Genomic DNA, 144,179 nt, shown 5'->3' on the forward strand with positions numbered 1-144,179 from the left:
TGGTTTATTTAAATTAACTGAGCATTACATTCACAAGTCATAAGCATATTACATCAATTTACAATTAACTAAGAATAATTGTCAGCTTTATAATTGTTAATATTCTGAAATAAGACTGTCTTGATGACGTATACTGCCTTCACATGTAACCTCGGGAGGCTTCAGCTAGCGGTCAGCATGAGTGTAGTCTGAAAGCGTGAAAGGCGGAGTTTGAATTTCAGAAATGTCCCTCGTCGGTGAATGTATTTCACAGATGGAGGCACAACATGGATTCAGCCAGTCGAGCGACTCGACCATATGTATTTTAAATAGCAGATTCTACACTTGCGAGAATACTTTGATTAGTGGGTGGAAGTAATTACTCATGAACAGAGATGTATAAAGTACTAGCGACCCAGACTTGAGTAAAAGTACAAGTGCTCTATCAAAAAAGTGACTTGAGTAGAAGTTGAAGTGCTCTTTAAGCACAGCACTTAAGTGGAAGTACTAAAGTATTAAACATGCTTTGTACTTAAGTATTGCAAGTAGTTTATTTTAAAATATACTACTCAAGTACTGAAAGTAAAAGTACAAGTATTGTGTAATGTAGTTATTAAAGAAAACAGTCAAGTTTGAATATAATATTGTTTATATTATTTCAAATGTTTAAGCTAAAGGACACTTACAATTCCTTTGGCTGTAGCAGGAGTACAAGGACATGAATGTTCAGATAATTCAGATTAATTTAACTGATATGGCGATAGAGAATTTAGAATTAATGAAATATTAGTCGATAAAATGGTAATAGGTAAAGGTACAAGGTGTTTCATTGAATTTAGGTTTCCTTCTTTCGCGCACACTCGCCCTTTCTTGCGCATTCTCTCTCTCTCTGTCTTTCTCGCGCACTTTGGTTCTCTCTTCGCTTCACATTTGTTAACAACCCTGGCTCATATTTGTGAGTGAGAGGTTGGGAGGGTTCGCCCTTTACTATCTCCAATTGGTTCAGACCACCATGTGACCATGATTCGTAACATTTGAGAGTAACGAGTAACTATGCAGCACATAAAAAATGTATTGGAGTAAAAGTATTAAACTCAAAGAAAAAATGTACTGAAGTAAAAGTGGAAGTAGGAGAAAAAAATAATACTTCAGTAGAGTACAGATACTGTCTTTTAGTACTTAAGTACAGTAGTGAAGTAGTTCTACTTCGTTACTATACATCTCTGCTCATGAATGAGCACATACTTTTGAAAAAAAAAATGGGGTTTTGCTAAGAATTAACTCAAAAAAGGACACAGTGTAGCTTTAATATGTGAGCTTACTTTATTTATGTATATCATTTAGACCATTTAGACCAATATTTTGTATGTTTACACTGAAAATATATAATGCGTTAAAATTGTGTACAGTCTCTCTAAGAATTTTGAGACTGTAAAGCTTGCAGGTAGTGCGGACTTTGGAATACAGTGGAGTTGCACAGTTTTCTTTACCACATCCGTGATATTTAAGATTTAAGTTCATATATTGTTTTGTATATATAAGTGATAAACAAGATTAAAGGAAGATATTTAATCAGAAAACAGAGTATGTGGATTTTTTTGTCGGACGGACACAGAGCGAGTGGATTGTTTTGGCGGACACGGACCAAGTGAAACCAAAGGTGTTTCTCAATGTCAAGGAAGGATCCTCGGGTGCCAGAATTTCGAGGATGCTACGTCATCGACATCCATCGAAGGACTGTCCAATGTCGAGGATGCTCGGAATTTTCAACCAAGGACTGAGTTCTTCGTTGGAAAAAATATCCCATATACAGGAAAGGATGGATATGTGTTGCCTCCATGCTCTTTGCGCTCTCAAATCACCCACAATCCTATGCATGCAGCGCTGAAAGCACACCTTTTCACTGACGTACAGTAATGATGCAATGACACTTGCAAGCCTGTTTCATTTACGTATTCTCCGAATGCTTAAAGGAATAGTCTACTCATTTTCAATATTAAAATATGTTATTACCTTAACTAAGAAGAGTTGATACATCCCTCTATCATCTTAGTGCGTGCACGTAAGCGCTGGGGCGCGCTGCGACACTTCGATAGCATTTAGCTTAGCCCAATTCATTCAATGGTACCACTCAGAGATAAAGTTAGAAGTGACCGAACACATCAGCGTTTTTCCTATTTAAGCGCGCCCCAGCGCTTACGTGCACGCACTAAGATGATAGAGGGATGTATACAACTCTTCTTAGTTAAGGTAATAACATATTTTAATATTGAAAATGAGTAGACTATTCCTTTAAGAGAAGCCTTGCCTAGCCTCTGACGGAAGTGACTTGGAGGGACCAGTCCTGTCAAAGAAGTATCCTTGACATTGAGAAACACCTCTCAACTGAAACTAAATGCGCACTCACACATACTTTAGAGTTTTACCACTGTCGTACAACGCAGGGTGCATATTTTACTGGAAACAACAATCACGGATCATTCTTTTCTATAAAAGCCGATGTGAACATCTGATAATATATAAACATTTCTCAGATTTATCACTTTTGTGGACTACAAATGCAAGTTGAAGTCATACTGGGAACGCTTAGCAAAGATAATTTACTAACTTGAGAAAGGATGGACTTACACACAATTTTCAAACAAAGGTTTGTTGTCCAGTGACATGATGAAGTTTAATGATTCATTGCACCGCCCAGCACTGTCCTGCGATGTTAGATCAAAAATGTCTTGTCTGCAAGTGCTCTTTTTTTAAAAATACAGTAACACGAGTAACAAACTCATTTAAAGTTTAGTAATTGTAACTGTGTTAATTGATTTAAAAAAATTACAAAAAAAGTTACATGCTCGGTTCCACTAAAGGAAGTGGAATTACAATAATCATATGTCCCTTCTTATTTTAACAATCCATGATATCTGAGGTTCTTTGTCCTGTGTAAATTTGTTAAACAATGTACATATTTTCAGTTTTTTGATGGCTGAATGACCAGCATCCTGATACAAAACAAAAGGTTTAAAGCGCACACTCTGGACGTTCATCCCTCACAGCCTCGGTTTGGAATTAACATGGCGGCAAGCTGAATAATGCATATTGACTTGCCAGGCGTGAAAGCTAGACGGGCATAGCAACAGTAACGTAGGAGGGTGAGGCTTAGCGAAGGGTTAGTTGTATAAGGCAGAGGATTTGTTGTAACATTTGCTAGAAAATTCTATTTAAACACAAATAATTCAAAACTGTGAGGTGGAAATTGTTTGTACACCTGTCTCTATTAGATAGATATCTACACATTTATCCTTACACGATTATTCGTCTAACCATCCCTTATACTCACACATCAATGTATAAGTAAATAAGTATGTATAGTTTTAAAAGAGTCATACAATTAAAATTAAAAACCATAACTGTCAATTATTTGTCCCTGATATTGTGTTTGTAGTTATCGTTTTGATTTATTAAATAGACATTGTTTTTTCTATCATTGTATACTTGAGGCTCAGTTGTAACACTGTGTTACAACTAACCCTGCTGTTTTAAAATGTTTTCAATCCCAGCAGTTCTACTAGGAGTTCTTGATATGTTTTAAAATGGTGCTATGTTTTAACAAGACTATAATATGGGGTTGGATTTGGTCACTCACACATCCACCAAAGAAATGTTTAAAATAAACACTCTTTCTCCCTTTTTCTTAACAAAAACACATAAAAACTTTTCACAAATATACACGAGATCTGTAAAAATCAAATGCACAAATTGTTCTGCCCTGTGTAGCCATGTAAAATAGCTGGGTTACAATTAACCTTTCATTAGTTTGTGGCACCTCTCCCCCTATATAATTTATATAAACAATCCTATTTAGAACCACAGTTTATGTAGCACAGTGTGTTGAGCACAAAATAAAAAAGACAGATGTCAGATACGGTGCTTTAAAATAAATATAGTAAAAGACAAATATCTGATTCTGATGAATGGATTTAAGTGTTAATATGCATTGTTTGAATATACACCCTGTATTGATGACAGGTATAAGAATAACACTGTCAATCTTTTTCAGTATGCGCACTGAAGCGATCAGTCACCAAATTACCACACCTTACAAATGCCAACGTTTTAAACATCATTTACAGTTTTGTTATCTCAGTTTGTTAACTTAACTCTATGAGGACAAATTGCTCTGCAAGGACAATTATATCTTCGGGTGCGCATGGTTATGAATTTAAACAGAGATAAAAGGTAGGTTATTACCAGCAGAAAAATATAGGACTAGGAATTTTTTTGTTTGTAATACAATTTGTTATACAAATTGTACTGTATTTTTTAAATTTAGTTTATAAATGTAATGAAACATTTGGTTAGTTTTTAACATTAAGAAGAGCACTGTTTTTGTCAAATGAAAATAATGATCACAGGGCATACCCAAACACACAATTAAAACACAGTTTTAATTGTGTTTCAAGTAATATGTAATGTGTTCATCAGTCATTCCCATTTTTACATTTTATTATTTTTAAGGAGATGTTACTAAATTATTGTTTAGTTGATTGATTAAATATGTTCGGAATAATAGCGTTATCATCTGGGGACCTTTTCTGTTTACTAGGAGTGTTTGCAAATGGCATTGGGATAGGACAACTCAAGAAAAATACAAAAATTAAAGGGACATTTCATCTGTAGAAACATTAATCTTTATTGAAAGTGGGTCATATTTGTAGTCGAAATGTAACATAAATTTAGAATTTGGTGCCTATTTGACCGAGAAAAGACAGAACGTGACTTTAAGGCGCATTTGTATGGAAAACTACAACTCCCACAATGCACAGCTCTGCAAGCCACCACCACTAATCCAGAACACTGCTCTCTCAGCGTTATGCTATTGTGTACATACATGCCATGTTAGTGTAAGAAAGAAAACAGAAACACTCACTTTATAGTCAGATGTCCATTAATCGCTGTAGCCTTTGGCTGTCGCTTTCAGTTTAGGATTTAAAAAAAATATGTATCCAGGACACCGCTGTCCATATACAGTACGAAGCTTGGGTGGTTGGTTCACCACCAGGGCTGGATTATCCATAGACGGGATTGGGCGAGTGCCCTGGGGCACCCGGCATTGGGGGCACCAAGGGCCTCCAGTCCTCGGCCAGAATTTTTTTTTTTACAACTACTCACGCATGTGCGGCACCCGACAACACTACGGAATGCACGATCGGGTTTTAAACGCTCATTTGTATGACGTGTATATCGTTTTATCTTACCATGCGCTCAGTTGATCATACCGATGGGTCTACGTAGCCCGGGTAAAGTCAACACATCTCATTCAGAACCGCAAGGAGACGCGCTGGCACGGATTTATAATCAAACATTGCAGAGATGAGAGACATAGAGAGCAGGAGAACTTTTAGCCTACATTAACACCAACATCATTATAGATGAGAATAAAGGTTTCAGACATTAGTGCACAGTAAAGGAAAACCGGATAAAAGATGAAAAAAGTGTAAAAGATACAAGTATAGATTGCCATGCCACTCATCTCATTACAGTATGCTATCTGGATATAATCTATTGTATATTTACGTATCTTATGCCTAGAATTAGTGAAGGGGAATGTATGATTCTTTGGTCCATAACTTAATAGTTAAGTCTATTTAGTATTTTCCAGTAATGCAGTTATTTTGGAAAAAAATGTGAATAATTGCATTGCAGGCTGATTGTAAGGTGTGCCCTAAATTTTCTGCTGGCACTCCTAAAATTTTCAGGTAGGGGCTACAGTGCTCCTAATAAAAACAGTTAGTCTGGAGCCCTGAATGACTAGAGTTCAATATAATATAGGTAACACTTTACAATAAGGTTCATTAGTTAACATTAGTTAATGTATTAACTAACTTGAACAAACCATGAGCAATACATTTGTTACAGTATTTATTCATCTTTGTTAATGTTAGTTAATAAAAATGTAGGCTTTAATTGTTTGTTCATGTTAGTTCAAAGTGCATTAACTAATGTTAACAAGATTTTAATAAAGTATTAGTAATTGTTGAAATTAACATTAACAATGATTAATAAATGCTGTATAAGTGCAGTTCATTATTAGTTCATGTTAACTAATGTAGCTAACTAATGTTAACTAATGAACCTTATTGTAAAGTGTTAATATATATATACATTTTCTTGGTGTTAGGGAACGGGGTAGGTTAGGAGAATAGAATATACAGTTTGTACGGTATAAAATGCATTGCGTCTATGGAATTGTCCACGTATACCATATGCCAACATGTTTGTGTGTTTGCTTTGCAGTATCCATGTTTTTTTTTTTTTTTGCATATTCGTTACCACTGGCACAAGTACAACAATGGCATTTTGTGGTAACCATGTCTGATTTTAATTGTATTGAATTGTAAAAATATTCGTAACATTTTGTAACAATGTTGTAAAATTGCATATTGCGAGCTGGAAGTTACACAGAAATTAGTGTTATGGAATTTGATGGAAATATTGTAATGAAAATTGTCTCAAAGGTTCAGTTATAAGAGATTTTATTTCCACATGTGCATTTTTGTAAATTTGATAAATTGGGCTACTCTATATGGAAATTCTGGATTAGGGATGTGAAGTGGAATCAACATCTGTGGCTGCATCTGAAAACTAAGGCAGATGACTTGTTGCCTTGCTGCCTATGACGCAACGGGAGCCTTAATATGTAGCATAAGGGAATTCTCTTTGAAATATAAACAGAGAGTGCCTTTGTAATAACTAATCCCATATTTGAAAACTTCAATACTAATTTATTTCTACAAATGCAATCAAATGGTGTTAAAAGTGAAAATATAACCTTTTTTGTGCTTTAGCCACTTTCTTGGACACCAATTGTTTTTTTAACTCGACCTGGCTCGACCATTCGCATGCTCACGCATAGAATTGTGGGATAAGACTATGAAGGTTTCTCAGGAGAGAGAAAGTAAACAAAAAATTGGATTTGGACGTGCCTTGATGCCTTGGAATGCTGCCTCTGAAGGCATTTTAAAAATTTCAGACACAACCTGTATCTGTCGCAATCTCAAAATGATTTGTATTTGCATAAAACGGAGTTGGGCGGGCTTATTTTTACATACTAAATTCTGTACACATGAAAAAAAACAGAACACATGTTGGATTTAAACCTATGCTTGGTTGTTGTAAACTCATCATTGCAGTTAAACAACCCAGCATAGGTTTATTGATTAGCTGAAGCAGCTAAGCACCCCCCACCCCCCCCCCCCAACAAAAAATTGATAATGATATTATCCGAATTATCTCGGCATGTATTATGAAATATCGTGTTTTGTTGTCAGACTCCAATAAGAGTCTGATAAAAAAATATTGGTTTATGGGCTAAAATGCTAAAGACAGATGATAAGTAGACCTACAACTATTCAAGTTTGTAGTCAAATGTTCTAAGCATTTGTTAATGTCACCAATTTGTACCATTAATGTAACACTCCGCTATAGCATGACATCGTTTTTAAAGTAAAATAAACTTTATTCAGTAAACATTTTGACGCAAACAATCACACTGGTGTGATCAATCTAGGCTGGGAAAATTTCAAACTTATGTGTGAAAGGGATTAAACAAATGTCACCAACTATAGCCACAGAGCCAAACAGAGATAAAACAGTGTGTTGTATTCTTATTTGTTTTTTTATGTAAATTGCCTTGGGAGGCTACTTTAATGGCTCTGTATAAAAATAAATTGCTTATTATTATATTATTATTATAAAAGACTGTGGTTGCTTACATGCGCAAGAGACAAGCTTTTATAATAAGCTCTTTCAAGCTCGTTTCATATGTTTACGGTTGTGTATATTGTGGAAGATCTTTTCTGAATTGCCGGTATAGACGGGGAATGTCTTAAAATAAAAGAGCCCTTAACTCTTTCCCCGCCATTGACGAGATATCTCGTCAATTAAGAGAAAACGCTTCCCCGCCAATGACGAGATTTTCCGTCTTTCCGCAATGCCGCTATTATCCACCAGGTGGCGCCCTTCCGCAACTTTTTAAACCCGGAAGTATTGCCCTATGGCAAGCGCTGCATGTCCGTGTCTGTTTTAAAGATCGCTCTGAATGGAATCTCTATGAAAAGTTCGTCATAAAAATGGAATTATCTCTGCTTTTTGCTCAAAATATGGTGTTTTTGCAAAAACCTACCCATATTCAAAAGCTGATTACAAAAGAACCACTAAAGGTAGGATGAAACGTTTTTTTTGTTTGAAAGCAGAGGGTCTGTTCTTTCATTTGGTATATTGTATGTTTATTTATTTAAAGAAGAACATTTTCTGGAAGGCATTAAACTTTGGTGAAAATCATGAAAAACGTTGGCGCTGGCTGGCAACTTTTTTTAAAAATGCTGGCGATGAAAGAGTTAAACAGGGCCTCACATGCTACACAGACATGCATTGACAGATTACTTACACTTTCAGAAATAAAGGTACAAAAGTTTTCACTGGGACAGTACAATTTCAAAAAGGTACACCTTTGTTTCCAAAGTGTGCATATTAGTACTTCAGATGAACATATTGGCAGTTTCAAGATACGTATTGGCAGTTCAAAAATACACCACAGATCTTTATATGGTGTTGAACATGGCCATTTGTGGCTGCAATGAAAAATGCACTGCTTTTGTGTGTGTTTTTAAATGCAAAGAAAGCTTCTGTTTCCCTCCCTGTATGCAAAGTAGGGGGTAGAGCGAATACACGTGTGCTTTGGACTACATCCAAATATGTGTCTTTGGCAGAAGGTAGAACTACGCCACTACGTATGTAATTAATGTGACATAACATTAATAAGGGTTTCCCAACAACCTGTTTTGTGTGACTGTTGCGGTTTAAAGGAGATTACATAAAGAAGAAAATATTGATTTATATATAATAACAGGATGTTTCTGCACACACACTGGCAACTCATTTTCTGATAGAAAAACATTTAAAAGTGTATTTTTTTAGGTTAGGGGGGCTATAAAACCGGATAAACACGGATCCATGTATTGACACACACATCTTGCTTACTTAACTGTTTGCATTCACTTTAAAGGGACAGTAAGTATTATTTACCCCCATCTAGTGGTGAAACTGTATTTTGAATTCAAACGAATAGTGCTCTCTAGCGCCTCGCTTTTCCAAATGCTTGTTGCAATTATGATAGCCGTTATGTACTCAATGATCTCCTTGTCCGTTTCAGCTGGTTCACGTGTTCTGAATGAATACGCCTTGGTAGACTAGTGTTTTTTGTCCCTCTCTGCTATTATAGTTAATCAATAAGGTGGAACGACATGAAAGCCCCTTTGGACTTACCCATTCAATGCAAGTAAAGACAAGAAATTCTAAGCTTACCAAGAAAAGTCAGATCATTGGCAGAGGTCATTTGACACCAATGAGAATATATTTATGAATAAAGACATTGATTTTGATTAACAAAACACTTAAAATCCCACTTAGGGGCTAGTCACACCAAAATCGCTTTAAACGCTTGCAAATGCAAGGCGCGACGCACTGCCTTTTTTAAAAAAGAGCAGTGCGACGCAGCTTTTCATATTGCTAAGCAACCACCGAGTCAGCTGTCTCGTAAATCAAATATTGAAGCGTGATAGCTCTTTTGCTGTTTACTGTCATATTAGCAGAAACTTTAAAAAGAGGGCGCTTGCTCTGACCTTGTTTGAAGCTGAGAGGTGCACAAACACGCATGAGAAAGTAAGCGAGTGGAGTCCGGTTCTTCAAAGCAACTGTAAACTTCCCTCACCACAAAGTAAGGCCCGCCTCTCCCCTCATTCGATTGGACAATGGAAAGACGCGAATGACGTCGGGCGCTTCTTTTGCTCTCAGCGCTATATCAAAAATGCGTGTGCGGCAGGCGGCAAAAAACCGCAAGGCGCTTGCCGCGCATAAACAGCGCGCAAACGCGCCCTGCCCATATAATATCATTCAAAAAAAGGCGCCTGCAACTGCCATAAACGCTTTTGGTGTGACTGGCCCCTGACAGTCCCTTTAAGACATAACTTTTTTCTGTGTTTGCGTGCTTCTTGAAACTTGCGTCTTCCTGCGTGCGCTTATGAGTGTAATTTTAAACAATTTAACCACAAAAAGGCGCTAACGTAAGCAGTTTTCTGTACGCAACTCCAATCAGACGTGATCATCCCTATGACCTTCAAAGACCAAAAATCTTGATCTGTAAACTTTAGAGAGCTAAAGTATCTCATACTGTAGTCGATAAAAATACATTTGGTGACCTGGGGCCTCATTTATCAACATTGCGTAGAAAATGTTCTATATTTGTACCTACGAATGAAATTTAGAATGTGCCTAAGTACAAAAAAATCGGGATTTATCAAACGTGCGCACGTGGTTCGTACGCACATCAGTAAGTAATCCTTGATGATAAATCCCACTTGTTCTTAAGCACCATGCTCGTGCACGTTCATGGTCATTTGCATTCCGAAACGCCTCCAATGAACCATATATGGTGACAACACCTCCCGTTATAAGTCACGTGGATGTGCATTTTCCCTCACTGCAATAATGGCAAAGAGCGAAAAAAAGGAACTTTACAGACACAGAAATTGAGTTACTGGTGGATGAGTTTGAATCCAAATAACACATCCTGTTTGATTCACTTAGTCAATGAGGAGGAATGACTAACAAAAGAAAACAAATCTGCATGGGAATATGTTACCAGTGAGTTTAATTCCGTTGTGTATAAGAACACTTCTAGAAATAAAAAGGGGTTTGACATTAAATTATCAGCCAAAAAATAAAAAATAAAATAACGCGTCACAGCACACATTCGTGAAATCGGTGCTACTGGAGGAGGACAGACAACTGTCCACCTTGGACAGAACCAGCATCATTGGCGCGATCTTTGAAAACGCGCTACCGGCGGAATGGATTATTTGCCAAGTCTTCCAATAACGCAAGATAAGCTATTGCACTGTGTCAAGCATTTGTCGGAGACTTCATTTATACAAATCACATGTAGAGCTTTCACAGATACAGATACATATCACAAATAAATCATTATACTTATTTGCTGTTACCATACTGACATTAATCATTTTTAACACCTGCTTGTGGATAATAAATAGACACTTCTTTACTCACTGGAACAGGGTCCTGTGTAGTATGGCTATTCTACCACTAGATGCTCTGCGTACGCATACTCCGAGGTGTGCGTATATTTACACACATTTCTACGTATAAGTGCAATTTGATAAATTCCACACTTTGCGTAAAACTGTTCCTAGGCGCACTTTACGCACACTTCTGTGTGTACGCACGCTTGATAAATGAGGCCCCAGAGCACTAAAAACTTTGTGGAGTGACTGTTTATGCTTCATCTTCTCCTTAAAGTGCTGTTTGGTATCAGCCCTCTGTCTGTGTGTGTATGTGGGCGCATGTAAGTGCACACACAGGGACCCAGGTGGAAAAGAAGTACACTTTCATAGTGTACTTAAAGTGCTCTATTTTCGCACACTCATTTTGTACTTAATATACTAAAAATTCTTCTTTAGTACTTCTTTAGATAATCTTAAGAACATCTAAATGCACTTCACTGTGCTATTTTGAGACACCATAAATATGAACGTAAACATATCTTTGTATGAAAATTGGGTTCAAGTTTAATACAAGTGTTAAATAAATATTTTTTTTTAATACAGAGATAGTATGTTAAAAGTGGATTTAAGTTCATAATCATGGTGTCTCAAAATAGCACAAAGAAGTACACTTAGATAATCTTAAGAACATATTAAAAAGCACTAAATATGATTTTTTTGTATATTAAGTCCAAATTTGTGTGCAAAAATAGAGTACTTTAAGTATATTATGAAAGTGTACTTCTTTTTCACCTGGGGAGACGCATTACAGAAAGCAAGCAAACATAAAATCTATCTGTTCTTGACAGGACACATATAAAAAATTATCTTGAAATACCACAGTATTTTTTTATGTCTTAGGTGTATGTATAGATAAGAGGCAAAACCAGTCCTGTCTTTATCTTAAATAGACAGTAACCTCAATTAACCTACTTAATTCTGTGTCATTAATGTTAATCACACAACCGAAGACAAAAAAATCACTTCTGTAGCCCTACAAAGAATAATTATATTTAAAGTATATAACAAAGACATTGTTCTTATTCATTCTTCATTTGTTTATTTTAGGATGTTTCCCACCCCTTTTTTACTGATCCGAAAAATGATCCGATCCGTGCCTCAAAAAACGTAATGTGATCCGAAATGTGAGTTTTGTGATCCGTCACACCCCTAATGCGCACAAAAACAGCTCAATAACAGATCAAATCACAGAGTTGCATAGTATGCAATGAATCAGGAACAAATCTTAGAACTTAAACATAAGTTTAACAATTAACATAAATGTATCACAAATACGTAAAGATCATATATATATCATAAGTAGCAAACTTAGAAAAAGTTCAAGCACACATAATTTTTTAATGAAAACTATAAAAGAGATATAAAAGGCCTAGTGGGCATTAACTAAATAGAGTTACAAGTTTACTAAATATGAGTAATTTTGAGTCTGTTTACATGACGTTAGCCTAGTTTTTGTCAAGCCCTGAAACTTTAAAACTTAGCTGTTGTTTGGACAAATGGTTAGGGTTGGGGTTTAATTATGTTTCTGTAAGATGGAAAATTAAAATCAACAGAATCAAAGCAGTACTCAGCCAGCTCTCTGGTTTTAGATCAGGCAAAAAAACCATGCCTGCGTGATCTTTTCAGACTCGAAACACCAAGGATATAGTGAGAGCTTTTATTACATTTACATTTAGCAGACGCTTTTATCCAAAGTGACTTACAAAGTGATCATGAAACAATCAAGCGATTTGTCATAAGGAGGCAATAATACAAGAGGTGTTTATACCAAGTTACAAGTTTTCACAATTCCGAAACAATACCTGTCGAGAGAGAAAGAGAGTTAATAAGTTAGTTAGTAGTCTCAGCCTCAGATGACACACCCACAGAGTGTTGGCTAAACGTCTGATGTGTATTGTATACTTAACTGGAAACCCTGTCGAAGTCGTCTTCTGATTTGTTGAAATTAAACGAACTTCCGGGAGACGCGAGTGTCACTTTTTTGTCCCTCGGGAAACAAAGCTCTGTCATTCGTTCAAGGAAGAGAAGCAGTTGTTTAAATGGGTAATAATTATCGTGATCAGCTGATCGCTGCATTCTCAAAGTATGTGAAGTTCATGGCATAGACCAGGGTTTCTCAAAGTTTACATTCAAAGGTCCAAATCTGAATTATCATCATTTTCTTAGGTCCGGAAAAACTGGTTAATACAACAATTGTCAAGCATAGTAATAACTTTATGTAAAACATTTGTTTATATAACAAATCAACACAAATAGTTTGGAAAAAAGTTTTTTTTTATTAAAGTGCATTCATAACAAGTGTATTTTGCATTTAAAGTAAAAAAATGAATATAAACAAAAGAAGTATGCCAAAAGTTACCACGTGCAAAATACAGAGCAACCTAATAAGAGAAATGGCACAGTTTGTCTTCCATCAGATGCATAAACCGTGGCAAAAAAAGGAGTGGTTGGTAGGCGGAGACACTGACCAAAATTAGGGGTGCACCTATAAATTGGCTGATGATGCTTGCTATGCTTCTCAATGAATTACGATGAATTGCCGCTACATCCAAAAGCCAGAGGGCACTTCCGTGCAGAAACTCAATGGGCGCTGCAGACGAAGAACCAGACACACGCAGATATGACATGCAGCTCCAGGAAATGTCTTAAGGGTATATTTATATTGCTGTTCTTTAAACCTTTTCAGGTATTTTCATGATAATAAAGAAAATGTATAATGATTATGTTTGCAAGTGTTGCTTTTTCAAATGCATGTTTTAAATGACTCAAACCAACAGTGATTTCAGATTTATAAGGACTTACTGATCAAAAACCGTAGTACATGAAGTAGCTGTGCATAATGTCTGGGTGTAATGACTACAGCGTCACACAGGAAATTTATAAATAGCTTGTTTTATTTTCGGACCAGGAATACTTTTAAATCTAAAAAAAGAGAATGGTTTACAAGTTTAATATGCATTTGTAAAGTAGCAAATGCACACATTTAATCAATCACATAGAAATGAATGCAAACCCCTGGCATAGACTCTCTAAAAGACATCCAGGAGTTTTCTGTCTCTCGACTTGTTGCACGCCGGTCTGTAATTTTGGGGAGACTTCCAAGACCTGCAGTTTGGGGTTAGGGTATATTATGTTTCTTTAAAATTTACAATTTGCAATTTTTCTGAATTGCTAAAACACTTAACCCCAATCTCTGAACCAAATACATAGTGGCCTAAATGTAGTTCTAAACGTAGGTTCGGGAGGAGCCTAAACATTCAGGCCTGTCAATCATCATCATCATAGGCGTATAACTCAGCCTTTAGGCCTCCGTGTCCAGCTGTAATTGTTTCCGGCATCCCTCCTCCTCCCCATCTCCTCCTTCACTATTTCTTTCTTCCTCTTTGCAGTTCTGTTGCAGGGGGTTGAACTTGGGGCTCAAGCCCCAGCCTCAGGTTTGCTCTCTCTGAAGGTTAAGCTCAGGTACAGAGCTCCCTTTGATGACAGCAAGCCAAGTTCGTTTACCATTAATCATTAAGACCTGAATGCGCAGGCGAACTAGTGAAACCTGTTTGGCAAATCATTCACTCTTTTTGAAAAACTCTAAACACTCATTTTACACTGCAATGCACTTGTTTGTAAATGCTAAACACAGGCAGGCAAAAGTTGAACACATCAACAATACAGTGGTCATCAAGCAAACACAACAACTCACAATTGTACACACTTTTTTCTAATGTTATTTCTTCATCAATTGTATGGACTGGAAACAGTCTGAGAGGCAGATGGAGAGTATGAGGAAGAACAGGACACAAGAGATGACACAACGGGCAAACTTAGCAGTTGCTGCACTTTGCGGACATTTTACAAAATACAAGTGCTACTTAAAATACAGTTTTTGCCTATTGCTTACACACATTTTGCTAAATTTGGCTCATTGTGTCAAAACTCTACACACAAGCAAATAAGACACAACACTAGGAAATAAACCATTCACATCTATGTCAAATTGAAATGCCATCAAAACAATTATTTGTCAAAAGTCACTCTGATGACAAAATGATACGCACTTGTATCATATGAATACACTTTCAGATCAGCAGCAACACGCTAGTCTACTTTATATAAAAAAGTAGTATATTTTACAGAATGGTAAATACAGTTAAATCAAAAATAAAACAAATAATACACTACTGTAAACACAGAAAAACACAATTGTGCACAAGTGGGATTATGGATCCTGCTGTCTGTTGGGGTCTGGCCACAGGATCTCATCAACATCACAAGCACTGTCTTCTCTCGCTAAGCATCAGGGAAAATATCCCCTTGTGTGTCCATCCCTGGATACAGTAGACCTCACTTCAATGTCTCCTCAACTGTTCCATTGCCTGCAGAAGAGGCAAATGGGCATGTGGTTGGCAGTCATATACGTGCCATCTTCAAACAGAAAAATATCCTCTATATAGGATTAAGAAATGGCGAATAAGGGGACAAGTACAGAACCTCAAAGTGATCATGGTTGGTGAACCAGTCCTGGACCAGAGCAGCCCGATGGAAATTAACATTATCCCAGACAACAAACAAACCTGGGCTGCTCTGGTCCATCCTTTCCAACTGCATCATGAAGTGCATCTAGAAATGTGATAATGTGTTTTGCATTATTGCGACCGAGATTGGCATGATGGTGCAGTAGGCCTCAAAGGCTTATGGCAGAACACAATGTGATATTTCCCCCGCAAAATTTTCCTTTGGCCAGTTATATTACATCCCTGTCATCTGATTTTGCTAAGGTTGAATCCAGCCTCATCAATGTAAATACATTCATGCGGCTGGGCAGCTCCATCCATGTCCAAGATTCTCTGTAACAAAAAAATACATATTGTGGATGGCTTAACTCAAAGCACACACTTACACTACTACATATACAGAACCGACCCACCCCAACACACAGGTACCTGTGTAGCTTTCTGAATGTATCTATGTGGTACTAATCCAGTGGTACATTTTCATCTGTTACTGTACTGCACCTATTCTTTATTGTGAATGTAAAGGACTGAAACACTTACCTGTACATACAGTATTCATGTTGAAGTTCTTTGACTCCGCCACTGTTCCTCTCAAATAGGACCCTGTACAATTGCTTCATTTTCATGTTGTGCTTTATCAAGATGTGTCTGATAGTTGTAATGCTTAAGGCTCCACCAGACGGGACGAATTTAAAATCGTCGGCCGATTTTCCAACTCTGAGAGACCCCACACACGGCGATAAAACATCGCGGGTCTAACAGTTTTGGTCGTACAGTTAGTGGTGCGCCGCCACATGGCAAAATCAACACATCACACACGAACCGATTTGACTCCCGAGCAGTCCCAGGTCAGACGGGAAATCTCGCAAAATCTCTCGAGATCAACCGTGATTTCAGAGTAAACAATCATGGCGGACGAAGAGGATGCTGTGGCGATAGTTTGCAGTTTGTTTTTATCCGAAAAAAACGTTCTCAAAAGAAAAGGCGATGGTCAAAGAAGGGGAGACAAGACAACGCGAGCTTGGACTATACTTGCTACATCATGATATGGAGGTGAGTTGTTGTGACCCGTGATTTTGTTTACATGACACCGGTACATCCTCGCTTCCTCGTCACCTCGCTTTCTGATTGGCTACACGTCACAGTCCACAGGCTGCATGCTCGTTTGTCCCCGGGAGACACCACACACGAGAAGAAATCGGGCCAAAAAAATCCAACATGTTGGATATCCCCGATTTGAGATCGGAGCGGTCCCGAGGTGCTTCCGAGTAGACGAGAGCAGTCTAAACACACCACACACGGCAAGAATATCTGATCAGTTTATTTTACGATTATCGGAGCATCCTTAAGATTGTCGGAAGGGGTGAATCGGGGCAAAAATCGGCCTAATTATCCTGCCGTGTGAACCAGGCATTACTCGCCTTATGTTGCTGAATACTTGCCTATCTGCAAGTATTTGTTGCTATAGATGGTGGAGAAGGATTGTATTGTTTGCTCTGACTAGGTTCACTATGGCAAGTTCCTGCTGTTGGGTGAACCGGCGCTGGTGTCCATCCCCAGTAGGTCTTCTAGCCATTCTGTTGAAAAATGCAATCACAAATAGTTTTGTATACTGAACTTTACTGTATTTACAATAGACAGTACTGAAACATCTCAACACGTTATCACGGGTTCACAAAACTAAAACTTTTGTTGGAAAAGGAGCATTATCCACCCTGAAATACAATACATGTGATACAGTAACGTGATATGGTACAGTACTGTAAATACTTTAGATCAGTGGTTCCCAACATTTTTAGCCCTAAGTACCCTCTTCTTTAAACCTAAACAAAAGTTGTGTTTTAAAGACAAATAATTGGTCATATTAATTAATTAATACATTTTAAACATCAAGATCTCCATGAACTGAACTGAACTGAGTCTGTCAGACAAAAGAGACATACAAAATGTGCAGGGCAGTGGGCCTCCAGGAATAACGTTAAGAACCACTGCTTTAGAGCATGCTCAGTAATAAAAGCCAGCTGGAAAACTTCTGGTGAACCGTCACTCATCTGTGTGGTGGTATTTTAAATATACTGAAGTAGCTTTAACATCATCAATAGTGTATTACTTCATAATCTTATTAGTTAAATAGTAATTCCAAGACTTAATTTATTTGTTCAAACATAATAATTAATTAAAAGAAGTTTACATTTTCACCAACATAAGTTACAACAGCTGAGCACTTATGTGTCTCTCAGTGTTTCTCCTCAGTAAATTTCATTTCAACCATTAATTTTAACATTTTTGAAGGCAGTTTAGAATGACATTCTGTATTTGACAATTCACCAGAAATTCCTGAGCTGGCTTAACATAAACCAGGAAGTTACCCTGCATATAGTCAGTTGTCAGTTTGGCCAGAAAAAGCTGAAGGTCTGTCTACCCTGCTGAAAAAAACAGCATACCAGCAAGACCAGCATATGTTGTGTTTTGGTGCTGGTTTGCTAGTGAACACCAGCTAAACCAGCATCAAACCAGCATCAGCACCAGCATTAGCACCAGCTAAACCAGCACCAAACCAGCATTAGCACCAGCTAAACCAGCATTAGCACCAGCATCCCATGCTGATCATACCAGCATATGTTGTGTTTTGGTGCTGGTATGCTGTGACCACCAGCTAAACCAGCATAGACCAGCATAATTCCCATGCTGGTCCATGCTGGTTTGATGCTGTTTTTTTTCAGCAGGGTACGTGAGACTACCACAGAGTTCACTGCAGCCACCTGCCACAACCCATGATGGCCACCAGTATTCCTGAACCTGTTTCCAAGACGGCCGCCACCATGTCTGAACCTGTTCCCAAGATGGCTGCGCCAAGTCTGAACCTGTTCCCAAGAGGACGACCACCACATCTGAACCTGTTTCCAAGATGGCCGCCGCCACATCTGAACCTGTTCCCAAGATGGCTGCCGCCAAGTCTGAACCGGGGATGCTTCTCAACTCTTATTTGTGCATTCTCATTTCCTTTTCTTGCTTACTTTCCTTGCGTCTTAGCTCCACCTTTTTAGGATGCAAGCGAGGACGGAGGAGACAAAGTATTAAGTGAAATGATATCACGTCTAAACCTGTTCCCAAGATGGCACCACCAAGTCTGAAACTGTTTCCAATATGGCCGCCACCACGTCTAAACCTTTCCCAAGATAGCTGGCCCCACATTTTACCCGGATCCCTAATTGGCTGCTGCCCATCTGAACCTGTTCCCAAGATGGCCGTCGCCACTACTAAACCTGTTCCCAAGATAGCCACCGCCACGTCTGAACCTGTTCCCAAGATGGCTGCCACCAAGTCTGAACCTGTTCCAAAGAGGGCGACCACCACGTCTGAACCTGTTTCCAATAAGGCCACCGCCACGTCTGAACTTGTTCCCAAGATAGCTCGCCCCACATTTGACCCGGTTCCCTAATTGGCCGCTGCCCATCTGAACCTGTTCCCAAGATAGCCACCGCCATGTCTGAACCTGTTGCCAAGATGACTGCCGCCACACCTGAACCTGTTCCCATGATGGCTGCCACCACTTCTGAACCTGTTCCCAAGATGGCCACTGCCGTGTCTGAACCTGTTCTCAAGATGGCTGCCACCACGCTAAGGCTCACAGCCAAGATGGCCACCGCCATGCCATGACTCTTAAATATTTTCGGGGGAGGGTAAAAAGAGATAAGGCCGAAAGCACATTGCAGTGTGTCCAATCCACTGCATGGACTTGTGTTAAGTACATTTGTTGTTTGGTGAGCACCTGGAGTTGCCTGTGGGGGGGTTATGTAAGGGTTTTGTCTTGTCCTGTCATTTTCATGTCTTAAATTTTGAAAATGTCACTGCCATGTTTGTCTCTTGTTTCATGTGTCTTGTCCTTATTGGCTCCACTGTATTATGTGTCATGTTCCAATTGGTTCCTTGCCCCTATATAAGCCCTGTTGTTACCATTGTTCTTTGTTAATTATTGTTGCTTGTAATGTGTAGCTGCCATGTCTTGATCATTGTCTTGTTCATTATCAGGTCATGCCATGGATTCATGTTTATAGTTTTGTTTAAATAAAGTATCTGCATTTAGATTCTGAAGACTGCATGAGTCGCTAGACAACAATGCCTTCTGCCACTGACAACAGCGGCAACACTTAATATAATTTCAGAAACAACATATTCCAAAGCCAGATCGCCTCTTTCACAAATTAATGATATGAATGACATGGAGGAAAAATATTGTAGGCATAATGCCGACTATAAATTGAGGGAACCAAACAGTACATTTTGTACGCCCACCAATGAATTTCAAAATCTAGAGCAAAACTTTAAGTCTTCAATTGTGCAGGCAGTAACGTGGAGAAGGCTCGAAGATCTGTCTTTTGATGCGATCCCCCGGTTCAAACCATCTTCTGCCGAGCTCGTATACTATATCACATGGAAAGACTTTTTTTCATATTTTTTTTTTCAAAAAATGGAAGAAGGACATAACGAGTGTTTATTAAGAATAAAAGTATTATTTGGTTAGGGTTTGGGGTCAGTGAAGAGAGGCCTTTCATTCCCTCAATAATGCAGCATACATTTAATAGTTTTATTAAATATAATCATGAACCCTCTATGTTAATTATTGCTTCTTGTTATTGTACAAAAATTATTTATTTTTATAGTGAAAAAAGGTAGAATTTCAAAGTTATATCACATTTTGACAGAACTGTAAAATTCAATAAAAATGCATGCATGGACACCTCATATACATTTTGCCTGTGTCTAAACTTCTGTTCAAAACAGAAAAATGTAACTTAGTTAACTTATGCAGCATGTACAATAAAACACTTAATAAACAGTAATGCCAAGTATCATAAAACATTTACAATACGTGAAGATCAAATTTCCATTACACATGAAATCCATTTAGACCTCAAAATGCTGCCACAACAAGCACAGAAAATGTAAAACTCACATGATCATCATGAATGACCATTCTTGTCACATTACTTGGTTACAAATGCCCATCCTTACTTCATTTCTCAGCATGTACAAGGGACCAAAAATTTTCAAATTGGCAATTGTTGGCTCAAATCTAGAAATTAAACGGGTGGAAAAGGTCAAAAGGAAGTTGATACTGTCACACTCACAATGATTTGCTAACTTTTTTCATTTGGCCTGGCTCCACTTTCCTGACTCCATCTAAAAAATATATGAGCCTATAAAAAATTTCAATAAAAACAAATGGTTCCTTTACTCCTCAAATCTAACTACTATGTACCTTACTAAATAGACTATTAAGACAAATCTTTTTTCAGCAGGTCCTTGATTTCTAAGTATCATGGAAAAAGAAAAACTTTCCTCATCATGTGTAAGTGAAACTTTATGTATTTGTACTTGTATTTATACCATATTTATTATATAAATTCAAAACAATGTTTTTGTACAATTTTTAACATATGGCTAAATGTAGGAAAATATTTTAAAGAAGGTCTGAAAGACCTAGCCAACTGAAACTGAATAAGTGAACTTTTCATTAAATACAAATGAAATGTATAAATACTATTATATAAAATTTAATCATTGTTATTTTTCACATAGTATGTATATGGTGGACTTTGTGTGAAGGAACAAATGCAACCACAACAAGCGCTCCATCAACATCATCAAAAACCATAACTGATGCTCCAACGACTAAAAATGATGCTCCAACAACCACAACTGATACTCCAAAAACAAAAACTGTTGCTTCAACAACCACAACTGATTCTTCAACAACAGTTGCTCCAACGACCACAACTGTTGCACCAACGACCACAAATGTTGCCCAAATAACCACATCTGTTGACCCAATTTCCAGAACCATTCCTTCAACAACCACAACAGTTCCTCCAACAACCACAACAGTTGATCAAACAACCACCACAGTTGCTCAAACCACCACATCTGTTGATCCAACGACCACAACTGTTGCTCCAACCACCACAACTGTCGATCAAACAACCACAACTGTTGGTCCAACGACCACAATTGTTGTTCCAACAACCACAACCGTTGCTCAAACTACCACAACAGTTCCTCCAACAATCACAACAGTTCCTCCAACAACCACAACAGATCCTCCAACAACCACAACAGTTGCTCAAACAACCACCACAGTTGCTCAAAGGACCACAACTGTTGCTCCAACGACCACATCTATTGCTCCAAAGACCACAACAGTTCCTCCAACAACCACAAAAGCTGGTCCAACGACTTTAACTGTTGCTCCAACGACCACAAATGTTGCTCCAATTATCACAACCTTTCCTTCAACAACCACAACAGTTTCTCCAACAACCACAACAGTTAATCAAACAACCACCACAGTTGCTCAAACGACCACAACTGTTGCACCAACGACCACAACTGTTGCACAGACGACCACAACTGTTGCACCGACGACCACAACTATTGCTCCAATGACCACAACTGTTGCTCCAACAACCACAACAGTTGCTCAAACAACCACCACAGTTGCTCAAAGGACCACAACTGTTGCTCCAAGGACCACAACTGTTGCTCCAACGACCACATCTAATGCTCCAAAGACCACAACAGTTCCTCCAACAACCACAACAGCTGGTCCAACAACCACATCTGTTGCTCCAACGACCACAACAGTTCCTCCAACAACCACAACAGCTGCTCCAACAACCACAACTGCTGCTTCAACGACCACAACTGTTGCTCCAACAACCACAACAGTTCTTCCAACGACTACCACAGTTGCTCCAACGACCACAACTGTTGCTCCAACCACAACAACTGATGCTCCAACAACCACAACTGCTGCTCCAACAACTATAACTGTTGCTTCAACCACAACAACTGCAGCTCCAACAACCACAACTGCTGCTCCAATGACCACAACTGTTGTTCCAACAACCACAACAGTTCTTCCAACGACTACCACAGTTGCTCCAACAACCACAACTGTTGCTCCAACGATGACAACAGTTCCTCCAACAGCTACCACAGTTGCTCCAACAACCACAACTGTTGCTCCAACGATGACAACAGTTCCTCCAACAGCTACCACAGTTGCTCCAACAACCACAACTGTTGCTCCAACGATGACAACAGTTCCTCCAACAACTACCACAGTTGCTCCAACAACCACAACTGTTGCTCCTACGACCACAAAATTTGCTCCAACGACTACCACAGTTGCTCCAATAACCACAACTGTTGCTTTAACGACCACAACAGTTCCTCCAACAACTACCACAGTTGCTCCAACAACCACAACTGTTGCTCCAACCACAACAACTGCTGCTCCAACAACCACAACTGTTGCTCCAACGACCACAACAGTTCCTCCAACGACTACCACAGTTGCTCCAACAACCACAACTGTTGCTCCAACGACCACAACAGTTCCTCCAACCACAACAACTGCTGCTCCAACAACCACAACTGTTGCTCCAACAACCACAAAAATTCTTCCAACGACTACCACAGTTGCTCCAACAACAACAACTGTTGCTCCAACCACAACAACTGCTGCTCCAACAACCACAACTGTTGCTCAAACAACCACAACAGTTCTTCCAACAACTACCACAGTTGCTCCAACAACCACAACTGTTGCTCCAACGACTACAACAGTTCCTCAAACAACTTCCACAGTTGCTCCAACGACGACAACTGCTGCTCAAACAACCACAACTGTTGCTCCAACCACTACAACTGTAGCTCCAACAACTACAACTGCTGCTCCAACAACCACAACTGCTCCTCCAACAACCACAGCAGTTCCTCCAACAACTACCACAGTTGCTCCAACAACCACAACAGTTCTTCCAACGACTACCACAGTTTCTCCAACAACCACAACTGTTGCTCCAACGATGACAACAGTTCCTCCAACAACTACCACAGTTGCTCCAACAACCACAACTGTTGCTCCAACGATGACAACAGTTCCTCCAACAACTACCACAGTTGCTCCAACAACCACAACTGTTGCTCCAACGACCACAACAGTTCCTCCAACAACTACCACAGTTGCTCCAACGACCACAACTGTTGCTCCAACGACCACAACTGTTGCTCCAACAACCACCATAGTTCCTCCAACGACTACAACTGTTGCTCCAACAACTACCACAGTTGGTCCAACGACCACAACTGCGGCTCAAATAACCACAACTGTTGCTCCAACCACTACAACTGTAGCTACAACCACAACAACTGTAGCTCAAACAACCACAACGGTTGCTCCAACGACCACAACAGTTCCTTCAACAACTACCACAGTTGCTCCAACAACCACAACTGTTGCTCCAACGACAACAACTGCTGCTCCAACATCCACAACTGTTGCTCCAACATCCACAACTGTTGCTCCAACGACCACAACAGTTCTTCCAACGACTACCACAGTTGCTCCAACAACCACAACTGTTGCTCCAACGATGACAACAGTTCCTCCAACAACTACCACAGTTCCTCCAACAACCACAACTGTTGCTCCAACGACTACAACTGTTGCTCCAACAACTACCACAGTTGGTCCAACGACCACAACTACCGCTCAAATAACCACAACTGTTGTTCCAACCACGACAACTGTAGCTCCAACCACGACAACTGTAGATCAAACAACCACAACTGTTGCTCCAAAGACCACAACAGTTCCTTCAACAACTACCAAAGTTGCTCCAACAACCACAACAGTTCCTCAAACAACTTCCACAGTTGCTCCAACGACGACAACTGCTGCTCAAACAACCACAACTGTTGCTCCAACCACTACAACTGTAGCTCCAACAACTACAACTGCTGCTCCAACAACCACAACTGCTCCTCCAACAACCACAGCAGTTCCTCCAACAACTACCACAGTTGCTCCAACAACCACAACTGTTGCTCCAACGACTACAACTGTTGCTCCAACAACTACCACAGTTGGTCCAACGACCACAACTACCGCTCAAATAACCACAACTGTTGTTCCAACCACGACAACTGTAGCTCCAACCACGACAACTGTAGATCAAACAACCACAACTGTTGCTCCAAAGACCACAACAGTTCCTTCAACAACTACCAAAGTTGCTCCAACAACTACAACAGTTCCTCAAACAATTTCCACAGTTGCTCCAACGACGACAACTGCTGCTCAAACAACCACAACTGTTGCTCCAACCACTACAACTGTAGCTCCAACAACTACAACTGCTGCTCCAACAACCACAACTGCTCCTCCAACAACCACAGCAGTTCCTCCAACAACTACCACAGTTGCTCCAACAACCACAACAGTTCTTCCAACGACTACCACAGTTTCTCCAACAACCACAACTGTTGCTCCAACGATGACAACAGTTCCTCCAACAACTACCACAGTTGCTCCAACAACCACAAATGTTGCTCCAACGATGACAACAGTTCCTCCAACAACTACCACAGTTGCTCCAACAACCACAACTGTTGCTCCAACGACCACAACAGTTCCTCCAACAACTACCACAGTTGCTCCAACGACCACAACTGTTGCTCCAACAACCACCATAGTTCCTCCAACGACTACAACTGTTGCTCCAACAACTACCACAGTTGGTCCAACGACCACAACTGCGGCTCAAATAACCACAACTGTTGCTCCAACCACTACAACTGTAGCTACAACCACAACAACTGTAGCTCAAACAACCACAACGGTTGCTCCAACGACCACAACAGTTCCTTCAACAACTACCACAGTTGCTCCAACAACCACAACTGTTGCTCCAACGACAACAACTGCTGCTCCAACATCCACAACTGTTGCTCCAACATCCACAACTGTTGCTCCAACGACCACAACAGTTCTTCCAACGACTACCACAGTTGCTCCAACAACCACAACTGTTGCTCCAACGATGACAACAGTTCCTCCAACAACTACCACAGTTCCTCCAACAACCACAACTGTTGCTCCAACGACTACAACTGTTGCTCCAACAACTACCACAGTTGGTCCAACGACCACAACTACCGCTCAAATAACCACAACTGTTGTTCCAACCACGACAACTGTAGCTCCAACCACGACAACTGTAGATCAAACAACCACAACTGTTGCTCCAAAGACCACAACAGTTCCTTCAACAACTACCAAAGTTGCTCCAACAACCACAACTATTGCTCCAACGACCACAACAGATTCTCCAACAACTACCACAATTGCTCCAACAACCACAACTGTTGCTCCAACCACAACAATTGCTGCTCCAACAACCACAACTGCTTCTCCAACAACCACAACTGTTGCTCCAACGACCACAGCAGTTCCTCCAACAACTACCACAGTTGCTCCAACAACGACAACTGTTGCTCCAACAACCACAGCAGTTCCTCCAACAACTACCACAGTTGCTCCAATGACGACAACTGCGGCTCAAACGACCACAACTGTTGCTCCAACAACCACTACAACTGTAGCTCCAACAACTACAACTGCTGCTCCAACAACCACAACTGCTGCTCCAACAACCACAACTATTGCTCCAACGACCACAACAGTTCCTCCAACAACTACCACAGTTGCTCCAACAATCACAACTGTTGCTCCAACAACCACAACAGTTTCTCCAACAACTACCACAGTTGCTCCAATGACGACAACTGCGGCTCAAACGACCACAACTGTTGCTCCAACTACTACAACTGTAGCTCCAACAACAACAACTGCTGCTCCAACAACCACAACTGTTGCTCCAACAATCACAACTGTTGCTCCAACGACCACAACAGTTCCTCCAACGACCACAACAGTTCCTCCAACAACTACCAGAGTTGCTCCAACAACCAAAACTGTTGCTCCAACCACCACAACAGTTCCTCCAACAACTTCCACAGTTGCTCCAACAACCACAACTATTGCTCCAACGACCACAACAATTCTCCCAACAACTACCACAGTTGCTCCAACAACCACAACTGTTGCTCCAATGACCACAACAGTTCCTCCAACAACTACCACAGTTGCTCCAACAACCACAACTGTTGCTCCAACCACGACAACAGTTTCTCCAACAACTACCACAGTTCCTTCAACAACTACCACAGTTCCTTCAACAACTACCACAGTTGCTCCAACAACCACAACTATTGCTCCAACGACCACAACAGTTCCTCCAACAACTACCACAGGTACTCCAACAACCACAACTGTTGCTCCAACCACAACAACTGCTGCTCCAACAACCACATCTGCTGCTCCAACGACAACAACAGTTCCTCCAACAACTACCACAGGTACTCCAACGACCACAACAGTTCCTTCAACCACAACAACTGCTGCTCCAACAACCACAACTGTTGCTCCAACCACAACAACTGCTGCTTCAACAACCACAACTGCTGCTCCAACGACCACAACTGTTGTTCCAACAACCACAACAATTCTTCCAACGACTACCACAGTTGCTTCAACAACCACAACTGTTGCTCCAACAACCACAACAGTTCCTCCAACAACTAACACAGTTGCTCCAACCACAACAACTGCTGCTCCAACAACCACAACTGCTGCTCCAATGACCACAACTGTTGCTCCAACAACCACAACAGTTCTTCCAACGACTACCACAGTTGCTCCAACAACCACAATTGTTGCTCCAACGACCACAACAGTTCCTCCAACCACAACAACTGCTGCTCCAACAACCACAACTGCTGCCCCAACGACCACAACTGTTGCTCCAACAACCACAACAGTTTTTCCAACGACTACCACAGTTGTTCCAACAACCACAACAGTTCTTCCAACGACTACCACAGTTGCTCCAACAACCACAACTGTTGCTCCAACGACTACAACAGTTCCTCCAACCACAACAACTGCTGCTCCAACAACCACAACTGCTGCTCCAACGACCACAACTGTTGCTCCAACAACCACAACAGTTTTTCCAACGACTACCACAGTTGCTCCAACAACCACAACAGTTCTTCCAACGACTACCACAGTTGCTCCAACAACCACAACTGTTGCTCCAACAACTACAACAGTTCCTTCAAAAACTACCACAGTTGCTCCAACAACCACAACTGTTGCTCCAACGACCACAAAAGTTCATCCAACAACTACCACAGTTGCTCCAACAGCCAAAACTATTGCTTCAACGACCACAACAATTCTTCCAACAATTACCACAGTTGCTCCAAAAACCACAACTGTTGCTCCAACGACCACAACAGTTCCTCCAACAACTACCACAGTTGCTCCAACAACTACCACAGTTCCTTCAACAACTACCACAGGTACTCCAACAACCACAACTGTTGCTCCAACCACAACAACTGCTGCTCCAACAACCACAACTGCTGCTCCAACAACCACAACAGTTCTTCCAACGACTACCACAATTGCTCCAACAACCACAACTGTTGCTCCTACGACCACAACAGTTCCTTCAACATCTACCACAGTTGCTCCAACAACCACAACTGTTGCTCCAACCACAACAACTGCTGCTCCAACAACCACAACTGTTGCTCCAACGACAACAACTGTTGCTCCAACAACCACAACAGTTGCTCCAACAACTACAACTGTTGCTCCAACGACCACAACAGTTCCTTCAACCACAACAACTGCTGCTCCAACAACCACAACTGCTGTTCCAACGACCACAACTGTTGCTCCAACAACCACAACAGTTCTTCCAACGACCACCACAGTTGCTCCAACAACCACAACTGTTGCTCCAACCACAACAACTGCTGCTTTAACAACCACAACTGCTGCTCCAACAACCACAACAATTCTTCCAACGACTACCACAGTTGCTTCAACAACCACAACTGTTGCTCCAACAACCGCAACAGTTCCTCCAACAACTACCACAGTTGCTCCAACCACAACAACTGCTACTCCAACAACCACAACTGCTGCTCCAACGACCACAACTGTTGCTCCAACAACCACAACAGTTCTTCCAACGACTACCACAGTTGCTCCAACAACCACAACAGTTCTTCCAACGACTACCACAGTTGCTCCAACAACCACAACTGTTGCTCCAACCACAACAACTGCTACTCCAACAACCACAACTGCTGCTCCAACGACCACAACTGTTGCTCCAACAACCACAACAGTTCTTCCAACGACTACCACAGTTGCTCCAACAACCACAACAGTTCTTCCAACGACTACCACAGTTGCTCCAACAACCACAACTGTTGCTCCAACCACAACAACTGCTGCTTCAACAACCACAACTGCTGCTCCAACGACCACAACTGTTGCTCCAACAACCACAACAACTCTTCCAACGACTACCACAGTTGCTTCAACAACCACAACTGTTGCTCCAACAACCACAACAGTTCCTCCAACAACTACCACAGTTGCTCCAACCACAACAACTGCTGCTCCAACAACCACAACTGCTGCTCCAACGACCACAACTGTTGCTCCATCAACCACAACAGTTCTTCCAACAACTACCACAGTTGCTCCAACAACCACAACTGTTGCTCCAACGACCACAACAGTTACTCCAACCACAACAACTGCTGCTCCAACAACCACAACTGCTGCTCCAACGACCACAACTGTTGCTCCAACAACCACAACAGTTTTTCCAACGACTACCACAGTTGTTCCAACAACCACAACAGTTCTTCCAACGACTACCACAGTTGCTCCAACAACCACAACTGTTGCTCCAACGACCACAACAGTTACTCCAACCACAACAACTGCTGCTCCAACAACCACAACTGCTGCTCCAACGACCACAACTGTTGCTCCAACAACCACAACAGTTTTTCCAACGACGACCACAGTTGTTCCAACAACCACAACAGTTCTTCCAACGACTACCACAGTTGCTCCAACAACCACAACAGTTCTTCCAACGACTACCACAGTTGCTCCAACAACCACAACTGTTGCTCCAAACACAACAACTGCTGCTTCAACAACCACAACTGCTGCTCCAACGACCACAACTGTTGCTCCAACAACCACAACAATTCTTCCAACGACTACCACAGTTGCTTCAACAACCACAACTGTTGCTCCAACAACCACAACAGTTCCTCCAACAACTACCACAGTTGCTCCAACCACAACAACTGCTGCTCCAACAACCACAACTGCTGCTCCAACGACCACAACTGTTGCTCCAACAACCACAACAGTTCTTCCAACGACTACCACAGTTGCTCCAACAACCACAACTGTTGCTCCAACGACCACAACAGTTACTCCAACCACAACAACTGCTGCTCCAACAACCACAACTGCTGCTCCAACGACCACAACTGTTGCTCCAACAACCACAACAGTTTTTCCAACGACTACCACAGTTGCTCCAACAACCACAACTGTTGCTCCAACGACTACAACAGTTCCTCCAACCACAACAACTGCTGCTCCAACAACCACAAGTGCTGCTCCAACAACCACAACTGTTGCTCCAACAACCACAACAGTTTTTCCAACGACTACCACAGTTGCTCCAACAACCACAACAGTTCTTCCAACGACTACCACAGTTGCTCCAACAACCACAACTGTTGCTCCAACGACTACAACAGTTCTTTCAACAACTACCACAGTTTCTCCAACAACCACAACTATTGCTCCAACGACCACAACAATTCTTCCAACAATTACCACAGTTGCTCCAAAAACCACAACTGCTGCTCAAACAACCACAACTGCTGCTCCAACAACCACAACTGTTGCTCCAACCACAACAACTGCTGCTCCAACGACCACAACTGTTGCTCCAACAACCACAACAGTTCTTCCAACGACTACCACAGTTGCTCCAACAACCACAACTGTTGCTCCAACGACCACAACAGTTACTCCAACCACAACAACTGCTGCTCCAACAACCACAACTGCTGCTCCAACGACCACAACTGTTGCTCCAACAACCACAACAGTTTTTCCAACGACTACCACAGTTGCTCCAACAACCACAACTGTTGCTCCAACGACTACAACAGTTCCTCCAACCACAACAACTGCTGCTCCAACAACCACAACTGCTGCTCCAACAACCACAACTGTTGCTCCAACAACCACAACAGTTTTTCCAACGACTACCACAGTTGCTCCAACAACCAGAACAGTTCTTCCAACGACTACCACAGTTGCTCCAACAACCACAACTGTTGCTCCAACGACTACAACAGTTCTTTCAACAACTACCACAGTTGCTCCAACAACCACAACTGTTGCTCCAACGACCACAAAAGTTCCTCCAACAACTATCACAGTTGCTCCAACAACCACAACTATTGCTCCAACGACCACAACAATTCTTCCAACAATTACCACAGTTGCTCCAAAAACCACAACTGCTGCTCAAACAACCACAACTGCTGCTCCAACAACCACAACTGTTGCTCCAACCACAACAACTGATGCTCCAACAACCACAACTTCTTCTCCAACAACCACAACTGTTGTTCCAACGACCACAACAGTTCCCCCAACAACTACCACAGTTGCTTCAATGACCACAACAACTGCTGCTCCAAAAACCACAACTGCTGCTCCAACAACCACAACTGTTGCTCCAACAACCACCATAGTTCCTCCAACGACCACAACTGTTGCTCCAACAACCACAACAGTTCTTCCAACGACTACCACAGTTGCTCCAACAACCACAACTGTTGCTCCAACCACAACTGTTGCTCCAACCACAACAACTGCTGCTCCAACAACCACCACTGCTGCTCCAACGACCACAACTGTTGCTCCAACAACCACAACTGATGCTCCAACAACCACAACAGTTCCTCCAACAACTACCGCAGATGCTCCAAGAACCACAACTGTTGCTCCAACCACCACAACAGTTCCTCCAACAACTACCACAGTTGCTCCAACAACCACAACTGTTGCTCCAACGACCACAACAGTTCCTCCAACAACCACAACTGCTGCTCCAACGCCCACAACTGTTGCTCCAACAACCACAACAGTTCTTCTAACGACTACCACAGTTGCTCCAACAACCACAACTGTTGCTCCAACGACTAGAATAGTTCCTCCAACAACTTCCACAGTTGCTCCAACGACGACAACTGCGGCTCAAACAACCACAACTGTTGCTCCAACCACTACAACTGTAGCTCCAACAACAACAACTGCTGCTCCAATTACCACAACTGCTGCTCCAACAACCACAACTGTTGCTCCAACGACCACAACAGTTCCTCCAACAACTACCACAGTTGCTCCAATTACCACAACTATTGCTCCAAAAACCACAACAGTTCCTCCAACAACTACCACAGTTGCTCCAACAACCACAACTGTTGCTCCAACCACCACAACAGTTCCTCCAACAACTACCACAGTTGCTCCAACAACCACAACTGTTGCTCTAACAACCACAACAGTTCCTCCAACAACTACCACAGTTGCTCCAACAACCACAACTGTTGCTCCAACCACCACAACAGTTCCTCCAACAACTACCACAGTTGCTCCAACAACCATAACTGTTGCTCCAACCACCACAACAGTTCCTCCAACAACTACCACAATTGCTCCAACGACCACAACAGTTTCTCCAAAAACCACAGTTGGTCCAACAACCACAACTATTGCTCCAACGACCACAACAATTCTTCCAACAACTCCCACAGTTCCTCCAACAACTACCACAGTTGCTCCAACAACCACAACTGTTGCTCCAACCACCACAACAGTTCCTCCAACAACTACCACAATTGCTCCAACGACCACAACAGTTTCTCCAAAAACCACAGTTGGTCCAACAACCACAACTATTGCTCCAACGACCACAACAATTCTTCCAACAACTCCCACAGTTACTCCAACAACCACAACTGTTGCTTCAATGACCACAACAATTCTTCCAACAACTACCACAGTTGCTCCAACAACCACAACTGTTGCTCCAACAACCACAACTGCTGCTCCAACAACCACAACAGTTCTTCCAACGACTACCACAGTTGCTCCAACAACCACAACTATTGCTCCAACGACCACAACAGTTCCTCCAACAACTACCACAGGTACTCCAACAACCACAACTATTGCTCCAACGACCACAACAGTTCCTCCAACAACTACCACAGGTACTCCAACAACCACAACTGTTGCTCCAACCACAACAACTGCTGCTCCAACAACCACAACTGCTGCTCCAACAACCACAACAGTTCTTCCAACGACTACCACAGTTGCTCCAACAACCACAACTGTTGCTCCTACGACCACAACAGTTCCTTCAACATCTACCACAGTTGCTCCAACAACCACAACTGTTGCTCCAACCACAACAACTGCTGCTCCAACAACCACAACTGTTGCTCCAACGACAACAACTGTTGCTCCAACAACCACAACAGTTGCTCCAACAACCACAACTGTTGCTCCAACGACCACAACAGTTCCTTCAACCACAACAACTGCTGCTCCAACAACCACAACTGTTGCTCCAACAAACACAACAGTTCTTCCAACGACTACCACAACTGTTGCTCCAACCACAACAACTGCTGCTTCAACAACCACAACTGCTGCTCCAACGACCACAACTGTTGCTCCAACAACCATAACAATTCTTACAACGACTACCACAATTGCTTCAACAACCACAACTGTTGCTCCAACAACCACAACAGTTCCTCCAACGACTACCACAGTTGCTCCAACCACAACAACTGCTGCTCCAACAACCACAACTGCTGCTCCAACGACCACAACTGTTGCTCCAACGACTACAACAGTTCCTCCAACCACAACAACTGCTGCTCCAACAACCACAACTGCTGCTCCAACCACAACAACTGCTGCTCCAACAACCACAACTGCTGCTCCAACAACCACAACAGTTCTTCCAACGACTACCACAGTTGCTCCAACAACCACAACTGTTGCTCCAATGACTACAACTGTTGCTCCAACCACAACTGCTGCTCTAACAACTACAACTTCTTCTCCAACAACCACAACTGTTGCTCCAACAACCACAACAATTCTTCCAACGACTACCACAGTTGCTTTAACAACCACAATTGTTGCTCCAACAACCACAACAGTTCCTCCAACAACTACCACAGTTGCTCCAACCACAACAACTTCTGCTCCAACAACCACAACTGCTGCTCCAACAACAACAACTGCTGCTCCAACGACCACAACTGTTGCTCCAACAACCACAACAGTTTTTCCAACGACTACCACAGTTGCTCCAACAACCACAACTGTTGCTCCAACGACCACAACAGTTCCTCCAACCACAACAACTGCTGCTCCAACAACCACAACTGCTGCTTCAACGACCACAACTGTTGCTCCAACAACCACAACAGTTTTTCCAACGACTACCACAGTTGCTCCAACAACCACAACAGTTCTTCCAACGACTACCACAGTTGCTCCAACAACCACAACTTTTGCTACAACGACTACAACAGTTCTTTCAACAACTACCACAGTTGCTCCAAAAACTACAACTGTTGCTCCAACGACCACAAAAGTTCCTCCAACAACTACCACAGTTGCTCCAACAACCACAACTATTGCTCCAACGACCACAACAATTCTTCCAACAATTACCACAGTTGCCCCAAAAACCACAACTGTTGCTCCAACAACCACAACAATTCTTCCAACGACTACCACAGTTGCTTTAACAACCACAATTGTTGCTCCAACAACCACAACAGTTCCTCCAACAACTACCACAGTTGCTCCAACCACAACAACTTCTGCTCCAACAACCACAACTGCTGCTCCAACAACCACAACTGCTGCTCCAACGACCACAACTGTTGCTCCAACAACCACAACAGTTTTTCCAACGACTACCACAGTTGCTCCAACAACCACAACTGTTGCTCCAACGACAACAACAGTTCCTCCAACCACAACAACTGCTGCTCCAACAACCACAACTGCTGCTCCAACGACCACAACTGTTGCTCCAACAACCACAACAGTTTTTCCAACGACTACCACAGTTGCTCCAACAAACACAACAGTTCTTCCAACGACTAACACAGTTGCTCCAACAACCACAACTTTTGCTACAACGACTACAACAGTTCTTTCAACAACTACCACAGTTGCTCCAACAACTACAACTGTTGCTCCAACGACCACAAAAGTTCCTCCAACAACTACCACAGTTGCTCCAACAACCACAACTATTGCTCCAACGACCACAACAATTCTTCCAACAATTAACACAGTTGCCCCAAAAACCACAACTGTTGCTCCAACAACCACAACAGTTCCTCCAACCACAACAACTGCTGCTCCAACAACCACAACTGCTGCTCCAACAACCACAACTGTTGCTCCAACCACAACAACTGCTGCTCCAACAACCACAACTTCTTCTCCAACAACCACAACTGTTGTTCCAACGACCACAACAGTTCCTCCAACAACTACCACAGTTGCTTCAACGACCACAACAACTGCTGCTCCAAAAACCACAACTGCTGCTACAACAACCACAACTGTTGCTCCAACAACCACCATAGTTCCTCCAACGACCACAACTGTTGCTCCAACAACCACAACAGTTCTTCCAACGACTACCACAGTTGCTCCAACAACCACAACTGTTGCTCCAACCACAACTGTTGCTCCAACCACAACAACTGCTGCTCCAACAACCACCACTGCTGCTCCAACGACCACAACTGTTGCTCCAACAACCACAACTGATGCTCCAACAAGCACAACAGTTCCTCCAACAACTACCGCAGATGCTCCAACAACCACAACTGTTGCTCCAACCACCACAACAGTTCCTCCAACAACTAGCACAGTTGCTCCAACAACCACAACTGTTGCTCCAACGACCACAACAGTTCCTCCAACAACCACAACTGCTGCTCCAACAACCACAACTGCTGCTCCAACGACCACAACTGTTGCTCCAACAACCACAACAGTTCTTCCAACGACTACCACAGTTGCTCCAACAACCACAACTGTTTCTCCAAAAACCACAGTTGGTCCAACAACCACAACTATTGCTCCAACGACCACAACAATTCTTCCAACAACTCCCACAGTTGCTCCAACAACCACAACTGTTGCTCCAATGACCACAACAATTCTTCCAACAACTACCACAGTTGCTCCAACAACCACAACTGTTTCTCCAACGACCACAACAGTTCCTCCAACAACTACCACAGTTGCTCCAACAACCACAACAATTCCTCCAACAACTACCACAGTTGTTCCAACAACCACAACTGTTGCTCCTACGACCACAACAGTTCCTCCAACAACTACCACAGTTGCTCCAACAACCACAACAGTTCTTCCAACGACTACCACAGTTGCTCCAACAACCACAACTGTTGCTCCAACCACAACAACTGCTGCTCCAACAACCACAACTGCTGCTCCAACAACCACAACTGTTGCTCCAACAACCACAACAGTTCCTTCAACAACTACCACAGCTGCTTCAACAACCACAACTGTTGCTCCAACGACCACAACAGTTTCTCCAACAACTACCACAGTTGCTCCAACAACCACAACTGTTGCTCCAATGACTACAACAGTTCCTCCAACAACTTCCACAGTTGCTCCAATGACGACAACTGCGGCTCAAACAACCACAACTGTTGCTCCAACCACTACAACTGTAGCTCCAACAACAACAACTGCTGCTCCAACAACCACAACTGTTGCTCCAACAATCACAACTGTTGCTCCAACGACCACAACAGTTCCTCCAACGACCACAACAGTTCCTCCAACGACCACAACAGTTCCTCCAACAACTACCACAGTTGCTCCAACAACCACAACTGTTGCTCCAACCACCACAACAGTTCCTCCAACAACTACCACAGTTGCTCTAACAACCACAACTGTTGCTCCAACGACCACAACAGTTCCTCCAACAACTACCACAGTTGCTCCAACAACCACAACTATTGCTCCAACGACCACAACAATTCTCCTAACAACTACCACAGTTGCTCCAACAACCACAACTGTTGCTCCAACGACCACAACAGTTCCTCCAACAACTACCACAGTTGCTCTAACAACCACAACTGTTGCTCCAACCACGACAACAGTTTCTCCAACAACTACCACAGTTCCTTCAACAACTACCACAGTTCCTTCAACAACTACCACAGTTGCTCCAACAACCACAACTATTGCTCCAACGACCACAACAGTTCCTCCAACAACTACCACAGGTACTCCAACAACCACAACTGTTGCTCCAACCACAACAACTGCTGCTCCAACAACCACAACTGCTGCTCCAACAACCACAACAGTTCTTCCAACGACTACCACAGTTGCTCCAACAACCACAACTGTTGCTCCTACGACCACAACAGTTCCTCCAACAACTACCACAGGTACTCCAACAACCACAACTGTTGCTCCAACCACAACAACTGCTGCTCCAACAACCACAACTGTTGCTCCAACCACAACAACTGCTGCTCCAACAACCACAACTGCTGCTCCAACAACCACAACAGTTCTTCCAACGACTACCACAGTTGCTCCAACAACCACAACTGTTGCTCCTACGACCACAACAGTTCCTTCAACATCTACCACAGTTGTTCAAACAACCACAACTGTTGGTCCAACCACAACAACTGCTGCTCCAACAACCACCACTGCTGCTCCAACGACCACAACTGTTGCTCCAACAACCACAACTGATGCTCCAACAAGCACAACAGTTCCTCCAACAACTACCGCAGATGCTCCAACAACCAGAACTGTTGCTCCAACCACCACAACAGTTCCTCCAACAACTAGCACAGTTGCTCCAACAACCACAACTGTTGCTCCAACGACCACAACAGTTCCTCCAACAACCACAACTGCTGCTCCAACAACCACAACTGCTGCTCCAACGACCACAACTGTTGCTCCAACAACCACAACAGTTCTTCCAACGACTACCACAGTTGCTCCAACAACCACAACTGTTTCTCCAAAAACCACAGTTGGTCCAACAACCACAACTATTGCTCCAACGACCACAACAATTCTTCCAACAACTCCCACAGTTGCTCCAACAACCACAACTGTTGCTCCAATGACCACAACAATTCTTCCAACAACTACCACAGTTGCTCCAACAACCACAACTGTTTCTCCAACGACCACAACAGTTCCTCCAACAACTACCACAGTTGCTCCAACAACCACAACAGTTCCTCCAACAACTACCACAGTTGTTCCAACAACCACAACTGTTGCTCCAACGACCACAACAGTTCCTCCAACAACTACCACAGTTGCTCCAACAACCACAACAGTTCTTCCAACGACTACCACAGTTGCTCCAACAACCACAACTGTTGCTCCAACCACAACAACTGCTGCTCCAACAACCACAACTGCTGCTCCAACAACCACAACTGTTGCTCCAACAACCACAACAGTTCCTTCAACAACTACCACAGCTGCTTCAACAACCACAACTGTTGCTCCAACGACCACAACAGTTTCTCCAACAACTACCACAGTTGCTCCAACAACCACAACTGTTGCTCCAACGACTACAACAGTTCCTCCAACAACTTCCACAGTTGCTCCAATGACGACAACTGCGGCTCAAACAACCACAACTGTTGCTCCAACCACTACAACTGTAGCTCCAACAACTGCTGCTCCAACAACCACAACTGTTGCTCCAACAATCACAACTGTTGCTCCAACGACCACAACAGTTCCTCCAACGACCACAACAGTTCCTCCAACGACCACAACAGTTCCTCCAACAACTACCACAGTTGCTCCAACAACCACAACTGTTGCTCCAACCACCACAACAGTTCCTCCAACAACTACCACAGTTGCTCTAACAACCACAACTGTTGTTCCAACGACCACAACAGTTCCTCCAACAACTACCACAGTTGCTCCAACAACCACAACTATTGCTCCAACGACCACAACAATTCTCCTAACAACTACCACAGTTGCTCCAACAACCACAACTGTTGCTCCAACGACCACAACAGTTCCTCCAACAACTACCACAGTTGCTCTAACAACCACAACTGTTGCTCCAACCACGACAACAGTTTCTCCAACAACTACCACAGTTCCTTCAACAACTACCACAGTTCCTTCAACAACTACCACAGTTGCTCCAACAACCACAACTATTGCTCCAACGACCACAACAGTTCCTCCAACAACTACCACAGGTACTCCAACAACCACAACTGTTGCTCCAACCACAACAACTGCTGCTCCAACAACCACAACTGCTGCTCCAACAACCACAACAGTTCTTCCAACGACTACCACAGTTGCTCCAACAACCACAACTGTTGCTCCTACGACCACAACAGTTCCTTCAACATCTACCACAGTTGTTCAAACAACCACAACTGTTGGTCCAACCACAACAACTGCTGCTCCAACAACCACAACTGTTGCTCCAACGACAACAACTGTTGCTACAATGACAACAACTATTGCTCCAACAACCACAACAGTTGCTCCAACAACCACAACTGTTGCTCCAACGACCACAACAGTTCCTTCAACCACAACAACTGCTGCTCCAACAACCACAACTGCTGTTCCAACGACCACAACTGTTGCTCCAACAACCACAACAGTTCTTCCAACGACTACCACAGTTGCTCCAACAACCACAACTGTTGCTCCAACAACCACAACAGTTCTTCCAACGACTACCACAGTTGCTCCAACAACCACAACTGTTGATCCAACCACAACAACTGCTGCTTCAACAACCACAACTGCTGCTCCAACGACCACAACAGTTCCTCCAACAACCACAACTGCTGCTCCAACGACCACAACTGTTGCTCCAACAACCACAACTGTTGCTCCAACGACCACAACAGTTCCTTCAACCACAACAACTGCTGCTCCAACAACCACAACTGCTGTTCCAACGACCACAACTGTTGCTCCAACAACCACAAGAGTTCTTCCAACGACCACAGCTATTGTTCCAACCACAACAACTGCTGCTTCAACAACCACAACTGCTGCTCCAACGACCACAACAGTTCTTCCAACAACCACAACTGCTGCTCCAACGACCACAACTGTTGCTCCAACAACCACAACAGTTCGTCCAACGACTACCACAGTTGCTCCAACAACCACAACTGTTGCTCCAACGACTACAACAGTTCCTCCAACAACTTCCACAGTTGCTCCAACGACGACAACTGCGGCTCAAACAACCACAACTGTTGCTCCAACCACTACAACTGTAGCTCCAACAACAACAACTGCTGCTCCAATAACCACAACTGCTGCTCCAACAACCACAACTGTTGCTCCAACAACCACAACAGTTCCTTCAACAACTACCACAGTTGCTCCAATTACCACAACTGTTGCTCCAACCACCACAACAGTTCCTCCAACAACTACCACTGTTGCTCCAACAACCACAACTGTTGCTCTAACGACCACAACAGTTCCTTCAACAACTACCCTAGTTGCTCCAACGACCACAACAGTTTCTCCAAAAACCACAGTTGGTCCAACAACCACAACTATTGCTCCAACGACCACAACAATTCTCCCAACAACTACCACAGTTGCTCCAACAACCACAACTGTTGCTCCAACGACCACAACAGTTCCTCCAACAACTACCACAGTTGCTCTAACAACCACAACTGTTGCTCCAACCACGACAACAGTTTCTCCAACAACTACCACAGTTCCTTCAACAACTACCACAGTTCCTTCAACAACTACCACAGTTGCTCCAACAACCACAACTATTGCTCCAACGACCACAACAGTTCCTCCAACAACTACCACAGGTACTCCAACAACCACAACTGTTGCTCCAACCACAACAACTGCTGCTCCAACAACCACAACTGCTGCTCCAACAACCACAACAGTTCTTCCAACGACTACCACAGTTGCTCCAACAACCACAACTGTTGCTCCTACGACCACAACAGTTCCTTCAACATCTACCACAGTTGTTCAAACAACCACAACTGTTGGTCCAACCACAACAACTGCTGCTCCAACAACCACAACTGTTGCTCCAACGACAACAACTGTTGCTACAATGACAACAACTATTGCTCCAACAACCACAACAGTTGCTCCAACAACCACAACTGTTGCTCCAACGACCACAACAGTTCCTTCAACCACAACAACTGCTGCTCCAACAACCACAACTGCTGTTCCAACGACCACAACTGTTGCTCCAACAACCACAACAGTTCTTCCAACGACTACCACAGTTGCTCCAACAACCACAACTGTTGCTCCAACAACCACAACAGTTCTTCCAACGACTACCACAGTTGCTCCAACAACCACAACTGTTGATCCAACCACAACAACTGCTGCTTCAACAACCACAACTGCTGCTCCAACGACCACAACAGTTCCTCCAACAACCACAACTGCTGCTCCAACGACCACAACTGTTGCTCCAACAACCACAACTGTTGCTCCAACGACCACAACAGTTCCTTCAACCACAACAACTGCTGCTCCAACAACCACAACTGCTGTTCCAACGACCACAACTGTTGCTCCAACAACCACAACAGTTCTTCCAACGACCACAGCTATTGTTCCAACCACAACAACTGCTGCTTCAACAACCACAACTGCTGCTCCAACGACCACAACAGTTCTTCCAACAACCACAACTGCTGCTCCAACGACCACAACTGTTGCTCCAACAACCACAACAGTTCGTCCAACGACTACCACAGTTGCTCCAACAACCACAACTGTTGCTCCAACGACTACAACAGTTCCTCCAACAACTTCCACAGTTGCTCCAACGACGACAACTGCGGCTCAAACAACCACAACTGTTGCTCCAACCACTACAACTGTAGCTCCAACAACAACAACTGCTGCTCCAATAACCACAACTGCTGCTCCAACAACCACAACTGTTGCTCCAACAACCACAACAGTTCCTTCAACAACTACCACAGTTGCTCCAATTACCACAACTGTTGCTCCAACCACCACAACAGTTCCTCCAACAACTACCACTGTTGCTCCAACAACCACAACTGTTGCTCTAACGACCACAACAGTTCCTTCAACAACTACCCTAGTTGCTCCAACGACCACAACAGTTTCTCCAAAAACCACAGTTGGTCCAACAACCACAACTATTGCTCCAACGACCACAACAATTCTTCCAACAACTCCCACAGTTGCTCCAACAACCACAACTGTTGCTCCAACGACCACAACAGTTCCTCCAACAACTACCACAGTTGCTCTAACAACCACAACTGTTGCTCCAACCACGACAACAGTTTCTCCAACAACTACCACAGTTCCTTCAACAACTACCACAGTTCCTTCAACAACTACCACAGTTGCTCCAACAACCACAACTATTGCTGCAACGACCACAACAGTTCCTCCAACAACTACCACAGGTACTCCAACAACCACAACTGTTGCTCCAACCACAACAACTGCTGCTCCAACAACCACAACTGCTGCTCCAACAACCACAACAGTTCTTCCAACGACTACCACAGTTGCTCCAACAACCACAACTGTTGCTCCTACGACCACAACAGTTCCTTCAACATCTACCACAGTTGTTCAAACAACCACAACTGTTGGTCCAACCACAACAACTGCTGCTCCAACAACCACAACTGTTGCTCCAACGACAACAACTGTTGCTACAATGACAACAACTATTGCTCCAACAACCACAACAGTTGCTCCAACAACCACAACTGTTGCTCCAACGACCACAACAGTTCCTTCAACCACAACAACTGCTGCTCCAACAACCACAACTGCTGTTCCAACGACCACAACTGTTGCTCCAACAACCACAACAGTTCTTCCAACGACTACCACAGTTGCTCCAACAACCACAACTGTTGCTCCAACAACCACAACAGTTCTTCCAACGACTACCACAGTTGCTCCAACAACCACAACTGTTGATCCAACCACAACAACTGCTGCTTCAACAACCACAACTGCTGCTCCAACGACCACAACAGTTCCTCCAACAACCACAACTGCTGCTCCAACGACCACAACTGTTGCTCCAACAACCACAACTGTTGCTCCAACGACCACAACAGTTCCTTCAACCACAACAACTGCTGCTCCAACAACCACAACTGCTGTTCCAACGACCACAACTGTTGCTCCAACAACCACAACAGTTCTTCCAACGACCACAGCTATTGTTCCAACCACAACAACTGCTGCTTCAACAACCACAACTGCTGCTCCAACGACCACAACAGTTCTTCCAACAACCACAACTGCTGCTCCAACGACCACAACTGTTGCTCCAACAACCACAACAGTTCGTCCAACGACTACCACAGTTGCTCCAACAACCACAACTGTTGCTCCAACGACTACAACAGTTCCTCCAACAACTTCCACAGTTGCTCCAACGACGACAACTGCGGCTCAAACAACCACAACTGTTGCTCCAACCACTACAACTGTAGCTCCAACAACAACAACTGCTGCTCCAATAACCACAACTGCTGCTCCAACAACCACAACTGTTGCTCCAACAACCACAACAGTTCCTTCAACAACTACCACAGTTGCTCCAATTACCACAACTGTTGCTCCAACCACCACAACAGTTCCTCCAACAACTACCACTGTTGCTCCAACAACCACAACTGTTGCTCTAACGACCACAACAGTTCCTTCAACAACTACCCTAGTTGCTCCAACGACCACAACAGTTTCTCCAAAAACCACAGTTGGTCCAACAACCACAACTATTGCTCCAACGACCACAACAATTCTTCCAACAACTCCCACAGTTGCTCCAACAACCACAACTGTTGCTCCAACGACCACAACAGTTCCTCCAACAACTACCACAGTTGCTCTAACAACCACAACTGTTGCTCCAACCACGACAACAGTTTCTCCAACAACTACCACAGTTCCTTCAACAACTACCACAGTTCCTTCAACAACTACCACAGTTGCTCCAACAACCACAACTATTGCTCCAACGACCACAACAGTTCCTCCAACAACTACCACAGGTACTCCAACAACCACAACTGTTGCTCCAACCACAACAACTGCTGCTCCAACAACCACAACTGCTGCTCCAACAACCACAACAGTTCTTCCAACGACTACCACAGTTGCTCCAACAACCACAACTGTTGCTCCTACGACCACAACAGTTCCTTCAACATCTACCACAGTTGTTCAAACAACCACAACTGTTGGTCCAACCACAACAACTGCTGCTCCAACAACCACAACTGTTGCTCCAACGACAACAACTGTTGCTACAATGACAACAACTATTGCTCCAACAACCACAACAGTTGCTCCAACAACCACAACTGTTGCTCCAACGACCACAACAGTTCCTTCAACCACAACAACTGCTGCTCCAACAACCACAACTGCTGTTCCAACGACCACAACTGTTGCTCCAACAACCACAACAGTTCTTCCAACGACTACCACAGTTGCTCCAACAACCACAACTGTTGCTCCAACAACCACAACAGTTCTTCCAACGACTACCACAGTTGCTCCAACAACCACAACTGTTGATCCAACCACAACAACTGCTGCTTCAACAACCACAACTGCTGCTCCAACGACCACAACAGTTCCTCCAACAACCACAACTGCTGCTCCAACGACCACAACTGTTGCACCAACAACCACAACTGTTGCTCCAACGACCACAACAGTTCCTTCAACCACAACAACTGCTGCTCCAACAACCACAACTGCTGTTCCAACGACCACAACTGTTGCTCCAACAACCACAACAGTTCTTCCAACGACCACAGCTATTGTTCCAACCACAACAACTGCTGCTTCAACAACCACAACTGCTGCTCCAACGACCACAACAGTTCTTCCAACAACCACAACTGCTGCTCCAACGACCACAACTGTTGCTCCAACAACCACAACAGTTCGTCCAACGACTACCACAGTTGCTCCAACAACCACAACTGTTGCTCCAACGACTACAACAGTTCCTCCAACAACTTCCACAGTTGCTCCAACGACGACAACTGCGGCTCAAACAACCACAACTGTTGCTCCAACCACTACAACTGTAGCTCCAACAACAACAACTGCTGCTCCAATAACCACAACTGCTGCTCCAACAACCACAACTGTTGCTCCAACAACCACAACAGTTCCTTCAACAACTACCACAGTTGCTCCAATTACCACAACTGTTGCTCCAACCACCAAAACAGTTCCTCCAACAACTACCACTGTTGCTCCAACAACCACAACTGTTGCTCTAACGACCACAACAGTTCCTTCAACAACTACCCTAGTTGCTCCAACGACCACAACAGTTTCTCCAAAAACCACAGTTGGTCCAACAACCACAACTATTGCTCCAACGACCACAACAATTCTTCCAACAACTCCCACAGTTGCTCCAACAACCACAACTGTTGCTCCAATGACCACAACAATTCTTCCAACAACTACCACAGTTGCTCCAACAACCACAACTGTTTCTCCAACGACCACAACAGTTCCTCCAACAACTACCACAGTTGCTCCAACAACCACAACTTTTGCTCCAACGACCACAACAGTTCCTCCAACAACTACCACAGTTGCACCAACGACCACAACTGTTGCTTTAACCACAACAACTGCTGCTCAAACAACCACAACTGCTGCTCCAATGACCACAACTGTTGCTCCAACAACCACAACAGTTCTTCCAACGACTACCACAGTTGCTCCAACAACCACAACTGTTGCTCCAACCACAACAACTGCTGCTCCAACAACCACAACTGCTGCTCCAACAACCACAACTGTTGCTCCAACAACCACAACAGTTCCTCCAACAACTACCACAGCTGCTTCAAAAACCACAACTGTTGCTCCAACGACCACAACAGTTTCTCCAACAACTACCACAGTTGCTCCAACAACCACAACTGTTGCTCCAACGACTACAACAGTTCCTCCAACAACTTCCACAGTTGCTCCAATGACGACAACTGCGGCTCAAACAACCACAACTGTTGCTCCAACCACTACAACTGTAGCTCCAACAACAACAACTGCTGCTCCAACAACCACAACTGTTGCTCCAACAATCACAACTGTTGCTCCAACGACCACAACAGTTCCTCCAACAACTACCACAGTTGCTCCAACAACCACAACTGTTGCTCCAACCACCACAACAGTTCCTCCAACAACTACCACAGTTGCTCTAACAACCACAACTGTTGCTCCAACGACCACAACAGTTCCTCCAACAAATACCACAGTTGCTCCAACAACCACAACTATTGCTCCAACGACCACAACAATTCTCCCAACAACTACCACAGTTGCTCCAACAACCACAACTGTTTCTCCAACGACCACAACAGTTCCTCCAACAACTACCACAGTTGCTCCAACAACCACAACTGTTGCCCCAACCACGACAACAGTTTCTCCAACAACTACCACAGTTCCTTCAACAACTACCACAGTTCCTTCAACAACTACCACAGTTGCTCCAACAACCACAACTATTGCTCCAACGACCACAACAGTTCCTCCAACAACTACCACAGGTACTCCAACAACCACAACTGTTGCTCCAACCACAACAACTGCTGCTCCAACAACCACAACTGCTGCTCCAACAACCACAACAGTTCTTCCAACGACTACCACAGTTGCTCCAACAACCACAACTGTTGCTCCTACGACCACAACAGTTCCTTCAACATCTACCACAGTTGCTCCAACAACCACAACTGTTGCTCCAACCACAACAACTGCTGCTCCAACAACCACAACTGTTGCTCCAACGACAACAACTGTTGCTCCAACGACAACAACTGTTGCTCCAACAACCACAACTGTTGCTTCAACAACCACAACAGTTCTTCCAACGACTACCACAGTTGCTCCAACAACCACAACTGTTGCTCCAACCACAACAACTGCTGCTCCAACAACCACAACTGCTGCTCCAACAACCACAACTGTTGCTCCAACAACCACAACAGTTCCTCCAACAACTACCACAGCTGCTTCAACAACCACAACTGTTGCTCCAACGACCACAACAGTTTCTCCAACAACTACCACAGTTGCTCCAACAACCACAACTGTTGCTCCAACGACTACAACAGTTCCTCCAACAACTTCCACAGTTGCTCCAATGACGACAACTGCGGCTCAAACAACCACAACTGTTGCTCCAACCACTACAACTGTAGCTCCAACAACAACAACTGCTGCTCCAACAACCACAACTGTTGCTCCAACAATCACAACTGTTGCTCCAACGACCACAACAGTTCCTCCAACGACCACAACAGTTCCTCCAACAACTACCACAGTTGCTCCAACAACCACAACTGTTGCTCCAACCACCACAACAGTTCCTCCAACAACTACCACAGTTGCTCTAACAACCACAACTGTTGCTCCAACGACCACAACAGTTCCTCCAACAACTACCACAGTTGCTCCAACAACCACAACGATTGCTCCAACGACCACAACAATTCTCCTAACAACTACCACAGTTGCTCCAACAACCACAACTGTTTCTCCAAAGACCACAACAGTTCCTCCAACAACTACCACAGTTGCTCCAACAACCACAACTTTTGCTCCAACGACCAAAACAGTTCCTCCAACAACTACCACAGTTGCTCCAACGACCACAACTGTTGCTCCAACCACAACAACTGCTGCTCAAACAACCACAACTGCTGCTCCAATGACCACAACTGTTGCTCCAACAACCACAACAGTTCTTCCAACGACTACCACAGTTGCTCCAACAACCACAACTGTTGCTCCAACCACAACAACTGCTGCTCCAACAACCACAACTGCTGCTCCAACAACCACAACTGTTGCTCCAACAACCACAACAGTTCCTCCAACAACTACCACAGCTGCTTCAACAACCACAACTGTTGCTCCAACGACCACAACAGTTTCTCCAACAACTACCACAGTTGCTCCAACAACCACAACTGTTGCTCCAACGACTACAACAGTTCCTCCAACAACTTCCACAGTTGCTCTAATGACGACAACTGCGGCTCAAACAACCACAACTGTTGCTCCAACCACTACAACTGTAGCTCCAACAACAACAACTGCTGCTCCAACAACCACAACTGTTGCTCCAACAATCACAACTGTTGCTCCAACGACCACAACAGTTCCTCCAACAACTACCACAGTTGCTCCAACAACCACAACTGTTGCTCCAACGACCACAACAGTTCCTCCAACAACTACCACAGTTGCTCTAACAACCACAACTGTTGCTCCAACGACCACAACAGTTCCTCCAACAAATACCACAGTTGCTCCAACAACCACAACTATTGCTCCAACGACCACAACAATTCTCACAACAACTACCACAGTTGCTCCAACAACCACAACTGTTGCTCCAACGACCACAACAGTTCCTCCAACAACTACCACAGTTGCTCCAACAACCACAACTGTTGCCCCAACCACGACAACAGTTTCTCCAACAACTACCACAGTTCCTTCAACAACTACCACAGTTGCTCCAACAACCACAACTATTGCTCCAACGACCACAACAGTTCCTCCAACAACTACCACAGGTACTCCAACAACCACAACTGTTGCTCCAACCACAACAACTGCTGCTCCAACAACCACAACTGCTGCTCCAACAACCACAACAGTTCTTCCAACGACTATCACAGTTGCTCCAACAACCACAACTGTTGCTCCTACGACCACAACAGTTCCTTCAACATCTACCACAGTTGCTCCAACAACCACAACTGTTGCTCCAACCACAACAACTGCTGCTCCAACAACCACAACTGTTGCTCCAACGACAACAACTGTTGCTCCAACGACAACAACTGTTGCTCCAACAACCACAACTGTTGCTTCAACAACCACAACAGTTCTTCCAACGACTACAACAGTTGCTCCAACAACCACAACTGTTGCTCCAACCACAACAACTGCTGCTCCAACAACCACAACTGCTGCTCCAACAACCACAACTGTTGCTCCAACAACCACAACAGTTCCTCCAACAACTACCACAGCTGCTTCAACAACCACAACTGTTGCTCCAACGACCACAACAGTTTCTCCAACAACTACCACAGTTGCTCCAACAACCACAACTGTTGCTCCAACGACTACAACAGTTCCTCCAACAACTTCCACAGTTGCTCCAATGACGACAACTGCGGCTCAAACAACCACAACTGTTGCTCCAACCACTACAACTGTAGCTCCAACAACAACAACTGCTGCTCCAACAACCGCAACTGTTGCTCCAACAATCACAACTGTTGCTTCAACGACCACAACAGTTCCTCCAACGACCACAACAGTTCCTCCAACAACTACCACAGTTGCTCCAACAACCACAACTGTTGCTCCAACCACCACAACAGTTCCTCCAACAACTACCACAGTTGCTCTAACAACCACAACTGTTGCTCCAACGACCACAACAGTTCCTCCAACAACTACCACAGTTGCTCCAACAACCACAACTATTGCTCCAACGACCACAACAATTCTCCTAACAACTACCACAGTTGCTCCAACAACCACAACTGTTGCTCCAACGACCACAACAGTTCCTCCAACAACTACCACAGTTGCTCAAACAATCACAACTGTTGCTCCAACCACGACAACAGTTTCTTCAACAACTACCACAGTTCCTTCAACAACTACCACAGTTCCTTCAACAACTACCACAGTTGCTCCAACAACCACAACTATTGCTCCAACGACCACAACAGTTCCTCCAACAACTACCACAGGTACTCCAACAACCACAACTGTTGCTCCAACCACAACAACTGCTGCTCCAACAACCACAACTGCTGCTCCAACAACCACAACAGTTCTTCCAACGACTACCACAGTTGCTCCAACAATAACAACTGTTGCTCCTACGACCACAACAGTTCCTTCAACCACAACAACTGCTGCTCCAACAACCACAACTGCTCTTCCAACAACCACAACAGTTCTTCCAACGACTACCACAGTTGCTCCAACAACCACAACAGTTCCTTCAACAGCTACCACAGTTGCTCCAATTACCACAACTATTGCTCCAAAAACCACAACAGTTCCTCCAACAACTACCACAGTTGCTCCAACAACCACAACTGTTGCTCCAACCACCACAACAGTTCCTCCAACAACTACCACTGTTGCTCCAACAACCACAACTGTTGCTCTAACGACCACAACAGTTCCTTCAACAACTACCCTAGTTGCTCCAACGACCACAACAGTTTCTCCAAAAACTACCACTGTTGCTCCAACAACCACAACTGTTCTTCCAACGACTACAACAGTTGCTCCAACAACCACAACTGTTGCTCCAACCACAACAACTGCTGCTCCAACAACCACAACTGCTGCTCCAACAACCACAACTGTTGCTCCAACAACCACAACAGTTCCTCCAACAACTACCACAGCTGCTTCAACAACCACAACTGTTGCTCCAACGACCACAACAGTTTCTCCAACAACTACCACAGTTGCTCCAACAACCACAACTGTTGCTCCAACGACTACAACAGTTCCTCCAACAACTTCCACAGTTGCTCCAATGACGACAACTGCGGCTCAAACAACCACAACTGTTGCTCCAACCACTACAACTGTAGCTCCAACAACAACAACTGCTGCTCCAACAACCGCAACTGTTGCTCCAACAATCACAACTGTTGCTTCAACGACCACAACAGTTCCTCCAACGACCACAACAGTTCCTCCAACAACTACCACAGTTGCTCCAACAACCACAACTGTTGCTCCAACCACCACAACAGTTCCTCCAACAACTACCACAGTTGCTCTAACAACAACAACTGTTGCTCCAACGACCACAACAGTTCCTCCAACAACTACCACAGTTGCTCCAACAACCACAACTATTGCTCCAACGACCACAACAATTCTCCTAACAACTACCACAGTTGCTCCAACAACCACAACTGTTGCTCCAACGACCACAACAGTTCCTCCAACAACTACCACAGTTGCTCAAACAATCACAACTGTTGCTCCAACCACGACAACAGTTTCTTCAACAACTACCACAGTTCCTTCAACAACTACCACAGTTCCTTCAACAACTACCACAGTTGCTCCAACAACCACAACTATTGCTCCAACGACCACAACAGTTCCTCCAACAACTACCACAGGTACTCCAACAACCACAACTGTTGCTCCAACCACAACAACTGCTGCTCCAACAACCACAACTGCTGCTCCAACAACCACAACAGTTCTTCCAACGACTACCACAGTTGCTCCAACAATAACAACTGTTGCTCCTACGACCACAACAGTTCCTTCAACATCTACCACAGTTGCTCCAACAACCACAACTGTTGCTCCAACCACAACAACTGCTGCTCCAACAACCACAACTGTTGCTCCAACGACAACAACTGTTGCTCCAACGACAACAACTATTGCTCCAACGACCACAACAGTTGCTCCAACAACCACAACTGTTGCTCCAACGACCACAACAGTTCCTTCAACCACAACAACTGCTGCTCCAACAACCACAACTGCTCTTCCAACAACCACAACAGTTCTTCCAACGACTACCACAGTTGCTCCAACAACCACAACAGTTCCTTCAACAGCTACCACAGTTGCTCCAATTACCACAACTATTGCTCCAAAAACCACAACAGTTCCTCCAACAACTACCACAGTTGCTCCAACAACCACAACTGTTGCTCCAACCACCACAACAGTTCCTCCAACAACTACCACTGTTGCTCCAACAACCACAACTGTTGCTCTAACGACCACAACAGTTCCTTCAACAACTACCCTAGTTGCTCCAACGACCACAACAGTTTCTCCAAAAACCACAGTTGGTACAACAACCACAACTATTGCTCCAACGACCACAACAATTCTTCCAACAACTCCCACAGTTGCTCCAACAACCACAACTGTTGCTCCAATGACCACAACAATTCTTCCATCAACTACCACAGTTGCTCCAACAACCACAACTGTTTCTCCAACGACTACAACAGTTCCTCCAACAACAACCACAGTTGCTCCAACAACCACAACTGTTGCTCCAACGACCACAACAGTTCCTCCAACAACTACCACAGTTGCTCCAACAACCACAACTTTTGCTCCAACGACCACAACAGTTCCTCCAACAACTACCACAGTTGCTCCAACGACCACAACTGTTGCTCCAACCACAACAACTGCTGCTCAAACAACCACAACTGCTGCTCCAACAACCACAACTGTTGCTCCAACAACCACAACATTTCCTCCAACAACTACCACAGCTGCTTCAACAACCACAACTGTTGCTCCAACGACCACAACAGTTTCTCCAACAACTACCACAATTGCTCCAACAACCACAACTGTTGCTCCAACGACTACAACAGTTCCTCCAACAACTTCCACAGTTGCTCCAATGACGACAACTGCGGCTCAAACAACCACAACTGTTGCTCCAACCACTACAACTGTAGCTCCAACAACAACAACTGCTGCTCCAACAACCACAACTGTTGCTCCAACAATCACAACTGTTGCTCCAACGACCACAACAGTTCCTCCAACAACTACCACAGTTGCTCTAACAACCACAACTGTTGCTCCAACGACCACAACAGTTCCTCCAACAAATACCACAGTTGCTCCAACAACCACAACTATTGCTCCAACGACCACAACAATTCTCCCAACAACTACCACAGTTGCTCCAACAACCACAACTGTTGCTCCAACGACCACAACAGTTCCTCCAACAACTACCACAGTTGCTCCAACAACCACAACTGTTGCTCCAACCACGACAACAGTTTCTCCAACAACTACCACAGTTCCTTCAACAACTACCACAGTTCCTTCAACAACTACCACAGTTGCTCCAACAACCACAACTATTGCTCCAACTACCACAACAGTTCCTCCAACAACTACCACAGGTACTCCAACAACCACAACTGTTGCTCCAACCACAACAACTGCTGCTCCAACAACCACAACTGCTGCTCCAACAACCACAACAGTTCTTCCAACGACTACCACAGTTGCTCCAACAACCACAACTGTTGCTCCTACGACCACAACAGTTCCTTCAACATCTACCACAGTTGCTCCAACAACCACAACTGTTGCTCCAACCACAACAACTGCTGCTCCAACAACCACAACTGTTGCTCCAACGACAACAACTGTTGCTCCAACAACCACAACTGTTGCTCCAACAACCACAACAGTTCTTCCAACGACTACCACAGTTGCTCCAACAACCACAACTGTTGCTCCAACCACAACAACTGCTGCTCCAACAACCACAACTGCTGCTCCAACAACCACAACTGTTGCTCCAACAACCACAACAGTTCCTCCAACAACTACCACAGCTGCTTCAACAACCACAACTGTTGCTCCAACGACCACAACAGTTTCTCCAACATCTACCACAGTTGCTCCAACAACCACAACTGTTGCTCCAACGACTACAACAGTTCCTCCAACAACTTCCACAGTTGCTCCAATGACGACAACTGCGGCTCAAACAACCACAACTGTTGCTCCAACCACTACAACTGTAGCTCCAACAACAACAACTGCTGCTCCAACAACCACAACTGTTGCTCCAACAACCACAACTGTTGCTCCAACAATCACAACTGTTGCTCCAACGACCACAACAGTTCCTCCAACAACTACCACAGTTGCTCCAACAACCACAACTGTTGCTCCAACCACCACAACAGTTCCTCCAACAACTACCACAGTTGCTCTAACAACCACAACTGTTGCTCCAACGACCACAACAGTTCCTCCAACAACTACCACAGTTGCTCCAACAACCACAACTGTTGCTCCAACCACAACAACTGCTGCTCCAACAACCACAACTGCTGCTCCAACAACCACAACTGTTGCTCCAACAACCACAACAGTTCCTCCAACAACTACCACAGCTGCTTCAACAACCACAACTGTTGCTCCAACGACCACAACAGTTTCTCCAACATCTACCACAGTTGCTCCAACAACCACAACTGTTGCTCCAACGACTACAACAGTTCCTCCAACAACTTCCACAGTTGCTCCAATGACGACAACTGCGGCTCAAACAACCACAACTGTTGCTCCAACAATCACAACTGTTGCTCCAACGACCACAACAGTTCCTCCAACAACTACCACAGTTGCTCCAACAACCACAACTGTTGCTCCAACCACAACAACTGCTGCTCAAACAACCACAACTGCTGCTCCAATGACCACAACTGTTGCTCCAACAACCACAACAGTTCTTCCAACGACTACCACAGTTGCTCCAACAACCACAACTGTTGCTCCAACCACAACAACTGCTGCTCCAACAACCACAACTGCTGCTCCAACAACCACAACTGTTGCTCCAACAACCACAACAGTTCCTCCAAAAACTACCACAGCTGCTTCAACAACCACAACTGTTGCTCCAACGACCACAACAGTTTCTCCAACAACTACCACAGTTGCTCCAACAACCACAACTGTTGCTCCAACGACTACAACAGTTCCTCCAACAACTTCCACAGTTGCTCCAATGACGACAACTGCGGCTGAAACAACCACAACTGTTGCTCCAACCACTACAACTGTAGCTCCAACAACAACAACTGCTGCTCCAACAACCACAACTGTTGCTCCAACAATCACAACTGTTGCTCCAACGACCACAACAGTTCCTCCAACGACCACAACAGTTCCTCCAACGACTACCACCGTTGCACCAACAACCACAACTGTTGCTTCAACGACCACAACAGTTCCTCCAACATCTACCACAGTTGCTCCAACAACCACAACTGTTGCTCCAACGACTACAACTGTTGCTCCAACAACAACCACAGTTCCTTCAACAACTACCACAGTTCCTTCAACAACTACCACAGTTGCTTCAACAACCACAACTGTTGCTCCAACCACAACAACTGCTGCTCCAACAACCACAACTGCTGCTCCAACAACCACAACAGTTCTTCCAACGACTACCACAGTTGCTCCAACAATCACAACTGTTGCTCCTACGACCACAACAGTTCCTTCAACATCTACCACAGTTGCTCCAACAACCACAACTGTTGCTCCAACCACAACAACTGCTGCTCCAACAACCACAACTGTTGCTCCAACGACAACAACTGTTGCTCCAACGACAACAACTATTGCTCCAACAACCACAACAGTTGCTCCAACGACCACAACAGTTCCTTCAACCACAACATCTGCTGCTCCAACAACCACAACTGCTGTTCCAACGACCACAACTGTTGCTCCAACAACCACAACAGTTCTTCCAACGATTACCACAGTTGCTCCAACAACCACAACTGTTGCTCCAACCACAACAACTGCTGCTTCAACAACCACAACTGCTGCTCCAACGACCACAACAGTTCCTCCAACAACCACAACTGCTGCTCCAACGACCACAACTGTTGCTCCAACAACCACAACAGTTGCTCCAACGACAACAACTGTTGCTCCAACGACAACAACTGTTGCTCCAACAACCACAACAGTTGCTCCAACAACCACAACTGTTGCTCTAACGACCACAACAGTTCCTTCAACCACAACAACTGCTGATCCAACAACCACAACTGCTGCTCCAACGACCACAACAGTTCCTCCAACAACCACAACTGCTGCTCCAACAACCACAACTGTTGCTCCAACGACTACAACAGTTCCTCCAACAACTTCCACAGTTGCTCCAATGACGACAACTGCGGCTCAAACAACCACAACTGTTGCTCCAACCACTACAACTGTAGCTTCAACAACAACAACTGCTGCTCCAATAACCACAACTGCTGCTCCAACAACCACAACTGTTGCTCCAACAACCACAACAGTTCATTCAACAACTACCACAGTTGCTCCAATTACCACAACTATTGCTCCAAAAACCACAACAGTTCCTCCAACAACTACCACAGTTGCTCCAACAACCACAACTGTTGCTCAAACCACCACAACAGTTCCTCCAACAACTACCACAGTTGCTCCAACAACCACAACTGTTGCTCTAACGACCACAACAGTTCCTTCAACAACTACCCTAGTTGCTCCAACGACCACAACAGTTTCTCCAAAAACCACAGTTGGTCCAACAACCACAATTATTGCTCCAACGACCACAACAATTCTTCCAACAACTCCCACAGTTGCTCCAACAACCACAACTGTTGCTCCAATGACCACAACAATTCTTCCAACAACTACCACAGTTGCTCCAACAACCACAACTGTTTCTCCAACGACCACAACAGTTCCTCCAACAACTACCACAGTTGCTCCAACAACCACAACTGTTGCTCCAACGACCACAACAGTTCCTCCAACAACTACCACAGTTGCTCCAACAACCACAACTTTTGCTCCAACGACCACAACAGTTCCTCCAACAACTACCACTGTTGCTCCAACCACAACAACTGCTGCTCAAACAACCACAACTGCTGCTCCAATGACCACAACTGTTGCTCCAACAACCACAACAGTTCTTCCAACGACTACCACAGTTGCTCCAACAACCACAACTGTTGCTCCAACCACAACAACTGCTGCTCCAATAACCACAACTGCTGCTCCAACGACCACAACTGTTGCTCCAACGACCACAACAGTTTCACCAACAAGTACCACAGTTGCTCCAACAACCACAACTGTTGCTCCAACGACTACAACAGTTCCTCCAACAACTTCCACAGTTGCTCCAATGACGACAACTGCGGCTCAAACAACCACAACTGTTGCTCCAACCACTACAACTGTAGCTCCAACAACAACAACTGTTGCTCCAACCACCACAACAGTTCATCCAACAACTACCACAGTCTTCATATAGGAAAAAACAGCAACAACAATTGGAAAATACATTAGAACAAAAAATCAAACTCCTAACAAATGAAATATCTCACCATCCCAGTGAACCAAAACAGAAGGAATTAAAAGAACTCAAAATACAAATTGATGATATCATACAGAAAAGAACACAATTTCAAATTCAGCAACTGAAATATAATGGTTTTCAGTACAATAACAAAGCAAACAGTAAATACCTAGCAAATCTACTCCAATACAAGAAAGAGAAATCAATCATCCCAGCCATCTTAGACACCACAGGAAATATTAACCAAAACCCACAGGATATAAATAATATATTTAGAAATTTCTATAGCAATCTCTATTCCCCCACTCACCAACCTACTCAATCAGAAATCAACACTTTTTTGAATAGTCTGACATTGCCAAAATTAACTTTAGAACAAACCAACATTCTAGACGCACCCCTAAGCATTAATGAACTTACTAAAGCACTCAATAAAATTCCTAGCAATAAATCTCCCGGGCCAGATGGACTACCAGCTGAATTTTACAGACACTTTTGGGACATATTATCACCACTATTTAACAGAGTAATTATAGAAATAAAAAAGTCATCCACCATACCCACACACATGAATACAGCAGCCATAACATTACTACTAAAACCCAACAAAGATCCATCTCATCCCTCAAGCTACCGACCTCTCTCATTATTAAATACTGATTTGAAAATTATCACCAAAGCATTAGCAACTAGAATAGAAACAGTCACCCCCACAATCATTCATCCAGATCAGACAGGTTTCATAAAAAATAGACACGCTACAGATAATGTCCGTAGACTTTTTAATTTATTTAATATATCACAAGAAAGACAACAGAAAACAATTATCATTTCACTTGACGCAGAAAAAGCCTTCGATAAGGTAAACTGGGAATTTTTATTCAGTACACTTCACAAGTTTGGTTTTGGAGAGTCGTTCATCCACTGGATTAAAATACTGTATTCATCACCCAGGGCCACCATCACCACCAACGGAATTACTTCACAGAGTTTCACACTACATCAGGGCACCAGACAGGGATGTCCTCTCTCGCCCTCCCTCTTTGCCATTTTTATTGAACCTCTCGCAGCAGCAATACGACAAAACACCATAATCAAAGGAATTCAGGTAGACAATGTACAACACAAAATCAGTTTATATGCAGATGATCTTTTACTATATTTACAGAACCCACGAGTGTCACTTCAAGAAACGTTCAATATTATCAGTAATTTCTCACTTGTCTCACATTACACTATCAACTGGAACAAGTCAATTTTACTACCACTATCAGATGATGCATGGGATTCTGGAGCTCAGGACCCCTCCCTCCACCTTCACACTGGCAACATCAAGTACCTAGGGATTCAGATTTCCCCCAGGCTGTCAGAGCTTTTCACTCTCAACTACACTCCTCTCCTTAAGAAAATTGAAGACGAATATAAACGCTGGTCTAAACATCCACTTACATTAATCGGAAGAATAGCCGCTGTAAAAATGAAAACCCTACCTCAAATTAACTACCTTTTTTCTATGATTCCCGTCACTCCCACAGATAAATGGTTCAAAACTCTTAATTCTTTAACAACACAATTTTATTGGAAAAATAAAAAACCCAGAATTTCACTCTCAACACTACAAAATAAAAAATCACATGGGGGGCTTGAGGCTCCAAACTTCCATCATTACTTCCTGGCAAATCAATTACAGTATTTAGTTAAATGGATCAATATACACAAGTACAATTACCCATGGCTAGAATTGGAACAAAACCAATGCATAAATATCCCAATTTCAGATCTCCCCTTCCTCTCACAATCAATTAAGAAATCCAACCTCTTCCAAAGCATTACTATACAATCAACTCTGACAGCCTGGTGGAAAACAAATCAAATCACAAAATCATCACGACAACAGTTTCTCCAACAACTACCACAGTTCCTTCAACAACTACCACAGTTCCTTCAACAACTACCACAGTTGCTCCAACAACCACAACTATTGCTCCAACGACCACAACAGTTCCTCCAACAACTACCACAGGTACTCCAACAACCACAACTGTTGCTCCAACCACAACAACTGCTGCTCCAACGACTACCACAGTTGCTCCAACAACCACAACTGTTGCTCCTACGACCACAACAGTTCCTCCAACATCTACCACAGTTGCTCCAACAACCACAACTGTTGCTCCAACCACAACAACTGCTGTTCCAACAACCACAACTGTTGCTCCAACGACAACAACTGTTGCTCCAACGACAACAACTGTTGCTCCAACGACAAAAATTGTTGCTCCAACAACCACAACAGTTGCTCCAACAACCACAACTGTTGCTCCAACGACCACAACAGTTCCTTCAACCACAACAACTGCTGCTCCAACAACCACAACTGCTGTTCCAACGACCACAACTGTTGCTCCAACAACCACAACAGTTCTTCCAACGACTACCACAGTTGCTCCAACAGCCACAACTGTTGCTCCAACCACAACAACTACTGCTTCAACAACCACAACTGCTGCTCCAACGACCCTAACTGTTGCTCCAACAACCACAACAATTCTTCCAACGACTACCACAGTTGCTTCAACAACCACAACTGTTGCTCCAACAACCACAACAGTTCCTCCAACAACTACCACAGTTGCTCCAACCACAACAACTGCTGCTCCAACAACCACAACTGCTGCTCCAACGACCACAACTGTTGCTCCAACAACCACAACAGTTCTTCCAACGACTACCACAGTTGCTCCAACAACCACAACTGTTGCTCCAACGACCACAACAGTTCCTCCAACAACAACAACTGCTGCTCCAACAACCACAACTGCTGCTCCAACGACCACAACTGTTGCTCCAACAACCACAACAGTTTTTCCAACGACTACCACAGTTGTTCCAACAACCACAACAGTTCTTCCAACGACTACCACAGTTGCTCCAACAACCACAACTGTTGCTCCAACGACTACAACAGTTCCTCCAACCACAACAACTGCTGCTCCAACAACCACAACTGCTGCTCCATCGACCACAACTGTTGCTCCAACAACCACAACAGTTTTTCCAACGACTACCACAGTTGCTCCAACAACCACAACAGTTCTTCCAACGAATACCACAGTTGCTCCAACAACCACAACTGTTGCTCCAACGACTACAACAGTTCTTTTAACAACTACCACAGTTGCTCCAACAACCACAACTGTTGCTCCAACGACCACAAAAATTCCACCACCAACTACCATTTTTTCTCCAACAACCACAACTGTTACTCCAACGACCACAACAATTCTTCCAACAATTACCACAGTTGCTCCAAAAACCACAACTGTTGCTCCAACAACCACAACAGTTTCTCCAACCACAACAACTTCTGCTCCAACAACCACAACTGTTGTTCCAACGACCACAACAGTTCCTCCAACAACTACCACAGTTGCTTCAACGACCACAACAACTGCTGCTCCAAAAACCACAACTGCTGCTCCAACAACCACCACAACTGTTGCTCCAACAACCACCATAGTTCCTCCAATGACTTCAACTGTTGCTCCAACAACCACAACAGTTCTTCCAACGACTACCACAGTTGCTCCAACAACCACAACTGTTGCTCCAATCACAACAACTGCTGCTCCAACAACCACCACTGCTGCTCCAACGACCACAACTGTTGCTCCAACAACCACAACTGATGCTCCAACAACCACAACAGTTCCTCCAACAACTACGGCAGATGCTCCAACAACCACAACTGTTGCTCCAACCACCACAACAGTTCCTCCAACAACTACCACAGTTGCTCCAACAACCACAACTGTTGCTCCAACAACCACAACAGTTCTTCCAACAACTACCACAGCTGCTTCAACAACCACAACTGTTGCTCCAACGACCACAACAGTTTCTCCAACAACTACCACAGTTGCTCCAACAACCACAACTGTTGCTCCAACGACTACAACAGTTCCTCCAACAACTTCCACAGTTGCTCCAATGACGTCAACTGCGGCTCAAACAACCACAACTGTTGCTCCAACCACTACAACTGTAGCTCCAATGACGCCAACTGCGGCTCAAACAACCACAACTGTTGCTCCAACCACTACAACTGTAGCTCCAACAACAACAACTGCTGCTCCAACAACCACAACTGTTGCTCCAACAATCACAACTGTTGCTCCAACGACCACAACAGTTCCTCCAACGACCACAACAGTTCCTCCAACAACTACCACAGTTGCTCCAACAACCACAACTGTTGCTCCAACCACCACAACAGTTCCTCCAACAACTACCACAGTTGCTCCAACAACCACAACTGTTGCTCCAATGACCACAACAGTTCCTCCAACAACTACCACAGTTGCTCCAACAACCACAACTATTGCTCCAACGACCACAACAATTCTCCCAACAACTACCACAGTTGCTTCAACAACCACAACTGTTGCTCCAACGACCACAACAGTTCCTCCAACAACTACCACAGTTGCTCCAACAACCACAACTGTTGCTCCAACCACGACAACAGTTTCTCCAACAACTACCACAGTTCCTTTAACAACTACCACAGTTCCTTCAACAACTACCACAGTTGCTCCAACAACCACAACTATTGCTACAACGACCACAACAGTTCCACCAACAACTACCACAGGTACTCCAACAACCACAACTGCTGCTCCAACAACCACAACAGTTCTTCCAACGACTACTACAGTTGCTCCACCAACCACAACTGTTGCTCCTACGACCACAACAGTTCCTTCAACATCTACCTCAGTTGCTCCAACAACCACAACTGTTGCTCCAACCACAACAACTGCTGCTTCAACAACCACAACTGCTGCTCCAACGACCACAACTGTTGCTCCAACAACCACAACAATTCTTCCAACGACTACCACAGTTGCTTCAACAACCACAACTGTTGCTCCAACAACCACAACAGTTCCTCCAACAACTACCACAGTTGCTCCAACCACAACAACTGCTGCTCCAACAACCACAACTGCTGCTCCAATGACCACAACTGTTGCTCCAACAACCACAACAATTCTTCCAACGACTACCACAGTTGCTTCAACAACCACAACTGTTGCTCCAACAACCACAACAGTTCCTCCAACAACTACCACAGTTGCTCCAACCACAACAACTGCTGCTCCAACAACCACAACTGTTGCTCCAACGACTACAACAGTTCCTCCAACCACAACAACTGCTGCTCCAACAACCACAACTGCTGCTCCAACAACCACAACTGCTGCTCCAACGACCACAACTGTTGCTCCAACAACCACAACAGTTTTTCCAACGACTACCACAGTTGCTCCAACAACCACAACTGTTGCTCCAACGACTACAGCAGTTCTTTCAACATCTTCAACAGTTGCTCCAACAACCACAACTGTTGCTCCAACGACCACAACAGTTCCTCCAACAACTACCACAGTTGCTCCAACAACCACAACTATTGCTCCAACGACCACAACAATTCTTCCAACAATTACCACAGTTGCTCCAAAAACCACAACTGTTGCTCCAACAACCACAAAAGTTCCTCCAACCACAACAACTGCTGCTCCAACAACCACAACAGTTCCTCCAACAACTACCACAGTTGCTCCAACCACAACAACTGCTGCTCCAACAACCACAATTGCTGCTCCAATGACCACAACTGTTGCTCCAACAACCACAACAATTCTTCCAACGACTACCACAGTTGCTTCAACAACCACAACTGTTGCTCCAACAACCACAACAGTTCCTCCAACAACTACCACAGTTGCTCCAACCACAACAACTGCTGCTCCAACAACCACAACTGTTGCTCCAACGACTACAACAGTTCCTCCAACCACAACAACTGCTGCTCCAACAACCACAACTGCTGCTCCAACGACCACAACTGTTGCTCCAACAACCACAACAGTTTTTCCAACGACTACCACAGTTGCTCCAACAACCACAACAGTTCTTCCAACGACTACCACAGTTGCTCCAACAACCACATCTGTTGCTCCAACGACTACAACAGTTCTTTCAACAACTACAACAGTTGCTCCAACAACCACAACTGTTGCTCCAACGACCACAAAAGTTCCTCCAACAACTACCACAGTTGCTCCAACAACCACAACTATTGCTCCAACGACCACAACAATTCTTCCATCAATTACCACAGTTGCTCCAAAAACCATAACTGTTGCTCCAACAACCACAACAGTTCCTCCAACCACAACAACTGCTGCTCCAACAACCACAACTGCTGCTCCAACAACCACAACTGTTGCTCCAACCACAACAACTGCTGCTCCAACAACCACAACTTCTTCTCCAACAACCACAACTTCTTCTCCAACAACCACAACTGTTGTTCCAACAACCACAACAGTTCCTCCAACAACTACCACAGTTGTTTCAACGACCACAACAACTGCTGCTCCAAAAACCACAACTGCTGCTCCAACAACCACAACTGTTGCTCCAACGACCACAACTGTTGCTCCAACAACCACAACAGTTCTTCCAACGACTACCACAGTTGCTCCAACAACCAAAACTGTTGCTCCAACCACAACAACTGCTGCTCCAACAACCACCACTGCTGCTCCAACGACCACAACTGTTGCTCCAACAACCACAACTGATGCTCCAACAACCACAACAGTTCCTCCAACAACCACAACTGTTGCTCCAACCACCACAACAATTCTTCCAACAACTCCCACAGTTGCTCCAACAACCACAACTGTTGCTCCAACAACCACAACAATTCTTCCAACAACTACCACAGTTGCTCCAACGACCACAACAGTTTCTCCAAAAACCACAGGTGGTCCAACAACCACAACTATTGCTCCAACAACCACAACAATTCTTCCAACAACTCCCACAGTTGCTCCAACAACCACAACTGTTGCTCCAACGACCACAACAATTCTTCCAACAACTACCACAGTTGCTCCAACAACCACAACTGTTTCTCCAACGACCACAACAGTTCCTCCAACAACTACCACAGTTGCTCCGACGACCACAACAGTTCCTCCAACAACTACCACAGTTGCTCCGACAACCACAACTGTTGCTCCAACGACTACAACAGTTCCTCTAACAACTTCCACAGTTGCTCCAATGACGACAACTGCGGCTCAAACAACCACAACTGTTGCTCCAACCACTACAACTGTAGCTCCAACAACAACAACTGCTGCTCCAACAATCACAACTGTTGCTCCAACAATCACAACTATTGCTCCAACGACCACAACAATTCTCTCAACAACTACCACAGTTGCTCCAACAACCACAACTGTTGCTCCAACGACCACAACAGTTCCTCCAACAACTACCACAGTTGCTCCAACAACCACAACTGTTGCTCAAACCACGACAACAGTTTTTCCAACAACTACCACAGTTCCTTCAACAACTACCACAGTTCCTTCAACAACTAGCACAGTTGCTCCAACAACCACAACTATTGCTCCAACGACCACAACAGTTCCTCCAACCACAACAACTGCTGCTCCAACAACCACAACTTCTTCTCTAACAACCACAACTGTTGTTCCAACGACCACAACAGTTCCTCCAACAACTACCACAGTTGCTTCAACGAACACAACAACTGCTTCTCCAAAAACCACAACTGCTGCTCCAACAAACACAACTGTTGCTCCAACAACCACCATAGTTCCTCCAACGACCACAACTGTTGCTCCAACAACCACAACAGTTCCTCCAACAACTACCACAGTTGCTCCAACAACCACAACAGTTCCTCCAATGACCACAACAGTTTCTCCAACAACTACCACAGTTGCTCCAACAACCACAACTGTTGCTCCAACGACCACAACAGTTACTCCAACGACTACCACAGTTGCTCTAACGACCACAACTGTTGCTCTAACGACCACAAAAACTGCTGCTCCAACGACCACAACTGTTGCTCCAACAACCACCATAGTTCCTACGACAACTACAACTGTTGCTCCAACGACTACCACAGTTGCTCCAAAGACCACAACTGTTGCTCTAACAACCACAAAAACTGCTGCTCCAACGACCACAACTGTTGCTCCAACAACCACCATAGTTCCTACGACAACTACAACTGTTGTTCCAACAACTACCACAGTTGGTCCAACGACCACAACTGCGGATCAAATAACCACAACTGTTGCTCCAACCACTACAACTGTAGCTACAACCACGACAACTGAAGCTCAAACAACCACAACTTTTGCTCCAAAGACCACAACAGTTCCTCCAAAAACTACCACAGTTGCTCCAACAACCACAACTGTTGCTCCAACGACCACAACAGTTCCTCCAACAACTACCACAGTTGCTCCAACAACCACAACTGTTGCTCCAACCACAACAACTGCTGCTCCAACAACCACAACTGCTGCTCCAACAACCACAACAGTTCTTCCAACGACTTCCACAGTTGCTCCAACAACTACAACTGTTGCTCCTACGACCACAACAGTTCCTCCAAAGACTACCACAGTTGCTTTAACAACCACAACTGTTGCTCCAACAACCACAACAGTTCCTCCAACCACAACAACTGCTGCTCCAACAACCACAACTGCTGCTCCAACGACCACAACTGTTGCTCGAACGACCACAACAGTTCTTCCAACGACTACCACAGTTGCTCCAACAACCACAACTGTTGCTCCAACGACTACAGCAGTTCCGCCAACAACTTCCACAGTTGCTCCAAAGACGACAACTGCGGCTCAAACAACCACAACTGTTGCTCCAACCACTACAACTGTAGCTCCAACAACATCAACTGCTGCTCCAACAACCACAACTGCTGCTCCAACAACCACAACTGTTGCTCCAACAACCACAACTGTTCCTCCAACAACTACCACAGTTGCTCCAACAACCACAACTGTTGCTCCAACAACCACAACAGTTCCTCCAAAAACTACCACAGTTGCTCCAACAACCACAACTGTTGCTCCATCGACCACAACAGTTCCTCCAACAACTACCACAGTTCCTCCAACAACTACCACAGTTGCTACAACAACCAAAACTGTTGCTTCAATGACCACAAGTGTTCCTCCAACACCTACCACAGTTGCTCCAACAACCACAACTGTTGCTCCAACGACCACAACAGTTCCTCCAACAACTACCACAGTTCCTCCAACAACTACCACAGTTGCTACAACAACCAAAACTGTTGCTCCAACAACCACAACTGTTGCTCCAACCACAACAACTGCTGCTCCAACAACCACAACTGCTGCTCCAACAACCACAACTGCTGCTCCAACAACCACAACAGTTCTTCCAACAACTACCACAGTTGCTCCAACAACCACAACTTTTGCTCCAACAACCACAACAGTTCCTCCAACAACTACCACTGTTGCTCCAACAACCACAAATACTGCTCCAACGACCAAAACAATTCTTCCAACAACTACCACAGTTTCTCCAACAACCACAACTGTTGCTCCAACGACCACAACAGTTCCTCCAACAACTACCACAGTTGCTCCAACAACCACAACTGTTGCTCCAACCACAACAACTGCTGCTCCAACAACCACAACTGCTGCTCCAACAACCACAACAGTTCTTCCAACGACTTCCACAGTTGCTCCAACAACCACAACTGTTGCTCCTACGACCACAAGAGTTCCTCCAACGACTACCACAGTTGCTCCAACAACCACAACTGTTGCTTCAACGACCACAACAGTTCCTCCAACAACTACCACAGTTGCTCCAACAACCACAACTGTTGCTCCAATGACCACAACAGTTCCTCCAACCACAACAACTGCTGCTCCAACAACCACAACTGCTGCTCCAACGACCACAACTGTTGCTCCAACAACCACAACGGTTCTTCCAACGACTACCACAGTTGCTCCAACAACCACAGCTGTTGCTCCAACCACAACAACTGCTGCTCCAACAACCACAAGTGCTGCTCCAACCACCACAACAGTTCTTCCAACGACTACCACAGTTGCTCCACCAACCACAACTGTTGCTCCAACAACCACAGCAGTTCCTCCAGCAACTACCACAGTTGCTCCAACAACCACAACTGTTGCTCCAACCACCACAACTGTTGCTCCAAAAACTACCACAGTTCCTCCAACAACTACTACAGTTGCTACAACAACCACAACTGTTCCTCCAACAGCTAACAAAGTTGCTCCAACAATCACAACTGTTGCTCCAACAACCACAACAGTTCCTCCAACAACTACCACAGTTGCTCCAACAACCACAACTGTTCCTCCAACAACTACCACAGTTGCTCCAACAACCACAACTGTTGTTCCAATGACCACAACTGTTCCTCCAACAACTACCACAGTTGCTCCAACAACCACAACTGTTGCTCCAACAACCACAACAGTTCTTCCAACGACTACCACAGTTCCTCCAACAACTACCACAGTTGCTCCAACAACCACAACTGTTCCTCCAACAACTACCACAGTTGCTCCAACAACCACAACTGTTGCTCCAACCACCACAACAGTTCCTCCAACAACTACCACAGTTGCTCCAACAACCACAACTGTTCCTCCAACAACTACCACAGTTGCTCCAACAACCACAACTGTTGCTCCAACCACCACAACAGTTCCTCCAACAACTACCACAGTTGCTCCAACAACCACAACTGTTAATCCAACGACCACAACAGTTCCTCCACCAACTACCACAGATGCTCCAACCACCACAACTATTGTTCCAACGACCACAAAAATTCTTCCAACAACTACCACAGTTGTTCCAACAACCACAACCTTTGCTCCAACAACCACAACAGTTCCTCCAACAACTACCACAGTTGCTCCAACAACCACAACTGTTGCTCCTACGACCACAAGAGTTCCTCCAAAGACTACCACAGTTGCTCCAACAACCACAACTGTTGCTTCAACGACCACAACAGTTCCTCCAACAACTACCACAGTTGCTCCAACAACCACAACTGTTGCTCCAACGACCACAACAGTTCCTCCAACAACTACAACAGTTGCTCCAACAACCACAACTGTTGCTCCAACGACCACAACAGTTCCTCCAACAACTACCACAGTTGCTCCAACAACCACAACTGTTGCTCCAACCACCACAACAGTTCCTCCAACAACTACCACAGTTGCTCCAACAACCACAACTGTTGCTCCAACGACCACAACAGTTCCTCCACCAACTACCACAGATGCTCCAACAACCACAACTGTTGCTCCAACAACCACAACAGTTCTTCCAACGACTACCACAGTTGCTCCAACAACCACAACGGTTGCTCCAACGACCACAACAGTTCCTCCAACGACTACCATAGTTGCTCCAACAACCACAACTGTTGCTCCAACCACTACAACTGCTGCTCCAACAACCACAACTGCTGCTCCAACAACCACAACAGTTCTTCCAACGACTTCCATAGTTCCTCCAACAACTACCACAGTTGCTCCAACAACCACAACTGTTCCTCCAACAACTACCACAGTTGCTCCAACAACCACAACTGTTGCTCCAACCACCACAACAGTTCCTCCAACAACTACCACAGTTGCTCCAACAACCACAACTGTTGCTCCAACGACCACAACAGTTCCTCCACCAACTACCACAGATGCTCCAACCACCACAACTATTGTTCCAACAACCACAAAAATTCTTCCAACAACTACCACAGTTGTTCCAACAACCACAACCTTTGCTCCAACAACCACAACAGTTCCTCCAACAACTACCACAGTTGCTCCAACAACCACAACTGTTGCTCCTACGACCACAAGAGTTCCTCCAACGACTACCACAGTTGCTCCAACAACCACAACTGTTGCTTCAACGACCACAACAGTTCCTCCAACAACTACCACAGTTGCTCCAACAACCACAACTGTTGCTCCAACGACCACAACAGTTCCTCCAACAACTACAACAGTTGCTCCAACAACCACAACTGTTGCTCCAACGACCACAACAGTTCCTCCAACAACTACCACAGTTGCTCCAACAACCACAACTGTTGCTCCAATGACCACAACAGTTCCTCCAACAACTACCACAGTTGCTCCAACCACCACAACTGTTGCTCCAACCACAACTGTTGCTTTAACCACAACAACTGCTGCTACAATAACCACAACTGCTGCTCCAACAACCAAAACTGTTGCTCCAAAGACCACAACAGTTCCTCCAACAACTACCACAGTTGCTCCAAAAACCACAACAGTTCCTCCAATGACCACAACAGTTCCTCCAACAACTACCACAGTTGCTCTAACAACCACAACTATTGCTCCAACGACCACAACAATTCTTCCAACAACTACCACAGTTGCTCCAACAACCACAACTGTTGCTCCAACGACTACAACAGTTCCTCCAACAACTACCACAGTTGCTCTAACAACCACAACTGTTGCTCCAACGACCACAACAGTTCCTCCAACAACTACCACAGTTCCTCCAACAACTACCACAGTTGCTACAACAACCAAAACTGTTGCTCCAACAACCACAACTGTTGCTCCAACCACAACAACTGCTGCTCCAACAACCACAACTGCTGCTCCAACAACCACAACTGCTGCTCCAACAACCACAACAGTTCTTCCAACAACTACCACAGTTGCTCCAACAACCACAACTGTTGCTCCAACAACCACAACAGTTCCTCCAACAACTACCACTGTTGCTCCAACAACCACAAATACTGCTCCAACGACCACAACAATTCTTCCAACAACTACCACAGTTTCTCCAACAACCACAACTGTTGCTCCAACGACCACAACAGTTCCTCCAACAACTACCACAGTTGCTCCAACAACTACCACAGTTGCTCCAACAACCACAACTGCTGCTCCAACAACCACAACAGTTCTTCCAACGACTTCCACAGTTGCTCCAACAACCACAACTGTTGCTCCTACGACCACAAGAGTTCCTCCAACGACTACCACAGTTGCTCCAACAACCACAACTGTTGCTCCAACAACCACAACAGTTCTTCCAACGACTACCACAGTTGCTCCAACAACCACAACGGTTGCTCCAACGACCACAACAGTTCCTCCAACGACTACCACAGTTGCTCCAACAACCACAACTGTTGCTCCAACCACTACAACTGCTGCTCCAACAACCACAACTGCTGCTCCAACACCCACAACAGTTCTTCCAACGACTTCCATAGTTCCTCCAACAACTACCACAGTTGCTCCAACAACCACAACTGCTGCTCCAACGACCACAACTGTTGCTCCAACAACCACAACGGTTCTTCCAACGACTACCACAGTTGCTCCATTAACCACAGCTGTTGCTCCAACCACAACAACTGCTGCTCCAACAACCACAACTGCTGCTCCAACCACCACAACAGTTCTTCCAACGACTACCACAGTTGCTCCACCAACCACAACTGTTGCTCCAACAACCACAGCAGTTCCTCCAGCAACTACCACAGTTGCTCCAACAACCACAACTGTTGCTCCAACATCCACAACTGTTGCTCCAACAACCACAACTGTTGCTCCAACCACCACAACAGTTCCTCCAACAACTACTACTGTTGCTCCAACAACCACAAATACTGCTCCAACGACCACAACAATTCTTCAAACAACTACCACAGTTGCTCCAACAACCACAACTGTTGCTCCAACGACCACAACAGTTCCTCCAACAACTACCACAGTTGCTCCAACAACCACAACTGTTGCTCCAACAACCACAACAGTTCTTCCAACGACTACCACAGTTGCTCCAACAACCACAACTGTTGCTCCAACCACCACAACAGTTCCTCCAACAACTACCACAGTTGCTCCAACAACCACAACTGTTGCTCCAACAACCACAACAGTTCTTCCAACAACTACCACAGTTGCTCCAACAACCACAACTGTTGCTCCAACGACCACAACAGTTCCTCCACCAACTACCACTGTTGCTCCAAAAACTACCACAGTTCCTCCAACAACTACTACAGTTGCTACAACAACCAAAACTGTTGCTCCAATGACCACAACTGTTCCTCCAACAGCTAACAAAGTTGCTCCAACAATCACAACTGTTGCTCCAACAACCACAACAGTTCCTCCAACAACTACCACAGTTGCTCCAACAACCACAACTGTTCCTCCAACAACTACCACAGTTGCTCCAACAACCACAACTGTTGCTCCAATGACCACAACTGTTCCTCCAACAACTACCACAGTTGCTCCAAAACCCACAACTGTTGCTCCAATCACCACAACACTTCCTCCAACAAGTACCACAGTTGCTCCAACAACCACAACTGTTCCTCCAACAACTACCACAGTTGCTCCAACAACCACAACGGTTGCTCCAACGACCACAACAGTTCCTCCAACGACTACCACAGTTGCTCCAACAACCACAACAGTTCTTCCAACGACTTCCACAGTTCCTCCAACAACTACCACAGTTGCTCCAACAACCACAACTGTTCCTCCAACAACTACCACAGTTGCTCCAACAACCACAACTGTTGCTCCAACAACCACAACTGTTGCTCCAACCACCACAACAGTTCCTCCAACAACTACTACTGTTGTTCCAACAACCACAAATACTGCTCCAACGACCACAACAATTCTTCAAACAACTACCACAGTTGCTCCAACAACCACAACTGTTGCTCCAACGACCACAACAGTTCCTCCAACAACTACCACAGTTGCTCCAACAACCACAACTGTTGCTCCAACAACCACAACAGTTCTTCCAACGACTACCACAGTTGCTCCAACAACCACAACTGTTGCTCCAACCACCACAACAGTTCCTCCAACAACTACCACAGTTGCTCCAACAACCACAACTGTTGCTCCAACAACCACAACAGTTCTTCCAACAACTACCACAGTTGCTCCAACAACCACAACTGTTGCTCCAACGACCACAACAGTTCCTCCACCAACTACCACTGTTGCTCCAAAAACTACCACAGTTCCTCCACCAACTACCACTGTTGCTCCAATGACCACAACTGTTCCTCCAACAGCTAACAAAGTTGCTCCAACAATCACAACTGTTGCTCCAACAACCACAACAGTTCCTCCAACAACTACCACAGTTGCTCCAACAACCACAACTGTTCCTCCAACAACTACCACAGTTGCTCCAACAACCACAACTGTTGCTCCAATGACCACAACTGTTCCTCCAACAACTACCACAGTTGCTCCAAAACCCACAACTGTTGCTCCAATCACCACAACACTTCCTCCAACAAGTACCACAGTTGCTCCAACAACCACAACTGTTCCTCCAACAACTACCACAGTTGCTCCAACAACCACAACGGTTGCTCCAACGACCACAACAGTTCCTCCAACGACTACCACAGTTGCTCCAACAACCACAACTGTTGCTCCAACCACTACAACTGCTGCTCCAACAACCACAACTGCTGCTCCAACAACCACAACAGTTCTTCCAACGACTTCCACAGTTCCTCCAACAACTACCACAGTTGCTCCAACAACCACAACTGTTGCTCCAACGACCACAACAGTTCCTCCACCAACTACCACAGATGCTCCAACCACCACAACTATTGTTCCAACGACCACAAAAATTCTTCCAACAACTACCACAGTTGTTCCAACAACCACAACCTTTGCTCCAACAACCACAACAGTTCCTCCAACAACTACCACAGTTGCTCCAACAACCACAACTGTTGCTCCTACGACTACAAGAGTTCCTCCAACGACTACCACAGTTCCTCCAACAACTACCACAGTTGCTACAACAACCAAAACTGTTGCTCCAACAACCACAACTGTTGCTCCAACCACAACAACTGCTGCTCCAACAACCACAACTGCTGCTCCAACAACCACAACTGCTGCTCCAACAACCACAACAGTTCTTCCAACAACTACCACAGTTGCTCCAACAACCACAACTGTTGCTCCAACAACCACAACAGTTTCTCCAACAACTACCACTGTTGCTCCAACAACCACAAATACTGCTCCAACGACCACAACAATTCTTCCAACAACTACCACAGTTTCTCCAACAACCACAACTGTTGCTCCAACGACCACAACAGTTCCTCCAACAACTACCACAGTTGCTCCAACAACCACAACTGTTGCTCCAACCACCACAACTGTTGCTCCAACCACAACTGTTGCTTTAACCACAACAACTGCTGCTACAATAACCACAACTGCTGCTCCAACAACCAAAACTGTTGTTTCAAAGACCACAACAGTTCCTCCAACAACTACCACAGTTGCTCCAAAAACCACAACAGTTCCTCCAATGACCACAACAGTTCCTCCAACAACTACCACAGTTGCTCTAACAACCACAACTATTGCTCCAACAACCACAACAATTCTTCCAACAACTACCACAGTTGCTCCAACAACCACAACTGTTGCTCCAACGACCACAACAGTTCCTCCAACAACTACCACAGTTGCTCCAACAACCACAACTGTTGCTCCAACGACCACAACAGTTCCTCCAACAACTACCACAGTTCCTCCAACAACTACCACAGTTGCTACAACAACCAAAACTGTTGCTCCAACAACCACAACTGTTGCTCCAACCACAACAACTGCTGCTCCAACAACCACAACTGCTGCTCCAACAACCACAACTGCTGCTCCAACAACCACAACAGTTCTTCCAACAACTACCACAGTTGCTCCAACAACCACAACTGTTGCTCCAACAACCACAACAGTTCCTCCAACAACTACCACTGTTGCTCCAACAACCACAAATACTGCTCCAACGACCACAACAAATCTTCCAACAACTACCACAGTTTCTCCAACAACCACAACTGTTGCTCCAACGACCACAACAGTTCCTCCAACAACTACCACAGTTGCTCCAACAACCACAACTGTTGCTCCAACCACAACAACTGCTGCTCCAACAACCACAACTGCTGCTCCAACAACCACAACAGTTCTTCCAACGACTTCCACAGTTGATCCAACAACCACAACTGTTGCTCCTACGACCACAAGAGTTCATCCAACGACTACCACAGTTGCTCCAACAACCACAACTGTTGCTTTAACGACCACAACAGTTGCTCCAACAACCACAACGGTTCTTCCAATGACTACCACAGTTGCTCCAACAACCACAGCTGTTGCTCCAACCACAACAACTGCTGCTCCAACAACCTCAACTGCTGCTCCAACCACCACAACAGTTCTTCCAACGACTACCACAGTTGCTCCAACAACCACAACTGTTGCTCCAACGACCACAACTGTTCCTCCAACAACTACCACAGTTGCTCCATTAACCACAGCTGTTGCTCCAACCACAACAACTGCTGCTCCAACAACCACAACTGCTGCTCCAACAACCACAACTGCTGCTCCAACCACCACAACAGTTCTTCCAACGACTACCACAGTTGCTCCACCAACCACAACTGTTGCTCCAACGACCACAACAGTTCCTCCAACCACAACAACTGCTGCTCCAACAACAACAACTGCTGCTCCAACGACCACAACTGTTGCTCCAACAACCACAACGGTTCTTCCAATGACTACCACAGTTGCTCCAACAACCACAGCTGTTGCTCCAACCACAACAACTGCTGCTCCAACAACCTCAACTGCTGCTCCAACCACCACAACAGTTCTTCCAACGACTACCACAGTTGCTCCAACAACCACAACTGTTGCTCCAACGACCACAACTGTTGCTCCAACGACCACAACAGTTCCTCCAACAACTACCACAGATGCTCCAACCACCACAACTATTGCTCCAACGACCACAAAAATTCTTCCAACAACTACCACAGTTGCTCCAACAACGACAACTGTTGCTCCAACAACCACAACAGTTCCTCCAACAACTACCACAGTTGCTCCAACAACCACAACTGTTGCTCCAACAACCACAACTGTTGCTCCATCAACCACAACTGTTGCTCCAACCACCACAACAGTTCCTCCAACAACTACCACTGTTGCTCCAACAACCACAAATACTGCTCCAACGACCACAACAATTCTTCCAACAACTACCACAGTTGCTCCAACAACCACAACTGTTGCTCCAACGACCACAACAATTCTTCCAACAACTACCACAGTTGCTCCAACAACCACAACTGTTGCTCCAATGACCACAACAGTTCCTCCAACAACTACCACAGTTGCTCCAACCACCACAACTGTTGCTCCAACCACAACTGATGCTTTAACCACAACAACTGCTGCTCCAACAACCACAACTGCTGCTCCAACAACCACAACTGTTGCTCCAATGACCACAACAGTTCCTCCAACAACTACCACAGTTGCTCCAAAAACCACAACAGTTCCTCCAACGACCACAACAGTTCCTCCAACAACTACCACAGTTGCTCTAACAACCACAACTATTGCTACAACGACCACAATACTTCTTCCAACAACTACCACAGTTGCTCCAACCACCACAACTGTTGCTCCAACGACCACAACAGTTCCTCCAACAACTACCACAGTTGCTCCAACAACCACAACTGTTTCTCCAACGACCACAACAGTTCCTCCAACAACTACCACAGTTGCTACAACAACCGCAACTGTTGCTCCAACAACCACAACTGTTGCTCCAACCACCACAACAGTTCCTCCAACAACTACCACTGTTGCTCCAACAACCAAAAATACTGCTCCAACGACCACAACAATTCTTCCAACAACTACCACAGTTGCTCCAACAACCACAACTGTTGCTCCAACGACCACAACAGTTCCTCCAACAACTACCACAGTTGCTCCAACAACCACAACTGTTGCTCCAACGACCACAACAGTTCTTCCAACAACTACCACAGTTGCTCCAACAACCACAACTGTTGCTCCAATGACCACAACAGTTCCTCCAACAACTACCACAGTTGCTCCAACCACCACAACTGTTGCTCCAACCACAACTGATGCTTTAACCACAACAACTGCTGCTCCAACAACCACAACTGTTGCTCCAACGACCACAGCAGTTCCTCCAACAACTACCACTGTTGCTCCTACAACCACAACAGTTCCTCCAAAGACCACAACAGTTCCTCCAACAACTACCACAGTTGCTCTAACAACCACCACTATTGCTCCAACGACCACAACAATTCTTCCAACAACTACCACAGTTGCTCCAACAACCACAACTGTTGCTCCAACGACCACAACAGTTCCTCCAACAACTACCACAGTTGCTCCAACAACCACAACTGTTGCTCCAACGACCACAACAGTTCCTCCAACAACTACCACAGTTGCTACAACAACCAAAACTGTTGCTACAATGACCACAACTGTTCCTCCAACAGCTACCAAAGTTGCTCCAACAACCACAACTGTTGCTCCAACCACAACAACTGCTGATCCAACAACCTCAACTGCTGCTCCACCAACCACAACAGTTCTTCCAACAACTACCACAGTTGCTCCAACAACCACAACTGTTGCTCCAACAACCACAACAGTTCCTCCAACAACTACCACTGTTGGTCCAACAACCACAAATACTCCTTCAACGACCACAACAATTCTTCCAACAACTACCACAGTTCCTCCAACAACCACAACTGTTGCTCCAACAACCACAACTGTTCCTCCAACAACTACCACAGTTGCTCCAACAACCACAGCTGTTGCTCCAACCACAACAACTGCTGCTCCAACAACCACAACAGTTGCTCCAACAACCACAACTGTTGCTCCTACGACCACAAGAGTTCCTCCAACGACTACCACAGTTGCTCCAACAACCACAACTGTTGCTTCAACGACCACAACTGATGTTTTAACCACAACAACTGCTGCTCCAACAACCACAACTGCTGCTCCAACAACCACAACTGTTGCTCCAACGACCACAACAGTTCCTCCAACAACTACCACAGTTGCTCCAACAACCACAACAATTCCTCCAACGACCACAACAGTTCCTCCAACAACTACCACAGTTGCTCCAACAACCACAACTGTTGCTCCAACCACCACAACAGTTCCTCCAACAACTACCACTGTTGCTCCAACAACCACAAATACTGCTCCAACGACCACAACAATTCTTCCAACAACTACCACAGTTGCTCCAACAACCACAACTAGTGCTCCAACGACCACAACAGTTCCTCCAACAACTACCACAGTTGCTCCAACAACCACAACTGTTGCTCCAACGACCACAACAGTTCCTCCAACAACTACCACAGTTGCTCCAACAACCACAACTGTTGCTCCAATGACCACAACAGTTCCTCCAACAACTACCACAGTTGCTCCAACCACCACAACTGTTGCTCCAACCACAACTGATGCTTTAACCACAACAACTGCTGCTCCAACAACCACAACTGCTGCTCCAACAACCACAACTGTTGCTCCAACGACCACAACAGTTCCTCCAACAACTACCACAGTTGCTCCAACAACCACAACTGTTGCTCCAACAACCACAACTGTTGCTCCATCAACCACAACTGTTGCTCCAACCACCACAACAGTTCCTCCAACAACTACCACTGTTGCTCCAACAACCACAAATACTGCTCCAACGACCACAACAATTCTTTCAACAACTACCACAGTTGCTCCAACAACCACAACTGTTGCTCCAACGACCACAACAGTTCCTCCAACGACCACAACAGTTCCTCCAACAACTACCACAGTTGCTCCAACAACCACAACTATTGCTCCAACGATCACAACAGTTCCTCCAACAACTACCACAGTTGCTCCAACAACCACAACTGTTGCTCCAATGACCACAACAGTTCCTCCAACAACTACCACAGTTGCTCCAACCACCACAACTGTTGCTCCAACCACAACAACTGCTGCTCCAACAACCACAACAGTTGCTCCAACAACCACATCTGTTGCTCCTACGACCACAAGAGTTCCTCCAACGACTACCACAGTTGCTCCAACAACCACAACTGTTGCTTCAACGACCACAACATTTCCTCCAACAACTACCAAAGTTGCTCCAACAACCACAACTGTTGCTCCAACATCCACAACAGTTCCTCCAACAAGTACCACAGTTGCTCCAACCACCACAACTGTTGCTCCAACCACAACTGATGTTTTAACCACAACAACTGCTGCTCCAATAACCACAACTGCTGCTCCAACAACCACAACTGTTGCTCCAACGACCACAACAGTTCCTCCAACAACTACCACAGTTGCTCCAACAACCACAACAATTCCTCCAACGACCACAACAGTTCCTCCAACAACTACCACAGTTGCTCTAACAACCACAACTATTGCTACAACGACCACAACAATTCTTCCAACAACTACCACAGTTGCTCCAACAACCACAACTTTTGCTCCAACGACCACAACAGTTCCTCCAACAACTACCACAGTTGCTCCAGCAACCACAACTGTTGCTCCAACGACCACAACAGTTCCTCCAACAACTACCACAGTTGCTCCAACAACCGCAACTGTTGCTCCAACAACCACAACTGTTGCTCCAACCACCACAACAGTTCCTCCAACAACTACCACTGTTGCTCCAACAACCACAAATACTGCTCCAACGACCACAACAATTCTTCCAACAACTACCACAGTTGCTCCAACAACCACAACTGTTGCTCCAACGACCACAACAGTTCCTCCAACAACTACCACAGTTGCTCCAACAACCACAACTGTTGCTCCAACGACCACAACAGTTCCTCCAACAACTACCACAGTTGCTCCAACAACCACAACTGTTGCTCCAATGACCACAACAGTTCCTCCAACAACTACCACAGTTGCTCCAACCACCACAACTGTTGCTCCAACCACAACTGATGCTTTAACCACAACAACTGCTGCTCCAACAACCACAACTGCTGCTCCAACAACCAAAACTGTTGCTCCAACGACCACAACAGTTCCTCCAACAACTACCACAGTTGCTCCAACAACCACAACTGTTGCTCCAACAACCACAACTGTTGCTCCAACAACCACAACTGTTGCTCCAACCACAACAACTGCTGCTCCAACAACCACAACTGCTGCTCCAACAACCACAACTGCTGCTCCAACAACCACAACAGTTCTCCCAACAACTACCACAGTTGCTCCAACAACCACAACTGTTGCTCCAACAACCACAACAGTTCCTCCAACAACTACCACTGTTGCTCCAACAACCACAAATACTGCTCCAACGACCACAACAATTCTTCCAACAACTACCACAGTTTCTCCAACAACCACAACTGTTGCTCCAACGACCACAACAGTTCCTCCAACAACTACCACAGTTGCTCCAACAACTACCACAGTTGCTCCAACAACCACAACTGCTGCTCCAACAACCACAACAGTTCTTCCAACAACTACCACAGTTGCTCCAACAACCACAACTGTTGCTCCAACAACCACAACAGTTCCTCCAACAACTACCACTGTTGCTCCAACAACCACAAATACTGCTCCAACGACCACAACAAATCTTCCAACAACTACCACAGTTTCTCCAACAACCACAACTGTTGCTCCAACGACCACAACAGTTCCTCCAACAACTACCACAGTTGCTCCAACAACCACAACTGTTGCTCCAACCACAACAACTGCTGCTCCAACAACCACAACTGCTGCTCCAACAACCACAACAGTTCTTCCAACGACTTCCACAGTTGATCCAACAACCACAACTGTTGCTCCTACGACCACAAGAGTTCATCCAACGACTACCACAGTTGCTCCAACAACCACAACTGTTGCTTTAACGACCACAACAGTTGCTCCAACAACCACAACGGTTCTTCCAATGACTACCACAGTTGCTCCAACAACCACAGCTGTTGCTCCAACCACAACAACTGCTGCTCCAACAACCTCAACTGCTGCTCCAACCACCACAACAGTTCTTCCAACGACTACCACAGTTGCTCCAACAACCACAACTGTTGCTCCAACGACCACAACTGTTCCTCCAACAACTACCACAGTTGCTCCATTAACCACAGCTGTTGCTCCAACCACAACAACTGCTGCTCCAACAACCACAACTGCTGCTCCAACAACCACAACTGCTGCTCCAACCACCACAACAGTTCTTCCAACGACTACCACAGTTGCTCCACCAACCACAACTGTTGCTCCAACGACCACAACAGTTCCTCCAACCACAACAACTGCTGCTCCAACAACAACAACTGCTGCTCCAACGACCACAACTGTTGCTCCAACAACCACAACTGCTGCTCCAACCACCACAACAGTTCTTCCAACGACTACCACAGTTGCTCCACCAACCACAACTGTTGCTCCAACGACCACAACAGTTCCTCCAACCACAACAACTGCTGCTCCAACAACAACAACTGCTGCTCCAACGACCACAACAGTTCCTCCAACAACTACCACAGTTGCTCCAACAACCACAACTGTTGCTCCAATGACCACAACAGTTCCTCCAACAACTACCACAGTTGCTCCAACCACCACAACTGTTGCTCCAACCACAACTGATGCTTTAACCACAACAACTGCTGCTCCAACAACCACAACTGCTGCTCCAACAACCAAAACTGTTGCTCCAACGACCACAACAGTTCCTCCAACAACTACCACAGTTGCTCCAACAACCACAACTGTTGCTCCAACAACCACAACTGTTGCTCCAACAACCACAACTGTTGCTCCAACCACAACAACTGCTGCTCCAACAACCACAACTGCTGCTCCAACAACCACAACTGCTGCTCCAACAACCACAACAGTTCTTCCAACAACTACCACAGTTGCTCCAACAACCACAACTGTTGCTCCAACAACCACAACAGTTCCTCCAACAACTACCACTGTTGCTCCAACAACCACAAATACTGCTCCAACGACCACAACAATTCTTCCAACAACTACCACAGTTTCTCCAACAACCACAACTGTTGCTCCAACGACCACAACAGTTCCTCCAACAACTACCACAGTTGCTCCAACAACTACCACAGTTGCTCCAACAACAACAACTGCTGCTCCAACGACCACAACTGTTGCTCCAACAACCACAACGGTTCTTCCAATGACTACCACAGTTGCTCCAACAACCACAGCTGTTGCTCCAACCACAACAACTGCTGCTCCAACAACCTCAACTGCTGCTCCAACCACCACAACAGTTCTTCCAACGACTACCACAGTTGCTCCAACAACCACAACTGTTGCTCCAACGCCCACAACTGTTGCTCCAACGACCACAACAGTTCCTCCAACAACTACCACAGATGCTCCAACCACCACAACTATTGCTCCAACGACCACAAAAATTCTTCCAACAACTACCACAGTTGCTCCAACAACGACAACTGTTGCTCCAACAACCACAACAGTTCCTCCAACAACTACCACAGTTGCTCCAACAACCACAACTGTTGCTCCAACAACCACAACTGTTGCTCCATCAACCACAACTGTTGCTCCAACCACCACAACAGTTCCTCCAACAACTACCACTGTTGCTCCAACAACCACAAATACTGCTCCAACGACCACAACAATTCTTCCAACAACTACCACAGTTGCTCCAACAACCACAACTGTTGCTCCAACGACCACAACAATTCTTCCAACAACTACCACAGTTGCTCCAACAACCACAACTGTTGCTCCAATGACCACAACAGTTCCTCCAACAACTACCACAGTTGCTCCAACCACCACAACTGTTGCTCCAACCACAACTGATGCTTTAACCACAACAACTGCTGCTCCAACAACCACAACTGCTGCTCCAACAACCACAACTGTTGCTCCAATGACCACAACAGTTCCTCCAACAACTACCACAGTTGCTCCAAAAACCACAACAGTTCCTCCAACGACCACAACAGTTCCTCCAACAACTACCACAGTTGCTCTAACAACCACAACTATTGCTACAACGACCACAATACTTCTTCCAACAACTACCACAGTTGCTCCAACCACCACAACTGTTGCTCCAACGACCACAACAGTTCCTCCAACAACTACCACAGTTGCTCCAACAACCACAACTGTTTCTCCAACGACCACAACAGTTCCTCCAACAACTACCACAGTTGCTACAACAACCGCAACTGTTGCTCCAACAACCACAACTGTTGCTCCAACCACCACAACAGTTCCTCCAACAACTACCACTGTTGCTCCAACAACCAAAAATACTGCTCCAACGACCACAACAATTCTTCCAACAACTACCACAGTTGCTCCAACAACCACAACTGTTGCTCCAACGACCACAACAGTTCCTCCAACAACTACCACAGTTGCTCCAACAACCACAACTGTTGCTCCAACGACCACAACAGTTCTTCCAACAACTACCACAGTTGCTCCAACAACCACAACTGTTGCTCCAATGACCACAACAGTTCCTCCAACAACTACCACAGTTGCTCCAACCACCACAACTGTTGCTCCAACCACAACTGATGCTTTAACCACAACAACTGCTGCTCCAACAACCACAACTGTTGCTCCAACGACCACAGCAGTTCCTCCAACAACTACCACTGTTGCTCCTACAACCACAACAGTTCCTCCAAAGACCACAACAGTTCCTCCAACAACTACCACAGTTGCTCTAACAACCACCACTATTGCTCCAACGACCACAACAATTCTTCCAACAACTACCACAGTTGCTCCAACAACCACAACTGTTGCTCCAACGACCACAACAGTTCCTCCAACAACTACCACAGTTGCTCCAACAACCACAACTGTTGCTCCAACGACCACAACAGTTCCTCCAACAACTACCACAGTTGCTACAACAACCAAAACTGTTGCTACAATGACCACAACTGTTCCTCCAACAGCTACCAAAGTTGCTCCAACAACCACAACTGTTGCTCCAACCACAACAACTGCTGATCCAACAACCTCAACTGCTGCTCCACCAACCACAACAGTTCTTCCAACAACTACCACAGTTGCTCCAACAACCACAACTGTTGCTCCAACAACCACAACAGTTCCTCCAACAACTACCACTGTTGGTCCAACAACCACAAATACTCCTTCAACGACCACAACAATTCTTCCAACAACTACCACAGTTCCTCCAACAACCACAACTGTTGCTCCAACAACCACAACTGTTCCTCCAACAACTACCACAGTTGCTCCAACAACCACAGCTGTTGCTCCAACCACAACAACTGCTGCTCCAACAACCACAACAGTTGCTCCAACAACCACAACTGTTGCTCCTACGACCACAAGAGTTCCTCCAACGACTACCACAGTTGCTCCAACAACCACAATTGTTGCTTCAACGACCACAACTGATGTTTTAACCACAACAACTGCTGCTCCAACAACCACAACTGCTGCTCCAACAACCACAACTGTTGCTCCAACGACCACAACAGTTCCTCCAACAACTACCACAGTTGCTCCAACAACCACAACAATTCCTCCAACGACCACAACAGTTCCTCCAACAACTACCACAGTTGCTCCAACAACCACAACTGTTGCTCCAACCACCACAACAGTTCCTCCAACAACTACCACTGTTGCTCCAACAACCACAAATACTGCTCCAACGACCACAACAATTCTTCCAACAACTACCACAGTTGCTCCAACAACCACAACTAGTGCTCCAACGACCACAACAGTTCCTCCAACAACTACCACAGTTGCTCCAACAACCACAACTGTTGCTCCAACGACCACAACAGTTCCTCCAACAACTACCACAGTTGCTCCAACAACCACAACTGTTGCTCCAATGACCACAACAGTTCCTCCAACAACTACCACAGTTGCTCCAACCACCACAACTGTTGCTCCAACCACAACTGATGCTTTAACCACAACAACTGCTGCTCCAACAACCACAACTGCTGCTCCAACAACCACAACTGTTGCTCCAACGACCACAACAGTTCCTCCAACAACTACCACAGTTGCTCCAACAACCACAACTGTTGCTCCAACAACCACAACTGTTGCTCCATCAACCACAACTGTTGCTCCAACCACCACAACAGTTCCTCCAACAACTACCACTGTTGCTCCAACAACCACAAATACTGCTCCAACGACCACAACAATTCTTTCAACAACTACCACAGTTGCTCCAACAACCACAACTGTTGCTCCAACGACCACAACAGTTCCTCCAACGACCACAACAGTTCCTCCAACAACTACCACAGTTGCTCCAACAACCACAACTATTGCTCCAACGATCACAACAGTTCCTCCAACAACTACCACAGTTGCTCCAACAACCACAACTGTTGCTCCAATGACCACAACAGTTCCTCCAACAACTACCACAGTTGCTCCAACCACCACAACTGTTGCTCCAACCACAACAACTGCTGCTCCAACAACCACAACAGTTGCTCCAACAACCACATCTGTTGCTCCTACGACCACAAGAGTTCCTCCAACGACTACCACAGTTGCTCCAACAACCACAACTGTTGCTTCAACGACCACAACATTTCCTCCAACAACTACCAAAGTTGCTCCAACAACCACAACTGTTGCTCCAACATCCACAACAGTTCCTCCAACAAGTACCACAGTTGCTCCAACCACCACAACTGTTGCTCCAACCACAACTGATGTTTTAACCACAACAACTGCTGCTCCAATAACCACAACTGCTGCTCCAACAACCACAACTGTTGCTCCAACGACCACAACAGTTCCTCCAACAACTACCACAGTTGCTCCAACAACCACAACAATTCCTCCAACGACCACAACAGTTCCTCCAACAACTACCACAGTTGCTCTAACAACCACAACTATTGCTACAACGACCACAACAATTCTTCCAACAACTACCACAGTTGCTCCAACAACCACAACTTTTGCTCCAACGACCACAACAGTTCCTCCAACAACTACCACAGTTGCTCCAGCAACCACAACTGTTGCTCCAACGACCACAACAGTTCCTCCAACAACTACCACAGTTGCTCCAACAACCGCAACTGTTGCTCCAACAACCACAACTGTTGCTCCAACCACCACAACAGTTCCTCCAACAACTACCACTGTTGCTCCAACAACCACAAATACTGCTCCAACGACCACAACAATTCTTCCAACAACTACCACAGTTGCTCCAACAACCACAACTGTTGCTCCAACGACCACAACAGTTCCTCCAACAACTACCACAGTTGCTCCAACAACCACAACTGTTGCTCCAACGACCACAACAGTTCCTCCAACAACTACCACAGTTGCTCCAACAACCACAACTGTTGCTCCAATGACCACAACAGTTCCTCCAACAACTACCACAGTTGCTCCAACCACCACAACTGTTGCTCCAACCACAACTGATGCTTTAACCACAACAACTGCTGCTCCAACAACCACAACTGCTGCTCCAACAACCACAACTGTTGCTCCAACGACCACAACAGTTCCTCCAACAACTACCACAGTTGCTCCAACAACCACAACTGTTGCTCCAACAACCACAACTGTTGCTCCAACAACCACAACTGTTGCTCCAACCACAACAACTGCTGCTCCAACAACCACAACTGCTGCTCCAACAACCACAACTGCTGCTCCAACAACCACAACAGTTCTTCCAACAACTACCACAGTTGCTCCAACAACCACAACTGTTGCTCCAACAACCACAACAGTTCCTCCAACAACTACCACAGTTGCTCCAACAACCACAACTGTTGCTCCAACAACCACAACAGTTCCTCCAACAACTACCACTGTTGCTCCAACAACCACAAATACTGCTCCAACGACCACAACAATTCTTCCAACAACTACCACAGTTTCTCCAACAACCACAACTGTTGCTCCAACGACCACAACAGTTCCTCCAACAACTACCACAGTTGCTCCAACAACTACCACAGTTGCTCCAACAACCACAACTGCTGCTCCAACAACCACAACAGTTCTTCCAACGACTTCCACAGTTGCTCCAACAACCACAACTGTTGCTCCTACGACCACAAGAGTTCCTCCAACGAGTACCACAGTTGCTCCAACAACCACAACTGTTGCTCCAACAACCACAACAGTTCTTCCAACGACTACCACAGTTGCTCCAACAACCACAACGGTTGCTCCAACGACCACAACAGTTCCTCCAACGACTACCACAGTTGCTCCAACAACCACAACTGTTGCTCCAACCACTACAACTGCTGCTCCAACAACCACAACTGCTGCTCCAACAACCACAACAGTTCTTCCAACGACTTCCATAGTTCCTCCAACAACTACCACAGTTGCTCCAACAACCACAACTGCTGCTCCAACGACCACAACTGTTACTCCAACAACCACAACGGTTCTTCCAACGACTACCACAGTTGCTCCATTAACCACAGCTGTTGCTCCAACCACAACAACTGCTGCTCCAACAACCACAACTGCTGCTCCAACCACCACAACAGTTCTTCCAACGACTACCACAGTTGCTCCACCAACCACAACTGTTGCTCCAACAACCACAGCAGTTGCTCCAACAACCACAACTGTTGCTCCAACCACCACAACAGTTCCTCCAACAACTACTACTGTTGCTCCAACAACCACAAATACTGCTCCAACGACCACAACAATTCTTCAAACAACTACCACAGTTGCTCCAACAACCACAACTGTTGCTCCAACGACCACAACAGTTCCTCCAACAACTACCACAGTTGCTCCAACAACCACAACTGTTGCTCCAACAACCACAACAGTTCTTCCAACGACTACCACAGTTGCTCCAACAACCACAACTGTTGCTCCAACCACCACAACAGTTCCTCCAACAACTACCACAGTTGCTCCAACAACCACAACTGTTGCTCCAACAACCACAACAGTTCTTCCAACAACTACCACAGTTGCTCCAACAACCACAACTGTTGCTCCAACGACCACAACAGTTCCTCCACCAACTACCACTGTTGCTCCAAAAACTACCACAGTTCCTCCAACAACTACTACAGTTGCTACAACAACCAAAACTGTTGCTCCAATGACCACAACTGTTCCTCCAACAGCTAACAAAGTTGCTCCAACAATCACAACTGTTGCTCCAACAACCACAACAGTTCCTCCAACAACTACCACAGTTGCTCCAACAACCACAACTGTTCCTCCAACAACTACCACATTTGCTCCAACAACCACAACTGTTGCTCCAATGACCACAACTGTTCCTCCAACAACTACCACAGTTGCTCCAAAACCCACAACTGTTGCTCCAATCACCACAACACTTCCTCCAACAAGTACCACAGTTGCTCCAACAACCACAACTGTTCCTCCAACAACTACCACAGTTGCTCCAACAACCACAACGGTTGCTCCAACGACCACAACAGTTCCTCCAACGACTACCACAGTTGCTCCAACAACCACAACTGTTGCTCCAACCACTACAACTGCTGCTCCAACAACCACAACTGCTGCTCCAACAACCACAACAGTTCTTCCAACGACTTCCACAGTTCCTCCAACAACTACCACAGTTGCTCCAACAACCACAACTGTTCCTCCAACAACTACCACAGTTGCTCCAACAACCACAACTGTTGCTCCAACCACCACAACAGTTCCTCCAACAACTACCACAGTTGCTCCAACAACCACAACTGTTGCTCCAACGACCACAACAGTTCCTCCACCAACTACCACAGATGCTCCAACCACCACAACTATTGTTCCAACGACCACAAAAATTCTTCCAACAACTACCACAGTTGTTCCAACAACCACAACCTTTGCTCCAACAACCACAACAGTTCCTCCAACAACTACCACAGTTGCTCCAACAACCACAACTGTTGCTCCTACGACTACAAGAGTTCCTCCAACGACTACCACAGTTCCTCCAACAACTACCACAGTTGCTACAACAACCAAAACTGTTGCTCCAACAACCACAACTGTTGCTCCAACCACAACAACTGCTGCTCCAACAACCACAACTGCTGCTCCAACAACCACAACTGCTGCTCCAACAACCACAACAGTTCTTCCAACAACTACCACAGTTGCTCCAACAACCACAACTGTTGCTCCAACAACCACAACAGTTTCTCCAACAACTACTACTGTTGCTCCAACAACCACAAATACTGCTCCAACGACCACAACAATTCTTCAAACAACTACCACAGTTGCTCCAACAACCACAACTGTTGCTCCAACGACCACAACAGTTCCTCCAACAACTACCACAGTTGCTCCAACAACCACAACTGTTGCTCCAACAACCACAACAGTTCTTCCAACGACTACCACAGTTGCTCCAACAACCACAACTGTTGCTCCAACCACCACAACAGTTCCTCCAACAACTACCACAGTTGCTCCAACAACCACAACTGTTGCTCCAACAACCACAACAGTTCTTCCAACAACTACCACAGTTGCTCCAACAACCACAACTGTTGCTCCAACGACCACAACAGTTCCTCCACCAACTACCACTGTTGCTCCAAAAACTACCACAGTTCCTCCACCAACTACCACTGTTGCTCCAATGACCACAACTGTTCCTCCAACAGCTAACAAAGTTGCTCCAACAATCACAACTGTTGCTCCAACAACCACAACAGTTCCTCCAACAACTACCACAGTTGCTCCAACAACCACAACTGTTCCTCCAACAACTACCACAGTTGCTCCAACAACCACAACTGTTGCTCCAATGACCACAACTGTTGCTCCAACAACCACAACAGTTTCTCCAACAACTACCACTGTTGCTCCAACAACCACAAATACTGCTCCAACGACCACAACAATTCTTCCAACAACTACCACAGTTTCTCCAACAACCACAACTGTTGCTCCAACGACCACAACAGTTCCTCCAACAACTACCACAGTTGCTCCAACAACCACAACTGTTGCTCCAACCACCACAACTGTTGCTCCAACCACAACTGTTGCTTTAACCACAACAACTGCTGCTACAATAACCACAACTGCTGCTCCAACAACCAAAACTGTTGTTTCAAAAACCACAACAGTTCCTCCAACAACTACCACAGTTGCTCCAAAAACCACAACAGTTCCTCCAATGACCACAACAGTTCCTCCAACAACTACCACAGTTGCTCTAACAACCACAACTATTGCTCCAACAACCACAACAATTCTTCCAACAACTACCACAGTTGCTCCAACAACCACAACTGTTGCTCCAACGACCACAACAGTTCCTCCAACAACTACCACAGTTGCTCCAAAAACCACAACAGTTCCTCCAATGACCACAACAGTTCCTCCAACAACTACCACAGTTGCTCTAACAACCACAACTATTGCTCCAACAACCACAACAATTCTTCCAACAACTACCACAGTTGCTCCAACAACCACAACTGTTGCTCCAACGACCACAACAGTTCCTCCAACAACTACCACAGTTCCTCCAACAACTACCACAGTTGCTACAACAACCAAAACTGTTGCTCCAACAACCACAACTGTTGCTCCAACCACAACAACTGCTGCTCCAACAACCACAACTGCTGCTCCAACAACCACAACTGCTGCTCCAACAACCACAACAGTTCTTCCAACAACTACCACAGTTGCTCCAACAACCACAACTGTTGCTCCAACAACCACAACAGTTCCTCAAACAACTACCACTGTTGCTCCAACAACCACAAATACTGCTCCAACGACCACAACAAATCTTCCAACAACTACCACAGTTTCTCCAACAACCACAACTGTTGCTCCAACGACCACAACAGTTCCTCCAACAACTACCACAGTTGCTCCAACAACCACAACTGTTGCTCCAACCACAACAACTGCTGCTCCAACAACCACAACTGCTGCTCCAACAACCACAACAGTTCTTCCAACGACTTCCACAGTTGATCCAACAACCACAACTGTTGCTCCTACGACCACAAGAGTTCCTCCAACGACTACCACAGTTGCTCCAACAACCACAACTGTTGCTTTAACGACCACAACAGTTCCTCCAACAACTACAACAGTTGCTCCAACAACCACAACTGTTGCTCCAACGACCACAACAGTTCCTCCAACCACAACAACTGCTGCTCCAACAACCACAACTGCTGCTCCAAAGACCACAACTGTTGCTCCAACAACCACAACGGTTCTTCCAACGACTACCAAAGTTGCTCCATTAACCACAGCTGTTGCTCCAACCACAACAACTGCTGCTCCAACAACCACAACTGCTGCTCCAACCACCACAACAGTTCTTCCAACGACTACCACAGTTGCTCCACCAACCACAACTGTTGCTCCAACGACCACAACAGTTCCTCCAACCACAACAACTGCTGCTCCAACAACAACAACTGCTGCTCCAACGACCACAACTGTTGCTCCAACAACCACAACGGTTCTTCCAATGACTACCACAGTTGCTCCAACAACCACAGCTGTTGCTCCAACCACAACAACTGCTGCTCCAACAACCTCAACTGCTGCTCCAACCACCACAACAGTTCTTCCAACGACTACCACAGTTGCTCCAACAACCACAACTGTTGCTCCAACGACCACAACTGTTGCTCCAACGACCACAACAGTTCCTCCAACAACTACCACAGATGCTCCAACCACCACAACTATTGCTCCAACGACCACAAAAATTCTTCCAACAACTACCACAGTTGCTCCAACAACGACAACTGTTGCTCCAACAACCACAACAGTTCCTCCAACAACTACCACAGTTGCTCCAACAACCACAACTGTTGCTCCAACAACCACAACTGTTGCTCCATCAACCACAACTGTTGCTCCAACCACCACAACAGTTCCTCCAACAACTACCACTGTTGCTCCAACAACCACAAATACTGCTCCAACGACCACAACAATTCTTCCAACAACTACCACAGTTGCTCCAACAACCACAACTGTTGCTCCAACGACCACAACAATTCTTCCAACAACTACCACAGTTTCTCCAACAACCACAACTGTTGCTCCAATGACCACAACAGTTCCTCCAACAACTACCACAGTTGCTCCAACCACCACAACTGTTGCTCCAACCACAACTGATGCTTTAACCACAACAACTGCTGCTCCAACAACCACAACTGCTGCTCCAACAACCACAACTGTTGCTCCAACGACCACAACAGTTCCTCCAACAACTACCACAGTTGCTCCAAAAACCACAACAGTTCCTCCAACGACCACAACGGTTCCTCCAACAACTACCACAGTTGCTCTAACAACCACAACTATTGCTACAACGACCACAATACTTCTTCCAACAACTACCACAGTTGCTCCAACCACCACAACTGTTGCTCCAACGACCACAACAGTTCCTCCAACAACTACCACAGTTGCTCCAACAACCACAACTGTTTCTCCAACGACCACAACAGTTCCTCCAACAACTACCACTGTTGCTACAACAACCGCAACTGTTGCTCCAACAACCACAACTGTTGCTCCAACCACCACAACAGTTCCTCCAACAACTACCACTGTTGCTCCAACAACCAAAAATACTGCTCCAACGACCACAACAATTCTTCCAACAACTACCACAGTTGCTCCAACAACCACAACTGTTGCTCCAACGACCACAACAGTTCCTCCAACAACTACCACAGTTGCTCCAACAACCACAACTGTTGCTCCAACGACCACAACAGTTCTTCCAACAACTACCACAGTTGCTCCAACAACCACAACTGTTGCTCCAATGACCACAACAGTTCCTCCAACAACTACCACAGTTGCTCCAACCACCACAACTGTTGCTCCAACCACAACTGATGCTTTAACCACAACAACTGCTGCTCCAACAACCACAACTGTTGCTCCAACGACCACAGCAGTTCCTCCAACAACTACCACTGTTGCTCCTACAACCACAACAGTTCCTCCAAAGACCACAACAGTTCCTCCAACAACTACCACAGTTGCTCTAACAACCACCACTATTGCTCCAACGACCACAACAATTCTTCCAACAACTACCACAGTTGCTCCAACAACCACAACTGTTGCTCCAACGACCACAACAGTTCCTCCAACAACTACCACAGTTGCTCCAACAACCACAACTGTTGCTCCAACGACCACAACAGTTCCTCCAACAACTACCACAGTTGCTACAACAGCCAAAACTGTTGCTACAATGACCACAACTGTTCCTCCAACAGCTACCAAAGTTGCTCCAACAACCACAACTGTTGCTCCAACCACAACAACTGCTGATCCAACAACCTCAACTGCTGCTCCACCAACCACAACAGTTCTTCCAACAACTACCACAGTTGCTCCAACAACCACAACTGTTGCTCCAACAACCACAACAGTTCCTCCAACAACTACCACTGTTGGTCCAACAACCACAAATACTCCTTCAACGACCACAACAATTCTTCCAACAACTACCACAGTTCCTCCAACAACCACAACTGTTGCTCCAACGACCACAACTGTTCCTCCAACAACTACCACAGTTGCTCCAACAACCACAGCTGTTGCTCCAACCACAACAACTGCTGCTCCAACAACCACAACAGTTGCTCCAACAACCCGAACTGTTGCTCCTACGACCACAAGAGTTCCTCCAACGACTACCACAGTTGCTCCAACAACCACAACTGTTGCTTCAACGACCACAACAGTTCCTCCAACAAGTACCACAGTTGCTCCAACCACCACAACTGTTGCTCCAACCACCACAACTGCTGCTCCAACAACCACAACTGTTGCTCTAACGACCACAACAGTTCCTCCAACAACTACCACAGTTGCTCCAACAACCACAACAATTCCTCCAACGACCACAACAGTTCCTCCAACAACTACCACAGTTGCTCCAACAACCACAACTGTTGCTCCAACCACCACAACAGTTCCTCCAACAACTACCACTGTTGCTCCAACAACCACAAATACTGCTCCAACGACCACAACAATTCTTCCAACAACTACCACAGTTGCTCCAACAACCACAACTGTTGCTCCAACGACCACAACAGTTCCTCCAACAACTACCACAGTTGCTCCAACAACCACAACTGTTGCTCCAACGACCACAACAGTTCCTCCAACAACTACCACAGTTGCTCCAACAACCACAACTGTTGCTCCAATGACCACAACAGTTCCTCCAACAACTACCACAGTTGCTCCAACCACCACAACTGTTGCTCCAACCACAACTGATGCTTTAACCACAACAACTGCTGCTCCAACAACCACAACTGCTGCTCCAACAACCACAACTGTTGCTCCAACGACCACAACAGTTCCTCCAACAACTACCACAGTTGCTCCAACAACCACAACTGTTGCTCCAACAACCACAACTGTTGCTCCATCAACCACAACTGTTGCTCCAACCACCACAACAGTTCCTCCAACAACTACCACTGTTGCTCCAACAACCACAAATACTGCTCCAACGACCACAACAATTCTTTCAACAACTACCACAGTTGCTCCAACAACCACAACTGTTGCTCCAACGACCACAACAGTTCCTCCAACGACCACAACAGTTCCTCCAACAACTACCACAGTTGCTCCAACAACCACAACTATTGCTCCAACGATCACAACAGTTCCTCCAACAACTACCACAATTGCTCCAACAACCACAACTGTTGCTCCAATGACCACAACAGTTCCTCCAACAACTACCACAGTTGCTCCAACCACCACAACTGTTGCTCCAACCACAACAACTGCTGCTCCAACAACCACAACAGTTGCTCCAACAACCACAACTGTTGCTCCTAAGACCACAAGAGTTCCTCCAACGACTACCACAGTTGCTCCAACAACCACAACTGTTGCTTCAACGACCACAACAGTTCCTCCAACAACTACCAAAGTTGCTCCAACAACCACAACTGTTGCTCCAACATCCACAACAGTTCCTCCAACAAGTACCACAGTTGCTCCAACCACCACAACTGTTGCTCCAACCACAACTGATGTTTTAACCACAACAACTGCTGCTCCAATAACCACAACTGCTGCTCCAACAACCACAACTGTTGCTCCAACGACCACAACAGTTCCTCCAACAACTACCACAGTTGCTCCAACAACCACAACAATTCCTCCAACGACCACAACAGTTCCTCCAACAACTACCACAGTTGCTCTAACAACCACAATTATTGCTACAACGACCACAACAATTCTTCCAACAACTACCACAGTTGCTCCAACAACCACAACTTTTGCTCCAACGACCACAACAGTTCCTCCAACAACTACCACAGTTGCTCCAGCAACCACAACTGTTGCTCCAACGACCACAACAGTTCCTCCAACAACTACCACAGTTGCTCCAACAACCGCAACTGTTGCTCCAACAACCACAACTGTTGCTCCAACCACCACAACAGTTCCTCCAACAACTACCACTGTTGCTCCAACAACCACAAATACTGCTCCAACGACCACAACAATTCTTCCAACAACTACCACAGTTGCTCCAACAACCACAACTGTTGCTCCAACGACCACAACAGTTCCTCCAACAACTACCACAGTTGCTCCAACAACCACAACTGTTGCTCCAACGACCACAACAGTTCCTCCAACAACTACCACAGTTGCTCCAACAACCACAACTGTTGCTCCAATGACCACAACAGTTCCTCCAACAACTACCACAGTTGCTCCAACCACCACAACTGTTGCTCCAACCACAACTGATGCTTTAACCACAACAACTGCTGCTCCAACAACCACAACTGCTGCTCCAACAACCACAACTGTTGCTCCAACGACCACAACAGTTCCTCCAACAACTACCACAGTTGCTCCAACAACCACAACTGTTGCTCCAACAACCACAAATGTTGCTCCATCAACCACAACTGTTGCTCCAACCACCACAACAGTTCCTCCAACAACCACAAATACTGCTCCAACGACCACAACAATTCTTCCAACAACTACCACAGTTGCTCCAACAACCACAACTGTTGCTCCAACGACCACAACAGTTCATCCAACAACTACCACAGTTGCTCCAACCACCACAACTGTTGCTCCAACCACCACAACAGTTCCTCCAACAACTACCACTGTTGCTCCAACAACCACAAATACTGCTCCAACGACCACAACAATTCTTCCAACAACTACCACAGTTGCTCCAACAACCACAACTGTTGCTCCAATGACCACAACAGTTCCTCCAACAACTACCACAGTTGCTCCAACCACCACAACTGTTGCTCCAACCACAACTGATGCTTTAACCACAACAACTGCTGCTCCAACAACCACAACTGCTGCTCCTACAACCACAACTGTTGCTCCAACGACCACAACAGTTCCTCCAACAACTACCACAGTTGCTCCAACAACCACAACTGTTGCTCCAACAACCACAACTGTTGCTCCATCAACCACAACTGTTGCTCCAACCACCACAACAGTTCCTCCAACAACTACCACTGTTGCTCCAACAACCACAAATACTGCTCCAACGACCACAACAATTCTTCCAACAACTACCACAGTTGCTCCAACAACCACAACTGTTGCTCCAACGACCACAACAGTTCCTCCAACAACTACCACAGTTGCTCCAACAACCACAACTATTGCTCCAACGATCACAACAGTTCCTCCAACAACTACCACAGTTGCTCCAACAACCACAACTGCTGCTGCAATGACCACAACAGTTCCTCCAACAACTACCACAGTTGCTCCAACCACCACAACTGTTGCTCCAACCACAACTGATGCTTTAACCACAACAACTGCTGCTCCAACAACCACAACTGCTGCTCCAACAACCACAACTGCTGCTCCAACAACCACAACTGTTGCTCCAACGACCACAACAGTTCCTCCAACAACTACCACAGTTGCTCCAAAAACCACAACAGTTCCTCCAATGACCACAACAGTTCCTCCAACAACTACCACAGTTGCTCTAACAACCACAACTATTGCTACAACGACCACAACACTTCTTCCAACAACTACCACAGTTGCTCCAACGACCACAACAGTTCCTCCAACGACCACAACAGTTCCTCCAACAACTACCACAGTTGCTCCAACAACCACAACTGTTGCTCCAACGACCACAACAGTTCCTCCAACAACTACCACAGTTGCTCCAACAACCGCAACTGTTGCTCCAACAACCACAACTGTTGCTCCAACCACCACAACAGTTCCTCCAACAACTACCAAAGTTGCTCCAACAACCAAAAATACTGCTCCAACGACCACAACAATTCTTCCAACAACTACCACAGTTGCTCCAACAACCACAACTGTTGCTCCAACGACCACGACAGTTCCTCCAACAACTACCACAGTTGCTCCAACAACCACAACTGTTGCTCCAACGACCACAACAGTTCCTCCAACAACTACCACAGTTGCTCCAACAACCACAACTGTTGCTCCAATGACCACAACAGTTCCTCCAACAACTACCACAGTTGCTCCAACGACCACAACTGTTGCTCCAACCACAACTGATGCTTTAACCACAACAACTGCTGCTCCAACAACCACAACTGTTGCTCCAACGACCACAGCAGTTCCTCCAACAACTACCACAATTGCTCCTACAACCACAACAGTTCCTCCAAAGACCACAACAGTTCCTCCAACAACTACCACAGTTGCTCTAACAACCACCACTATTGCTCCAACGACCACAACAATTCTTCCAACAACTACCACAGTTGCTCCAACAACCACAACTGTTGCTCCAACGACCACAACAGTTCCTCCAACAACTACCACAGTTGCTCCAACAACCACAACTGTTGCTCCAACGACCACAACAGTTCCTCCAACAACTACCACAGTTGCTACAACAACCAAAACTGTTGCTACAATGACCACAACTGTTCCTCCAACAGCTACCAAAGTTGCTCCAACAACCACAACTGTTGCTCCAACCACAACAACTGCTGCTCCAACAACCTCAACTGCTGCTCCACCAACCACAACAGTTCTTCCAACAACTACCACAGTTGCTCCAACAACCACAACTGTTGCTCCAACAACCACAACAGTTCCTCCAACAATTACCACTGTTGGTCCAACAACCACAAATACTCCTTTAACGACCACAACAATTCTTCCAACAACTACCACAGTTCCTCCAACAACCACAACTGTTGCTCCAACGACCACAACTGTTCCTCCAACAACTACCACAGTTGCTCCAACCACCACAACAGTTCCTCCAACAACCCCAAATACTGCTCCAACGACCACAACAATTCTTCCAACAACTACCACAGTTGCTCCAACAACCACAACTGTTGCTCCAACGACCACAACAGTTCATCCAACAACTACCACAGTTGCTCCAACCACCACAACTGTTGCTCCAACCACCACAACAGTTCCTCCAACAACTACCACTGTTGCTCCAACAACCACAAATACTGCTCCAACGACCACAACAATTCTTCCAACAACTACCACAGTTGCTCCAACAACCACAACTGTTGCTCCAATGACCACAACAGTTCCTCCAACAACTACCACAGTTGCTCCAACCACCACAACTGTTGCTCCAACCACAACTGATGCTTTAACCACAACAACTGCTGCTCCAACAACCACAACTGCTGCTCCTACAACCACAACTGTTGCTCCAACGACCACAACAGTTCCTCCAACAACTACCACAGTTGCTCCAACAACCACAACTGTTGCTCCAACAACCACAACTGTTGCTCCATCAACCACAACTGTTGCTCCAACCACCACAACAGTTCCTCCAACAACTAACACTGTTGCTCCAACAACCACAAATACTGCTCCAACGACCACAACAATTCTTCCAACAACTACCACAGTTGCTCCAACAACCACAACTGTTGCTCCAACGACCACAACAGTTCCTCCAACAACTACCACAGTTGCTCCAACAACCACAACTATTGCTCCAACGATCACAACAGTTCCTCCAACAACCACCACAGTTGCTCCAACAACCACAACTGTTGCTCCAATGACCACAACAGTTCCTCCAACAACTACCACAGTTGCTCCAACCACCACAACTGTTGCTCCAACCACAACTGATGCTTTAACCACAACAACTGCTGCTCCAACAACCACAACTGCTGCTCCAACAACCACAACTGTTGCTCCAACGACCACAACAGTTCCTCCAACAACTACCACAGTTGCTCCAAAAACCACAACAGTTCCTCCAACGACCACAACAGTTCCTCCAACAACTACCACAGTTGCTCTAACAACCACAACTATTGCTACAACGACCACAACACTTCTTCCAACAACTACCACAGTTGCTTCAACGACCACAACAGTTCCTCCAACGACCACAACAGTTCCTCCAACAACTACCACAGTTGCTCCAACAACCACAACTGTTGCTCCAACGACCACAACAGTTCCTCCAACAACTACCACAGTTGCTCCAACAACCGCAACTGTTGCTCCAACAACCACAACTGTTGCTCCAACCACAACTGATGTTTTAACCACAACAACTGCTGCTCCAATAACCACAACTGCTGCTCCAACAACCACAACTGTTGCTCCAACGACCACAACAGATCCTCCAACAACTACCACAGTTGCTCCAACAACCACAACAATTCCTCCAACGACCACAACAGTTCCTCCAACAACTACCACAGTTGCTCTAACAACCACAATTATTGCTACAACGACCACAACAATTCTTCCAACAACTACCACAGTTGCTCCAACAACCACAACTTTTGCTCCAACGACCACAACAGTTCCTCCAACAACTACCACAGTTGCTCCAGCAACCACAACTGTTGCTCCAACGACCACAACAGTTCCTCCAACAACTACCACAGTTGCTCCAACAACCGCAACTGTTGCTCCAACAACCACAACTGTTGCTCCAACCACCACAACAGTTCCTCCAACAACTACCACTGTTGCTCCAACAACCACAAATACTGCTCCAACGACCACAACAATTCTTCCAACAACTACCACAGTTGCTCCAACAACCACAACTGTTGCTCCAACGACCACAACAGTTCCTCCAACAACTACCACAGTTGCTCCAACAACCACAACTGTTGCTCCAACGACCACAACAGTTCCTCCAACAACTACCACAGTTGCTCCAACAACCACAACTGTTGCTCCAATGACCACAACAGTTCCTCCAACAACTACCACAGTTGCTCCAACCACCACAACTGTTGCTCCAACCACAACTGATGCTTTAACCACAACAACTGCTGCTCCAACAACCACAACTGCTGCTCCAACAACCACAACTGTTGCTCCAACGACCACAACAGTTCCTCCAACAACTACCACAGTTGCTCCAACAACCACAACTGTTGCTCCAACAACCACAAATGTTGCTCCATCAACCACAACTGTTGCTCCAACCACCACAACAGTTCCTCCAACAACCACAAATACTGCTCCAACGACCACAACAATTCTTCCAACAACTACCACAGTTGCTCCAACAACCACAACTGTTGCTCCAACGACCACAACAGTTCATCCAACAACTACCACAGTGGCTCCAACCACCACAACTGTTGCTCCAACCACCACAACAGTTCCTCCAACAACTACCACTGTTGCTCCAACAACCACAAATACTGCTCCAACGACCACAACAATTCTTCCAACAACTACCACAGTTGCTCCAACAACCACAACTGTTGCTCCAATGACCACAACAGTTCCTCCAACAACTACCACAGTTGCTCCAACCACCACAACTGTTGCTCCAACCACAACTGATGCTTTAACCACAACAACTGCTGCTCCAACAACCACAACTGCTGCTCCTACAACCACAACTGTTGCTCCAACGACCACAACAGTTCCTCCAACAACTACCACAGTTGCTCCAACAACCACAACTGTTGCTCCAACAACCACAACTGTTGCTCCATCAACCACAACTGTTGCTCCAACCACCACAACAGTTCCTCCAACAACTACCACTGTTGCTCCAACAACCACAAATACTGCTCCAACGACCACAACAATTCTTCCAACAACTACCACAGTTGCTCCAACAACCACAACTGTTGCTCCAACGACCACAACAGTTCCTCCAACAACTACCACAGTTGCTCCAACAACCACAACTATTGCTCCAACGATCACAACAGTTCCTCCAACAACTACCACAGTTGCTCCAACAACCACAACTGTTGCTGCAATGACCACAACAGTTCCTCCAACAACTACCACAGTTGCTCCAACCACCACAACTGTTGCTCCAACCACAACTGATGCTTTAACCACAACAACTGCTGCTCCAACAACCACAACTGCTGCTCCAACAACCACAACTGCTGCTCCAACAACCACAACTGTTGCTCCAACGACCACAACAGTTCCTCCAACAACTACCACAGTTGCTCCAAAAACCACAACAGTTCCTCCAACGACCACAACAGTTCCTCCAACAACTACCACAGTTGCTCTAACAACCACAACTATTGCTACAACGACCACAACACTTCTTCCAACAACTACCACAGTTGCTCCAACGACCACAACAGTTCCTCCAACGACCACAACAGTTCCTCCAACAACTACCACAGTTGCTCCAACAACCACAACTGTTGCTCCAACGACCACAACAGTTCCTCCAACAACTACCACAGTTGCTCCAACAACCGCAACTGTTGCTCCAACAACCACAACTGTTGCTCCAACCACCACAACAGTTCCTCCAACAACTACCAAAGTTGCTCCAACAACCAAAAATACTGCTCCAACGACCACAACAATTCTTCCAACAACTACCACAGTTGCTCCAACAACCACAACTGTTGCTCCAACGACCACGACAGTTCCTCCAACAACTACCACAGTTGCTCCAACAACCACAACTGTTGCTCCAACGACCACAACAGTTCCTCCAACAACTACCACAGTTGCTCCAACAACCACAACTGTTGCTCCAATGACCACAACAGTTCCTCCAACAACTACCACAGTTGCTCCAACCACCACAACTGTTGCTCCAACCACAACTGATGCTTTAACCACAACAACTGCTGCTCCAACAACCACAACTGTTGCTCCAACGACCACAGCAGTTCCTCCAACAACTACCACAATTGCTCCTACAACCACAACAGTTCCTCCAAAGACCACAACAGTTCCTCCAACAACTACCACAGTTGCTCTAACAACCACCACTATTGCTCCAACGACCACAACAATTCTTCCAACAACTACCACAGTTGCTCCAACAACCACAACTGTTGCTCCAACGACCACAACAGTTCCTCCAACAACTACCACAGTTGCTCCAACAACCACAACTGTTGCTCCAACGACCACAACAGTTCCTCCAACAACTACCACAGTTGCTACAACAACCAAAACTGTTGCTACAATGACCACAACTGTTCCTCCAACAGCTACCAAAGTTGCTCCAACAACCACAACTGTTGCTCCAACCACAACAACTGCTGCTCCAACAACCTCAACTGCTGCTCCACCAACCACAACAGTTCTTCCAACAACTACCACAGTTGCTCCAACAACCACAACTGTTGCTCCAACAACCACAACAGTTCCTCCAACAATTACCACTGTTGGTCCAACAACCACAAATACTCCTTTAACGACCACAACAATTCTTCCAACAACTACCACAGTTCCTCCAACAACCACAACTGTTGCTCCAACGACCACAACTGTTCCTCCAACAACTACCACAGTTGCTCCAACCACCACAACAGTTCCTCCAACAACCACAAATACTGCTCCAACGACCACAACAATTCTTCCAACAACTACCACAGTTGCTCCAACAACCACAACTGTTGCTCCAACGACCACAACAGTTCATCCAACAACTACCACAGTTGCTCCAACCACCACAACTGTTGCTCCAACCACCACAACAGTTCCTCCAACAACTACCACTGTTGCTCCAACAACCACAAATACTGCTCCAACGACCACAACAATTCTTCCAACAACTACCACAGTTGCTCCAACAACCACAACTGTTGCTCCAATGACCACAACAGTTCCTCCAACAACTACCACAGTTGCTCCAACCACCACAACTGTTGCTCCAACCACAACTGATGCTTTAACCACAACAACTGCTGCTCCAACAACCACCACTGCTGCTCCTACAACCACAACTGTTGCTCCAACGACCACAACAGTTCCTCCAACAACTACCACAGTTGCTCCAACAACCACAACTGTTGCTCCAACAACCACAACTGTTGCTCCATCAACCACAACTGTTGCTCCAACCACCACAAATACTGCTCCAACGACCACAACAATTCTTCCAACAACTACCACAGTTGCTCCAACAACCACAACTGTTGCTCCAACGACCACAACAGTTCCTCCAACAACTACCACAGTTGCTCCAACAACCACAACTATTGCTCCAACGATCACAACAGTTCCTCCAACAACCACCACAGTTGCTCCAACAACCACAACTGTTGCTCCAATGACCACAACAGTTCCTCCAACAACTACCACAGTTGCTCCAACCACCACAACTGTTGCTCCAACCACAACTGATGCTTTAACCACAACAACTGCTGCTCCAACAACCACAACTGCTGCTCCAACAACCACAACTGTTGCTCCAACGACCACAACAGTTCCTCCAACAACTACCACAGTTGCTCCAAAAACCACAACAGTTCCTCCAACGACCACAACAGTTCCTCCAACAACTACCACAGTTGCTCTAACAACCACAACTATTGCTACAACGACCACAACACTTCTTCCAACAACTACCACAGTTGCTTCAACAACCACAACAGTTCCTCCAACGACCACAACAGTTCCTCCAACAACTACCACAGTTGCTCCAACAACCACAACTGTTGCTCCAACGACCACAACAGTTCCTCCAACAACTACCACAGTTGCTCCAACAACCGCAACTGTTGCTCCAACAACCACAACTGTTGCTCCAACCACCACAACAGTTCCTCCAACAACTACCACTGTTGCTCCAACAACCAAAAATACTGCTCCAACGACCACAACAATTCTTCCAACAACTACCACAGTTGCTCCAACAACCACAACTGTTGCTCCAACGACCACGACAGTTCCTCCAACAACTACCACAGTTGCTCCAACAACCACAACTGTTGCTCCAACGACCACAACAGTTCCTCCAACAACTACCACAGTTGCTCCAACAACCACAACTGTTGCTCCAATGACCACAACAGTTCCTCCAACAACTACCACAGTTGCTCCAACCACCACAACTGTTGCTCCAACCACAACTGATGCTTTAACCACAACAACTGCTGCTCCAACAACCACAACTGTTGCTCCAACGACCACAGCAGTTCTTCCAACAACTACCACAGTTGCTCCTACAACCACAACAGTTCCTCCAAAGACCACAACAGTTCCTCCAACAACTACCACAGTTGCTCTAACAACCACCACTATTGCTCCAACGACCACAACAATTCTTCCAACAACTACCACAGTTGCTCCAACAACCACAACTGTTGCTCCAACGACCACAACAGTTCCTCCAACAACTACCACAGTTGCTACAACAACCAAAACTGTTGCTACAATGACCACAACTGTTCCTCCAACAGCTACCAAAGTTGCTCCAACAACCACAACTGTTGCTCCAACCACAACAACTGCTGCTCCAACAACCTCAACTGCTGCTCCACCAACCACAACAGTTCTTCCAACAACTACCACAGTTGCTCCAACAACCACAACTGTTGCTCCAACAACCACAACAGTTCCTCCAACAATTACCACTGTTGGTCCAACAACCACAATTACTCCTTTAACGACCACAACAATTCTTCCAACAACTACCACAGTTCCTCCAACAACCACAACTGTTGCTCCAACGACCACAACTGTTCCTCCAACAACTACCACAGTTGCTCCAACAACCACAGCTGTTGCTCCAACCACAACAACTGCTGCTCCAACAACCACAACAGTTGCTCCAACAACCACAACTGTTGCTCCTACGACCACAAGAGTTCCTCCAACGACTACCACAGTTGCTCCAACAACCACAACTGTTGCTTCAACGACCACAACAGTTCCTCCAACAACTACCAAAGTTGCTCCAACAACCACAACTGTTGCTCCAACATCCACAACAGTTCCTCCAACAAGTACCACAGTTGCTCCAACCACCACAACTGTTGCTCCAACCACAACTGATGTTTTAACCACAACAACTGCTGCTCCAACAACCACAACTGCTGCTCCAACAACCACAACGGTTGCTCCAACGACCACAACAGTTCCTCCAACAACTACCACAGTTGCTCCAACAACCACAACAATTCCTCCAACGACCACAACAGTTCCTCCAACAACTACCACAGTTGCTCTAACAACCACAACTATTGCTACAACGACCACAACAATTCTTCCAACAACTACCACAGTTGCTCCAACAACCACAACTTTTGCTCCAACGACCACAACAGTTCCTCCAACAACTACCACAGTTGCTCCAACAACCACAACATTTGCTCCAATGACCACAACAGTTCCTCCAACAACTACCACAGTTGCTCCAACAACCGCAACTGTTGCTCCAACAACCACAACTGTTGCTCCAACCACCACAACAGTTCCTCCAACAACTACCACTGTTGCTCCAACAACCACAAATACTGCTCCAACGACCACAACAATTCTTCCAACAACTACCACAGTTGCTCCAACAACCACAACTGTTGCTCCAACGACCACAACAGTTCCTCCAACAACTACCACAGTTGCTCCAACAACCACAACTGTTGCTCCAACGACCACAACAGTTCCTCCAACAACTACCACAGTTGCTCCAACAACCACAACTGTTGCTCCAATGACCACAACAGTTCCTCCAACAACTACCACAGTTGCTCCAACCACCACAACTGTTGCTCCAACCACAACTGATGCTTTAACCACAACAACTGCTGCTCCAACAACCACAACTGCTGCTCCAACAACCACAACTGTTGCTCCAACGACCACAGCAGTTCCTCCAACAACTACCACAGTTGCTCCTACAACCACAACTGTTGCTCCAACGACCATAACAGTTCCTCCAACAACTACCACAGTTGCTCCAACAACCACAACTGTTGCTCCAACGACCACAACAGTTCCTCCAACAACTACCAAAGTTGCTCCAACAACCACAACTGTTGCTCCAACCACCACAACAGTTCCTCCAACAACTACCACTGTTGCTCCAACAACCACAAATACTGCTCCAACGACCACAACAGTTCCTCCAACAACTACCACAGTTGCTCCAACAACCACAACTGTTGCTCCAATGACCACAACAGTTCCTCCAACAACTACCACAGTTGCTCCAACAACCACAACTGTTGCTCCAACCACAACAACTGCTGCTCCAACAACCACAACTGCTGCTCCAACAACCACAACTGCTTCTCCAACGACCACAACAGTTCTTCCAACAACTACCACAGTTGCTCCAACAACCACAACTGTTGCTCCAACGACCACAACAGTTCCTCCAACAACTACCACAGTTGCTCCAACAACCACAACTGTTGCTCCAATGACCACAACAGTTCCTCCAACAACTACCACAGTTGCTCCAACCACCACAACTGTTGCTCCAACCACAACCGTTCCTCCAACGACCACAACAGTTCCTCCAACAACTACCACAGTTGCTCTAACAACCATAACTATTGCTCCAACGACCACAACAATTCTTCCAACAACTACCACAGTTGCTCCAACAACCACAACTGTTGCTCCAACGACCACAACAGTTCCTCCAAAAACTACCACAGTTGCTCCAACAACCACAACTGTTGCTCCAACGACCACAACAGTTCCTCCAACAACTACCACAGTTCCTCCAACAACTACCACAGTTGCTACAACAACCAAAACTGTTGCTCCAATGACCACAACTGTTCCTCCAACAGCTAACAAAGTTGCTCCAACAACCACAACTGTTGCTCCAACCACAACAACTGCTGCTCCAACAACCTCAACAGCTGCTCCAAAAACCACAACAGTTCTTCCAACAACTACCACAGTTGCTCCAACAACCACAACTGTTGCTCCAACAACCACAACAGTTCCTCCAACAACTACCACTGTTGGTCCAACAACCACAAATACTGCTCCAACGACCACAACAGTTCTTCCAACAACTACCACAGTTGCTCCAACAACCACAACTGTTGCTCCAACAACCACAACTGTTGCTCCATCAACCACAACTGTTGCTCCAACCACCACAACAGTTCCTCCAACAACTACCACTGTTGCTCCAACAACCACAAATACTGCTCCAACGACCACAACAATTCTTCCAACAACTACCACAGTTGCTCCAACAACCACAACTGTTGCTCCAACGACCACAACAGTTCCTCCAACAACTACCACAGTTGCTCCAACAACCACAACTGTTGCTCCAATGACCACAACAGTTCCTCCAACAACTACCACAGTTGCTCCAACCACCACAACTGTTGCTCCAACCACAACCGTTCCTCCAACGACCACAACAGTTCCTCCAACAACTACCACAGTTGCTCTAACAACCATAACTATTGCTCCAACGACCACAACAATTCTTCCAACAACTACCACAGTTGCTCCAACAACCACAACTGTTGCTCCAACGACCACAACAGTTCCTCCAAAAACTACCACAGTTGCTCCAACAACCACAACTGTTGCTCCAACGACCACAACAGTTCCTCCAACAACTACCACAGTTCCTCCAACAACTACCACAGTTGCTACAACAACCAAAACTGTTGCTCCAATGACCACAACTGTTCCTCCAACAGCTAACAAAGTTGCTCCAACAACCACAACTGTTGCTCCAACCACAACAACTGCTGCTCCAACAACCTCAACAGCTGCTCCAAAAACCACAACAGTTCTTCCAACAACTACCACAGTTGCTCCAACAACCACAACTGTTGCTCCAACAACCACAACAGTTCCTCCAACAACTACCACTGTTGGTCCAACAACCACAAATACTGCTCCAACGACCACAACAGTTCTTCCAACAACTACCACAGTTGCTCCAACAACCACAACTGTTGCTCCAACAACCACAACTGTTGCTCCATCAACCACAACTGTTGCTCCAACCACCACAACAGTTCCTCCAACAACTACCACTGTTGCTCCAACAACCACAAATACTGCTCCAACGACCACAACAATTCTTCCAACAACTACCACAGTTGCTCCAACAACCACAACTGTTGCTCCAACGACCACAACAGTTCATCCAACAACTACCACAGTTGCTCCAACCACCACAACTGTTGCTCCAACCACCACAACAGTTCCTCCAACAACTACCACTGTTGCTCCAACAACCACAAATACTGCTCCAACGACCACAACAATTCTTCCAACAACTACCACAGTTGCTCCAACAACCACAACTGTTGCTCCAATGACCACAACAGTTCCTCCAACAACTACCACAGTTGCTCCAACCACCACAACTGTTGCTCCAACCACAACTGATGCTTTAACCACAACAACTGCTGCTCCAACAACCACAACTGTTGCTCCAACGACCACAGCAGTTCCTCCAACAACTACCACAGTTGCTCCAACAACCACAACTGTTGCTCCAACGACCACAGCAGTTCCTCCAACAACTACCACAGTTGCTCCAACAACCACAACTGTTGCTCCAACAACCACAACTGTTGCTCCATCAACCACAACTGTTGCTCCAACCACCACAACAGTTCCTCCAACAACTACCACTGTTGCTCCAACAACCACAAATACTGCTCCAACGACCACAACAATTCTTCCAACAACTACCACAGTTGCTCCAACAACCACAACTGTTGCTCCAACGACCACAACAGTTCCTCCAACAACTACCACAGTTGCTCCAACAACCACAACTATTGCTCCAACGATCACAACAGTTCCTCCAACAACTACCACAGTTGCTCCAACAACCACAACTGTTGCTCCAATGACCACAACAGTTCCTCCAACAACTACCACAGTTGCTCCAACCACCACAACTGTTGCTCCAACCACAACTGATGCTTTAACCACAACAACTGCTGCTCCAACAACCACAACTGCTGCTCCAACAACCACAACTGTTGCTCCAACGACCACAACAGTTCCTAAAACAACTACCACAGTTGCTCCAAAAACCACAACAGTTCCTCCAACGACCACAACAGTTCCTCCAACAACTACCACAGTTGCTCTAACAACCACAACTATTGCTACAACGACCACAACACTTCTTCCAACAACTACCACAGTTGCTCCAACCACCACAACTGTTGCTCCAACGACCACAACAGTTCCTCCAACAACTACCACAGTTGCTCCAACAACCACAACTGTTGCTCCAACGACCACAACAGTTCCTCCAACAACTACCACAGTTGCTCCAACAACCGCAACTGTTGCTCCAACAACCACAACTGTTGCTCCAACCACCACAACAGTTCCTCCAACAACTACCACTGTTGCTCCAACAACCAAAAATACTGCTCCAACGACCACAACAATTCTTCCAACAACTACCACAGTTGCTCCAACAACCACAACTGTTGCTCCAACGACCACAACAGTTCCTCCAACAACTACCACAGTTGCTCCAACAACCACAACTGTTGCTCCAACGACCACAACAGTTCCTCCAACAACTACCACAGTTGCTCCAACAACCACAACTGTTGCTCCAATGACCACAACAGTTCCTCCAACAACTACCACAGTTGCTCCAACCACCACAACTGTTGCTCCAACCACAACTGATGCTTTAACCACAACAACTGCTGCTCCAACAACCACAACTGTTGCTCCAACGACCACAGCAGTTCCTCCAACAACTACCACAGTTGCTCCTACAACCACAACTTTTCCTCCAAAGACCACAACAGTTCCTCCAACAACTACCACAGTTGCTCTAACAACCACCACTATTGCTCCAACGACCACAACAATTCTTCCAACAACTACCACAGTTGCTCCAACAACCACAACTGTTGCTCCAACGACCACAACAGTTCCTCCAACAACTACCACAGTTGCTCCAACAACCACAACTGTTGCTCCAACGACCACAGCAGTTCCTCCAACAACTACCACAGTTGCTACAACAACCAAAACTGTTGCTACAATGACCACAACTGTTCCTCCAACAGCTACCAAAGTTGCTCCAACAACCACAACTGTTGCTCCAACCACAACAACTGCTGCTCCAACAACCTCAACTGCTGCTCCACCAACCACAACAGTTCTTCCAACAACTACCACAGTTGCTCCAACAACCACAAATACTGCTCCAACGACCACAACAATTCTTCCAACAACTACCACAGTTGCTCCAACAACCACAACTGTTGCTCCAACGACCACAACAGTTCCTCCAACAACTACCACAGTTGCTCCAACAACCACAACTGTTGCTCCAACGACCACAACAGTTCCTCCAACAACTACCACAGTTGCTCCAACAACCACAACTGTTGCTCCAATGACCACAACAGTTCCTCCAACAACTACCACAGTTGCTCCAACCACCACAACTGTTGCTCCAACCACAACTGATGCTTTAACCACAACAACTGCTGCTCCAACAACCACAACTGCTGCTCCAACAACCACAACTGTTGCTCCAACGACCACAGCAGTTCCTCCAACAACTACCACAGTTGCTCCTACAACCACAACTGTTGCTCTAACGACCACAACAGTTCCTCCAACAACTACCACAGTTGCTCCAACAACCACAACTGTTGCTCCAACGACCACAACAGTTCCTCCAACAACTACCAAAGTTGCTCCAACAACCACAACTGTTGCTCCAACCACCACAACAGTTCCTCCAACAACTACGACAGTTGCTCCAACAACCACAACTGTTGCTCCAACAACCACAACAGTTCCTCCAACAACTACCACTGTTGGTCCAACAACCACAAATACTGCTCCAACGACCACAACAGTTCTTCCAACAACTACCACAGTTGCTCCAACAACCACAACTGTTGCTCCAACAACCACAACAGTTCCTCCAACAACTACCACTTTTGGTCCAACAACCACAAATACTGCTCCAACGACCACAACAATTCTTCCAACAACTACCACAGTTGCTCCAACAACCACAACTGTTGCTCCAACGACCACAACAGTTCCTCCAACAACTAACACAGTTGCTCCAACAACCACAACTGTTGCTCCAACCACAACAACTGCTGCTCCAACAACCACAACAGTTGCTCCAACAACCACAACTGTTGCTCCTAAGACCACAAGAGTTCCTCCAACGACTACCACAGTTGCTCCAACAACCACAACTGTTGATTCAACGACCACAACAGTTCCTCCAACAACTACCAAAGTTGCTCCAACAACCACAACATTTGCTCCAACGACCACAACAGTTCCTCCAACAACTACCACAGTTGCTCCAACAACCGCAACTGTTGCTCCAACAACCACAACTGTTGCTCCAACCACCACAACAGTTTCTCCAACAACTACCACTGTTGCTCCAACAACCACAAATACTGCTCCAACGACCACAACAATTCTTCCAACAACTACCACAGTTGCTCCAACAACCACAACTGTTGCTCCAACGACCACAACAGTTCCTCCAACAACTACCACAGTTGCTCTAACAACCACAACTGTTGCTCCAACGACCACAACAGTTCCTCCAACAACTACCACAGTTGCTCCAACAACCACAACTGTTGCTCCAATGACCACAACAGTTCCTCCAACAACTACCACAGTTGCTCCAACCACCACAACTGTTGCTCCAACCACAACTGATGCTTTAACCACAACAACTGCTGCTCCAACAACCACAACTGCTGCTCCAACAACCACAACAGTTCCTCCAACAACTACCAAAGTTGCTCCAACAACCACAACATTTGCTCCAACGACCACAACAGTTCCTCCAACAACTACCACAGTTGCTCCAACAACCGCAACTGTTGCTCCAACAACCACAACTGTTGCTCCAACCACCACAACAGTTCCTCCAACAACTACCACTGTTGCTCCAACAACCACAAATACTGCTCCAACGACCACAACAATTCTTCCAACAACTACCACAGTTGCTCCAACAACCACAACTGTTGCTCCAACGACCACAACAGTTCCTCCAACAACTACCACAGTTGCTCCAACAACCACAACTGTTGCTCCAACGACCACAACAGTTCCTCCAACAACTACCACAGTTGCTCCAACAACCACAACTGTTGCTCCAATGACCACAACAGTTCCTCCAACAACTACCACAGTTGCTCCAACCACCACAACTGTTGCTCCAATGACCACAACAGTTCCTCCAACAACTACCACAGTTGCTCCAACCACCACAACTGTTGCTCCAACCACAACCGTTCCTCCAACGACCACAACAGTTCCTCCAACAACTACCACAGTTGCTCTAACAACCATAACTATTGCTCCAACGACCACAACAATTCTTCCAACAACTACCACAGTTGCTCCAACAACCACAACTGTTGCTCCAACGACCACAACAGTTCCTCCAAAAACTACCACAGTTGCTCCAACAACCACAACTGTTGCTCCAACGACCACAACAGTTCCTCTAACAACTACCACAGTTCCTCCAACAACTACCACAGTTGCTACAACAACCACAACTGTTGCTCCAACCACAACAACTGCTGCTCCAACAACCTCAACAGCTGCTCCAAAAACCACAACAGTTCTTCCAACAACTACCACAGTTGCTCCAACAACCAAAACTGTTGCTCCAACAACCACAACAGTTCCTCCAACAACTACCACTGTTGGTCCAACAACCACAAATACTGCTCCAACGACCACAACAATTCTTCCAACAACTACCACAGTTGCTCCAACAACCACAACTGTTGCTCCAACAACCACAACAGTTCCTCCAACAACTACCACAGTTGCTCCAACAACCACAACTGTTGCTCCAACCACAACAACTGCTGCTCCAACAACCACAACAGTTGCTCCAACAACCACAACTGTTGCTCCTAAGACCACAAGAGTTCCTCCAACGACTACCACAGTTGCTCCAACAACCACAACTGTTGATTCAACGACCACAACAGTTCCTCCAACAACTACCAAAGTTGCTCCAACAACCACAACTGCTGCCCCAACAACAACAACTGTTGCTCAAACCACCACAACAGTACCTCCAACAACTACCACAGTTGCTCCAACAACTACAACAGTTGCTCCAACAACCACAACTGTTGCTCCAACCACCACAACAGTTCCTCCAACAACTACCACAGTTGCTACAACAACCAAAACTGTTGCCCTAACGACCACAACTGTTCCTCCAACAACTAACACAGTTGCTCCAACAACCACAACTGTTGCTCCAATGACCACAACAGTTCCTCCAACGACTACCACAGTTCCTCCAACGACTACCACAGTTCCTCCAACGACTACCACAGTTGCTCCAACAACTACCACAGTTGCTCCAACAACCACAACTGTTGCTCCAACCACCACAACAGTTCCTCCAACAACTACCACAGTTGCTACAACAACCAAAACAGTTGCTCCAACGACGACAGCTGCAGCTCAAACGACCACAACTGTTGCTCCAACAACAACAACTGTAGCTTCAACAACAACAACTGCTGCTCCAACGACCACATCTGTTGCTCCAACAACCACAACAGTTCTCCCAAAGACAACCACAGTTGCTCCAACAACCACAACTGTTGCTTCAAAGACCACAACAGTTCCTCCAACAACTACCACAGTTGCTTCAACAACCACAAATGCTGCTCCAACGACCACAACTGTTGCTCCAACGACTACAACAGTTCCTCCAACAACTACCACAGTTGCTCCAACGACGACAGCTGCAGCTCAAACGACCACAACTGTTGCTCCAACAACAACAACTGTAGCTCCAACAACAACAACTGCTGCTCCAACAACCACAACTGCTGCTCCAACGACCACAACTGTTGCTCCAACGACCACAACTGTTGCTCCAACAACCACAACTGTTGCTTCAACGACCACAAAAGTTCCTCCAACAACTACCACAGTTGCTCCAACAACCACAAATGCTGCTCCAACGACCACAACTGTTGCTCCAACAACCACAACTGTTGCTCCAACGACTACAACAGTTCCTCCAACAACTACCACAGTTGCTCCAATGACGACAGCTGCAGCTCAAATGACCACAACTGTTGCTCCAAAAACGACAACTGCAGCTCCAACAACCACAACTGTTGCTCCAACGACCACAACAGTTCCTCCAACAACTACCACAGTTGCTCCAACGACCACAACAGTTCCTTCAACAACTAACACAGTTTCTCCAACAACCAAAACTGTTGCTCCAACCACCACAACAGTTCCTCCAACAACTACCGCAGTTGCTCTAACAACCACAACTGTTGCTCCAACGACCACAACAATTCTTCCAACAACTACCACAGTTGCTCCATCAACCACAACAATTCTTCCAACAACTACCACAGTTGCTCCATCAACCACAACTGTTGCTCCAACAACTACCACAGTTGGTCCAACGACCACAACTGCGGCTCAAATAACCACAACTGTTGCTCGAACGACCACAACAGTTCCTCCAACAACCACAACAGTTCTTCCAAAGACTACCACAGTTGTTCCAACAACCACAACTGTTGCTCCAACGAACACAACAGTTCCTCCAACAACTACCACAGTTGCTCCAACGACCACAACAGTTCCTTCAACAACTAACACAGTTTCTCCAACAACCAAAACTGTTGCTCCAACCACCACAACAGTTCCTCCAACAACTACCACAGTTGCTCCAACAACCACAACTGTTGCTCTAACAACCACCACAGTTGGTCCAACGACCACAACTGCGGCTCAAATAACCACAACTGTTGCTCGAACGACCACAACAGTTCCTCCAACAACTACCACAGTTGCTCTAACAACCACAAATGTTGCTCCAACGACCACAACAGTTGCTCCAACCACAACAACTGCTGCTCCAACAACCACAACTGCTGCTCCAAAGACCACAACTGTTTCTCCAACAACCACAACAGTTCTTCCAACGACAACCACAGTTGCTCTAACAACCACAACTGTTGCTCCAACGACCACAACAGTTGCTCCAACAACGACATCTGTGGCTCCAACAACAACAACTGCTGCTCCAACAACCACAACAGTTGCTTCAACGACCACAACAGTTCCTCCAACAACTACCACAGTTGCTCTAACAACCACAAATGTTGCTCCAACGACCACAACAGTTGCTCCAACCACAACAACTGCTGCTCCAACAACCACAACTGCTGCTCTAAAGACCACAACTGTTTCTCCAACAACCACAACAGTTCTTCCAACGACAACCACAGTTGCTCTAACAACCATAACTGTTGCTCCAACGACCACAACAGTTGCTCCAACGACGACATCTGTGGCTCCAACAACAACAACTGCTGCTCCAACAACCACAACAGTTGCTTTAACGACCACAACAGTTCCTCCAACAACTACCACAGTTGCTCCAACAACCACAAATGCTGCTCCAACGACCACAACTGTTGCTCCAACAACCACAACTGTTGCTCCAACGACTACAACACTTCCTCCAACATCTACCACAGTTGCTTCAATGACGACAACTGCGGCTCAAACAACCACAACTGTTGCTCCAAACACGACAACTGTAGCTCCAACAACCACAACTGCTGCTCCAACAACCACAACTGCTGCTCTTACGACCACAACTGTTGCTCCAACAACCACAACTGTTGCTCCAACGACCACAACAGTTCCTCCAACGACTACCACAGTTGCTCCAACGACAACATCTGCGCCTCCAACAACAACAACTGCTGGTCCAACAACCACAACTGTTGCTCCAACGACCACAACAGTTCCTCCAACGACTACCACAGTTGCTCCAACGACAACATCTGTGCCTCCAACAACAACAACTGCTGGTCCAACAACCACAACTGCTGCTTCAAGAACCACAACTGTTGTTCCAACCACAACAACTGCTGCCCCAACAACAACAACTGTTGCTCAAACCACCACAACAGTACCTCCAACAACTACCACAGTTGCTCCAACAACTACAACAGTTGCTCCAACAACCACAACTGTTGCTCCAACCACCACAACAGTTCCTCCAACAACTACCACAGTTGCTACAACAACCAAAACTGTTGCCCTAACGACCACAACTGTTCCTCCAACAACTAACACAGTTGCTCCAACAACCACAACTGTTGCTCCAATGACCACAACAGTTCCTCCAACGACTACCACAGTTCCTCCAACGACTACCACAGTTCCTCCAACGACTACCACAGTTGCTCCAACAACTACCACAGTTGCTCCAACAACCACAACTGTTGCTCCAACCACCACAACAGTTCCTCCAACAACTACCACAGTTGCTACAACAACCAAAACAGTTGCTCCAACGACGACAGCTGCAGCTCAAACGACCACAACTGTTGCTCCAACAACAACAACTGTAGCTTCAACAACAACAACTGCTGCTCCAACGACCACATCTGTTGCTCCAACAACCACAACAGTTCTCCCAAAGACAACCACAGTTGCTCCAACAACCACAACTGTTGCTTCAAAGACCACAACAGTTCCTCCAACAACTACCACAGTTGCTTCAACAACCACAAATGCTGCTCCAACGACCACAACTGTTGCTCCAACGACTACAACAGTTCCTCCAACAACTACCACAGTTGCTCCAACGACGACAGCTGCAGCTCAAACGACCACAACTGTTGCTCCAACAACAACAACTGTAGCTCCAACAACAACAACTGCTGCTCCAACAACCACAACTGCTGCTCCAACGACCACAACTGTTGCTCCAACGACCACAACTGTTGCTCCAACAACCACAACTGTTGCTTCAACGACCACAAAAGTTCCTCCAACAACTACCACAGTTGCTCCAACAACCACAAATGCTGCTCCAACGACCACAACTGTTGCTCCAACAACCACAACTGTTGCTCCAACGACTACAACAGTTCCTCCAACAACTACCACAGTTGCTCCAATGACGACAGCTGCAGCTCAAATGACCACAACTGTTGCTCCAAAAACGACAACTGCAGCTCCAACAACCACAACTGTTGCTCCAACGACCACAACAGTTCCTCCAACAACTACCACAGTTGCTCCAACGACCACAACAGTTCCTTCAACAACTAACACAGTTTCTCCAACAACCAAAACTGTTGCTCCAACCACCACAACAGTTCCTCCAACAACTACCGCAGTTGCTCTAACAACCACAACTGTTGCTCCAACGACCACAACAATTCTTCCAACAACTACCACAGTTGCTCCATCAACCACAACAATTCTTCCAACAACTACCACAGTTGCTCCATCAACCACAACTGTTGCTCCAACAACTACCACAGTTGGTCCAACGACCACAACTGCGGCTCAAATAACCACAACTGTTGCTCGAACGACCACAACAGTTCCTCCAACAACCACAACAGTTCTTCCAAAGACTACCACAGTTGTTCCAACAACCACAACTGTTGCTCCAACGAACACAACAGTTCCTCCAACAACTACCACAGTTGCTCCAACGACCACAACAGTTCCTTCAACAACTAACACAGTTTCTCCAACAACCAAAACTGTTGCTCCAACCACCACAACAGTTCCTCCAACAACTACCACAGTTGCTCCAACAACCACAACTGTTGCTCTAACAACCACCACAGTTGGTCCAACGACCACAACTGCGGCTCAAATAACCACAACTGTTGCTCGAACGACCACAACAGTTCCTCCAACAACTACCACAGTTGCTCTAACAACCACAAATGTTGCTCCAACGACCACAACAGTTGCTCCAACCACAACAACTGCTGCTCCAACAACCACAACTGCTGCTCCAAAGACCACAACTGTTTCTCCAACAACCACAACAGTTCTTCCAACGACAACCACAGTTGCTCTAACAACCACAACTGTTGCTCCAACGACCACAACAGTTGCTCCAACAACGACATCTGTGGCTCCAACAACAACAACTGCTGCTCCAACAACCACAACAGTTGCTTCAACGACCACAACAGTTCCTCCAACAACTACCACAGTTGCTCTAACAACCACAAATGTTGCTCCAACGACCACAACAGTTGCTCCAACCACAACAACTGCTGCTCCAACAACCACAACTGCTGCTCTAAAGACCACAACTGTTTCTCCAACAACCACAACAGTTCTTCCAACGACAACCACAGTTGCTCTAACAACCATAACTGTTGCTCCAACGACCACAACAGTTGCTCCAACGACGACATCTGTGGCTCCAACAACAACAACTGCTGCTCCAACAACCACAACAGTTGCTTTAACGACCACAACAGTTCCTCCAACAACTACCACAGTTGCTCCAACAACCACAAATGCTGCTCCAACGACCACAACTGTTGCTCCAACAACCACAACTGTTGCTCCAACGACTACAACAGTTCCTCCAACAACTACCACAATTGCTCCAATGACAACAGCTGCAGCTCAAACGACCACAACTGTTGCTCCAACAACTACCACAGTTGGTCCAACGACCACAACTGCGGCTCAAATAACCACAACTGTTGCTCGAACGACCACAACAGTTCCTCCAACAACCACAACAGTTCTTCCAAAGACTACCACGGTTGTTCCAACAACCACAACTGTTGCTCCAACGACTACAACAGTTCCTCCAACAACTACCACAATTGCTCCAACGACGACAGCTGCAGCTCAAACGACCACAACTGTTGCTTCAACAACGACAATTGTTGCTCAGAAAACAACAACTGCTGCTCCAACAACCACAACTGTTCCTCCAACGACCACATCTGTTTCTAGAACAACCACAACAGTTCTTCCAAAGACTACCACAGTTGCTCCAACAACCACAACTGTTGCTCAAACGAAAACAACAGTTCCTCCAACAACTACCACAGTTGCTCCAACAACCACAAATGTTGCTCCAACGACCACAACTGTTCCTCCAACAACTACCACAGTTGCTCCAACAACCACAACTGTTGCTCCAACAACTACCACAGTTGGTCCAACGACCACAACTGCGGCTCCAACCACGACAACTGTAGCTCAAACAACCACAACTGTTGCCCCAACGAGCACAACAGTTCCTCCAACAACTACCACAGTTGCTCCAACAACCACAACTGTTGTTCCAATGACCACAACAGTTCTTCCAACAACTACCGCAGTTGCTCTAACAACCACAACTGTTGCTCCAACGACCACAACAATTCTTCCAACAACTACCACAGTTGCTCCAACAACCACAACTGTTGCTCGAACAACCACAACAGTTCCTCTAACAATGTCCACAGTTGCTCCAACAACCACAACTGTTTCTCCAACCACAACAACTGCTGCTCCAACAACCACAACTGCTGCTCCAACGACCACAACTGTTGCTCCAAGAACCACAACAGTTCTTCCACCAACTACCACAGTGGCTCTAACAACCACAACTGTTGCTCCAACTACCACAACAGTTCCTCTAACGACTACCACATTTGCTCCAACAACCACAACTGTTGTTTCATTGACCACAACAATTCCTCTAACAACTACCACAGTTGCTCCAACGAAGACATCTGCGGCTCCAACAACAACAACTGCTGCTCCAACAACCACAACTGTTGCTCCAACAATCACAACTGTTGCTCCAACGACCACAACAGTTCCTCCAACAACTACCACAGTTGCTCCAACAACCACAACTGTTTCTCCAACAACCACAACAGCTCCTGCAACGACTACCACAGTTGCTCCAACAACCACAACTGTTGCTTCAACGACCACAACAGTTCCTCCAACAACTACCACAGTTGCTCCAACGACGACATCTGCGGCTCCAACAACAAAAACTGCTGCTTCAACAACCACAAATGCTGCTCCAACAACCACAAATGTTTCTCCAACGACCTCAACTGTTCCTCCAACAACTACCACAGTTGCTCCAACAACCACAACTGTTGCTCCAACAACTACCACAGTTGGTCTAACGACCACAACTGCGGTTCAAATAACCACAACTGTTGCTCCAACCACGACAACTGTAGCTCAAACAACCACAACTGTTGCCCCAACGAGCACAACAGTTCCTCCAACAACTACCACAGTTGCTCCAACAACCACTACTGTTGTTCCAACGACCACAACAGTTCATCCAACAACTACCACAGTTGCTCCAACAACCACAACTGTTGCTCGAACAACCACAACAGTTCCTCCAACAATGTCCACAGTTGCTCCAACAACCACAACTGTTTCTCCAACCACAACAACTGCTGCTCCAACAACCACAACTGCTGCTCCAATGACCACAACTGTTGCTCCAACAACCACAACAGTTCTTCCACCGACTACCACAGTGGCTCTAACAACCACAACTGTTGCTCCAACGACCAAGACAGTTCCTCTAACGACGACCACATTTGCTCCAACAACCACAACTGTTGCTTCAACAACCACAAAAGTTCCTCCAACATCCACCACAGTTGCTCCAACAACCACAAATGCTGCTCCAACGACCACAACTGTTGCTCCAACAACCACAACTGTTGCTCCAACGACTACAACAGTTCCTCCAAAAACTACCACAGTTGCTCCAATGACAACAGCTGCAGCTCAAACGACCACAACTGTTGCTCCAACAACTACCACAGTTGGTCCAACGACCACAACTGCGGCTGAAATAACCACACCTGTTTCTCCAACCATGACAACTGTAGCTCAAACAACCACAACTGTTGCCCCAACGAGCAGAACAATTCTTCCAACAACTACCACAGTTGCTCTAACAACCACAACTGTTTCTCCAACAACCACAACAGTTCCTCCAACGACTACCACAGTTGCTCCAACAACCACAACTGTTGCTTCAACGACCACAACAGTTCCTCCAACAACTACCACAGTTGCTCCAACGACGACATCTGCGGCTCCAACAACAACAACTGCTGCTTCAACAACCACAAATGCTGCTCCAACGACCACAACTGTTGCTCCAACGACCACAACAGTTCCTCCAACAACTACCACAGTTTCTCCAACGACGACAGCTGCAGCTCAAACGACCACAACTGTTGCTCCAACAATGACAACTGTAGCTCCAACCACAACAACTGCTACTCCAACAACCACAACTGCTGCTCCAACGACCACATCTGTTGCTCCAACAACCACAACAGTTCTTCCAAAGACTAACACAGTTGCTCCAACAACCACAACTGTTGCTCCAACCACAACAACTGCTGCTCCAACAACCACAACTGCTGCTCCAATGACCACAACTGTTGCTCCAACAACCACAACAGTTCTTCCAACGACTACCACAGTTGCTCCAGCAACCACAACTGCTGCTCCAACGACCACAACTGTTGCTCCAACAACCACAACAGTTCTTCCAACATCTACGACAGTTCCTTCAACAACCACAACTGTTGCTCTAACGACTACAACAATTCCTCCAACAACTACCACAGTTTCTCCAACGACGACAGCTGCTGCTCAAACAAACACAACTGTTGCCCCAACTACGACAACTGTAGCTCCAAAATCCACAACTGCTGCTCCAACGACGACAACTGCTGCTCCAACGACCACAACTTTTGCTCCAACAACCACAACTATTGCTCTAACAACGAAATCAGTTCCTCCAACGACTACCACAATTGCTCCAAAAACCACAACTGTTGCTTCAACCACCACAACAGTTCCTCCAACAACCATCACAGTTGCTCCAACAACCACCACAGTTGCTCCAATAACCACAACTGTTGCTCCAACGACCACAACAGTTACTCCAAAAACCACAACTGTTCCTCCAAAAACCACAACCGTTGCTCCAACGACCACAACAGTTCCTCCAACAACTATTACAGATGTTCCAACAACCACAACTGTCTCTCTCGCAACCACAACTGTTGCTCCAACGACTACAACAGTTCCTCCAACAACTACCACAGTTGCTCAAACTACCACAACAGTTCCCCCAACTACCACAACAGTTCCCCCAACAACCACAACAGTTGCTAAAACAACTACCATAGTTGGTCCAACAACCACACTTGCTGCTGCAACGACCACAACTGTTGCTCCAACAACCACAACTGTTGCTCCAACAACCACAACTGTTGCTCCAATGACCACAACTGCTGCTTCAACGACCACAACTGTTGCTTCAACAACTACCACAGTTGCTCCAACTACCACAACTGTTGCTCCAACGACTACAACAGTTCCTCCAACAACAACCACAGTTGCTCCAACTACCAGAACTGTGGCTCAAATGATCAAAACTGTTGCTCCAACTACGACAACTGTAGCTCCAACCACGACAACTGTAGCTCAAAAAACCACAACTGTAGCTTCAACGAGCACAACAGTTCCTCCAACAACTACCACATTTGCGCCAACATCCACAACTGTTGCTCCGACGACTACAATAGTTCCTCCAACAACCACCACAGTTGCTCCAAGGACCACAACTGCGGCTCCAACGACCACAACTGTTGCTCCAATAACTACCACAGTTGCTTCAACGACTACAACAGTTCCTCCAACAACAACCACAGTTGCTCCAACTACCAGAACTGCGGCTCAAATTATCAAAACTGTTGCTCCAACCACGACAACTGTAGCTCCAACCACGACAACTCTAGCTCCAACACCCACAACAGTTCCTTCAACAACTTCCACAGTTGCTCCAACAACCACAACTGTTCCTCCAAAAACCACAACCGTTGCTCCATCGACCACAACAGTTCCTCCAACAACTACCACAGGTGCTCCAACAACTACCACAGGTGCTCCAACAACCACAACTGTTGCTCCCACAACCACAACTGTTGCTCCAACGACTACAACAGTTCCCCCAACAACCACAACTGTTGCTGCAACGACAACAACTGCGGCTCAAACGACCACAACTGTTCCTCCCACAACTACCACAGTTGTTCCAACAACCACAACTGTTCCTCCAAAAACCACAACTGTTGCTCCAAAGACAACAACAGTTCTTTCAACAACTACCACAGTTGCTCCATCGACGACAACTGCTGCTCAAACAGCCACAAATGTTGCTCCAACCACGACAACTGTAGCTCCAACAACCACAACTGCTGCTCCAATGACCACAACTGCTACTCCGATGACAACAACTGTTGCTCCAACAACCACAACTGTTGCTCCAACAACCACTACAGTTCCTCCAACGACTACCAACGTCGCTCCAACAACCACAACTTTTGCTTCAACAACCACAAAAGTTCCTCCAACATCCACCACAGTTGCTCCAACCACCACAAATGCTGCTCCAACGACCACAACTGTTGCTCCAACAACCACAACTGTTGCTCCAACGACTACAACAGTTCCTCCAAAAACTACCACAGTTGCTCCAATGACAACAGCTGCAGCTCAAACGACCACAACTGTTGCTCCAACAACTACCAGAGTTGGTCCAACGACCACAACTGCGGCTGAAATAACCACAACTGTTTCTCCAACCATGACAACTGTAGCTCAAACAACCACAACTGTTGCCCCAACGAGCAGAACAATTCTTCCAACAACTACCACAGTTGCTCTAACAACCACAACTGTTTCTCCAACAACCACAACAGTTCCTCCAACGACTACCACAGTTGCTCCAACAACCACAACTGTTGCTTCAACGACCACAACAGTTCCTCCAACAACTACCACAGTTGCTCCAACGACGACATCTGCGGCTCCAACAACAACAACTGCTGCTTCAACAACCACAAATGCTGCTCCAACGACCACAACTGTTGCTCCAACGACCACAACAGTTCCTCCAACAACTACCACAGTTTCTCCAACGACGACAGCTGCAGCTCAAACGACCACAACTGTTGCTCCAACAATGACAACTGTAGCTCCAACCACAACAACTGCTACTCCAACAACTACAACAGTTCCTCCAACAACAACTACAGTTGCTCCAACTAACAGAACTGCGGCTCAAATTATCAAAACTCTTGCTCCAACCACAACTGTAGCTTCAATCACGACAACTGTAGCTCCAACGACCACAGCAGTTCCTCCAACAACTACCACAGTTGCTCCAACAACCACAACTGTTCCTCCATCAACCACAACTGCTGCTCCAACAACCACAACAGTTCCTCTAACAACTACCACAGTTGCTCCAACAACCACAACTGTTCCTCCAAAAACCACAACCGTTCCCCCAACAACCACAACTGTTGCTGCAACGACGACAACTACGGCTCAAACGACCACAACTGTTTCTCCAAAAACCACAACTATTGCTCCAACGACCACAACAGTTCCTCCAACAACTAACACAGTTCCTCTATCAACCACTACTGTTGCTCCAACGACTACAACATTTCTTCCAACAACTACCACAGTTGCTCCATCGACGACAACTGCTGCTCAAACAACCACAAATGTTGCTCCAACCACGACAACTGTAGCTCCAACAACCACAACTGTTGCTCCAATGACCACAACAGTTCCTTCAACAACTACCACAGTTGCTCCAACTACCACAACAGTTCCCTCAACAACCACAACAGTTGCTAAAACAACTTCCACAGTTGCTCCAATGACCACAATGGTTGCTCCAACGACCACAACTTCTGCTTCAACGACCACAACTTCTGCTTCAATGACCACAACTTCTGCTCCAACGACCACAACTGTTGCTCCAACAACCACAACAGTTCCTCCAACAACCACAACAGTTGCTAAAACAACTTCCACAGTTGCTCCAACGACCACAACTGTTGCTCCAACAACCACAACTGCTGCTTCAACGACCACAATTGCTGCTACAACGACCACAACTGTCGCTCCAACAACCACAACAGTTCCTCCAAGAACTACCACAGTTGCTCCAACAACCACAACTGTAGCCCCAACAATAACAACAGTTCCTCCAACAACTACCACAGTTGCTCCAACAACCACAAGTGTTCCTCTAACGACCACAACTGCTGCTCCAATGACCACAACACTTCCTCCAACAACCACAACTTTTGCTACTACGACCACAACTACTGCTCCAACAACCACAACTGTTGCTCAAACAACCACAGCTGTTGCTTCAACGACCACAACAGTTCCTCCAACAACTACCACAGTTGCTCCAAAAACCACAACTGTTGCTCCATCGCCCACAACTATTTCTCCAACAACTACCACAGTTGTTCCAACAACCACAACTGTTCCTCCAAAAACCACAACTATTGCTCCAACGACCACAACAGTTCCTCCAACAACTACCACAGTTCCTCCATTAACCACTACTGTTGCTCCAACGACTACAACAGTTCTTCCAACAACTACCACAGTTGCTCCATCGACGACAACTGCTGCTCAAACGACCTCAACTGTTGCTCCAAGAACCACAACTGCTGCTCAAAAGACAATAACTGTTGTTCCAACAACCACAACTGTTGGTCCAACGACCACAACTGTTAGTCCAACAACCAAAACTGTTGCTCCAACGACTACGACAGTTGCTCCAACGACCACAACTGCTGCTCAAAATACCACAACTGTTGCTCCAACCACCAACACTGTTGCTCCAACGACAACAACTGTTGCTCCAACAACCACAACTGTTGCTCCAACAACCACAACTGTTGCTCCAACGACTACCAGAGTTGCTCAAACGACAACAACTGTTCCTCCATCAACCACAACTGCTGCTCCAATGACCACAACAGTTCCTCCAACAACTACCACAGTTCCTCCATCAACCACTACTGTTGCTCCAACGACTACAACAGTTCCTCCAACAACAACCACAATTGCTCCAACAACCACAACTGTTGCTCAAACGACCACAACTGTTGCTCCAACGACCACAACTGTTGCTCCAAAGACCACATATGTTGCTTCAACGACCACAACTGTTGCTCGAACGACCACAACTGGTGCTCAAAAGACCACAACTGTTGTTCCAACCACCAACACTGTTGCTCCAAAGATGACAACTGTTGCTCCAACAACCACAACTGTTGCTGCAACTACCACAACCATTCCTCCAACAACCACAACAGGTCCTCCAACGACCACAACTGCTGCTCAAACAACCACAATAGTTCCTCCATCAACCACAACAGTTCCTCCAACAACCACAACAGTTGCTCAAACAACATCCACAGTTGCTCCAACAAAAACTGTTGCTCAAACGACCACAACTGTTGCTCCAACGACCACAACTGTTGCCCCAAAGACCACATATGTTGCTTCAACGACCACAACTGTTGCTCCAACGACCACAACTGCTGCTCAAAAGACCACAACTGTTGTTCCAACCACCAACACTGTTGCTCCAAAGACGATAACTGTTGCTCCAACAACCACAACCATTCCTCCAACAACCACAACAGGTCCTCCAAGAACCACAACTGCTGCTCAAAAGACCAAAACTGTTGTTCCAACAACCACAACTGTTGGTCCAACGACCACAACTGTTGGTCCAACGACCACAACTGTTGGTCCAACGACCACAACTGTTGGTCCAACGACCACAACTGTTGGTCCAACGACCACAACTGTTGGTCCAACGACCAAAACTGTTGCTCCAACGACTACGACAGTTGCTCCAATGACCACAACTGCTGCTCAAAATACCACAACTGTTGCTCCAACCACCAACACTGTTGCTCAAATGACAACAACTGTTTCTCCAACGACCACAACTGTTGCTAAAACAACCACAATAGTTCCTCCAACAACCACAACAATTCCTCCAACAACAACAACAGTTGCTCAAACAACCACCACAGTTTCTCCAACAACCACCACTGTTGCTCCAACGACCACAACTGTTGCTCCAACGACCACAACTGTTGCTCCAACGACTACCACAGTTGCTCCAACGACCAGAACTGCTGCTCAAAAGACAACAACTGTTTCTCCACCAACCACAACTGTTGCTCCAACGACCACAACTGTTGCTTCAGCGACTACCACAGTTGCTCAAACGACCTCAACTGTTGCTCCAAGAACCACAACTGCTGCTCAAAAGACCAAAACTGTTGTTCCAACAACCACAACTGTTGGTCCAACGACCACAACTGTTAGTCCAACAACCAAAACTGTTGCTCCAACGACTACGACAGTTGCTCCAACGACCACAACTGCTGCTCAAAATACCACAACTGTTGCTACAACCACCAACACTGTTGCTCCAACGACAACAACTGTTGCTCCAACAACCACAACTGTTGCTCCAACAACCACAACTGTTGCTCCAACGACTACCACAGTTGCTCAAACGACAACAACTGTTTCTCCAACGACCACAACTGTTGCTCAAACAACCACAATAGTTCATCCAACAACCACAACAATTCCTCCAACAACAACAACAGTGGCTCAAACAACCACCACAGTTGCTCCAACAACCACCACTGTTGCTCCAACGACCATAACTGTTTCTCCAACGACCACAACCGTTGCTCCAACGACCACAACTGTTGCTCCAACGACAACAACAGTTCTTCCAACAACCTCAACTGTTGCTCCAACGATTACCACAGTTGCTCCAATGACCAGAACTGCTGCTCAAAAGACAACAACTGTTGCTCCAACCACCAACACTGTTGCTCCAACGACAACAACTGTTGCTCCTACAACCACAACTGTTGCTCCAACGACTACCACAGTTGCTCAAACGACAACAACTGTTTCTCCAACGACCACAACTGTTGCTCAAACAACCACAATAGTTCATCCAACAACCACAACAATTCCTCCAACGACTACCACAGTTGCTCAAACGACCACAACTGTTGCTCCAAATACCAACACTGTTTCTCCAACGACCACAACTGTTGCTCAAACAACCACAATAGTTCCTCCAACAACCACAACAGTTCCTCCAACAACCACAACAGTTGCTCAAACTACCACCACAGTTGCTCCAATGACCACAACTGTTGCTCAAACAACCACAATAGTTCGTCCAACAACCACAACAGTTCCTCCAACAACCACAACGTTTGCTCATACAACCACAACTGTTGCTCCAACAACCACAACTGTTGCTCAAACGACCACAACTGTTGCTCCAACGACCACAACTGTTGCTCCAAAGACCACATATGTTGCTTCAACGACCACAACTGTTGCTCCAATGACCACAACTGCTGCTCAAAAGACATCAACTGTTTTTCCAACCACCAACACTGTTGCTCCAAAGACGACAACTGTTGCTCCAAAGACGACAACTGTTCCTCCAACAACCACAACTGTTGCTCCAACTACCACAACCATTCCTCCAACAACCACAACAGGTCCTCCAACGACCACAACTGTTGCTCCAAGAACCACAACTGCTGCTCAAAAGACCAAAACTGTTGTTCCAACAACCACAACTGTTGGTCCAACGACCACAATTGTTGGTCCAACGACCACAACTGTTGGTCCAACGACCACAACTGTTGGTCCAACAACCAAAACTGTTGCTCCAACGACTACGACAGTTGTTCCAATGACCACAGCTGCTGCTCAAAATACCACAGCAGTTGCTCAAACGACAACAATTGTTGCTCAAAATACCACAGCAGTTGCTCAAACGACAACAATTGTTGCTCCAAACACCAACACTGTTTCTCCAACGACCACAACTGTTGCTCAAACAACCACAATAGTTCCTCCATCAACCACAACAGTTCCACCAACAACCACAACAGTTGCTCAAACAACAACCACAGCTGCTCCAACAACCACAACTGTTGCTCCAACGACTACGACAGTTGCTCCAACGACCACAACTGCTGCTCAAAATACTACAACTGTTGCTCCAGCCACCAACACTGTTGCTCCAACGACAACAACTGTTGCTCCAACAACCACAACTGTTGCTCCAATGACCACAATTGTTGCTCCAACGACCACAACCGTTGCTCCAACCACCACAACAGTTGCTACAACAACCACAACTGTTGATCCAACCACCAAAACTATTGCTCTTACGACCTCAACTGTTGCTCCAACAATCACAACTGTTGCTACAACTCCCACATCCATTCCTCCAACAACCACAACAGGTCCTCCAACGACCACAACTGTTGCTCCAACAACCACAACTGTTGCTCCAACGACCAAAACCGTTGCTCCAACCACCACAACAGTTGCTCCAACAACCACAACTGTTGCTCCAACCACCAAAACTATTGCTCTTAGGACCACAACTGTTGCTCCAACAAAAACAACTGTTGCTCTAACAACCACAACCATTCCTCCAACGACCACAACTGTTGCTCCAACAATCACAACTGTTGCTCCAACTACCACAACCATTCCTCCAACAACCACAACAGGTCCTCCAACGACAACAACTGTTGCTCCAACAACCACAACTGTTGCTCCAACGAACACAACTGTGGCTCCAACGACCACAACAGTTGCTCCAACCACCACAACTGTTGCTCCAACCACCAAAACTATTGCTCTTACGACCACAATTGTTGCACCAACAATCACAACCGTTGCTCCACCCACCACAACCGTTGCTCCAGCCACCACAACAGTTGCTCCAACAACCACAACTGTTGCTCCAACCACCAAAACCAATGCTCTTAGGACCACAACTGTTGCTCTAACAAAAACAAATTTTGCTCCAACAACCACAACTGTTGCTCCAACAACCACAACTGTTGCTCTTACGACCATAACTTTTGCTCCAACAACCACCACAGTTCCTCCAACGACCACAAAAGTTGGTCCAATGACCAGAACAGTTGCTTCAACGACCACCACAGTTGGTCCAATGACAACCACAGTTGGTCCAATGACCAAAACTGTAGCTCCAACGACCACCACAGTTCCTCCAATGACCACAAAAGTTGGTCAAACGACCAGATCAGTTGCTCCAACAACTATAACAGTTGCTCCAACAACCACCACAGTTGGTCCAATGACAAAAACTGTTGCTCCAACTACCACAACAGTTCCTCCAACAATCACAATCTTTGATCAAACAACCACAACTGTTGGTCCAACAACCACAACTGTTGCTCAAACGATCACCACAGTTGTTCCAACACAACAACACAGCTACTCAACTGTTGCTCCAGCCAGCACATCTGTCACTGCAACAGGTACAACCCTTGATCAAACAACAACAATTCTTGCTGCATCATCTACAGCACCAACCACAACAAACACAACTGTTGCTTCCAACAAAACTGTTTCTCCAACAGGCACAACCCTTGGTGAAACATCAACAATTCTTCCTTTGTCAAACACTGATGCTGCTGCAAGCACATCACTTAAAACGAACACAACTGTTACTCCAGCAAGCACAACTGTCTCTGCAACAGGCATCACCCTTGGTCAAACATCAACTATACTCACTTTATCAGCTACAGCACCAAACACAACTGTTGCTCCATCTAGCACAACTGTCTCTGCAACAGACACAACCTTTGGTCAAACATCAACAAGTCTTCCTACAGTGACTACAGCTGTAGCCTCAACCACAACAACATTTTCAACAAACACAACTGTTGCTCCCGTTAGCACATCTGTCTCTGCAACAGGCACAACCCTTGGTCAAACATCAACTATACTTACCTCTACATCTACAGCTACAGCACCAACCACAACAAACACAACTGTTGCTCCTCCCGGCACAACTGTCTCTGCAACAGACACAACCTTTGGTCAAACAACAACAATTCTTGCTTCCTTATCTACAGCTACAGCACCAACCACAACAAATCCAGCTGTTGCGTCTTTCAGCACAACGGTCTCTGCAACAGGCACAACAACAATTCTTCCTTCATCAAATACTGCTGCAGCCGCAAGCACAACAACACTTCAAACAAACACAACTGTTGCTCCAGCCAGCACATTTGTCTCTGCATCAGGCACAACCCTTGGTCAAACATCAACTATAGTCACTTCATCATCTACAGCTACAGCACCAACCACCACAACATCTCTAATAAACACGACTGTTGCTCCATCCAGCACAACTCTCTCTGCAATAGGCACAACCTTTGGTGAAACATCAACAAATCTCCCTACAGTAACTACAGCTGCAGCCTCAACCACAACAACACTTCCCACATCTGTCTTTTCAACAGGCACAACCCATGGTCAAAAAACAACAATTCTTTCGTCATCAACTACAGCTGCAGCACCAACCACAACAAACACAACTGTTGGTCCTTTCAGCACCACTGTCTCTGAAACAGGCACAACTATTGGTCAAACATCAACAACTCTTGCTTTATCAACTACAGCTACAGCACCAACTACAACAACACTTCTAAATGGACTAAGTGTTGCTCCCACAACTACAACTATGGTGTTCACACCCAAAACACCTGTTAAACCAGGTTCGGCAGAATTGATAAGCAAACTGCTGGTCAACTCTTCATCTTCAGTCCCCAGTGAAGCTTTGGTGCTCAGTGCTATCAACATTCTCCTTGAATCCAGACTTTCACAACTGAAAGAAAAAGTCAAGCTGATGAATGTCAGCTATGAAAGTAAGTCTTGTCATTTTCAGGTAAAAAGCTATCTATAAACAGTTTGAACGTTTCAACCAGCAATAGATGACAAGCTTTAGGGAAATGTAAATTGAATATATCTTTCCAAACAGAAATCTCAGACACCTCCTATGCAGTCTTCTTCACATTTACTTTGAGTAACATCAGCATTCCAGAAGACCCAGAGCTTAGAAACAACACTTACAAGCAAGTGCAGGACATGATCAACAATGCGGTAAGCATATATAAAAAGACACAGTAAAAGAGTTTGGGTGCAGTGCAAATCTTCTGTAGAGTTTGATGGATTGTTTGTAATTCCTCTGCAGCTGAACACTCTTCTGAATTATCCAAACAGTGTGAAGTTTGAACCCAACTCTTCCAACTTCACGTAAGAGTTAAACTGACTTCTGTCTCTGAAAGATACTTATGCTTTTAGTCATATTAAATGCATCATGACATTTTGGGATATTAAAACAGCTCCTGAATTATTTTATTTTTTTTGTCTAAAAAGAACTGTTTAACACCCTTAATCTGAAGTTCATTTCAAGTGTATTTTCTGCTCTTCGCTTAGGAGCACATCAGACCAAATCCAAGGCAATATTGATTACATCTTTCAAGAGGGAAATAAGATACAACCTGTCAGCTTTCTAAATGAGCTCCGTAAACTGATGGGTATGTTCATGTTGGTGACCTTTAGGCATCCTAAACCAAAGTGTGGAACATGAAAAAATGTACAGTACGTCTGATGGGAATTAATTACATTTTATTGTTTCCATCTGACTTGACAGGTCTTACCACTACAACAATGTTTCCCCTGACAACAAAAAGCTTTCCTGTGCTGTCTTCTCCTCAACTGTGAGTGTAGATGTTACCTTACCAAATTGGCTAAGTCTTGTAGTCTTTATTTAAATCTAAGAGGCTGTTTACACTTGGTATTAACATGTGTTTTTGTCGATCGGATCACAAGTGGACGACGTTAATGCCAGGTGTAAACGATGTTCAAAAAGTTTTGAGCTCGTCCACTTTCAACCACTTTCAGAGGTAGTTGAAAACCCTTTTGATCGGATTGCTTTTGTAGTGTAGACGCACATGTGGTTGAATGTGTTCAAACAGCCACAAAAGACTGCCTACTCTCCGCCCATTTATCTAATCTGAGGTACTGAACACAATGTTTTACGTCTTATTTGATTTCTGGCGCAAACACGCGGTGAACAGCGCTATTTTTAGCCATTCATTGATAAAACTAAAGCGTCTGATTTCCGCAGTTTCATTTTGCAAGCATGTGAAAGTTGCACGATCTTATTTCACTAATTGCGCTGAAATATCAGAGAAAGCTCTAACATATACATGTACAAAACACTGTGCAGCATGTTTACTTACAACACAAGCAGCGGACTCCGACATAATATTAGTTTGCATCCATATAAACTCGTCATTACTCCCACTTGCGTTTAAATGACAACTGTGAGACTCGCCCACAGTCTCGACAGACCACCCCCTCACAGTATTCAGGACAGAAGTGGTCAAAAGTGGACTAAAGAGACGGATTTAAATACCAGGGGTAAACGTAATGTGTCTCTCTCGTCCACTTGTGATCCAATCGATGAAAACACAAAACAGCTCTAAAGCTCTGAACTGTATTAAACATAGTGGTGCCCTCTGCAGATCTGTTTCAGTGGAGGTGACGAGCAAACTGGTGTTCAACTCCTCATCTCCAGTCCCCAGTAAAGCTCTGGTGCTCAGTGCTATCAAAACTCTCATGGACTCCAGAGAGTCACAATTCAATGAATTAGTCAAGCCGGTCAATGTCACCTATGAGAGTAAGTGCAATCATTTTCAAGTGATAAGTGGATGGCAAGCTGTGGTGAAATCTAAAATAAACACATATCTTTCCGAACAGGAGTCTCTGACACCACCTATGCAATAATCTTTTCATTTTCCCTGAGAAACATCAGCATGCCAAAACACCCAGGGCTTAGAAACAACACTTTCAAGCAAGTGCAGGACATGATCAATGATGTGGTAAGCTTAAAAAAAAAATCCAGTCAAAGATCTTGTGTCCAGTACAAATCTTCTTAAAATGTAATGGATTTGGTTTGTTTTCCCCCTGCAGTTGAATACTCTCCTGAATGATCCAGACAGTGAGAAGTTTAAACCCAACTCCTCCAACTTCATGTAAAATTTAAACTCACTTCTGTCTCTAAAGTATATTTATGCATTAGCATCATATTTTTTTACAATTGTCTCTACATGAACTGAAGCTATTTTTAAATAACATTTTCAGGAGCACATCAGACCAAATACAGGGCAATATGGATTACACCTTCCAAAAGGAAAATAAGATACAACCTGTAAGCTTCCTAAATGAGCTCAATAAACTGATAGGTATGTTCATATTGGTAACCTTCAGCCATCCTAATACAGCAGTGTGGAACATGCTTGAACATGCAGTATTTTTCATAAAATGTATTATTTTGTTATTTATGATTTGTCAGGTCTGACCACAACAACAATTTCTCCCCTGACAACAAAAGTCTTTCATGTGACGTCTATCCAGCAGCAGTGAGTGTAGATGTTACATTACAGAAAATGCTTGTTATACAGTCTTCATGTAAATGTAAAGCCCTGAACTGTATTAAATAAAAGTGGTGCCCTTTTCAGAATTGATTCTGCAGTGGTGACGAGCACATTGACGTTCAACTCCTCATCTCCAGTCCCCAGTGAAGCTCTGGTGCTCAGTGCTATCAAAAATCTCAGGGACTCCAGAGAGTCAAAACTTGATAAATCACTCAAGCTGTTGAATGTGACCTATAACAGTAAGTTTAAGCATTTTCTTTTAAATGTTCTTGTATTAAAATTCTCAAGTTTATTTACGTACTAGGACAAAATACATTATGAACATTTCTATATAAACAGAAATCTCAGACACCTCCTATGAGCTCATCTTTGAATTTAATCTGAGTAACATCAGCACCTCAAACAGTCATATGCCCAAAGGCAATGCTGCCGAGCAAGTTCAGAATGCTATCAATGCTGCGGTAAGCATAAACATCAAGACCAATGGTCAGAAATCACATTGTATTGTAATCTGTTTGTTTTTCACTTATCATTATTTTTATTTATAGCTCAACACTCTTCTGAATGATCCACAAAAACCACCATTTGTTGCTACACTCTCCAAAGTCACGTAAGCTTTGACATTTAATTTTTAATTTAATTTACCATTAAACATTCATCCTGCATTAAACCTCTACAATCATGATACTCTCCTTTGCCTTTTACTCAGGTTTTACGTCTCTGTTCTAAGAAGGTTAAAGTTCTAACATTTATTTTATTCCATTAGGACAAAAGAACAGCAGATTGAGGTTTCCATGAACCATGTCTTTATGGAAACAGATGATATACAACCTGTCAGCTACCTAAATGAGCTTCGTTCACTTAACAGTATGTCAATTCCAGTACAAAAATGTGAAGTTGTCAAGTTGTTTTTTCATAGCATTTCTGTGGATTTTCACAGCTTTTGTTTCTAATTCGTCCTGTTATTTCTTTACCATGGTGGGATCATTGGTGGGATAATTAAAATCATTATTTTATCTTACAGGCTTAACAACAACTCCAACTCCGACTATGTAAGTGCAAAAAAGTTTACAAGTTGATTACTTAAGTTTAATCATTGTTTTTGTTTATTCGCTCTCTCAATATTCTATTGATTATTTACCTTCTCTTTCACTTTCAGACTTGTGAAAGTACTCATTTACATCAAGCTTGTTTTTAAAACAAGAGGCCACATACCAAGCGAGAGCGCTGTTCTACAGGTTGCCAACAAGCTGCTGAACAAACGTCTAAGAAGCAAACGAGACCTGACAGTACAAAAACTTAGTGATCCTGTGAGCTTTGTGAATGTCACCTATACAAGTAAGTTTGTCTCACCAGGAAACAATAACTCCATATTACAGCCTTTATACAGAAAACATCTGATTAAATATAAAACATATTTGAAATTCATCTATATATAATATATACCCTTGGTTTTCTCATTAAAGGATTTACAAACAGTATGGCTGATATGTGCTTTCTCTTTTCTAGAAATTTCTGATAACTCGTATGCCCTCAAATTTGGATTTGAAATCAGCAATGTTAGCGTGACTGAAAAAATTGAACTCAGGGACAGCACATACAAGTTAATCCAGGACTCCATAAATAAACTGGTAAGTTTGAAACTATTTGAAACAGTACTAGTTTCCAAAATTAAATAAAAGTCAACATTTAATTCTACTGAACATAACAAAAACTCTTGAAATATAATTGACTTTTTTATTAGAAATAAAACAAAATTGTGTTTTTCCAACCTGTTTAGCTGAACGAAATCCTAAGTGACCCAACAGCCACTCCATTTGTGTTCAATCAGGCCAATTTTACGTAAGTCGGGACTTCATATTTTAATGAAATGTGAAAGAACAAGTGTTATTAATGATGTGATGATGTTTAACAGTGTTAATATTTACATTCCCCCAGGGGTAATTCCACTGTGATTGAGGCTAATGTCGAGTATGTCTTCTCAGAAGATGACTTTAAGTTTCCAAGTCTTTTTCTCCAAGGACTTATCAATGTTAATACTGGTATGTTGTTCTGCATTATTTTTTATTTTTAACCTTTTATTGTTATTCCAAGTTCTAAACTTAAAACTGTAAAACTTATTTTAACTCTAGTAGGTGTTAGCTGAGCGTTTTTTTATTTTTTATTTTATTCTTAATAATGTTACCTATTTTTTTTCCAAAACACTGGTCTATAGGCACTATTACCACTTCTGCACCTGCTACAACCACATTCTTCCCCTCTGTGCTGAACACTACTGGTCCAAACAACAGCACTAGTGCAGCATGGGTTGTGGCTATAATTGTTCCTTGTGCTATAGCCATCATACTTGTACCTTGCTGGATTCTTCTTTGTGTAAGTTTCTTGTTCATGAAGGCATTATTAAAAATAGTAATACAACACAAGATTCATGTACTGTAATGACTTAGCTGAAATTATTTAATTTTAATTTGTTATTGTTTTGTGCTTAAAACTTTGTTTTGAATGTTCATTGTTTTAACTGAGAAAGTTCGTCCAATGCACTCTCTCTCTTTCTCTCTCTCTCTCTCTTTAGTGTTTGCTTTGTGGTTGCTGTGCAGGAATAAGAAGACGTTGGCACAGAAGACGGTCATACAACATACAGTACTTCACTCACAACATCTTCTAGTGAACTTGAGAGACACTGAAGAAAATATTAAACAGGAAAAGTGATCTCAAAGCAAATGAACTTTGTAAAACTATACTTAAAAATCATTTATTCTTCTGCCATTAATTAGAAACGTATTATTATATATTAATTTATTGTTGATTATTGTTCATGCGGATATTTAAATTTACAAAATGAATATGTTAAATCAGAGCTACTGCATATTATTTATTTTCCTCCTGTATTGCTGGACAGACAGGAGCTGCACCAACTATTACTGAATGTGATTTATTTTTTTTCTAATCTGTATTATCTAATGAAATTAAATTATTTTTGTAATTCTTGTCTAATGTTACAATATTTAAATTAATGTTTAATAAATTAATGTAATGTTTTTTCCTCAAATAATTATTTATTTGCTTTCATATAATTTATTGTAATAGGGAAATGTGGACAAAATTAAACTTATTCATTCTTTATGCACTTTATTTCTATGTGACAGTTCTTGTGTGAAAAAAATATATGCAAATCATCAACCATCAACGAATTTAAAGTCGGACATTATTGTTTAAAAAATGACAATGTCAAGGCTTCAAAACTGTGTCATTAGAAAAATCCCACCAGTTGTCCTCACAATAATCTGACTTTCAGATACACACATGGGCATTTCTGATCATCATAAAGGCAAACCAAACATTTTTCCTAAACATTTTAAGGTGGGTCTTATAGCGCGTTTTCGGCAACTTCCCAGATAGCAATGAGTCGGCGGACCACCGGCGGTGCTCTGGCGGCAGTAAGCGTTATAAGGGCGTAATCTCAAACAGGTCTGACGGCGGACCGCCGCGGCAGCCGCTTTTGCATAAATTAAGCAGTCGATCCGCCGGCTGCATGCTGGCGGCATCTCGCAACAAATGAGAGTGACGTATTCGGCGGCAAAAGTTTCATCCCCGACAGCGGTACGCACCTACAGCCGACAGCTTGGGGCTGGCGGCATAAAGAAGCCATGTGGATATTTTTTGCTATCTGGGTTGTATCCTGTAAATCAGGGGTTCCCAAACTTTTTTTCCTGCGCACCCCCTTCTATGTCCCAACCGGGTTGGCGCACCCCCCAAAACAAATCCAAAAAAGCTTTATTTTCTCACCATAAATACTCATGTTTAATCATGCGCAAACAACCAAGGGCCGGTTGCACTAGCCGGACGTTAAGAAGTTGGGTGTAATAGTCCTACGTTGGGCTTAGCTACGTCCAACATTGTGAAAAATATTTACGCCTATTGCACCATCTGAAACTACGCTCAGCGTAGGTGATGCGCGCCCCCGTGTATGCGTTTAACCACTGTGATATTTAGACGCCATTCGAGTTTACTAGGGTAAAAAACGTACACTTACTGCCGTCAGCTAATAGATGACATATGAGAGGTTTCCTCATGTTTACCAGTGCGTCACGTGCAGACCCATCAAACACATTAACGAAAGCCTTTACTGTTCGCACAAAAGGTGTATAATAGTTTGCGGATTCATTATAACAGCTCAAGTTTCAAACAAAATTAAATGAAAGCTTTTAATACGTTCTCTACAGTAAGTATTTATGTATTTTATTATATAATTCATTGGCGGTCTCTTTACCATGCATGAAAACACATTCCTCGCGTATCCTGTGCCCATGTCTCGTCACATTTCATTTTTTCTATTTTTGCCATAAAAAAGTCTCTCTCTCTTGGTCCCTCTCCTCCTTCGTGACTAACAACTTTATCATAAGACGTCCCACATGACAGTTTCCCTGATTTCAGTCAGTTAAGCATATTTATAATATATATGGAATGAATGAAACGAGTTGGCACGCATATAGCGGCTGCAGTGCATAACAGAAGAGCAGTGCGTAGAAAAAGACAGCAGCTGTCTTCTACGTTTCTATCAAAAACTAATAAATTATAGTTTTTTATTTAAAATAAAAGCGATTACAAAGGAAATGTTTACTGTTCATTTTTTTATTTATTTATTGTATGGAAAAATCCCACTTAAAGAAACAGACCACCATTACATTTTTCCTCTCGCGCACCCCCTGGTGGCAGCTCGCGTACCCCTGGGGGTGCGCGTACCACACTTTGGGAATCCCTGCTGTAAATCACGACTTCAAAACCACGACTCAGGACTCTGAACTGGGAGTACATCGATCTAGTACGAGTTCACGAATGGGAAGTCACAGGCTTGACTGCCGTTCCAGTGCACTTATACGAGTAGAAGGTTGGAAAAACACGGTTTACAGGTTGCCTGGAACACGTAATCCCAGTTCAGAGTCATGGTTTTGAAGTTTTGTTTTACTGGGGCAAAAACCTGGAACGCAGCATAAATCTCTGAATCTGTTTTTTGTTATCAAAAATAGCAACATTTACATCTTATGAAGCATATATTAAGCACTGTTTCCAAGACATAAACATTACCAGCACACAATATGAATAATTATTGAGTGGGGTTTACATTCTACAGCTGAAACACTATATAGCCACACAGACATTAAGGAAAATACTCTGGAAATGCATCAGGGATTTGTCCGGGATGGTAAAAATTACGGTTCATTTACACTGACAATGAAGTGCTGGAATCTACATTTTTGTTCACACAGATACCGTGAATATCCTGAAAAGACATGTGACGTGAAATCCTGCACTTGGTAGTTTTTTTCTTTGCAGTGTCTATAGTGCAGTGTATTTCGGAAAGGTTTTGGTAAGTGGAAAATGCATAGATGAAATTCTAAAGCCAAAGTAAAACTCTGTACTTTATGCTATGCACATGAATTCCTCACAGTGAATAAAAGTGGGCCACAATCTGTGGGCTCCTCTTGACATCAACAGCCAATCACGGTTCTGAATCAGGAAAGTACCTAGATTTAAACTCATCTTATCTAACAGTTATAAAGGTACCTTTTATTCAGACATTCCTCACTCTGAGTCCCCCTGAAAAGTGAGAAATTAACAGAATACCTAAGTTCTGAGTCTCCCGCCTGCGTGCTAGAGACTGAAACGGAGCATAAATCTCCACAGAGATTGTAACAGGACAATCCAAAAACTCCATCGTGCTAAGTCTTCGGCCATGTGCTAAGAGACTGAAACGGAGCACACAACTTCTGAGTCTCCCACTGAGAGAGACAATAACAGATCATTCAAAAACCAACCAAGTTTCTGAATCTCTCCTTGAGATTTTACGGCTCTTCATTCTGAGTTTGATAACAGAGACTGAACCAGATCGACCACAAGTTCTGAGTTTCTGGCCTGTGCATCCAGAGACTAAAGGGGATCGCACACCGGCCGCGCCGCTCAGCGCCGCGCCGTTCTAAATCAACTGAACACATTGTTTTCTATGAGTGTACGCACACCGGCGCCGCCAGGTGGCGCCTGTCCGCGCCGCCCAGCTGTGACTCAGGAAGTTGTTCAAATCCCTGTCTTGCCACAAAGCGCCACTCACATAGCTTAACATTAAATAACATCATATTTGCCCCAAATCATTAAGGATTAACATTGGCTGCTAACGTATATTTTGCATTTTGAAGTAGACGCTATCTGACGAAGCTCGCGCTATTTAATGTGCACTTCCGGTTTACAATACCTCCGAGTTCTGCTAGGCGCGTCGCGACGCTGCGCGACGCTGAGCTGCGCGGCTGGTGTGTGATCCCCTTAATGCCTGGTTCACACGGCAGGATAATTAGGCCGATTTTAGCCCCGATTCACCCCTTCCGACAATCTTAAGGATGCTCCGATAATCGTAAAATAAACTGATCAGATATTCTTGCCGTGTGTGGTGTGTTTAGACTGCTCTCGTCTACTCGGAAGCACCTCGGGACCGCTCCGATCTCAAATCGGGGATATCCAACATGTTGGATTTTTTTGGCCCGATTTCTTCTCGTGTGTGGTGTCTCCCGGGGACAAACGAGCATGCAGCCTGTGGACTGTGACGTGTAGCCAATCAGAAAGCGAGGTGACGAGGAAGCGAGGATGTACCGGTGTCATGTAAACAAAATCACGGGTCACAACAACTCACCTCCATATCATGATGTAGCAAGTATAGTCCATGCTCGCGTTGTCTTGTCTCAACTTCTTTGACCATCGCCTTTTCTTTTGAGAAAACTATCGCCACAGCATCCTCTTCAGCATCCTCTTCGTCCGCCATGATTGTTTACTCTGAAATCACGTTTGATCTCGAGAGATTTTGCGAGATTTCCCGTCTGACCTGGGACTGCTCGGGAGTCAAATCGGTTCGTGTGTGATGTGTTGATTTTGCCATGTGGCGGCGCACCACTAACTGTACGACCAAAACTGTTAGACCCGCGATGTTTTATCGCCGTGTGTGGGGTCTCTCAGAGTTGGAAAATCGGCCGACGATTTTAAATTCGTCCCGTCTGGTGGAGCCTTAAGTGGGTCACACCACGTTCCGAGCTTCTCGTCCAGAAAGGCAATCACAGATGTCTGCAACAAGGTGAAGCTCAGAAGAGCAAACCTTCACTTCAAGGGATCTCCATCTGAGTGTTTCAGATTGTAAAGGATCCTTGTGCATCGACTACAGAACCGCGTCTGCATGTTCCAGATTGCTAGAATATTAAAAATCATGTAAAAATCACTACATTAATTGGTGCCCATGTCAAAATTACTACACAGCACAGAGTCGAAGCATGCCACTGTTTTTCACAGAATTTGTTACAGTTTGGGTTATAAATTACAATCTTTAGTGAGGCTGGGCAGAAATTTCGGCAGACCAAAGCTTACCTAAAGGGCTATTTTACGTAAGATTACACTGATATAACCGGTGCAACCTGTATTATTTGCTGAGCATTTTCACCGGCATCACTGTCCATGGCCGGGAGAGAGCTGTGCCTGGCAGGAGAGAGGTTTCTGAGAGCAGCGCAGACAGTTTGTGTAGAGAAAAACTGAGACTTTGGCAACATGTTTGTGTGAATCATCTTTTCTGTTCACTGGTGTAGTTATTTCCTTGCAGCTTCGCACTTTCCACACTCAGTAGCATCAGCTCTGCTTGTTAAAACTTTAATTTTGAGCAATGTAATAATAACGTTAAAACTTTTTATGGGAATATACTCAAAAGATGATTAAATATAATACCAAATTAAACAAAACTTAGATAGGCTTCTGGGAATCTTGATGATGATTTGCATCATGGGAGGGGCTTCTGGCAGGTGGGTGGCTCAAGTCTCTTTGCGAAATGGCTGAGATGGATTTTGTTGAGACGGTAGCTTTGATTTATATTATGTGCTATGTATGGAATGTGAAAGATGAACTGACTTTGCTAACTAAGCCGTCGTGTCAATTGCCGCATCCCTTGCTGTGTGCTGACTTATGCCGTGACATATGCCGTTAAATAATTCATCTAAGACTCTCATCATCACCCCTCTCAACCTGAAAATGAATGTGAGAAGCTGCATGAGAAGCTGTGTGACGTCTGTGCCATGTCGTCTGCAACTTTTCTTAATTTAAGTAAACCTTTATCAAAGTTTTTTCCTTTTTTAACTATTGTTCCTTGTGTTTTTAGTGATGTTTTTGTAGCAGTTAACTACGTTTTTAAATTTGATTGATGTTAATTTGATCACTTTTGTTGTCATATTTTGTCTTTTTCAGTTGAAATCAGTAATAAAACACTAATAATTGTGTTTAATGGAAGCCAGCTATTGTTTGAAACAATCAAAGGTCATTAAAACCATTAGTTCATTAAGCACAAACATAAAAAGACACTGCTTCACTTTTTCACATACAATATGGTAATATGTGGTTATTTCTTTTTAAGAATAAAGTGCTTGAGAAACGTGGGGAATGAATTTATCACATATAACTGCACTTACCAGACTCCCCTTACTTACTAGAGATAGTGTATGTTTGCCAACAAGGCAGGCTTTAGTGTAAACTGGCACTTTGTTGTGTAAATGTCAATTCATAATCTTTGTTTTACCGTAATGTTTTAAAGTATTTAAAGCTTGTTCCATACATTACATTTTTATTAGCAAAATTGTTATTGGTACTGAAAGTGAAAATGGTTTTGTAGCATATCATAAGTAACAACCCTTATGCATTTCCCGGACTGCCTTTGGTAATAAATCACTTTCTCCACAAGGTGTCAGTATATCATATTTCAAATTGATACCTACAAGTTCTAATGTAATACTTTATAATTGGGCTGAAATCAAGCAAGAGAAAATGTATTTCAAACCCTGTTGCACACCATTTCCAGAAAACATGTCGTAAAAATACTGAAACCATTGTTAAATGTTGCACACCGGTTTGATCTTTAAAGGTGCAATTTGTAAAATATTTGCATCAAAATGTCCAAAAACCACTAGGCCAGTGTTATATATTTTGTCCAGGTGATTACTATCAATATCTGTAATGTTTTCAACTACTTGTAAATCGTGAGAAAATTGCAATTCAAAACATTGACACGGGGCAGTGAAGTCTCCTGTCAATGACGTTAATATCCATGTGACCCTTTGTCACCGCCTTTACTGACGTAAAAACCACATGACAACAGTGGTCGAGTTCGAAAAAAAAAAATGGCGGCCAAGGAAGCGACTGGAGCACAAATTTAGTGAAAATAAACGTATATTTTCTTTTTACACATTTTAATTGCATTTCTAGCGAGAAATTAGTATTGTAGATTTCAAATATGTGATTAGTTATCACAAAGGCACTCTCTGTTTATATTTCAAACACACCGCCTTTGAAGTGCGTCTGTAAGCCTTTGAGCTGTGTTCATGCCTCCAAAGTCATCTTCCCATGAGGCAGCGAGGCAACAAGTCACTGCCTTGAGTTTTCGGACACAAAAGCAATTGTCCTGGACAAATGCGGAACTATGCGTTAGCGCCTGTCGGGCTACACGCTTGCTTATGGACTTATGGATTACTTTTTACCGTCTGCCGCTCGTTGTGTCAGCAAAGACAGCTCCCATAAGCGTACAGGCCAACCAAACGACCCAATAAGAGTTTGGAACAAAACGAGAGAGGATCAATTTGTTGCTGCATTATCTGGATGGAGAGAGCTTCACGACAACATTTAACTAGACCGATATTCTGATCCTGCTTGTGTTTTACGCGATGGGTGAGTTGTTTTGATTCGTAACCCTTCAAAAAACGTATGCTATTATATTGATCACAACATTAGTGTGTAGATTGTAATCAGCGCGTCTTCTTGCGGATGATATGCACATCAAAAGGTATTGTACAGCAATATAAATGGTCATTTTAAGACGCTTCAAAATAAGATTTGTACTGTCAATACATTATGTGAAAAATCATTGTAGATTGTAAGTTGAAAACTTAATTCTGTGCTGGGTTAACCATCGGATTTGGACTAATAGTGTAACATCTATGACTAAAAATTTCGTTTTGAACATCACATATAAACTTACATAATGAAATAAACGATGTCATCAAACACAACATTTATAAGACTTGATTACCTTATCCGTCAACGTGATTTCTCGTTCGCGTCTGATTGATGGCCATCAGCGGTTGAGTTAAAGACTACAAATCCCATAATTCCACGCTGCTTCAGAGCATCATTAAACAACGCCATTGTTATTGATTTGGTCTGGCGCCATCTAGTGGCGCATAAATACAAATTGCATCTTTAACGTGCCTGTCTAGTCAATGACAAACACCCATCAAAAAAAAAAATGGGTATCTGCAATAATTTGACAATCAAAGGTAAGTAATTTAAAATCTAATAGGCCACTGTGTTGTTGGGGTTTAGGGCCTAGATTCAAGAGTCACGGTTCGCTACTGGACTGGCCACCCCCAATGCAACCCTTAACTTCCTGTTAAACAAAGCATTTTTTACAACCAGGAACCATTATGTGCAGTTTGAGGGGTAGAGCCTCTTATGATTTTGTATGAGCTATTAATAAAATAGAAATATAAGAAGTCATTTAGACTGTGTAACTTAGTTTTAATTCATTTAAACAACCACAATTTAAAATCATGAAGCCTCACTCTCTTGCTAATCTCAAAGTATTGCAATATCTTTGTTTGCCGGTAGGTGCCTCCCCAAGCACAAACATGAAAATTTGACTATGCCTGTGGCAGAGCAGCATATTGTTAATAACAAATAGCCTACTAAGAGAAGATGAACGTTTGCAAATAACTGTTAATTCTACATAATGATTTCAAGGTAGGCATTGTAAGAGTGTACAGTCTTTTTTTCTGGAATCTAAATAAAGTATATGCTTGACCTAAAATGTTTTAGGCTACAGAGTTACAAAAGTTAGTCAGTAAGAAGCTTTGAGTGATTTTCTTCTCTTCTTTTGTTCTTTAACTTTAATGACAGACTTCAATAGGCCACTAGCTGTTTATTGTTGAATGCAATAAAATTTTTACATATGGTTAAGTTAGGGTGACCATATTTTAGTTTTCAAAAAAAGAGTACAGTAGGGGCCGGAGGCAGATGGACACCCACAATGGACGCCATTTTTTGTTTTACCTGGTCTCACAAAATAATCTGTTTATTTACCATGGGTTGATTATAGGTAATATTAATATACGGGAGACTGAGCCCCCAATGAGGGTGTGCTTAAAAAAAGAAATCAATAAATAAGTTGTTTGTGCAAGCACCATATTACAACATAAAGTGACATATTAAGACATTCCAGCGTCAGTAGCTTATAAATACAACCTGTTGTTACGTTTTAAATTTTTTGCCTAATACATCAGATTAG

The 144,179-nt window shown here is 45.1% G+C and overlaps 4 protein-coding genes across 4 annotated transcripts; all 4 read left to right on the forward strand.

Annotated features, from left to right (window-relative positions):
• Positions 1–20,965: 20,965 nt before the first annotated feature.
• Positions 20,966–57,692, forward strand: LOC135746691 (uncharacterized). Its single transcript, XM_073814454.1, has 19 exons — positions 20,966–20,969; positions 29,510–30,348; positions 31,165–32,049; positions 33,775–34,584; positions 37,187–37,227; positions 37,326–38,118; positions 38,368–39,234; positions 39,570–39,594; positions 40,934–41,700; positions 42,019–42,798; positions 42,913–43,440; positions 44,782–45,396; positions 45,979–46,677; positions 49,522–50,292; positions 51,646–51,944; positions 52,380–52,846; positions 54,677–55,401; positions 55,720–56,478; positions 57,669–57,692. Exons 1-19 carry the CDS (start codon positions 20,966–20,968, stop codon positions 57,690–57,692), a joined length of 10,698 nt encoding a protein of 3,565 aa, XP_073670555.1.
• A 183-nt stretch (positions 57,693–57,875) lies between these two features.
• Positions 57,876–62,803, forward strand: LOC141282059 (uncharacterized). The gene is made up of 3 exons (XM_073814455.1): positions 57,876–57,933; positions 61,904–62,637; positions 62,786–62,803. The coding sequence occupies exons 1-3, from the start codon at positions 57,876–57,878 to the stop codon at positions 62,801–62,803; spliced, it is 810 nt and encodes a 269-aa protein (XP_073670556.1).
• A 2,876-nt stretch (positions 62,804–65,679) lies between these two features.
• LOC141282060 (uncharacterized) lies at positions 65,680–69,943 on the forward strand. The gene is made up of 4 exons (XM_073814456.1): positions 65,680–65,689; positions 67,310–68,022; positions 69,064–69,846; positions 69,932–69,943. The coding sequence occupies exons 1-4, from the start codon at positions 65,680–65,682 to the stop codon at positions 69,941–69,943; spliced, it is 1,518 nt and encodes a 505-aa protein (XP_073670557.1).
• A 21,854-nt stretch (positions 69,944–91,797) lies between these two features.
• LOC135746690 (uncharacterized) lies at positions 91,798–138,438 on the forward strand. The gene is made up of 25 exons (XM_065265346.2): positions 91,798–92,628; positions 121,023–121,257; positions 122,771–123,873; positions 123,916–124,804; positions 128,708–130,252; positions 130,366–130,487; positions 130,579–130,640; positions 130,824–130,924; positions 131,041–131,107; positions 131,918–132,072; positions 132,153–132,274; positions 132,366–132,427; positions 132,537–132,637; positions 132,748–132,814; positions 132,914–133,068; positions 133,169–133,290; positions 133,378–133,439; positions 133,596–133,696; positions 133,854–133,881; positions 133,989–134,167; positions 134,339–134,460; positions 134,610–134,671; positions 134,768–134,871; positions 135,045–135,202; positions 138,406–138,438. The coding sequence occupies exons 1-25, from the start codon at positions 91,798–91,800 to the stop codon at positions 138,436–138,438; spliced, it is 6,588 nt and encodes a 2,195-aa protein (XP_065121418.2).
• Positions 138,439–144,179: the final 5,741 nt, after the last annotated feature.

Source organism: Paramisgurnus dabryanus, chromosome 4 (genome assembly GCF_030506205.2).
Source record: "Paramisgurnus dabryanus chromosome 4, PD_genome_1.1, whole genome shotgun sequence".
Taxonomy (NCBI): Eukaryota; Metazoa; Chordata; class Actinopteri; order Cypriniformes; family Cobitidae; genus Paramisgurnus; species Paramisgurnus dabryanus.

What these genes read in the sequence shown, in the direction of transcription:
- LOC135746691 (XM_073814454.1), top strand. An exon ending in TTGCTCCAACAACCACAACA is followed by an intron (nt 34,585 to 37,186) that starts GTTTTTCCAACG and finishes CGACCACAACAG; the next exon opens with TTCCTTCAACATCTACCACA. An exon ending in GTTGCTCCAACAACCACAAC is followed by an intron (nt 51,945 to 52,379) that starts ATTTCCTCCAAC and finishes TCTCCCAACAAC; the next exon opens with TACCACAGTTGCTCCAACAA.
- LOC135746690 (XM_065265346.2), top strand. Translation starts at nt 91,798, where the DNA reads ATGACCACAACTGTTCCTCCAACAGCTACCAAAGTTGCTCCAACAACC. An exon ending in CGGCTCCAACGACCACAACT is followed by an intron (nt 121,258 to 122,770) that starts GTTGCTCCAATA and finishes CCACAACTGTAG; the next exon opens with CTTCAATCACGACAACTGTA. An exon ending in TGAGCTCAATAAACTGATAG is followed by an intron (nt 132,638 to 132,747) that starts GTATGTTCATAT and finishes ATGATTTGTCAG; the next exon opens with GTCTGACCACAACAACAATT.
- LOC141282059 (XM_073814455.1), top strand. Translation starts at nt 57,876, where the DNA reads ATGCATGGGATTCTGGAGCTCAGGACCCCTCCCTCCACCTTCACACTG. An exon ending in CTTCACACTGGCAACATCAA is followed by an intron (nt 57,934 to 61,903) that starts GTACCTAGGGAT and finishes CAACCACAACAG; the next exon opens with TTTTTCCAACGACTACCACA.
- LOC141282060 (XM_073814456.1), top strand. An exon ending in CTGCTCCAACAACCACAACT is followed by an intron (nt 68,023 to 69,063) that starts GCTGCTCCAACA and finishes GCTCCAACGACC; the next exon opens with ACAACAGTTCCTCCAACAAC.